This window comes from Tinamus guttatus, unplaced genomic scaffold (assembly GCF_059628265.1).
Source record: "Tinamus guttatus ecotype Peru unplaced genomic scaffold, ASM5962826v1 Tinamus_guttatus_pri_ptg000060l, whole genome shotgun sequence".
Classification (NCBI taxonomy): Eukaryota; Metazoa; Chordata; class Aves; order Tinamiformes; family Tinamidae; genus Tinamus; species Tinamus guttatus.
The window spans coordinates 5858628-6000968 of NW_028288594.1; the positions used below are offsets into that span (position 1 = coordinate 5858628).

The 142341-nt window shown below is 48.5% G+C and overlaps 3 protein-coding genes across 3 annotated transcripts; 1 reads left to right on the forward strand and 2 right to left on the reverse strand.

The window, feature by feature from the left end:
* Positions 1–13554: 13554 nt before the first annotated feature.
* Positions 13555–32579, forward strand: IGFBP5 (insulin like growth factor binding protein 5). The gene is made up of 4 exons (XM_088519538.1): positions 13555–14669; positions 30519–30745; positions 30903–31022; positions 31471–32579. Exons 1-4 carry the CDS (start codon positions 14339–14341, stop codon positions 31600–31602), a joined length of 810 nt encoding a protein of 269 aa, XP_088375664.1. The 5' UTR covers positions 13555–14338; the 3' UTR covers positions 31603–32579.
* Positions 32580–42399: 9820 nt separating this feature from the next.
* On the reverse strand, positions 42400–103492 carry IGFBP2 (insulin like growth factor binding protein 2). The gene is made up of 4 exons (XM_088519589.1): positions 103090–103492; positions 46971–47194; positions 45307–45447; positions 42400–42797 (listed from the first exon to the last, which is right to left on the reverse strand). The coding sequence occupies exons 1-4, from the start codon at positions 103490–103492 to the stop codon at positions 42630–42632; spliced, it is 936 nt and encodes a 311-aa protein (XP_088375715.1). The 3' UTR covers positions 42400–42629.
* Positions 103493–135689: 32197 nt separating this feature from the next.
* On the reverse strand, positions 135690–138022 carry RPL37A (ribosomal protein L37a). Its single transcript, XM_088540348.1, has 4 exons — positions 137953–138022; positions 137627–137755; positions 136813–136895; positions 135690–135838 (listed from the first exon to the last, which is right to left on the reverse strand). Exons 1-4 carry the CDS (start codon positions 137953–137955, stop codon positions 135775–135777), a joined length of 279 nt encoding a protein of 92 aa, XP_088396474.1. The 5' UTR covers positions 137956–138022; the 3' UTR covers positions 135690–135774.
* Positions 138023–142341: the final 4319 nt, after the last annotated feature.

The following is a 142341-nucleotide window of genomic DNA, read 5'->3' on the forward strand; positions in this document are numbered from 1 at the left end:
GACGTTGTGGCTACACTTGTACACGTCAAACAAACAGGATGTAAACTGAAGCACTAGCAAGTAACTGTGTTATTAGGTTGCGGGTGCCCCCCTTGTTCCACAGCCATGGCAGCTTCTTCTGCACGGGGGAGAGAATCAAAGCACTGGCCGCAAATTATAATCAGGGGAGGGAGGGAGGCAGAATTATTTATAAAGCTCTTTTGAGGTACTCAAAAAAAAAAAAGAAAACATATATAGTGAGATTTATTTATTGATAATATGTATTGATTTATTTATCGCTAACATGTTGATTTTGTCAGTAGTGGGTGTTGGTTTGGGCTAGGGCCTGTGCCTGAGGTAACAGGTCACCTGTTGCCTGTTGCCTGGCAGAAAGCTGGTGACGTGGGATTGGCCAGCGGAGACAGGTGGTGACGTGGGATTGGTCAGCGGAGACAGGTGGTGACGTGCGATTGGTCGGAAGCCCCAGCCCTCACGGGGGAGCGCTGCGCTGCCAGAGCGCCTGCACATTTCCTCACAGGGCGCTTCATGCTCTGAGGCACCACAGCCAAGGGGCCATGCGCTGGGGTAGTTGAAGCGCTAGTGGCAAATTATAACCACCGAAATGGCGGGGGGGGGTGATAAAGATTATTTATAAAGCTATTTATTATTTATAAAGTTATTTTGAGGTATTCATATATATATAAATAATATATATGGCTGTTTTGCCAGCAGTGGATCTTGGTTTGCTGCTGTGGGGTCACTCAAAAGTAACAGCTGGCAAGGGGAGAAGCAGTTTATGAGCACTGAGCCACATGGATTAATTGTGGTCTAGCTGCACAGAGATAGTGGGCTCTTTTATTAGAAGGTTGCTCAAGGGTACTGGGCTGAACAGAATAGATTATTACGGGAGGGCTGCTTGTTAACAGAAACTATAGAGCTGTTTATGAAGAGGGGGCTCGGCTGCTATGAACAGGATATTCATGAACACAGCACGACAAAATGGTTCGTTGTTGTGGTCATGCGCTCTGGGCTGCTAATATTCGTGGGCACTCTTGTGTGGGCATATTCAGTTTACTTAGAAAATAAAGGCATTGAAGCACTTGCTTTCTGAGAGGGGGGGAAGAAAAGCACAGAGCAGGAATGACTCCCAACTGTGCAAATATTGAAGAGAAAGAAATGAGAACGCTTCGTTCTGCTTTTACAAGCTTTTAAATGACAAAGCAAAAGATGTGAATCTATGGGCAGTGCTGTGCTTGCCATTGCCTGGGGTCCCCAGTGCAGCAGAAGGCTGCTAAACCAATAATGTTGCTTTCCTGACCTTGCAGCCTTCTAACAAATCCTTTCTACTTTAGCAGGATTTGTTTTCAGAGACCTCGGCCGTGTAATCTGGTGCTCTGGTAATGTCCTCATTTAACAGATCCAAGGCCAAATCCTGCACATAGCTCCACTGGCGCGGTCCCATCCCTTTTGGTGCGGCTGCTGTGTCTGAGAGCAGCACGTGACGTTTTTCCCATTAATCTCATCCCCCTTTCCTATTGTATTTCATTTTACGGTGCCTTGGAAACCAGGAAACCTGTGTGTCTTCAGCCATTTGATGTACAGGAAATGTAGTTGCTTAACTAATCTGTTCCCTCATGATGCTTATGGAAACTGCTTATGGTAGAGGGGAAAAAGATTAGGGATGGTAACTGCAGCCGCATATATCATGCTCAGTTGTTACAAGCATATCCAGGCAGCTCCAGGAACAGAAATCCTGAGTCCAAACTTTGTATAAGGCTATTCTCCAGCTACCATCTCCGCTAAAAGAGCAGCCTTTCTGGCTGTTTTCACTAGCTGGAACAGATTCAGACATGAGTGAGCCTAAGCCATCCCGGGCAGGCTACAGCCACACCACGATGTGTGCAGCCATCCAGCCCTTCCCAATCCTGGGGCTGAGCATTCGCCAGTCAAAGGACTCCAGAGCTTGCTGGAAAACCAGATGGAGTCCAAGGCACAAGAGCTAATCTCCTTCAGAGGAAAGACTGAAAGCACTTGCCTTGTGAGGACTGGAGCCATCTCCACTCAGTCCCTTGAAAAGGCAAGAATGCAATTTCAGAACATCCTCCAAAATTCTCAGGCCTGAGGACATCTCAGATCTGTCCTCAACTAATTTTAACCCTGAAAAAGCTCAGCAGCTACCTTATAAACTAGACAAGCAACTTGCAGGTGTGTAAAGAGAGATGGGATGGAGTCTGCAGGCATAGATAATTAAGGTTTACAGGCTACTACATTAATTTGGAAGGATGAGATGGTGGAAGTGTGAGGATAAAGGTCCTACACAGTCTTTACTGTGACCTCTGCAATATCCTCTACCACACCAGTTCACATATGCTCAGGTTTAGGAAGGTTTCGTTGAACAGCAAGATAATAAAATACAAGATGTGAAAATTTCGCCCACTATATGAAGAAAATGAGACTCCAATAAACAGCCAAAGAGGTCTTACAGGAAGAGAGGGGGAAAATAGGCAACATTCATACACTTAGGGATCTCAAAAAGAAAACCCACAAGGGCATGACAGCAACTAGTGGCTTGAGGCAGAGGGAGAGCAGAGAGAATAGCTACAGGAGCCAGTCACCTTGGGAAAGCTGCTACAGCAGAGTTTACATTGGATCAGGCTATTCTGAGAGATTTCTGCAGAAAGATTGAAGAGGCTGCTGAAAACTCAGGAAAAAGAGTGCAAATGGGCCATAAAAATGAAGGAAAGTAAGAGGCATGAATTTATTCATTTGGCGTAAATTTGTGCACAGGCTTTTGCTCAGATGTGAAGTTCTTGTTCTCCTGAGGAAGAATCCATCATTCTCTGGTATATGAATGTCAGCAGAGTTAGTACCATTGCCAGGATGCTTGTTTACTGTGCAGTTCCCAAATGTGACATATCAACACCAAGAAAAGGCTCTCCAAATCTTTCATTCTGCAGGGAGATGATCCCTGATCATCCTCCTACCTCAGTTGGAAACTGCTTGCTCTTGGTGGCACCATACTTCTAAGTCTGTCCTGTCAAGTTGATCCACATTTTGCTCGAGCCCTCAACCCTCTGTTGTCCATATGGCTCATACTAGTTCATTCCCAGGTTCCCATCTGCAGTTCAAAAATGAGCTGCCCTAGAAGAAGCCTGGTGTCTTTGGGTGCTGTTTATACCAGACTTAGCTTCAGAGGGATGGCAGCCAAGTGTCCATGGATCCCAGAAGGATGAGACTTATTGCTGTATAAAAGTTCCTTTTCTTGTGAGGACTAACTTTCCCAGCCCCACGCCCATTGCCTTCCTGTAGCCAAGCAGCAAACAACTAGCTGGTGTTTTCCTGGGATGCAGCAGAAGCAGCAGACCATTGAGAACAGGGCCTTGAAAAGACGCAACGTCACGTGTACAGGAGCAAGCCTCCGGTCTGACTGAGTTCCTCTCAGCCTAACGTGGGGGGGGGATACAGAATTAATTCCTGATGTACTTAGATGCATCATAATACGAAGATGTCACCCACTAGCATGAGCGTGTTGAGTCACTACATTTCCTGAGGCTGAAGAAGTGCAAGAACTATAACTGCTTCCCAGCACAAACTCATGGGGGTGCTGGCTCCTGCTGAGACACTTGTGTTTTCCGCTCGCTCTCCTGCTAACTTTTCCAAGGAGTCAGCACCAACACTAGGCACAAACATGTCACCCTTTCTCCCTCTCTCTCATTTTGGGTCTGTCAGAGCATAGCTGTAAAAGGAAAATAAGTACAGAGCTGAGAAAGCTCTGTGCCTGCCCTCCCAGGTTGTGGAACTTACTTCATATGGGTCTGCGGAAAATCAAAAAAAAAAAAAAAAAGACGATGGCTTGGACTAAGTTCAGGCCTTTGATGTGTGCTCTGAGTCTGGGAAACCCAGGACACAGTTGTATGTTTAATGCCCCACTGTTTTTGTACTGGGCACACACTCTTTTCTTCTCACTGCCTCCTGGTTTGCATCTAATGTTATTTCATTTACGTTCTTTATATATATTTTACCTTCTTTGTGTGTGGGTGTATATATGTATATGTACCTCTTTTTTATTATTATTCCTTTTGAGTGAAACAATAACACGTTATGAGCCAGTTTCAATTTTTCGGGCCACTGTATCAAAGATACCATTTGTCAGAAAGTGGAAAGGTAGCAAGGACTCTTGCTGGGCAACCATTAGCGATGCTCTTCTCCACTGGGAAGGCCAGCAGGACAAAGATGAGTCAGGATGTTTCCTGGGGAAAACAGTGCAAGGGAAAGAAAATTTTGCACAGGCCTCCCCTCACCAACCTCAACCTTTGGCACTGAGAGAATGGGAGAGATTTGGTGAATGCTGATGCAGAATTCACACACTGACACCAAAGTCCTTTGATCCTGCAAGGTCCAAGTTGGACATATTTTCTCTCACCTCTGTTAGACTCCCCTACATAAAATTTCCACTTTCCAAAGAGCTTTTCTCACTTTTCTAGCTGTCCCCCTCATTTAGGCATTCTTCCACATCAGAGACAAGCCTTCAGAGGGGGAGACCGCATGGCGTACACCTTCATTTCCACAAAAGCTCACAAAGGGCCCATCCATTCTGGGAGCTGTGAGTCTCTCCACCAGATTTCTTAGGTCTCATTGCATCTTTACAGAAAAAAAGAGAAAAAAAAAAGAAAAGAAGAAAGGAAAAGAGAAAAAAAAGAAGAAAGAGAAAAGAAAAAAGAAAAAAAAAGAAAAAGAAAAAAGAAAACAAAGAGAAAAAATGAAAAAGAAAAAACAAAAGTAAAGAAAAAGGGAAGAAAATGAAAAAAAAGGAAAAAAGAAAAAGAAAAAAGAAAGAAAAAGGAGAAAGAAAACAAGAAAAAGAAAAAAGTTAAAAAAGAAAAAGATAAAAGAAAAAAATAAAAAGATAAAGAAAAAATGAAAAAGGAAAAGAAAAAAGTAAAAGAAAAGGAATAAAGAAAACAAGAAAAAATGAAAAAGGAAAGAAAATAATAAAATAAAAAAAAGGAAAAAAGGAAAAGTATAAAATAAAAAAAAGAAAAAAGAAAAAGGGAAAATGAAAGAAAAAATAAAAACAAAAAGGGTTAAAAAGAAAAAAGAAAAAGAAAAAAAATCTTCTACAAGTTAAAAAGAAAAAAGAAAAAGAAAAAAAATCTTCTACAAGTTGACATTGCAGGCATCTAGTTGCTTGCTGACCATGTGCCCTACAAACACACACTGTGATCTCAAGAGCAAGTGGGACAAGAGCAAGCCACAAGCGTGGCTGCAGTGGCAGGTACCCAAATCACACCTTGGCCACACTGCAGCTACCATCTGAGTTAGGTTGGATCTGCTAGCAGGGCCCTGCATCTCTTGGCCTCTGCAATATGGCTACTACTGGGCAATCAGGGCCACAGGGGGGGCCACCACAGCACACAGTTGGTCAGGAATGGAGGAAAGATCTGTATTTGGCTTACAAACACCACATACAGCTCTCTGTTTTGATTTTTACGGTTGTCTGCTAAGGGAGCCGGCAGCAGTAGAGCAGAAGAGGAAGCTAAAAAAGGGGAGGTGGGACAGCTGTTGGGACTGGATGGACAGACATACAGATAATTATTGCCTTTATGATCCTGGGGGACGGGTAAATTTTAGGGGAAGCTGTAATATGCCATAAAATGAATATCTCTTGTTGAGGCCATGATTTGTCACAGCCAGGAGAGTTATGAATTTTAGTTCAAGAGTCAGTATTGTTTTAGCTTACTCTTGAGGATCAGAATTCACAGGCTAGAGCTGAAGCGGATGTTGCATAAAAACGCTCCCCCACTGGTAAGTGGGTGTTTCTGCTCTTCACTTAGTGGTCTACATGACACTAGTTTCTGGGAAGACATTTAGTTTAAGGGATAAACTCTATCACATCCCAGGTGTGAATATGTGGGATCCAAGGCTTTTGATGGTCTGAGGTGGAACAGCTCTAAAATTACAGATAACTGGGTCACTGACAAAAACATGCTATTTTAATAACTTTGAGGTTTTGCTTATAATGAGTATTACACCCTCCCTACACCTCTGGCTTGGGGTCATTTTCAAGTAGGGTGTGTTAAGCACAAGCAATGGTAGGAGGTAATAACGTGAGCTGTGGCACAAGGAAGAGACTCGCCAGGGAGCGGAGCGCACTGACAGACCAAAGGAGGCTGCGCAGAGAATGGGGGCCTCTGAAAGAGGCCTGGTCAGGAGAAGGCCATGTGCCTTTCGATGCTTCTGCTCCCTTTGCCAGTTGCTACATCCCTGTGGACAAATCAGTACTGCTTCAGCTTGAAGGGGCTGCTCAGATTTGCTGTGTTCATCTGTTAGACCTATCGATGCAAGGATTCATTGCCTGAGAAGCTGAATTAGACTCAGTCCGTAAGAGGGAGAAGGTGTATCTTAATTCCTCTTTGCCTTCCTAGCTGTTGTAGACAGTCCCTCCCAGTTCTTCATCCTGCCTTCAGCTTCTGCCACGCACTGGACTTGTTGCCCGTTGTCATAGGAATGGGTTAACAAAACACAGCATCAAAATTTAGCCCCAAAGGAGGAAGGAAATTCATAAACTGAGCTAGGATCCATTCAGGGGAGCGAGCTCTGCCTTTGCACGTGAAACCATCAGCTCTTTCTGCTTGTACATGTTATCTCCAGCTCACTGAGGACAGAGGTGTCCCAGCATCAGCTGTGCAGCATGAAGGGCTTGTTCTCAAGGCAATGCAAAGGCCAAAACACATGCACAGGTTCCCCTGCAAGAGTTGATCTTCCTGCTTTTCAGCAGTGTAGCCGTCTGGAACACTGTAATTATTGTAAATATAATTAATAGTGATCTGGGAAGATTATAACTTTCTCTCTTCTTCTTTTTTTCCCCCAAAACTTTCTCATTTTGCTTTCCTTGGCAACTCCAAAATAGTAATTCAACGCAAATTCTGGCCACAAATCCAATGGAGCTTGATAGGTTTTAAATGAGGGGAGGGGGGATAGGCGGGGGTAACTGCTTTAATAACTGTTCTTGGAAAAGGGCCATTGATGTGTTTTCATTACGCGGAAGAAGAAGAAAGCCAGAAAGAAAACAAGTGGCAGGACAGCCATTAGAAAATAACTATGAATAATAACACAGTGAGGGTAAGGGGAAGTCCAGGGAATTACTTAAGGGATATAATCATGAGCCCACATCCAGGCCAGTTATTGGCAGCTAAGAAGAGGAGGTATCCAAGCGCTGTTTGCGAGCCTCTGTGATTTGTGTCTGTCTCCATCCAGTCTTGGATGAGCCTGTGTCCCCATCACAGAAGGTCTTGTCTCCAGTGCCTCAACAGGACCCTCAAAATGCTACACATGTAGCCATAGAGGACTCCACAGACCTTCGTGGATGAAGTTCCTCTTGTGTGTCTGGGAAGGGATGGAGACAGTTTTTTTTTTATTTTGCAGCAGGGAAGCCAGAAGTCTAAGCTGCAATCTGAATTTGACTGGTGAAGTTCACAGACATCCACCTCACAACAGAAAGTTCTGCAAGACACAGAAACCTAATAGTCAAAGGGAGGAAAAACGAAGGGAGTTTTCACTAGCCAAGAGGGCCAGCAAAGGAGTAGCCAGTTGCCATCCCCAAATCTCAGAGTAATTTGGGTGTCCCTGAGAACATCTGCAATTATTCTGCAGAAAAGGCAGCCTGGTTTGTGAACTGTCTTCAGTGTTAGGCTGTAGAGGTAACATCCTTAATCTAGGAAGCATCCAGACCACGCACACCCTCTCACATCGATGGTGCCCTCAGACACCCACCCTGCAGGGCTCTCGGTGGGCTGCACCTCCGCAGCTGTCTTGGAAGAGGTGTTTTGGTGCGTTCTCAATGGCGATACTGATCCGACATGAATACTTCCAGACCAGTGGCAATGAAAAGGAAATGAAAACCACAAATCCATCTCAGTTTATGCACAGCTATTGATTCAGGAGAGAGTCCAGAGTGATATAAAGACCAAAAAAAAAAAAAATCAGCAGGGCCCAAGAGGTTGTATTCAAGCCAACTCCTTGGGTGCTGTGCAAAGGTTAAGAAACGAACGTGCACAGCAGGCTTGACAGCAAACTCTTGGAGGGGGCTGGTGATCACAGTGAGCGTGAGCATCTCCTCCAGGCAAACCGCTGCTCCCCGCCAGCTCGGAGGGCCAGGCCGCGCACACACGTGATTACGGAGGCAGCGCGCAGAGTGCACCCCTGCACCACAGCCAGCACGCGCTGCAAAGGACCTCTGCTTTCTCACAGGAATCCAAGTATATCCTCCTCACCTAAATACTCTTGTCAGATGCAACCCTGCGAAACTTAAAGGGACAAAAAAGAATATCTTTCTGACGACACCTGCTTCTTCTAGGCAGGGCCCTCTCTCCCACAACAGTAACTATCTAATGTATGCTGGGTCACCCATTACCATGGTATCCAGCTGCACAGCACATTTTCTATAGCTCCTTTCCATATGCCAAAGAGATGCAGCAATCCCCTGTATTTTAATGCACTACAAGGTAAATAATTACACAATACCTCTAGAAGACAGCAGGCTAGGGCATCTGTTCAAGTTTCCCAGAGACCATCTGAATTTATACTCTTATTTATACCATTTTTTCTTTTGGTTATTGATGATGTTTCTCATTTGTTTTTATTAGATGCAGGTGTTTTCTGCACTTCAGCTGGGAGCACTTTCCCTTTTCAGCCAGTTCCAGTTTTACTTAGTGCCTCGGTCACCTTTTGACTGTGATACTGGAGAGGCAGAGAGAGTGAGAGAGGGAAAAAAAAAAAAAAGAGATACTGATTTTTGCTGCCTCAGCAGATGTGCGTTAAAGTGTTTTAGTGATTCAGCCTGTGTGTCTGCCTGAGGCCAAAGGAGAGGCATTGTCTGAATCTAAAACAATTAATAACAAAAAAAAAATGTGGGTAGCAAGGAGTGGGGGAAGGTGGAGGTAGAGAGAATCACAAGGATATTTCAGGCTTGCAGAGCAGTGACATAAAGATCTCTAACCACTTTCCAGACAGCCATTTAAACCTACCTAGTCTCCTTGGAGATACAGAAGCCTCATTTGTTGCACAGATAGGGAAACCGAAGCGGCTTTTGCAGCTTCGCCCCAGTAGCCCGTGGTGCCTGAAAGCACGCCGGCCTCCTCCCCGGAGCCAAAACGCCCTTCCCTGACGTCCCAGGGAGGCACGTCCCCATGCTCAGGCTCATGCCCGCTGTCTGCTTGGACAAGGAGCAGGTCACTGCGTGCCGTGCAGCGCGGGGCCGCGCACGTGCGCCGGGAGGGACGCCAGGCAGCTCGGCCCACGTTCAGGGACTGCGTTCAGGCACTTGGAGAAGTGCAGGCAGCACAAGGATCTCTGCTCTCAGCCCCGTCCATGGAGGAGCAAAGGGGAACCTTTGCTGGCCTTTCATGATGAAACATCTGTCTTTTCCTGTTAGCAGAAGAAAATTATTTCTTCTGTGTTCAAGCAAGAGGAATTTGTTCCAAGAGCAATTTCTGCCACTATCACTTAAATGTCCATGTTAGACTCCAGCAGAGACTTTATACTTTGGTACTTCTGAAAGAGTCAAAAAGTGAGTCGTAATGCGCAGGAGCTGATGTTTCTCACTTACAGAGTCCCCTGACCTCTTAAGGTGGCTCAGGTGGGCCACACAAGCATGGAAGCACTCTAGTGATCAGTTGTTGCTGGAAATCTTGGCCACCGAGCCTTGGTAATGTGAAACAGAGCCAACCCAGCCATGCAGAACACCCAGACACTGATCTGGTGAGGGGAGACTCCACTTCTACATGCGGTTTAAAATTGATACCCCCAGGAGGCATGTTAGAAAGCAAAACATTGATGCTGTCTTCACTGGAAGCATCGGTTGCTTTGTTTTTTTAATGACACAGAAAGCTGCCTGCAAAGAGATAATTTCATTCAGCCTTTGCTGGATGTGGAAGAAAGTCCTTGGAGGTGACTATCCAGTGTATCCAGTATGCCACCTAGCCCTTGCTAGCTCTACTGCACTCCCCACGGCAGCGCTGCGGCTCCCTGAGCTCTCCAGGGCTGCCCGAGAGCTGCCTCCACCACCGCAGAGAAGGCGGCTCTCGAGGGGCACTGTCCAGGGAAACAACAAATGGCTTGGGAAGAAGCCACATTTTACCCCAACGCTAAATGTCAATACCTGCTGTTCTCTGTCTTCCTTTTCTGTGCTCCTGTCCAGGTGGCCTCTTAGATTTGCCCAGTCAGTTCCAATTTTGCTCTGTGTCATTTTTCCCTCTGGGATTCTTACTCCGAGGATGAAATACTCGTGTTTTTCATAATGATGTTTCAGTCCCAGGCACCTGATTTCACCACCTGTTGGTGTTTTTCAGTACTTGCATGCAAATACATATGTGTGTGTGTGTATTTTCCTGTTAAAATACTATTTTCCTAACAAGTTTCAGATCTACACAAACTGGACAGTGGTTTTGGAGTGAGGAAAAAAAAATCTCACTGATGTATCTGTACTTCAGCTCTTTATCTTTCTAGATTGCTTGAATTTGTTTGATGTTCCAAGTGACCCCAAAACACACAGATTAGCTCAAACTGATTAAGGCATATGTTCCATCCTATCAAGCCCAGGAAAGTCAGTGCTTTCGCACATTAGAGAGTAGTATCATAATGAAGTGTGATGTATTTGAGATGCAAAGAATAGTAACTGCTTTCCAAATAATTACTTTTCTTTCTGCAGCAAAAAACCATATGTATCACATGGAGTCTGTAGAAATGAATTACATTAGAAGACACTAATAGAAACCTTGGTTCCATCTGAATGCTCTCTGTTCACTCCCCCAGACTAAGAAAGCATGTCTTACAAACATCAAACATTATGGTGTTCTCCCCTGGAAGAGCACAAGCCCAGAGAAATACGATCCTTGTTAGGTGTAGTTTCTCCTATAACTGGTAAGCAGTCGTATGCTACACACTGTCCTATTGCTGTTTCTTTACCAGGGTGATGTTTTTTGGAGTGCTGGCAAAAGATGCCAGCGAGGCAGCCCCCATGAGGAGCGCGGATGGCATATGCCAAGCACTCATCTGCAACTCCATCCCAGCTGCCAGGGAAGCTGTTCAGGACTTGCAATAGCCCCAAGAGCCTCATGACAGAGGCTATTCTTATAATTTTGGGGAAAAAAATGGGGGAAAAAATGTGGGAGCTGCATAGAAGCAGCTCATGGGTAAAACTTGCACACCTCATGGTTGAAGACCAGTTTCCAGGCACAGTTTCCTGGATAAAAAACCCAGCACAGCCTCACGGCGCAGTGCAATAGGGAAACGAGGACGGCTGCAACACACGCTGGCACCATCTTGATTTTTGGCCTGCTCTGAAAGTCCTAAAAAAAACTTCTCGGACAGCCCTGAGTTGGAGCAGCTTCCACAGGGATCCCTCACGGGAGCTCTGCCCTTGGGCAATCCAGCCATGCCCAAGTCTGCAGTGCCAGAGCTTGCAGCTGGGCCCCGTGGAAGCAGTTCTCTACACGCCTCACCATTTGTGCCTCATGGACAGCCTGGAGTGCGAGCAAAACCTCCCCTTCAGCCCTCTCGATACTCTTGCTGCCTTTGTGCCAGTTACAGGGCACACCGCTTCTTCACTCATTAACCCTTCCTCGTAGGAAATACTTCCATACCTCCAGAGGAGAAAGCAAAGCCTCCTTCAGACCAGTGGCAGGTTCTTATAAAAAGCAAGGCAGGTTGCAGGCTATGTGCTGTTAAAGTTGTAAGCATTGACCAGAGAAACCATTTTAAAACATTTCAAGATATATCCTAGGGGGTTGCTTTTTCTTATCTTACGGTGCCTAGCTTGGGGCAGTTAACTATGGTCTAAGCAGATAGGTAGTATCAAATAAAGACCCTGGAAAATCTTAATAGAGAAAAAAAAATAGAAATGTGGTTTTCAAGAAAAAAAAAAGGGGGGGAAATAAGAAAAAAAAAAAAAAAGAAAAAGACAGGAGGGAGTTGAGTTTTGCCCCCGAATCCACACGGGGTAGGAAGAGGGTAAAAAAAGGAACATTTGAAATGCATAAAAAAAAAAAGCCTTGAGAGAGGAAATGTTGGCAAAGAAAGAGTTAATGCTTTTAAACAACCACCCGTCCTCTTACCATAGATAAGGGTGCATTCTAGTGGCAAAATCCATGCAATGCAGCTGCATAGATGACTGATCTAAAAAAGAAACCTGAGGAATATAAGGCTTTGCAGGAGTGTGTGCATGTGTGGAAGGGGGGGGAGGCTGCGGGCAAACCTCACCCAGGACCGTCGGATCCCTCTGGATTTCCCACTCCCCTGGTAGCGCAGGCTTTGCTGCACTGGGGAGCGAACTCCCAGCCCTCGGTCCAGCCGCTGCTTGCAGCCCGGTTGCTGGTCCCTTCTGCTCCAGGTGCAAGGCGCCAGTGCACAGCCGCCTGCACAGGCCCCAGGGCTGCACAAGGCAACTTTGGAGATTCCCTTCTCCACGCTTCCAGCTTCCCAGTTCCTCGCAATGAATGAGCGCTGAGGGAGGCAAGTGCGAAGGACCACGTCCCGGAGATCTGTAACCCTTAGGAATGCAGCAGCGAAACAAAAGACAACAAACCCCGAACTGTGCAGGACAGAGGATAAGCGCTGCAAAGTTTATGGGTTTTTCTTTCCTTCTCCCCCACTTTCTGCAGGACAAGAGGCAGAGAAAGAATGAGCTAAAACGTGCGAAATGGACTTTGCATGGCAAATCTCCCCTTGTTCCTGGCATGCCCTAAGCAACAGCGAACTTTTCCAAATGGGAATCGCGCGCGGTCCTTAGGTGCCGCCGGGCTGCGGCTGCCCCGCTAGCCCGGCTGCGCGGGGGCGCGCGGAGCGGCTGTGCGCGCGAGCGGGGCGGCCCTGGCGCGCTGCCCGCCATCGCCCGGCTCCTCGCGCCCCGGCACCGCGGCGGGTGCCCGGGCTGCGCGGGGGCGCGCGGAGCGGGGCCGCCACCGGGCACAGCCCGCGGGATCGCGCCCCGCTGACGCAACCCCCGGAGCCCGCGCCCCGACCTCTCCCTGCAGCCGCCTCGCAGCCCCGGCGCAGCCGCTTCTCTTCCTTTTTCTTTCCAAACCGTGAGGATCGCGACTTTTTGATTTTTTTTTTCTCTCTTCCCTCCCCATCCTCGGCTTCCCCCTCCTCCTCCTCCCCTTGTCTCTCCTCATAATATTATCCTTGATCGCTGCCCGGGGTTTGAAGCCCAGAAGTCAGGAGCTGCGCTCCCCACCCCCACGGGCTCGGGCGCGCACTGATAGGGCCCTACTTGCTGGCACCTAGTCAAGCTGAGGTGTCATTGGGATCTCAAATTGCAGCGAGGGGCTGGCAGGCAGCCAGGGGCAGTCTATTTAAAAGACAGCCTGTTCTGCAGTATTCAGTCTCTTTAGAAACTTCTCCAGGGGAAAAGTGTTGGGAGATCTACAAAGTGGATTTTTTTCCTCTCTTTTCCTTTTTTTTTTTTTTCCTCTTCCCCCGTTTTTTTACCGCTCCTCTGCAGACTTTACAACAAAATACTCCAACTTTGCAGAAAACTTTTCTTTTTGCCTTTTTTTTTTCTTTTTGCCGTTTTTGGCTTTTTTTTTTTTTTCTTTTGGCCTTTGCAAACCTTGGAAGAGGAAGGCGGGAGGGTTGAACAGAGCCGACCGAAACACAACTTTGCTTCAAACCCGGCTCCCCAGCAGCTGGGGGCTGCGTCGGGAGCGGCTTTTTCTCCTCTTGCAGAAGAAGGGGGCGGGAAGGGGAGCTTCGCATCCCCGATCCCTTCTCCTTCCTCCCCCGCCTTCCCCGCTCCTGGCTGCTTTGATGCATTAATATAGCAGGACACTGGTTTTCAAGGAACTTTGCTCCCTCCTCAGCCTGCCTCCTCCCAGCCCTTTGGGGAGTGTGAGTGTGAGTGTGAGTGGGTGAAACTGCCATCCCTCCCCCCCTAAACCTCACGCCTCCCCCTGCAACCTGTTGCTGCCCCCTTTCCCTCTCCCCCCGCTCCCTCCCTCCCCCTCGCTTTCTGCCCTCCTGCCGATCGCGGTGGGATTTGACCCCTTTTGAGGCATTAAAAAAAAAAAGACCTAAAAGAAGAAGAAGAAAAAAAAAGACAAAAGCAAACCTAGACAAGCCCCCCGCCCAACGCCGCCAAAAGCAGGAGGGTCTCGCACACCGAGAATAAATCTGAGCGCGGGGCGCTCGCCAGCGGGGGCTCCGCTCTGCGCCCCTTCGCCTCCCTTCTTGCTTGCTTTTTTGTTCGATTTTTGCTTTTTTAAAACATTTTTTGAAATTTTCTGAAGGAGAGAACTAAAAAAAAAAAAAAAAAGGGCGAGCGAGCCGCGCGCGCGCAGCGCAGCGCAGCATCCCCGCCGCGATGCTGCTGCGGCTCGTGGTGCTGCTGGGCGCCTGCCCGGGGCTGTCGCGCTGCCTGGGCTCCTTCGTGCAGTGCGAGCCGTGCGACGGCAAAGCGCTCTCGCTGTGCCCGCCGCCGCCGCTGGGCTGCGAGCTCGTCAAGGAGCCGGGCTGCGGCTGCTGCCTCACGTGCGCCCTGCCCGCCGGGCAGCCCTGCGGCGTCTACACGGAGCGCTGCGCCCGCGGGCTGCGCTGCCTGCCGCGCCAGGGCGAGGAGAAGCCGCTGCACGCGCTGCTGCACGGCACCGCCGTCTGCCTCAGCGAGAAGAGCTACCGCGAGCAGGCCAAGACCGGTGAGTGGGGCCCCGGCAGCGGCACCTTCCCGCTGCCCTTCCCCGCGCCCGCGGCTCCTCCGCGGCTCTCCCGGCCCTCCGGCTGCGTTGCCATCTCTCGCCCCGTCTCTCACACGCGTTGCCTCCTAAGAGCCCCCTCTCCGCTCTCCCTCCCCTCGCCCGGCTGCTCTTCCATGCCTCCCGTGGTTGTGTCATCTTTCCGGATCCCTTCCCGTCTTTCCGGCTGCTTTTCCACCCCCCGCAGCCCCAGCCACTCTTCCATGCCCCCTGGCTGCTTTCCGGGTGCTCTTCCACAACCCCTTCCCCTCCCCCAGCTGATTTTCCATCTTTCCTGATGCGCTTCCACCCGTCATAGCCCCAGCTCAGTTTCCAGCTTTCCTGGTGCTCTTCCACGCTCCTGGTTATTTCCCCAGTCCATCCCTCCATCCATGGCCAGGTCGTTCCTCCTGTTGCATCAGTTAACAGCCCTTTCCCATTACCTCCCCTCTGATGCCTGGGTTGCCGCATCCCACATGGAAAGCTTTATCCCCTCACCCGGCACTCCCCGGATGAACCCTTTTAGTCCCAGCCGCATCCCAGCCCCATCCCCCCACGTTGCATCCTTTTAGTCCCTGCCGCATCCCCCCTCCCAAATTGCCTCCTTTTTGTTTCTCCCGTATCCCAGTCCCCACCCTGTCCTTGATCCCTGACTCCTTTCTCTGTCCATACCCTCTGCCTTGCTCTGGGGACCAAGCTGGGCTCTGAAGCCTGAGATAAAAGGGAGCTCTCCGTGCAGGGACCCCCTTTCAGCCCTCTGCCCTGTCCCCAGGACCTCAGCCAGCCCCGGGATTTGTTTCTGGCAAATCCAGCCTCCCACTTTCTCCTTGTGGTTGTCGCAGCCCGCCGCTCTTCCCGGCTGGTTGCTGCTGGAAGTCTTTGTTGGGCAATGGATTTTAACCCTGGGAGGGAAGAGAGCAGGTGCACGGGGGACAGGGAAGCCATGAATGCAGAAATAATGAAGACGATGACAATCCAAGAGCATATACTAAAAGCTAGCATGAAGGCTGGGCATGGTAGCACGGGGGCAAAGCAAAGCTTCGGAAATCTTTGCACCTTTCACATGACATAAGCATGAAAGAAAGTGCTCCTTTGCATTGGCATTTGCCTAGCACCCATTTCTGGACCCTTTAAGTTTTGCATGGACACAATCACTCTACTTTTTAAAATACTTTGGTATTTCTGTCACCACATGAAGGGGAGGCAGGGAGGATGTGTCTGTGTCTGGGGGTACAAGGGAACCAATTTGAAAAAGAAAATCCCACAGAAATAAGCTCCCCACTTTCTTTTTCTTTTCTCAAGGAAAAAGTCATTTTTGCTTGTTAGCAAGCTTCTGCTTATACTGGCGCAATGGGAATCCGTTTCTGCTTCCCAGCACCTAATAAATCTTGCTGCTTTTACTATATTTCCCCTTCTCTGCTTGCAGGCAGTGGTCATGTTATGTTTCATCCCATACAGCAAAACCAAATTCTGTGTCTGCACATATATATATATAATGCCTGTATGTATGTATAACTTCTCCAAATGACAAAATGGGTCCAACCTCTTTTAAAATTGGCCAGAAACAACAAAGCTGAGCTTGGTCTGCTGAAAGGGAGCTGGAAGGGGTAAGGGCTCGGCGGGAAACCTGTGCAGGCTACCACGGAGTGCAGAGAGTGAGGCAGGAGCAGATTTCCTATCTCGGAGCCCAGGAAACTCTGCAATAACCCGCTCGCAGCAGAACTATGCAAAGCATCCCCGGGCGCGTCACCCGCGGTGTTTATTTACTCTGCGTGTGTGTGTGCGCGTTCGGGAGCCTGGCAGCGCCATCGGGAGAGTCGGTTGTGCAGCCCAAACGCAGCGGCTGCTGGGAGAGCTCGGCTGATCCTCGGGTGCCCCTTGCAGACAGAGGAGCTTCAGCCTTGGCTCCCAGCATCAACCTCCTTTCGTTCCACCTGCCTCGCTATTCCCCAGGAATCTGGTCCTTTGGCAGGTGCCTTGGGTGAATCCTTTGGCTGGTCCCCTCCAAACCAGTTGGCTTTTGATTGCCTTGGGATCATGAGCATCCTTTGGGTGACTTAAGGAGAGGAATAGGAAAGAGATTGCGGGGTTGCTGCGAACACAAACCCCCAACATCCCCAACATCACCTGCGCTTCCAGTTTGGGCTCCCAAGCGCCGCAGGGGGCTCTTTTCAATGGGCTTGTCTGCAGCAGGGAAATGAGTGTCAATTGGAAAGGCTTTTGCAGGAAGCCATGAGAGACCAGCGGGCTTCTCTGGAGATTTGTGAGATTGCAAAGAGAAATAAAAAATAAATCAGAAATTCCTGAGGATGGGAGAGGGAAAGGCTCTCTTGGCATTTGACTGGTAGCATTTAACAACAAAGTATATTTTCATAGGCATGTTCCTAGGCAACGGGGCAAGGAGAGAAATGAAGTTTGACTTGAACTTTCTGGCCTCTGCCAGTTTGGCCAGCAATGCGAGGACTGTGTGCTGAGGAAGCTGGCCTGGCCGTACAATCTATCAATGACCAAAATTGGCCCTAAGCTGGGAACCGCTGAGAAAGAATCAGCACTCTGCAAAATAAACTATGTGACAGTGGCAAGGACAGAGATCAAACTGCATTTCTCTCTATTTCTGCCCTTGCACTGGCTCCGTTTGGATCACAGATGCTTTCCTCCTTATAGTCGTTGTGGAGACGCAATAAGAGTATTGCAAGAGAGCCCAGGGCTGGGAGGCCAGACTTGGCTTCTCCGCAGGCCAGCTGTTTTATGTGGTGCCTCCAGGCACCGTGCCTCAGTTTCCCCATCTGTAAATTGTGCATACATGTATTGAGAAATGCTGGAGCTGCTGTGCAAGATGTGTGCCTAGTTTGTGAAGAGGTCAGAAATGAAAGCAAATTCAGGGTTTAAAAGGCTTTGGCCATACTCATTTTAGGTAGACTGGTGTGTAGGTATTGACAGGGTGCTTCCTCTGTTCCAGTAGACTCACTGTCCCTTACCGAAAGCCAAACTTCACTGCTGTAGTTGACACTCCTGGTAAAAACCATGAATGAGCTACATTTATGGCACAGGCTTCAGGATTCTGTGTGTTTTGGGGATTTTTCGTTCTGTTTTGTTTAAGTTTTGTTTGAAATAGAGCACGTCTTTCCATCTCTCTTCCCCGAGCTCTGCCAGACTTCCTCCTGCTGACACAGCAAGGTCAGGCTGAGCTCCGTGAGGAGAGGAGGGCACAAGCTGGAGCCTGCTGCCCTACAAAGGCGCATGGAAAAACAAAGGTTGTCAAATATTTCCTTCTTTCCTCTCATTCCTTCTCTCTTTCTAGAAAGCAGGCAAGACTTGGCAAGTTTCCTTGTGAAACCATGAGCCAATGATAACCAGAAGGAAAGGAGGGGGGCACAGAATTAGCGCTAAGAAAATCGTCTTTGCTGTGTCAGCTGGAAGTAGGCGGAGGAGAAGTGCTGAGGGAGCCCAAGTTTCCTGCTCCTCAGATTCGGTGCGGTTCTTTATCATTGCCTGGCGTACTTTCCCCCCTCTCTTTCCCTCTCACAGGGCTCTCTCCCTCGCTGTCTGGCCGCGTGACGCGCGCCGGGTTTTACAGGCGCGGAGCAGCTGTGGGATCACGCCTGGGACATGGTGGGGCAGGTGGGCAGCTCCGTGCCAAGGCCGGGTGCACGGGGTTAGACCAAGGGTGAGGGTTAGGGCAGGGGTCATGGGAGCAGGACAAATTGCACACATCGGGCTGCAAACATGTGGTGTTCGGGGAAAGATCCATCGAGTGCCGAGTAGCAAGTCCTTTGTGTAGCACAGCAGAACTGCTTAGAGCTCCCGAGCTGTCCAGGTGAAAGCTAGTAGCAACAGGCCTGCAAAGCCTCGGATTCCAAACTGGAAAAACTCCATTTTTTTCTTTTGATCTGAAGTTTCAACAAAAATAACAATTAAAAAAAAAGTAAAATCCATCAGGTGCAAGAAAATTGGCTTTTTGTGGTGTTTGTCTACGGGGGAGGGAGGGATGGAGTGGTTCAAACAGGAAAGGAGGAGCCTGGGCTGGAAAGATTTTTCAACAGCCTGGTTTCTAAGGAAGGAGCAAGAATATTAAGTAGTTGATCCAAATGAAATTCTTGCCTGGTGCTAGCAGAGTTCACTGGAGAAAAGACGTGTCTCTGTGCGGGTGTGCATGCGTGACAGACCAGATCCTGACCACATGAGCACCGCTGTAAAGCTGGATTGACTCCAGGTAAACCGAGGGAGCCCTCCCAGAGTTTGCAGACTGTAACTGAGAGCAGAGGCTGACCTTAAATGGGAGCCTCGGCAGGTCTGAGGGATGGGTGCTAGAGGAAGCCCGTGCGTCTGCTCCTGTCGATATTTAAGCACAAGCATCCTGTGCTCAGATGACTGTTGTGGCTTTGGCCTTTCAATCACAGGAATACAGTCACGTGTGACTGGAAGCATTCACAAGTCTGCGGTGTGAGTTGTCCCGTCCCATCAGAATCAGAAGAAGAGGGTAGGAGAGCCTGGGCAGTTTCAGCACAAGCCAGCTTCAGGATACCCCCTGGCTTCTTTCTGTTGCCAAGCCTGGCACGTGTAAGTCAGCGCAGCCAGGGAGGAAAGAGAGAAGGAGAAGCGGCAAACAGGCTGCATCCCATTCCTGGCAGCCTGTGCGCATAGCACAGTGCTCTGCTTCCTCCTAACGTCCACTGGAAGCTTTACTACCACTGAATCAAAAGACTTCTCATGCTTTTCAGTTATGAGCATGCCCAACTGCATGCAAGACGTAGGAGCAGCTGCAGGAATTGTTACAGTGGCTGTGGTTCCAGTCCTCTTCATCCAAACTGGAAGAGTTGGGAGCAATCTGGGAAGGAGAGGAGGAAGACCCGGCCTCCCCTGGGCTTCTTTCTCCTCTGCTTAGTGTGGCGAGCTGCTAAGAATAGTTGCAGCTTGTTTCACCTGTTCAGAGCAGATCGATCTGTTTTCTACCAAGCACTTAGTAGTGCAAATTCAAGGTCAGACATAAATAAAAGCAGAATTTGGCTGGAACACACCTGTCCCTTAGCGTGGGCTGCAGAGCAGCAAGATTATCATGCAGAGGGAAGATATGCATGTGAACGTATGTACACGTGTACCCACGTTCACACACCCACGCACACCCACACAAACATTTCATGTGTGCAGACACACACATGGAGCATTTTTGTGTCTGGGGGCAGAATAGGTTCCAGGCAGCACATGCAGATCTCTCTCTCCATTCAATAGTTTGTGCTTCCAGCTGGCGTATAGGTATCGACATAAAGATCAGATAATGTTTTAAGGACCAACCTACCTATCATCTGCTGAGGACTGAGAAATAAGATACAGCAGCTGAGCCTATCAGACAACAGGAGAAAAGAAAGGAGATAGAGGCAAGATACTCTTGACATCCCAGCCAGCTGCATGGATCTGAACTCACACAGTGTTTGGAGATTGGTTGTTGTTTTTCTGGATAGTCTAAGCCAGTAGCAGTTAAATACCCTGATGGCCTTAGTAGCTAGAGGTATCCCAGTGAAGGTCTGGACAGGTTTCAGCTTGCTGAGAGCAGTCAATCCGCCTCAGGCGAGGCAGGCAAGGCAAGGTTACGCGGCGGGGCTGTGGGATGCCCACGGAGGCCGTGGTGCCCGGCGACACTGGTGGAGGAGAAGATGCCAGAGGTGAGCGGGGAGCTCGGCGACTTCTCTTTGCTCAGCCAGCCGCAGCCAGCGTTTGGAAAAGCCAGGGACAAGAGCTGAGATGGGAAAAGATGGCAACCTGAGGCATGGAAGGCCAAAGACAAGAGAAACAGCCTCTGGCATTGAGGAAGAAGAATCATCAGGACCTGGATATGTGGTGTGCTTAGAGGTCAAAGATGATCCAAAGAGTTTAGCCTGGATGAATTAATGGCAGTCTGAGTAATGACCACCTGGGTCATTATGTAAGATTTTTTTGTAGATTTTGTAGGATTTTTAGATGTGTAGATCATGTAGGTTTTTTTGCAGGTAGAAAGACCCATACTGTCTCTTTATCCTCAGGACAGGTGTGGCAAAATGCATGAAGCAACTCTGCCAGTGAAGGGGGAAAGAGGATAAACTGCCCCCTTGCCCTGGAGTCTCCTGAGATTGAGAACCACCCTCCCCGTTTAACGAAGCCTTCATGCCGGGGCGGGCGGTGGGTGCAGCCCAGGCTGGCCTGTCCCGAGCCCCGGGCCGCCTGCAGTCCCCAGGCATGGGGCACGGCTGGTGCAGCAGCCCATCCAGGAGGCGTTCCACTGCATCTCTCCCCACTTCCCCCCCAAGAAACTCTCTTTATTCCTTCAGCTGTGTAGCCAAGGCAACTCTCAGCAAGATGTTGTGTTTGAAGTGGTTCTTTGATGCTAGTGATCTAAGGGGACCCCTTAGTGTTTATGTCAATCCACTCACTCACAGTTAATCCCAGAAGGAGCAGGCATAATGGGTCCGCAGAAATTTAGGACTCTTGATGATTTGATGTGGACACATTTACTCCCAAGGAAGCCATTTCTCAGCATGTTTTGGTGGTTCTCCTGGCTGTTTGGGATGTTTCCACAACAAATGCTAACTGTCCTTCAGTCCTTACCCTGTGATCACCAGCCTCTGGCCTGGGGGTGACACCTGCCTAAAGCTAAACCTTGCAGAAAGGTCTAAGCTTCCCATGGGTGCAGAGAGACTCCGGTCAGCAGGTTAACTTGAAAAGGCATCTTAAATGTATGCTTGTGGAGCCAGTGGGCATGCCTTGACAGTCTGCACACAGAGCCTTGCTCTCTTTCTTGTCAGAACCCCTGTCCTCTTCACAGCACTTTACCTCATGCCCACAGTCCCTGTGAAACTGCTGCTTTTACGCAAAGTATAAAAATGCCTTTTCAACACCACTTCAGTGAGTTCACAGGTTGTTTCCTAATTATTAGCCTAAAAGGGCAAATATGCAAGATGCTGTGCAAGTGTCTGTAGGCCCTGAGGTCCAGAGCATCATAGGCCTTTGGACGCCTAATTCTCTCAGTGTGAGCCAGTTGCTTCAGTCATCTAAAGACTGTGAGGTCAAAAACCCAAAGATACTGTTGACTCCAGTAGGATTTAAAAGCTGTTAGCACCTGCCTGCCTGTAGGACTGTTATTGCAGAATCTGGTTTATTTTCTTGTTGGATGGGCACAGCTGGTCCACTGATGGACATAATTGTTATGTTGATAGAGGTAACTGGTCTGGTTGCTCTTTAAGCTCAAGAACATAATCCTGACAGGTATTTAAGGAAGTAATCCCTCAGCTAAACATTAAAGTGAGGACATCTTAAAGGTAACTTTGGGGGCAAAATTGTCCAGTAGTCGTAGTTCTTTCTTTATAAAACCAGTAGAACTATTTTCTGTTTTCAGGTTCAGATGGGGTTCATTCTCTGAAGATCCAACCTGGGCCAGTTACTGCCTAACGATATTTTTAGAGTGTGAACATCAGTCTTGTGCTTGTTTGTGGTACTACTTACATGACTTCTACTTACTTCCCGACAGAAGGACTCATTGAGAAAGTTGAAGGGAGTCCTGAGGGCAGAGGTGAAAATTTCCTTGCTTGGAGCTCTTAAAAGTCAGGTTGGGTGCACATGTGACAATGCGTCATCTGCTGCTGACAAAGAGATGAGCAATGGGTGAGCTAACAGGTCTTTTCCATCTGGTTTAAGGCAGAGCTTTTAAAGTCAGGCTGAAGGCATAGAAATTAATCCAGGCCAGCCTGGGAAATGAATCCAGGAGCTGCAGTCACCGTTGCATACTCGAACTGTCTGCAGTGTTTGACCAGTTGTTCTCCGACGCCTGCCAGAGGTGCATGTCCAGACTGTACCTGGTGTGCCTTCGTCTCTTGCAGGGGGACAAGGGGCTCAGCTTTCTTAGCTCTTTCAATTATTGGCTCCCCTTTTGGGGATGATGGCAGACATCCCCAGTAATGTAAGTAGGGACGGGTCTTGTGGAAGCCTTCAACCTTCAGTGGGAGTGATCTCTCACAGATTCAGTTCTAGTAAGCCTGTCTTCTGCTCCTTGCACTCAAAACCCTTACCAAAAGGTGAGTTTGGTCATCTAGGCCATAAGCTATCCAGAAAGCTTAGGGTAAAACCTCAGTAGCAATGACTTTGGTAGGACACCTTCTCCTCAGGGTCATCTCCCTTATCACAGAGATTTCCTCTTAGTTACATGTTATTCTCAGGGTAAAAAGCTACAGTGCATCCACAGTGATGTCCTAGCCTTTGATGGCCTTTGGGAACACTCTTCCTGGATATGGTTGTATTTTTATGGACTTAGCACCTGGCTCTATTATGGCTTGTCATGTTTGGGTTTCAGTTGTTAAAATACTGTCAGTTTTCTGGCAGCATCCACTTTCAAGCTCAGGTTTCTTGAAATGTGTAATGAAACCCACCTTCAGCTGAGTTTTAGAGAAATGCTCACACAGACAATGCAAAATTGTCTACTCATCTTTCCCGGTCACATTTCCTCAATGCTGTCGAACTACCTGTATCCTGAAGAGTTCTGCTTGTCCCCTTCTTTTCCATATAATAATGACTCTTGTTAGATGCTTTAGGGTTCTCTTCCAACCCATCACACCTTCTTTCAAAGATGCAGCAGGACATTTTTCAGGTGATCTCTTCCCAGCTGATGGACAGATGCTGGGCCCGTCAGACCCCTTTGTTTTCATTCAGAGGACCCGAAGGCATATTTCTTTTCCATTAAGAGTTTTTCTCTGTTTTTGCCACAGATAAGCCCTGCTGAGACACCGACAGTAGACAAGTTCATGGTGTTTATAAGAAGCTACTCCAAATCTTACTCACCTTTTTGCATTCAGTTAGACAAACGCACAGTCTTTTTCTTGAGTCTCAATTCTCTGATAATGTGACTTTTTTGCCTTCTATACTACAACTGATACAGATTTGTTAGAAAAGGTGCAAGGCTAAGAAAGAACTGAATGATTTCTTTCTTTCCGGGAAGGAAAAACATGTTTTGGTCACTACAGTATTGCAAGATGACTTACTTAGATCTTATTTATCTCCAGGTCATTTTTCAATTCAGCTCTCAGCTTCTTCTGCGGTTTCAGCATATGGAATGGGGAACATCTGTAATCTGCAGATGATGCAAAGGAAATATGTTTTATCTTCTTATCATCAGTGAATCAGCAACAGGAGCTTCTTGATGTAAATCCGATCTGGAAATTTTTCCTTCCCTTCCACTTGCCAGTTCAGTTCCCTGGAAGATAATTTTGTTCAGGAAATGTTAGGCTGCTAAAAGCAGTTATCCAGAGACAGAGTGCCTGCAGTATTGCAAGATGGTGCACATCAGCATCAGTTCATTGAAATGGAAATTACTTGCAGGAGGGAGAGACTCCGGAAAGTGTCCCAAATGTCTTACTAGTTGGATATTTGGGGTTCTGTCTTCCTCAGAAATGGTTATCCTTGGGTACCCCAAGTTTCTGTCTACACTGCAGGTTGACCACGGCCCCAGCCCCTCTCCTAGGACTTTGTGTGCCTGCAAATACATCGCAAAGCAAAACCCCAGGTCCCCAGACCTGCGAGCTCAGTGGAGAGCCAGAGCCAGGTCAAAGACAACACCTCTCTGTAAGCCCTAGTTTGTGCACCTCCCAGCTGATACACCTGCCAGCTGATACTCATGCCTGGCCCTCCCAAGCCCAGTGTGGGTGTTTGGAGCCTGCGGAGCAAACGAGCAATATGTGGAGAAGGAGCCTGTGTCAAAGAGCTCCCCATCTCTAAACCTGCTCTTCTCTTTGCACTGGAGAGTCACTTCCAGGGACTGACTTTGCGGCTGCAGGAAGGAAAGGCAGCTCAAGAAACTATCATTTGGTGTGCAGCAGTGCACGTCCTTTCTTATGCTTCCAGTTTTCAAAGTCTTGCCTCTCTCACCTCTGTGGCATTTGCTGGCAGTGTGAAGAAGTGGCACTGACCCAGAGATCTGTTCCTATAGATAGGTCCTGTCCTTCCAGGGCAGACTGAAAGGTGCTAAATGAGCTTCTTCCCCTGAGAGCTCCTTTCCCATATGTTGGGCTGCATTTCTCCCCCATCTGTCTCTGTGTGACGACATGAAGGTCATCAGGACAATCGTCTGCCTTTCCCGTGAATCCTGTGTGAACCTGAGGGCAACCCAAATGCCTGATATTCATGTTCTACAAGTGAGCTGATGTGTTAGGATCTGCCTTTATAGGTTTCTGCTGAGGAGACATTAATCTGCTGAGAAAGAGTTGGTCTGCTAGGTTAGTTCAGCAAAGCTCAACCAAGAACTCAAGAGACAAAGGCCACAGCATGGCACGTGCCTCTGCCATCCGTCCCCACTTTCCAAGCCTGGTGAGGCACTTTGAGCTCTTCCTCAGCATCCTGCTGAGTCTTCACTTTATAAAACAGAGGTAAGTCTTAACTGAGGGCTCAGTCCTGCCAGTCCTGTGGCCGCTTTTCCCTCTCTTCTCTGGACCTGGCCCCGCTGATCCAAAACTTTCTCCTAAAGCACATTCCCATGGGACTGGAGAGTGCACTCTCAGTAACTCTCACCCTGCATGAATGTATTGTATTGGTGATGCCTCAAGCTCCTTTCTGGGGACTCATAGAACTTGAGTGAGATTTGGGCTATGGTCTATGGACTGTTTGCATTCTGCTTTACAACCTTGGTAGAGGACTGTGCACAGTGAGGCGGAGCGGGCATTCTGTGAGCACTTTACGATCCTGCGTCAGATAAAGACTTCCTTGGAGCCACCCACAAATTACAAATGTTTCAGCCTTTGGCAGCAAATGAGGTACCTAATTCCCAGTGGAGGAAATACATCCCAGTGGTTTTCTTACCGCTATTCCTGGTACCTGTAAAACTGTTTGGTTTTACACTGCTTCTCAAGAGCTTTATCACAGACCATGAGGAGAGCAGTACAGAAAAGAGACGGTGAGGGTTATCTTGCTTAACCTTCAAAGGTCTAAGTGAGACTACTAGAGTCACAGGAGGAGAAACTGGGACCTCCAGGGATATGTCATTCCACTACAAAATCAGTGCCTAAGCCAAATGATGGGGTAAATCACAATTTTTGGGCACAGTTCTCTCTCCAAATAGCTTAGAAATGTAGTTCAGCCATCTTGTGAAGCCCCAAAGCCTCTGTTTTAGCAGATGGGTGTTATTTGACATTGATCTGTCATAAATGCCTGTTGCGTATTGCTGGGGCTCAGGGGAGGTGGGGCTGCAGTCCGCGACGGTTGTCTCTTCCAAGCAGGGCTGCTGTTTTTCTCTCCTCTCGGTGTGCGGTGCCTCCTCCCAGTCTCTCATCGCCCGTGAGCATCCAGCACGCTCTGCTGCCGGTCCCCACCAGAGCAGCCGCTCTGCCCCGCCACTGAGTCCCCACCAAAGCACAAAAGTTCGTCGAAAGTCCAAGGCCCCTCTCCAGGAGCCCCCACCCTGCGTGAGCGGAGGAGCCGGCCGCAGCCTGAATCCCAGGCCCTGGCCGCTGCTCCTGCAGCAGGTGCCAAAGAGCCTCGCGCTGGACAGTGGCCGCGCGCGGCCTCCTGACATCACTGCCTGATGTCACCAGGGCGGTGGCGCGGAGCAGCGGTGCCCCCAGCCCCAGGCGTCGCCCTGAGCCGCCTTGGCGCCCACCCCGGCGCCTTCGTTGCGCCATCGCCGCAGCCGGGATGCCGAGGGGCCATTCGCCACCCGGCAGCAGGCTTGTGCCTGCCCGCTGTGGAAATGGAAACGAGTTTTTCTTCATTAGGACAGTACAAAAAGCTCCCTTCTGCCTGGGCTGATCCTCGTGTCCCCTGGGGAGCCCAGGAATGTTTTTGCTCAGTTGTGCGCTCCAGCTGCCAAAGGGCGCGAGTTGAGATGACCCTCCTCGCGCTGCAGCCCTCCCCTGCCTGCATTCTCTTTTCCTAGCCTACATTTCAGGAATGCAAACACGGCCTCTGTCCTGGTGTGCTGACAAGACTGGAGGGGATTGGGAATGGGGGAGATTTTTATTTTGCCCTCCTGGTCACAGGTTCAAGTCCGGGCTGGGGAGAAACTTGCCTGCTCATCCCAGGAAGCTTCAACATCGGTCAGGCACATCCTCTCCACCAGAGTGGAGTAACTGGGGAGAGGAGCTAGGGATGATGGTCAGAGTGGGCTCTTTCTAGCCACTGACCTGAGAACAGACTTCCTGGAGAAGACCCAGTCTTAAGAAAAACAAGGACATCTCTAAGAAGATTTGCAAGGGAAAGACTGTTTTCAGGGACAGCACTGACATTTCTTCTCTCCCAGCCATGTGGAGTCTGGGGAATTTGCTGTCTGGTGCCCAGCAATAACCAGTGCTTTAAGGATGAGTGAGAAGGGCAAAATGGGAGGAATCTGTCCCTCAGGCAGGTACAGGGCAGGAAAAAACCAACACTGCTTTTCAGTGATTGTTAACACCGCCTGCATATGTGTGTTCAACCCATCAGGAAAACGCATGAAGCAGCACGAGGCTGGGCAGATAATGGAGCTGCCGTAGGGAGGACTCTGCAGCTGCTGGTGACGGGGACTTCTTGTTATGGTGAAACTAGGAGAGAGCATGCGAATCTGGTTTTGATTAGTGCTTTGGGGTCCCAATTTCAATGGGAAGTCTTTCTTTCAGTCCTTGTGGAATAATTCCTCCCTTTCCCTCAGCCTTTCCCATAAATCCTTTCCCTTCCCTGGCGCCAGTGTGGGCTGCATATGTCTCTGACCCTGAGCTGTTGTCCTTCCCCACAAAAAGAAAGCCCAGGTGTCAAAGATCACCCAACAAGGTTGGGAAAACACAGGGATAGGACAAAAACTAAGCTCTTCCAAAGACAGCTGCTGCCAGAGCCCAAAATCACAAGGAGCCTTTTGGAAAAGAAGGATGGAGGAGTCACTTGCCAAGTCCTGCACTTAGGAATATTCCCTTTATGGGAATACTGTGAGGTGACACTTTTTCCGAGAGGTAAATCCTTCTCCACTGGAGGGCAGAGACATTGCGCGCAGCTGCACTGCGCTGTTTAACAGGTGACACTTTTTGCTCTAGAAGTGGCTGTGTTTCAGCCCTAGGTAACGTAAGCCTTAATTTCCATCCTGCAATGAACACCGCAGAACAGAGATGGCCCAGTTTGAGGGCAGAGGAGGGACTGGGCAACTTCTCAAGGTCCCTACTGGAAACATTTACTATTTCTGTGCTAGAAGTTTTACTGAGATCCCCATCACATCCTCAATATCTTTCTGCTCAAAAGCTGTGTTATGTTGGTGCTCCCACTATAAATAATAATAATGACAGTAATCAAAAAGGCAGTATATCAGTGTCATGTGCATTGGCTTGCATGTTCTTTCTAGCTGAACATGGCTTCTTTTGGGTGTTTTGAGCAGAACAGCAAGTCCTCTAGCAGCCTGTGGGTGTAACAAGCATGGATGATTAGTAGCAGCAGGCAATAGATGCTTTTCCTACCGCCCTGTCAGAAACCAGTGTAAGCCGTAAGAAAAAAAATCAAACCTCCCAGTCAGCTAGAGCAGCTCCCTGCTCTGCTTCCCAGTTTCCTTCCCTATGCTTTGTCCATCATCCCCATACTGGAGAGCCCCCTTCCGAGGCCACCTTTCCTCCCTTGCTGCCCCTTTCTGGAGCTCGTTTGCCTGCCTGCGTGGGTGGGCTGCGCTCCGGGAACCTCCCTGCTCTGGGCTGTGTTCTCCAGTGCAATCCCAGGCTCGTTTGTTACATGGTGCTAATTTGGAGCTGGCAGACCCTGGGCAAGTCTCTTCTTTGGTCACATAAGCTGGTGCTCCCTGGAGTGATTTTGAGTCCTCTAGCAAGGAAAAGGCACGTGAGCATTGTAGGAGAATCCCATCCTGGGGAGATGTGCAGATCGCAGAGGTGATGCGTGGGGTCATTCACATTGCTCTGGATGCTCATGGAAAGAGTAATCAAGGGCTGCTTCCCACAGGCATCTGTGGGAAGCTTTCCAGTTTTACATATGCAGATTCAGGAGCTGGGAGAAGGCAGGTTTGCCTTGGCAGAGAAGGAGGGGAGACTGATGGATGTGTCCGCTTAGGGACCCCGAGATCAGCCTCTCCCCTTGGCCATCTTCAAGGCCACCACACTGAGCCTGTGTGACAGGCCTGTGCTGCCACCTGCCGCCAAGCAGCGTGTCCCCCAGCTAGGCAGGACCCGCTGGGCATCCCCAGCAGCGCCCTCAGGCCTCCCTGAGCTGCCTGCTGGAACACAGCCTTCCTCCTCGCCTCCCACCCGGCTGCAGAGACCCCACGGGCTGCCTCAGAGCTCTAGGGAGAAAACACTCTGTAGGGAAACTACTGAAGGCCTTCGGGGGAATTTATGAGCTCTTCTTTTCAGCCCTGGAGTCTTTCCTTTCATATCCATGCAATTTTACTTGCAAGAGGGGTAAAACCTCTGGGGTTCACAGGAGGGGATGGGCAGAGGCTGGATTCACTGATACCAAGAGACACCGTGGACATGCAGGGAGACATTCCTGCCCACAGCTGGCAGCATTTCTCTGGTGCTTTCCTTGTACTATCGAGGCATTGCTCCTGTTCCTGCCTGCTGGCCCCAGGACCAACCTGGCATTATCGCAGGCCAGCTGGGAACCAATGACTGGAAGACTTGGAGCCTTGGGAGCTTAAAACTGTATTCAAATTTAGTCCAGAAATATCCCTCTTTCACTCCAGTGGCTGTATTAAAGGTCACAAGTCAGCTAAGTTTAGACTGTCACCAGCTTTCTCCTATATATAACCGTGCAGAACTCCTGATTGCATCCTGTCAGTACAGGTTACGCTGGGCTATCGGATGGGCATGTAAGAAGGCAGCTGCAGTGGGTACAGTTTGAATACCCTCCTGCCTTCCCTTTGGCCCTGGTGGTTGCAGTCGCAGTGGGACAGGAGTGCTCTGCAGAGTTACCCTGCGCAGTGCCGCTGCCCAGTCAGCACAAGCCAGGGAACCAGGGCTGGGTTAGTCCCACGGACCTGGGTCACCCCAGCACGGGGGCTGCAAGCAGAGGGCCCTGGAGCTTGCAACATTTCTCAGTTGTGCCTTTACAGAGGGCCCTGGAGCTTGCAACATTTCTCAGCTGTGCCTTTGGCATCGCTGTCAGGGCATTTGTCTGAGCATGTGGTGACTTGGCTATGTTGGTGATTTACCTTGAATATGGAATCATCTCATGTGTGAGTGTCCCTAGCTTTGGTTTCAACACTTGCAAGTGGGTATAGGATATGAATTTACCACTTAATCCTCCTGGTGTTGCCGAAGAGGGGCTTTTCCACTACATTTTGTATGTCCTCTGGTGCTTTCTGGGTGTAGGATAATCCTCCTAACGATCCTTCTCTGTTGACACATTGTAAATGATAGTGGCCTCTAAGCAGGAGCCTATCCAAGACTCCTGACTCCTCTGTGCTCCTAGTGGCCTTCCCCTTCTATGTTTGGGGTCACATGAAAGCCATACCACATCCCACACTATGGGATAAGAGCCAGGACCTTAGCAGCTGGGAAAAGTGCTTTCAAGGAGGGTATCTTTGGACATGAGGGCTGTGTGTGGTGCATCCACTGGCTATCACAGCCTCTCTCTGCCAGCTGATGGGTGGGCCGTAGCTCAGCTGGATCATTTTCTTCCTGCTGGAGCCTTGATGGGTTCTATCAGGAATGACATCCTCAGCTTTGTGAGAAGGGAGCTGTTGAACACTGCGCCAAATTAAATTTTTGTGGATCTTGATCATTCATTTCCTTCTTGCCTAGTGCAAAGATGTTTGCTCAAATGGGGCAGGATGGTCTCTGTGCAAAAGAAAGCCTGGTAAGCTCTGGGAGACCTGACCGTTTGGCATCTCTTCCCTCCCACCAGAAAGGGAATCCCGAGAGCACGAGGAGCCGACAACGTCGGAGATGACGGAAGAGACCTACCCCCCCAAGGCCTACCGGCCCAAGCCAGGGCGCCTCTCCGAGCTCAAAGCTGAGGCCCTGAAGAAGGATCGTCGGAAGAAGCTGACCCTGGCCAAGTTTGTGGGCATGGCCGAGAACACAGCACACCCCCGTGTTGTCATCCCTGAGCTCCGGCAAGAGTTTGAGCTGGTGAGCACCCGTCCCTCTGCTCCTCAGGACAGGGGAGCTTTGACCTCTTGAAGATTGGGTGCTGGGAGGGGAACCGAGGGCATTAGCAGCTTGGTGCTTGTTCAGGGCTGTCTGGGCACCTCGAGGCTCACTGCAGCTCCCTCTCCTCGCTTGGCAGGGCCCTTGCCGCAGGCACATGGAGGCATCGCTGCAGGAGCTCAAGAGCAGCCAGCGGATGGTGCCTCGGGCTGTTCATCTCCCCAACTGCGACAGAAAGGGCTTCTACAAGCGGAAGCAGGTAAGAGCTCTGCGGGACCCTCCTTGAAAGCAGGACAGAGAGGGGCATAGCACAGAAACTCCCTGTGCATGGAGGTTTTTCACTGCCACTGCTGAAGATGGAAAAGATGGAGATTTTTTTCCTCTGCCAGGCTCATGGGAGGGTTGCTGCAAGTCTGACATGGGAGGGTTGATTGCAGATAGCCCTGCTAACAGCTGGCAGCCCAGTTCTGCCTAAAAGGAGCATCCTGAAGGCTTGCAGGGTTGTGGGGAAGGAAAACTCAGATTGCTTCAGGCTTGGGAAGCAGTAAGGATGGAGATACGGTAGAAGCAGAGAGAAGAGCTAAGTCCTTCTCCAGGGCGTTGAACTGCTCGGGTAAAAAAAGCAAACCACAACCCTTATCCCCAGCAAGAGAGTTACACAGAGGTTGTGGCAAGTTCCTGATCTCTCCCCTTGGGTGTCTCCTCAGTGTAAGCCATCCCGAGGCCGGAAGCGTGGCTTGTGTTGGTGCGTGGACAAATACGGCATGAAGCTGCCGGGGACTGATTACCTGAGCGGAGACCTGCAGTGCCATGCGTTCGACAGCAGCAACGTGGAGTGAACTTGCACCCTCTCCCTCTGCCCCGCCACTATCCCAGGCTCCCTTCCACCCTCCCCTCCGCACCTCCCTGCGCCCCAGGACTCCGATTCCTTTCATCTCATGTAAGAAGAAAAAGAAAAAAGAAAAGAAAAGAAAAGAAAAGAAAAGAAAAGAAAAGAAAAGAAAAGAAAAGAAAAGAAAAGAAAAGAAAAGAAAAGAAAAGAAAAGAAAAGAAAAGAAAAAAGAAGGGAAAGAGGAAAGAAGAAAGAAAAGAGAAAAATAAACCCTGAAGAAACTGAGGACTCGGAATCTACAGCAGCGTCTTGACAACAAGGACTTAGCAAGGAAAGGACAGAGCCAGAGACAAAACAGCTTCGACCACTACCATCCCATGGCTGCCTGTGCCTCTCCCCAGCACCACCTGCACCTTCTGCTGCAGAGCAGAGGCCACGCCAATGTAGGAAGCTCTCTGGGTTGGTGATTTTCTAGTATGGGTTGTGGGTGGATTTTTTTTTTTTTTTTGATTAGCTAGTCATTTTCTAAATGGTGTTGAGAGGAAACCTTGTGGTGAACAGCATTTCCTTCCCACAATAACGCCAGTCTGCTGGAGTTTCCTGCCCACGTCACTGGGACTCACTCAAGTCGATGTGATTTCCATCTCAATCGATTGCCCCAGATCCGGACAGATTCCAACAGCGCCCCAGACCAGGCAGCAGTGTAATGGGAGGAGGAGTTGAATGGTTTGCTTTGAGTCTGGAGATCAGCTGGGGAGGGAAAAATAGCCCCTGCAACAGCACAAATACCTAACACAAAATGTTTGTGGACTTGAAAAAGAAGCAATCCAAAAAGGAAACGTACTTCTCAATCCAGTTCCTCTTGAATGGGAGGTCAGAAAGCTTATTTGTGGACAAGCTGGACTCTGAAAGTTACCCATCCAGGTGTGGAAGCATTTGTTGTGTGCATGTGTTTGTGTGTGTGTGCACGTGTGTGTGTGTGCACAGATGTGTCTTTGCCTCCTTGCAAAGCTTGCCTCAAAACCTGCAATCTTGAGGGCTTAACTGGGAGAGCTTAACTGGGAGAGCTGCCCCCGAAAAGAAATCTGCTGGACTAAGCACAGGAGCAGGCTTAGGAGGTGCCTCAGTGTCTGCGGGATGAGGGCCCTGCGAACGTCGACGCGTGCAGCCCCGCCGCTCGCACAGATAGACGTCAGTGTCTATGCTTAAGCATGAATGTGTGGGGACAGGGGGATCGGGGCCAAAAACCTTCACCACCCTTTGCCACCACAAGGAAGACCAGCTATGGAGTTTTTTTTATTATTATTATTCTTTTCACAGACAAAAAAAAAATCATTTGCTCCAAGGGGAAAAAAAAACACTTTGTTTTGTCTTAGTTTTTTTTTTTCAAAGACTGATTTATAGCCTTTCCCATGGGTTGGAAGATGTCGTCTCCATCCTTTTGTATTGAGATACTTCTTACACGTTTGCCACAGCCGGTTCCTCTTGGCCCCATCTCCCCCATCATAATCATGCCCTTGCAACGGGGCCCTCAAGCTTAATCCAGGATCCAGATACTTGTTTAGTGACAGCAGCAACCGCAGCACAGAGACCCACTGACTCAGGCCTGCTCAGACAGCCGTTAATTGCCTTCCTGCTTTTTGTTGTTTTTATTTTTTATGTTCAGTTTTGGGACTGCTTCCTCTCATTTCCCCATGACAAGGGTCTCTGGTAAGTTTGTGTTTGGAGGAGATCCTGCAGCAGAAAAAAAAAAGAAAAAAGAAAAAAAAAAAAAAGGAAAGAGCAATGCCCTGCTTTGGAGATGTGTGTTGGATCTGTGCGTTGCCGTCTCGGGACACAAACTTGCACTCACTGGGAACTGTTGCTGATACGACAAGGCTTGAGAGCAACGCCGGACGAGATGGGCAGGACATCTGAAGACCATGTCCCCGAGGATGCAAAGTGCTAGCTGGTTTTCACCCGGCCGCCTCGCGCAGCTGCTGCGGAAGGACGCGCTGTTGCTGCACACCCTGATGGGCAAGGACGGCAAGGGGCAGCTGCCACAGGGCCACAGCCAGCGTCACCCAATACGCTGGGGAAGCCACAGGGCACTGGCATAGAGCGTGGCACTGTCTGCCTTTGCTCTGGAGCAGAGGAAGGGTTTCTGCTCCTTTCAAAGCCCTTTCTGGCCTCCTGGTTAACTGAGTCCCTGCCAGCAGGGCTATGACAAGGGGACTCAGGCATCGAGGAGCTCTGGTGAATCACTTGCCCTCCATCGCTTGGCCGGGTGCCCTCAGCAGCCTCCCATGGGACAGCTTTGGCTCCCTTGAGCAGGACACACTGAGTAGCCCTCCTGCTCGCCAGGCCCTGGATCAGGTGGGCCAGGGACCATTAGCACCTCCCTATGGGAGCATGGCCCAAGCAAGACGCTTTCTCTGGGTCAGTTCTGCCCAAGGAATGGAGGACCAGAAGTTGAGAACGTCTCATTTCCCATGCTCATGTCTTCACCTCCTTGGTGTGGAGCAACAGGGCCATGGGTGGCTGCAGCTGGCCGTGTCCGTCTGCCCCCATGCGACCCCGGGTGACTTCTGTAGAGTTCTGTTGAGTTCGAGTTTAGCTGAGAGACTTCACAGAGTCCCTGTCTGCAACGCAACAGGGAGCACTGGGAGCTGGCTTGAAGACCTCCTTCCTTGCCAAAAAGAAGGGGAGCGCCACCAAATGCGGATTTGCTTCCCCTCAAAACATAGGAGCAGGGCAGCCCCACACACCTTGCTAAAGGGGAGGGTCACCAATGCGTTCGGGCAGGGGAGAAGGACCCTGCCAGGCTTCATTGGGCTGACGGAGCCAGGTCTGTGCAACCAGGGTGGGTTGGGGGGCTTTAATGAATTGGTGATGGTGGGATGTAGAATGGGGGTAAAGAAGGCAGATGAAGGAGAAGGAGCCCCTGAAAACCCCAAGGGAGCTGTGGGCCACAGAGCTACCATCGCAAACACTTCCCATCTCTAGTGCTTGCTGATCCCATGCAAAACCTCCTGACTGTAATAGGCCAGTACCACCTTCCTCCAATACTATTCCCTTCTTTCTTTCTTTCTCCTCCCCCTTCTCTCTCCTACTTTTTTTTTCATTGTTGTTGTTTGTTTTGTTGTTTGATTTCCCAAAACTTGAAAGCCTTTGGCTGCAGAGCAAGGAGCCATGCGGGCCGCAGGCCTGTGGGATGGGAGCGGAGGGCTGGGAGGCACAGGAGCTCCCCGCGGCCTGCGGGCTGTGGGGCCTGGCAGGGAGGGTTTCGGCTCGTGGTGGCTTGTGGCACGGGCCTGGCAGAGGCCTCCCGGTATGGCCCACTGCGACGCCTGCGACAACACGGTGAGCCGAAAGGAGGGGGACGCAGGGCAGCTCCCTGCGTGTAACAGGGCTACCCTGGCTACAGGGAGACCAGGGACCCTGCCTGCCACCCCACCTGCCTCCAGGCTCATCCTCACCACTCCGCCAGGCTTTGCCTATAAAGCAGCTCGCGGCCTCCGGCCCCTGCGAGCGCAGAGCACTGACATCTCCCTGCAATCAGCCTCCATCCTGCAAATTCTGGGCTGGAACGGCAATACCTGTCTCGTCCTCAGCAAGGTGGCCTCCAGAGGAGGCAGGAGAGGGCAGTACTGCCCTCACCCCTGGTCCTGGGCTGTGGCACTGGGCGGCCACGGCGGGAGCTTCCCAGCCACCCGCTCTCAGGAGGCTCTCTGTAAGGACGAGGCTGTTTGAAGGCTGCACTAATGTTTGGGACAGGGGTTGGGCTGAGGGAGAAGCCGGCTGTGTAAGGGGTTTGCCAGCTCCCTGGGGCAGCGGCAACAAGATGCACCGTTCTCAGCACTTTGCGGCGGGTGGAGGGGCCTGTTGTATGATTGCTATGTTTGCAGTGAGGAAAAAAAGGGGGAAAGATTTTGGAGCCCAGAAGGTCTTGAAGGTGCCAGGGAGCACGGGGAGGTGCCAGTGACTCCTGAGTCAGCAGCCGCGTGGGAAGGGCAGGGCTCAGGGGTCTCCAGCCGTGGCTGCATCACCGCAGGGTTTGCACCGAGCCGGGGATTGAGACCAGGGCTGGCGAGGGGAGGAAGAGGCGCGAGGAGGGTCAGACCTCCCAGGGGAGCGGCGTTCAGCAGCTGGGTTATTCCTCGTCTGTACTGCAGTGGACTTTGAAAACCACTAGTACAAGAGCATTTTGCACTATTTCTCTGCTCCCCCCCCACCCCCATCTTTTTCTTTCCCCTTCCCTTCGAAAACTCTCTTTTTTGTTGTTGGTTTTTTGTTGTTGATTTTTTTTCCCAAACGGAGCATTGTATATTTAACAATTGACGGTTCACGTCGCTTCCTGACCGCTGTCCTGGCCCTGGCTAGGAACCTATGATGTACTGTGCTCCCTTCCCTACCCCAGCCAGCAACCCCGTCACTGCCATCGGGACAGACATCACCACGCAAGTTACCCACCGTTATAACACAGTTGTTAACACACCAGATTCCGAGTTTCCTGCCTGGTTTTTATCTTTAAGCAATACTCACTACACATTTTACGGTAGCTTTTTATAGCTTTACATACATACGGTAGCTCTGTTGTTTCGTTTCGTTTTGTTTTTGTTGTTTTTTTTTTCCAGTAAACAAGAAATACTCATAATCTTACTGGTGGGAAAAAAAAAGCAGTTTGTGAAAAACTGACAATGGAAGAAGAGCTTAATGCTCTGTTTAGCATTTTGTACTTAAAAAAAAAAATCTCACATTTTATTAAAAAGTGAAGATTGCTGTATACTATTTATTCAACTTATAATTTATGTTACTCTTTGATCTTTGTCTTTTCTCATGACAAAGCATTTATTTAATAAAGTTATGCATTCAGTTAGCTTGTGCTTTACCCTCGTGGAGTATCTGCGTGCTGGGAGGCAGCAGTGAGCGGCATCAGCTAATGGACCTGTCCCAGCCAGCCAGGGAGCCCTCGCGGCTCCCAGCCATGAGAACATGGGTGCCCAACCAAAGGCACCATTAGGGGAGTGATGGAGGGACGTGCAGGCGAGCTGCGACATGGTGGCAGTGGTTCAGCAGAGCTTGCTACACTGGCACGGTCTGCTAAGGTCCCAGCCGTGCAGTGATGAAGGTGCAAGCTGGAGCATGCGGCCTGCTAAGAGCAGGGAGCAGCCCCGTCTTCATTAGCCCTTTCTTCTCCAGAACGTGGTGCTTGGCTCAGCCTGGGCTTGCGTCATCCTGATCCTTGGAGGCAGGGGACATGCAGGGAGCCCGGCACCCTTGCTGCAGGGAGCCTGTCATCGAGGCCCGGCCTCCCCACAGAGATGCCCCTGTGCCCTGTTGTGGTAGGACCTGGCAGCTCCTGCTTTTGACCAGCTTATGGTGGAACAAGGGGGAGGACGAGTAGCTACTGGAGAGGCTGAGCCCCCAGCTGCAACCACAAATTGAGCCCATGATTCGGGCTCAGACTTGATGTCAGCCTCAAAAATCTCGGGGCGGCAGGAAGGCTTGCCCGAATGCCTGGCTGTGCCAGAGCAGCCCGGCCTTGCGCCTGCCGGGAGCCCGGCCCAGCAGGGGCCATTGTGGGCAAAGGGCTCGTCTTGGCCGTCAGGGACCTTCCAACCAACACCGGAGCCAACCTCCCTCCTACCACAGAGCCACCACACGCCAGCCTCCCCCAAACCACTCTCCACCACAGCCTCACCCCGCTGTCCCCTCGCTTCCCTTGTACCATCTCATCCCTCACCCACACCCTGCCCATCGCCATGCGCCCAGAGGTTAGGAGGGAGCAAAACCGGCCCCTTTGGCCCCCACCGGGATCTGTGGGTGCCTTCCCATCCCATGTGCACTGCCCTGCGACAGCTCGGCCCCTCCGCCCCTCCAGCTCAGGAGAGCCAGGTGAGAGGTCCGCACCCTGCCAGCGCTGCCGCCTCCCAACACGTAGCCCCTCGGGCCCGGGAGCCAAGCGGCGCCGCGGCTGGCACCATGAGGCGTGTGGGGCCGAGCTGCCGCCGGGCAAGAAGTCCCGGCACCTGCAGCTTTCAGACGTACAGGCGGCCAGCACAGGCTTATGGACCCCCAAATGGCCTTCCCCCTGCTGTTGGGTCTGTAAATTATACTCCTAGCCACAGGCTATAGCTATATACATGCATATAAATAGATACAGCTATACATAGATATGGATAGAGTTTTATATTATAGAGGGTATTTTATACCAGTGTATAATTTTTATGATATACTGAAACTGTATAGTTGTGCACGTACATCAAAGCTGCCGTGGTTTCTGCTGGTGACTGGTGTCTGATGGCCCCATGACACACCTGGCTGCCTAAAGCCAGGAGCCACACTGTGACACCTGCACACACAGACACCAAGGCCGTGACACAGCCCTCGCGAAACGCAACCAGGAGCTCTTAGCCCCGAGTGTGAAGGCTCCTCCAGGCAGCTCTGCTCTGCATGTGAGGGCAACGCCAGGCTCTGGGCTTGGCCACCTCTGCACCCCTGCTCCCAGCAGGACACCCTTGCTGTGATGCTGCAATCAGCCTCTTCCAGAGACAGTCATAGGATGTGAAGTGTCAATTTTACTCCTCTGCCCACCTCCCTCTCCCATCCTCACCCTACACTCCTAGTATCTCTGTCCCACCTTCCAGCCAGGTGCTCTTGCTTCCTCCTTCCCCAATATATCTTCCTGCTGTCTTTTGGCCTCATCCACACTTCCAGACTCACTCCCTGCCTTACTACCTGTGTCTGTCCTATTTCCAGCCCTCATGCAGCAACCATGTCGGGTACATTAGTGTCTGCTCCATGACATGTCCGGAGAAGCAGCCGGCTCCTTTTGCCTTCTTTGTGAAAGCCAAAGGAAAACACCAGCCACCTAGATGTTGCAGAGCACAGAGACACGCAGGCACTGAACACCCAGAGGGTTTAGCTGATAGCATCACTGGACACCACTGGCATCAGCACAGGATCTGGCTGCCAAAATACCACCGGAGCCTAGGCATCATGCTCCTTGTATTACGCACATCAGGGCCAACGCTGGGCCTCAGCCTCTGCTGGCTGTCGTCCTTCTTTACCCCCCTTGCTCTCGGCATTGAGAGGCTGCTTCCTCCCAGGGTTTCCCCACGCAGGAACATGTTGCAGGCTCCATAGCAAGGAGCACATGCAGCTTCACCAGCCCAAGGGCTCCAACGCGGTGGCGTCTGCACAGCACCAGCAAGAGCAGGGCTCACTCCCATGGTGCCTGGCCACAGCCTGCTGCCCGGCCAAAGACAGGCTGTGCAAGGAGGCTCGGAGGCCCTGGACACCCCAGACGCCTCTCAGGATTGCTCTCCTGCAAACCCGTGCTGCTGCTGCCAAGCCAGATGCTGCGGCTTCTCAGGCTCACCCCTAGGACACCATCGCAGCCCTGGTGCTGGCAGTGACATCAGTGAACAAATGCAGGGTTCAGGCCTATCCACAGCACGTTCCTCACAAGGGTGCTGCTTAACCCCAAGCCACATGCAGCCTCTCCCTCAGTGCTGCAATTTTAATTGAGTGCAGCACGCTTTTTGCTTTTTCTTTCCCTCCTGCTGTGCCCTGAGCCCCAAGCTGTGCTGTCAGGCTCCCTTTGGTACTGCCCCTTACCCTGGGAGAAGGTGTGAGACCTTCAAGGACCTGTTTTCAAGGCCCAGTGAGCCGAGCGGCTCCGCCACAGGCCTCTCTGTCCAGCCCTGCAGGCCAGGCCTCGCTCCAGCTCACGCAGCCGCTCTGAGGCAGCCACACTGGATGAAGACATGGCCCAGAAACACTGAAGCGGGATTTTCAGCCAGCTCAAACTTCGCTTGCTCTCCGTGAGCACCAGGGAGGGCCAGCTGGGTCTCTCCCTGCAGCACACTGTTCAGCCAAGGCTCTTTGCACAGGGTGCACTGGAGAGCAAAAGTGCAGCAAGACTCCTGGAAGAGCCTAGATGGAATCAAGGAGAACAGGCCCATCTGCTGGCTACTTGGGAGTATGAGCAGACACAACCCTGAGTCAGACAGCACTCAAAATACTGAGCCGTGGAAGCTGGTAGAGGCCGAGTTCTCTTGTCCTCTGCATAAGCATCTGCAGACCTCTTTTCTAGCCTAGCAAAGCTGCTCTCCTGTTCCCCTAAAAAAATGAGGGGCAGCAAACTGCTCAGCAGGGCCTCTCAGTAGCTTCTGCAGCTCCCACCTCCAGGAGCACTGCACTGCACAGGGTGTTCCCATTGCCTTTTCCCATTGCCCTCTTCCCCATCAAGCAAAGCCCAAAGGAACCAGCCTCTTCCATGAAATCTGTTTGCTGTCAGGCGGGGAGATGGTCTCGGCACATGTGCCATTCAGACACTGAGCCAGGGGTATTCGAAGACACCAGCTGCATTTTTACCAAATCACAATATACCATGCGTGGAAATATAGTGGACTAGTGGGGTAAGCGATGACGTTTTCTTCCCTGTTCATACAACTGGGACCAATAATGACAAAAGGACTAACTCCCATTGCTGCTTCTGGGGCCCAGTAGTTACAACACCCCTAGGACAAAAGCAGATCGGGCCAAACGTGTGGGATGCATCAGGCAAGAAAACATGTTCTATTAATAGAGGGGAGTGAGAAGGGGGGAAGATGACAGTTTTCTGGCATCCCATTTAATTTATTCCAACTTTATGCAGCTCAGCTTTTCCAAAAGAGAAAAGAAAAACACAAAAGAAAACTTCCTGATTCCTAAACCAAACAAAAAGTACAAACTGCAGATGAGAGCCAGCATGTGCAAGGTTTACATGAAAAATAAAAGCAGAACAACCTTGGATGTTAACAGAAAACAGGTAGCATCATACTTTACAGCCACTTGGGCTGACATGCATGTGCATTTTCCTTCTCTTTCACGCTTTCCCTCTCATATACACACACCTGAACACCTCATGCTTCCCTACCCCATCCCTTTTTCCTCCAATGTCACTTCCAGACTCGGGCACAGAGGTGAGAAAGGCCTTCATCTGCAGCACTTGTATTTGAAATGTGGAGCCAAGAGGAGGAATGGGAAAATAAAAATAAAATAAAATAAAAATAAAATAAAAATAAAATAAAATAAAATAGCACTCCCCTCCCTCCAGAACCTTTTGGGCTTTTTTTTTTTTCATTTTTCCCTTGTCCAATCCAAGGTGCCAGATGAGGTGCATGGCTCAGGGGTCCCGCTACGTCTCTCCTCCGCACGGTCCGGTGCGACGTCGCGTGCAGCTGCCGGTGGCCGCTCCCGGCAGGGCTGGGCTCGAGGGCGGCGCGCGCTCCCCGTTCACCAGCATCGGTGCCCGCGCACCCGTGTCCCGCAAAGCAGCTCATGCAGCAGCACGTCGGGAGCAGCTGCGTCCTGCCCACCCCGGTGCTCCCGCGGGCGAGCACCGGCCTGCAGACGGCTCCGCATCTCTTCCCTCGCACTATGCAGGTCCCAGCGCCCTCCCTGCTGCCTCCTGGCTTGGCCCTGCTCCAGGTGCAGCCGGGCAGCGGTTTCCCAAAGCATCCCTGCCAGCTGGGGGTTGCAGCCCCACGCGCAGCCCCGTGAGCATTGCACAGGTAGGAACCCGCTGGCTCCCTCTGCACGGGAATTCACCCTGAGCGCCTGGAGCAGCCAAGCTTGGAGGCTGTGGTCACTACTTGTTTGACAAAAAGTGGAAGATGCTTCATTTTTGCCCTTGGTTTCATCTAGGGAAAAATCCATCTGAGGGTCTTACTGCAAGGACTTTTGCAATTGCTGTGTAAATGCTATTCATCTTAAAAAAGAAAAAAAAGGAAGAAAATAATAAAATCTCCTTTCTTAGGTGATGGGGAAGTTATTTATTCTCAGCATTGGTGTGTTCTGTACAGAAAGAAATCAACAGGTGAAATAATGGCAGAGACACATCTGTCCTTGGAGCAGCACGTCCAGTGCAAAACCTCTTGGTGCGCCTGGAATTGCTCAGATTAAACCTGTACAAACGTGTGTGTGGGCAGAGGGGGTGCGTGTGTGTCCAGGCCTTTACAAAGCACAATGTATACTGTACTTACAAAAAAAAAAAAAAAAGTGTGTGCTGAATAGCAGATGCTCACTCTAGTCCCAGGCGAGAATGGAGGGACATGGGCAACTGCTTGGGAGTGCAGGTTTTAGATGGGTTTTATCCTATTTAGAAACAAAGGAAGAATGAGAGAGAGAGACACTCCCTTGCTTGTTATCCTAAATCTACACAAGCATCTTGCACCCGGCCCTGCAAGCTCACCGCAGCTCCCTCAGCAAAAGCTGATCCTAAGAAATACTGGGCACTAGCCCTCCAAGCCCTCTCGAAACCCAGCCTCTATCCACACCGTTGCCCCCGGCCCATCCGCGCGGTTCCATCCTCATGGCTCCAGCAGGGCAAAGATTTGTGGCCTTCCAGGGAGGAAGGGACCCGCTCATCCCGTCCCTGCCCTTGCTGCCTCTGAGGACGTGGATGCCATCGCGCTGGCTGGGAAACCCAGGGGGCTTTTTCCTCCTTCCCTCCCTCCCACAGCACACCCTGCACCACGATGCAGGCCCCCGGGAGCCAGGCCAATGCAGCAGGGCCAGCGGGGTGCGAGGGGCAGGCCGCACAGTATTTACAGTCTTTGGTCTTGGGGAAGGCGGGGAGGGAGGGGGAAAGGGTGTGCTTTTGTTTTCTTTCCTCTCTCCCACCCATCAGGGGCAGTTTTACCCCTTGGGAGGCCTCAGGGTAGAGGCAGCCCCGTCCTCACCAGCCGCGGTGGCAGGGGAAGGACCTGGGATGTGCTGCAACCTGGCGGGGAGGGCAGGGCAAGGGGTAAGGGAAAAAAAAATAAAATAAAAAAAGACCGGTACTCTGGTTTACAGTGGGTGAAAGACTATAGGAAAGCAGTCCCTTCTCCCGGCAATCCCCCCGCTGCCCTTCCCCTCCCGTCTCCCCATCCCTCCCCGGAGGGCAGCACGCGGGAGCCAACCCCAGTCTCGTGCAGAGCCAGAAGAGCCACGCTGAAACCCATGTAAAATCCGGCGCGGGGGCCGCGGCGAGCTGCCTCCCACCAGCAGGATCGCGCCCGGCTACTGGCTCCGCAGGGCGTGTGCTCCCCGGTCCTCCTGCTCGTGGGCTGTGTAGAAGAGGTGGCACTCGGGGTCCCCGCGGATGGTGGGGGCGCCTTGGATCACCTTCCCGTGGATGGGGTCCACGCACCAGCACTCGCCGCGCTGCCCGTTCACCGACATCTTGCACTGCACCGAGAGACAGGGCACAAGTGAGACGGTGGCCCCAGACAACCCCCCAAAGCCTGGCCGGGTTCAAGAGGAGTTTCTTGACCTAAGGGGCTGTGGTTGCCCTCTCCCCCGCAGAGCTGCAGGCACTTTGCTCCCTGTGCTCACACCTCCGTCCCTGGAGCTACAGCCCCGAGCAGGGCGCAGCGGGGCAGCGCCCTCGGCAGAGGTTACTCCAGCGCACGGGGCTCTGCGTGCGCTCGCTGAAGCTGAATTCAAGCCGTTTCCTGCAGCTGGAGCCAGGTCAAAAGGCAGGCATGTTCAGGGGGATAAAACGCAGGAAAAGAGGGGAAGGAAAAATCCTCCCCAGCATGGGCTGGGGGCGGGCTGTGGAAGACAAAACTGTGTCCAGACCCCAATCTGTGGTCAGGCAAACACGCAGATAAACGTGATCTAAAAAGGCCCACTGGCCCGTGCGGCTCCGTGTTGCAGCTCTCTGGAGGCAGGCGGGATAAGCAGAGCTGCATTGCGTTGTGCTCGCCCTGTTTGGCCTTGGCCCCCTTGGCTGGGACAGGGCAGGGAGGTGGGAGAAATCATTTTTGATCCCCTCTGCCTCTCTGCAGCTATGGCCAGTGTGCAGTCGTGCCTGGAAGGGGAACTTGAGCACTGTGCAGGGTGAGGCAGCCATAAGTGTCCAGATGGGACAGGGGAGGACGGAAGTTTATCTCAGAACAGCATGTGCTTTTACATATATATATATATATATAATATATATAATTTCTGTATGTGTGTGTTTTTTTATTGCTCCTGACCAAGGGGTGAGAGTATCTCTCAAAAAAGAAAAGGCTCAGCCTTGAAAACTACAGGAATGCTTGAATCCCCTCCACAGGGTAATGTGACCAGAGGGGGTCCTTGTGCCCAGGTACCATCCACGCATGGCTACAGGGCAACACTGGGCGAGCTGGTGCTTGGCTTCCTGTGAGCTTCCTCCTGGAAACAGGCTCTTTTGTGGCACCTGGTGCTTCCTGCAACCCTGTGACTACTCCTCACGTGCTAAGGGTAGCGTTTGGTTCTGGCACAGGTTCCCTTGGATGTGCTGCCACAGAAAAAAGGATGTTGTGTGCTTCCCCTGACTCCCAGGTTTCCACAGGCTGGGAAGAGAAATTACTACAGCATTTTTGGTTGTTGTGTTTAGGAAGGAGAACTGAGAGAAAAGCAACAGATGGAGGAGCTTTCCATGGCAAGGAGAGAGAAGTCAGTTTTGTCTAGCTGCAAAATTTCATTGGGCAAAATACCCTAGGAAAGATGTGCCCAAGCACCGGGGTGAACTGGAGAAGTCAGGAGGCAGGAAGGGCATAGGAGCAATCCGCTCTCCTGGGCTACTCAATTTAGAGCTACAGCCCCATGCCAGGAAAACCTGAGCACGCTCCAATTTTAAACCACAGCAGGAGATTCACCTCTTCCCTCTCTAATGCCATGTCTCTCCCAAGGCCTGTCCCATGGCCCCAGCTCCCCCTGGCCCTCCTCTGCACACCTCCTGGCTAACCAAATAGCTTGCATCTGGCCTGCAACAGCCAGGGTGGCAGCGAGGTTCACAGGAGCACAGTGGCAACGCAGAGTTCACCACGGTCTCCCACCAGCTCCTGAATGACGGGCCTGAAGCCAAGGAGTTCATCTGCAAAGCAGCAGACATTTAAAGCCAGGACAAGAGTTGACTGAAATGAGTGAACAATTATGCAGCAATACTCCTAACTCTCCTCATTATGAAACCATCATTATGCAATGATTCAATTTGCGCTGAAATCACCCAAATGAGTGTTACACTGCACCAGCACCAGGGTAGGTGGAGGACCAGCTTCTGCCAAGGTAATGATGGTGAGAAACGCAACCACCCCGTGCTCTAGGCCAGGCAGACAGGCAGCTCCCGAGCCTGGGTGAGACCCTAGGTGGGAAAAGCTGCACCCGGAGGGTGGGGGGGGACTCCCCAGTGACTGCAGTCAGAGTGACTTGCTGTTTAAAGCGCTTTGGTAAAAGGCCTTGACCTGGATGGGAGAATTTGGCCAAAGCAATTTTCTGAGAGACAGCACTGGCTGATACCCACCTTCTCTTCTCTGCATCTTCCCTCATCTCTCACACAGTTTAGTTCTCCCTTCAGCCTACCCATAATCTTGGCAGCCCGCCTCCACCAACAGCATTCATTTGTAGAGGAGAAATCAGCAGGGCTCACCACTTCCTAGGCAGCCGGGACTAACCCAGGCACTCGCCACCATCCCATGGGAGCCACTGCCCACGGCCAGGGCATCATTGCTTGTGTGTGGGTGGGCTGCCTGCACACATCCCTGCTTGCAAGCCCATGGCTCCAGATGCATTTCGCCATCACAGCCGTTGCCACCTGTGAGATTTGCTGTTTACCTCACGGCTCACCCTGAGTGCGCGACGTTACCCCAGCCCTGAACTGTGCATGAGGGAACATGTGCTGAGCCCAGGCTGCTGGCAGGGGTGCAGCTGGCCCCGGGGCTCCCCCACTTGCCTGTTTGAGATTGTACAAGCCATGCTTGTCACAGTTGGGGATGTGAAGGGAGTAGAGGTGTTCCAGGGGGCCTCGCTCGTCCGGCAGCCGCATAGTGGAGATGCGCTCCAGGACCTGATCCAACTCCTGCTGACAAGGAGTCTGAAAAGAGACAAAAAAGCAGAAAACAAAAACAAAACGTCAAGGCGATGGGAACACAGACAGTGTCAACACAATGGGAATGCCAGAAGAGATGGCCACAGGACACCCCACACACTCCCTCTTGGGGAGGCTAAGCCTGCTCCTCAGGACCCAGGTTTGCCACATGTCTTGCTGCTGGCACCAGTAATTAGGCTGGTGCTGGTGAGATGAGAATCCTACTGCCGTTCTGCCCCTGCACTCCAAGTCCCTACGTGCAGATGGACACACAGATGTATGCACAGAGATGTAAACACCAGTACTGAGCACACTTGCACTCTGCTTCCATGCACACTGCTAACACCACCACATGCACGTACACATGTGTTCAGCACCTTCATACCACGCGCTTACCTGCACATCGGTACCCACACAGATCCCATCTGTTACACACACATTTTTTTCACACCCACAAACACATCTCTCATGCATAGTATGTACAAAGCACAGCCTGGTGATGACGGGGCTGTGATAAGGGACAGTGCTTCACGGAGGGCATCATTGCTTCCAGCCAAGGCAGCCTGACTGAGTTCAATCTAACGCTACCCGCTATGAGCCTGCCCCTCTGTGCCTGCCCCTGGACTTTCTTCCAGAGGAGCAGGAGCACAGGGGCTCTCCAAACTGTGGTGCCTGAGCCATGACATGGAGTCAGGTGTTCCCACACCCTAACCAGCTAGTTAGCTTGGGCTGGACCCAAGCACTGCAGAAAGGGATCAAGGGTGACACAGCAAGTGCCTCTTGAGGGCCAGTAAACATCTGCTTTGCCTGTTTCCCTTGGAGGAGCTGAGGTCTCTCCTGTAAAGCTCCTCTCTGTTCCCCTGCTCTCCCCCTCCACCTCGGACTGTCCTCTCATTGATAAGGACTCGCATTATGGGCACTGTGGCATTTGACAGAGCTTTCCATCCGTGTGCCACCCAGTTGCCTTGACCGAGGTGCCCACTAGAGGGAAACCATGGCCACAGACTGGAGGGCACAGAGATGGGGCAGGCAGGGACACAAGGAGGACACTGGATCCTCTACCTGCTCATGCCAAATCACAGACCTTCCTAGACAGCTCTGTCTCTGACTGGGTCTGTGCTGCAGTGGGCAGAGATCTTTAATAGGTCCCCCTGGGTTGTCCCTGACACACAGGGAAAAGGAGTGTGAGAAAGCCAGGCCTTTGGCAGGGAACACGCTCACTCCTGCTGCAGAGGTAGGTGTTGAGCCAGCAGGACCCCCATCCTCCTGCTCTTTTGTTGAAGTGGAGCTGCAATGAAAATAATGCCTCCTCACTAGGAGATTAAAGTGCATCAGATGGTGCGCTCAGCTCCAGTTTTGGGCCAAAACAAACGTTTTCTTTTCTTTTCTTTTCTTTCTTTTTTTCTAAGACAATTTGTTGCAAATGTCACTAAAGGCTTTCGCATTCAGCATTTCCCAGGCGAGCCCCAGCTGCCTGCATTAACTCCCTCCACCCCCATCTCCCTCTCGCACACGCTCTGCCCGCTGACCCGGCCCGTTGACATCCGCGACTTCTTCGAATCTTCATGGTTGTGGTGAGGCTTGCTGACTTTGCCCATTTGCCGCTGCTGCTCGTTCACTTTCTCCCTCATAACTGCCAGCTCCTTCATGCCTGTTTTCATGGGTTTCCTCCCTCCCGCTCCGCTCAGGATCGCCGTGGTGCCGTCCACGTGGTTCTCAGCCAGGATCGCTTCTGAACGGTCATCGCCGCCATCTGCAAGAGAGAAGGGAGAGAAGGAAAGGGTCAAAGCCAGCCAAGTGCTCTCTCACGTGTTTATCCTGTCTTGGATCACTTTCAGGCATGGCTGGTTACCAAGCCGTAAAATCTTTGCATGCAAAAATTTTAAATTGCATTAGTCCTTTCATCTGGAAGGTGAGAATAGATCCTTTCATTCTGGAGTTATTACCACAGTAAAAGACAGTTTAGAGAGCAGGGGAAATCACTGCTGGAGAAGTTCTTTCTGGTTTTTCTTTGACCTTCTAAATTACTTCCCAAAGAATGCAATTTTCCCATCAGAAGTCCAGTTGGATTAGTGATGCCAAGTGTATTTCAGCTCCAAAACTTAAAACCACAGTGATTAGTACCAATACCTTGAATCCATCTATCATCCCCCAGAGTATCTCCAGGAATACTTACTCAGTATTAATGTGCTAAAATAAATTCTCAGGACCGCTTTCAGAAATACCAGCCCCTGTTTTATGACTGCCCTAATTTCCCTCAAAGATCCTGCCATTTCAGTGATCCTCCTTGCCATATCTTCTTTCACATCGTTTGTCATATGGTGCATTACTCATTTAGCTTCTACTGCACAACCTACCTGCTTTTGCATTTGGCTGCCTTTTTTGACTGCAAGACAGTTCTACGTGTCCTGGGGTCAATCTGCCACTGCTGCAAGCCACAAGACTCCCAGGTAATTCAACTGTTTCAAAATCAGCTAGCAAAACAATAACGATAAACACTGAGCCTTTTCAACATCCTCCACCTTCTGCTAGTGCATTTTCCCAGTTCACTGGGTGCTGTTTCTGTAAGAAATCCTTGCCAAATTAGGACATGGTAGTCACTGCTGCAAACACAAGTTCTTTTGGACTTCGTGGTGACAGCAAGCAGAGACCTCAAAACCTTGAGGCTTGTGCCAGACCCAGCAGATGACCAGGCTGAGCCTCCTCAGTGCCTGGCAGTACAGAGCTCCTGCACCAATCTGGCTAGGTTGCAGAGAAAGCTGCATGACCACATCAAACATTCACTTTGAAGCTGACAGGGAGGCTGGCCCTGCTTGGAGCAGGGGCTTGGAGAAAGACCTCCAGAGATCCTTAGCAACCCAAACTGTGCTTCTGCAATTGCATGCACACATCATTCCTCACTGCCATAACCCAGGCCCACACCTCTGCCTACAGGACTTCTTCAGCAGTGTGACAGGCATCACATAAATGACAAACCAGGTCACTCTGGTGCCACAGTGGTGACAAATGAATTCTTTTTCAACATACAAACAAGAAACTGTGTCATTCCAGCTACCCAAAAACAGCAACACAACCAAGATTTGCTGTCAACTTTGATTTCAGCTGTGTAGCACTCCAGACCTTAGCCACTTGTATGAAGAAACAATATCAGATTGTGTATGATGGGGTGCAAGCAAGGCTTTAGCTCACATAACACGGCTTTATTTCTTCTTGGAAGACTAGGCATGCAGAATACTTAAGAGTTGCAATGTTTTAACATTTCCTTTCTGTTAGAAGCTGCACTGTGATATTCTGTCAGGACATAATTGCACTGTCATGACATCGAACGAAATCCTGTATAGCAAGCATTTTATTTCTGCCACAGCTTTCCAAGCTCTTTTCAGGTGTTACAACCCACGACTCGCTCACGAGGAAAACACAAAGAGAACCTTGTCTAAAATCACTCAGTAAATGCATGGCTGCCTGCAAACAGATGACAGATTGGTCCAAGCAGGCTGGACCAAAGCACCACCCCAGCTCAGTGGCCTGTCCACAACTGCAACCAGGAGCAGGTGCTTCGGAGAATGTGTTGGGGGATCATTCCCATCCCTCCCACAGATCATCTGCAAAAGCACTTTCGTGGATGGAGACTCCATCTGACCAGCATTTCAAGGCCACCAATGGACTCATACTCCATAGATTCAACCAGTCTTCTTTTTCATTTCCTCATGGTTTTTGTCCCAAGATCTCTCAATATTGGAATCTTCCCACTTCCCAGCAATGCTAAATGAGTTTGGTTGGTGGATTCTTAGCTGCCTAGGTAGCAACTGAAAAGCAAATACAGGGCAAAACCAATGTGGCAAAGTCTAGGACTTTCCTCAAATACTGATTCCAGAGAAGAATTCGGATAGTCAGGCTTGCTAGCCAGATGGGCAAGCTCAAAGTCTGGGCCACTGCATGGCAACTGCTGTCTAGCCATCACCCTAAGGTAGGTCAAGGAATATTTTGAGCAGGAACCTTCTGTTTATTCATCAGTCTCTTTGTTAGTTAGAAACACATAGTGAGGTGTGAGAAGGCCTGAGACTGCCCTTCACACAGAATCAAAAAAAAATTCTGTGAAAAAGATGGTGAGGGTCTGCCCAACTCCAGCTCCTGGCAGGCCACTTCAGCGGGTTTTAGTCTCTTGATATCTTATCCTCCTTCTCCTGGTGGCCCCCCGCCTCAACACTGGGAGAAAACGAGCACTGCATGCCCGGCTCCTACGACACCAGGGCAGCACTTCAAATGCTCTACAACAACGTTACTTGGGCCAGTTTCTCACAGATGTCTCCTGCTTCATTCAGAAAATCAATGATACAAAGTGATGGAAAAGCAGCATACTGAAAGCAGGGCATTTCCTGATCAATTCTTGTTCCCTCCTGCCTCCAGCTAAAATATGGAGACATTTGCCCAAATAAGCATTGCTCTAGTAAATCAAGGCAAGCTGGTAAGCCTCTTGTCGGCTGATTCATTCACAAAACCTGCTTCTGATAATATTTTTGCTCATTTTTCTTGCTTTCCAATGCTAACAAAGATCAGCCCAAAGAAAACCACTGATGGGAGCTGAGCGTGCAAGCCCATGTGTATGAACACACCCAGGGATTGGTCTTGGCTCCTTGGGCACCATCACAAGAGAGAACCTGGAAGAGAGGCCAGAAAGAGCTTGCTGCTGTCGACTGTGAGCTCTCCGCCCTGGCGCAGGGCTAGCCATGGCAATTTGAGCCCTTGCCTTCCTGCTAAGCCCGACTGCTCCACCTGGGGCTGTCTGCAGAGCTCCAGGAGAGGGTTTCCTCTTCCAAACCCTTACTCCTTAGGAGAAAGCACCCAAAACTTGGTATAGTCGCACCTACTGCCTGGGGAGGAGCCAGGGGCTGCCAGTTGATCTCTTCTTCATCACTTTCATTCCAGCCAGCAAATGGGATGCTCCATCAAGCAGGGAAGGGGAACAGGACAGAGGAGGTCATCCTGAAGCAGACAGGCCATCATTCCTGTACACCCAAGCTGCATGCAAGGGAGGAGGTTGAGCATCAGGCTTGACAGAAGCCATTTCAAAGAGCAAGCAGGGGCCAGGCAGCAGTGGCAAGAGCAGAGAGAGCAAGCCTCCAAGTGGGGAGATACACGGAGAGCCAGATAATGCCTTTTATGGCCAAAAACCTCTTTAACGCTGCCCAAGACAAGCGAGCTGCGCTTGCTTGCTTATGACTATCCACAAACCAATTATGCCACTCACTAACCCCACCGGCGTGGGATGGGCAGGTATGCGATTACCTTAGATATGCAACTCTAATCCATTTGTCATCCTGGCAAACACCCTTTTGCTGACCAATTTCAATTCATGCTAAATATATCTGTGAATGGAGTGGTGCCAAACTCCAAAACAATTATGTTTTATAGTTCTTCCATTTTCCTATGGCATGTGGAAAACATCTCCGGTGCTATTCTGGATCAAAAGGTAGAATGCTTTGTGCAGGGTGGGACAGTCATGGCAGAAATCAAAGCAGATAGCTGAATCTCTCCTAACACTGATGTGAAGGCCATGAAACACCTCTCTCGATGCCAAGAAAATGATTTCTTTATGGCCTTTTTCAAGGAAAATTCCCATTGGCTTCAGTGGGGCTAGGACTTGGCTGAGGTGAAAGCGTATTCAAATGGCCATCAGCTAATGTCTGTAGTGAGCTGCTCAGTCTCGCCAACATCTTCAAAAGCGGCTACCAGTTTCCAGCATTGAAATTTTGGAGAATCTGATTTGAGACCTCTAGGCACCTCTGACAAGATGGCTGAGAAACAGACAGCTTTAAAAACGCCCTGCCACTTCCACAGCAGCAACAATAAAAAAGTGCCATGCAACAAAAGGCAGCTGCCTGAAGTTAAAAATACATCTTTTTCCCTTTGGAGAGTCCCAAGAGTCTCTGGGCTGCAGGATGGGCTCTGGCCCATAGCATGCACTTAGCACAAGGGGGTAGGCTCTATCATGGGGGCACATGCACCGTGCCAGCCACTGAGGCCACGCTCCCCAGTGGCACTTGTTCCCTGCACTTGTTTGCCTTTGACAGCAGTCTGGCTGGTGTCAGATTCATTTGCTTATCTGCCTGGGGTGTTTACATAGTGTCTAAGTGCTGATTAAGGTCCAGGACCTGCAGAAAGTTGCACCTAGGTGGCCTGTGCCACGCTGTCCAGAGTGTCCTCCTGCTCTGGTCCTGGCCCCGCGGCAGGGCAGGCTGGTGGGGCGGCCGTGGCCACCTCATCGTTCACTCCTGCAGCCACCGCAGCCAGCTGGAGACATCAAAGCCTTTTACAGCTCATTAATTGCCCTGGAGAGAGGTGTTCTTCCTGAGCTGCAGATGGCAAAGACGAAAGGCGGAGAAAAAAAAAAAGATGAGAACACTGCCCAAAGTCACACAGCAAATTGATGCATGAACCTGGGAGTCAGGAACCTCCGCACCTACCCCAGTCCCTGGCAAGAACAGCACATAGAGAAATGGGTACGGCTGGGGCTGCAGGCAATGTGATACCCAAAGACACTTTTTCCACCTCAAGCAGAACTTTGTGCCTTGTTTGGCCCCTTTTCCAACGCTATCTGTCCTTCCAGCCTGCTGTGGCAGTAATTTTCCCCAATTTCAGGATGATGCAAGTGCCCGTTCTGTGCTCTGCTTGCCACTTTCCTGTTGCAAGGAGCAGGACTCTCCCTCCTGCTGCTCTCCCCAGCACTAATCCTTTGCAGCCTGCGAGCAGCCAGGGCCTTTAAATCTGACACAAGCGCCAGCAACAGCCCCAAACTCACAGGTGGGGAGAGCGCAGACACAGGCTGCTGGCCCTCGTGACCTCCATCTGGTCAGCCTGAAAAGTATTTCTAGGAGTGCCCTGGGCAAAGGTTCCTCCGCAATAGTCTGGTGTGGGTGTTGTTGACCTGGAGCTTGGATACCTCCGAAAGCGTTTGCCAGCAGGGATTGTTTTAGCGTTCCAATTTCCTCGCAGCGGGAGCTGCCAAGTACAAAGTCCCCCCCAGGCCCTCTGGCCCATCCTACCCCAAAAAGGGCCGAAGGTTTTGCCGACGGCCGCTGCCAAACTGCAGAGCGCCGGGCTGGTGCACGGCGTCTTTCAATGCTGGGGCGGCTGCGGAGGGGAAACGCGGGGGCACCGAGACGCGGTGCGACCCAGCGCATGATCCAGCTGGGCTGCGATGTGTCTCTCCAGAGGTAGAATAAACCAAAGCAGCTGCTCAAGTTTCATTTTCCCTTTTTTTTTTTTTTTTTTTCTTCTCTTCTTCTTTTGGTGCAAAGCAAAGAAAGAAAAAGAAAAAAGCAACTGGGAAACGCCACAGTGAACAGAAAAGGGAGTGCAAGTGATGGACTATGTAGAAGACTGGGGCACAGGAAGGCAACATGCAGGAACAGAGAAAAAAAGTTTATCCCAGAGCAACATCCCTCTCAGGGCACCTACAGATACTCAGAGAAGAAATAACCCAATTAAACCTCAGTCCAGCCCCAGCTTTCCTCCCTGCCTCTGGCAATCAAGAGCTTCTTGAGCCAAAGGCTGCATCTAGGCTGTGTTTAATAGTCACCTACAGGCCTACTAGCCTGATCTCTTCTGGGCCTTGCTTGTACTTGTGGCTTCTGCAACAGGCCATGGCAAGAAGTTCCCCATTAAAAGCCTGAGGAGGGCAGCCACACACAAGATAGCTCTGGGAGCCGGCGAGCTCGAGCACTTGGAAGCATCCCTCCATCTACAAAGCAGTGCCCCAGGGCAGGTCACACTGCCTTCTTTCTGCCCAAGAGCCTTAGGTTATATCTCCAAGTCAACGTACCCAGCTGTAGGGATGTGATGCACACCACAGACTCCATGAGCAGAAAATTCCTACTTTGGTCTCCAAGTGTTTGCTTTACCTCCATGATAAGCTGCCCAAAGTGCTCTAGTCTCTCTTGGACCAACCAGTCTTTCTACAAACACCCTCTATTTTTGCTGTATGAGATTTTCAGGCCATCCTACCAGTGAGGAGGGCAGGACTAGGCTGGGAACTGCATGTTCTCTTAGCAAGCTCCCTACCTTGTCCTGAGTCGCCGGCACTGAGGGGTGATCCAAGGGACACCCAGTGCCTTCCTCTGGCTTGGGTGTTTCTCAGGAAATGATTTATTAAGGGGATGATCCAAGTCAACAGTTGGGGCAGAGCCTAGAGCTGGGTAGCTCTCCGTAGCCTGCTTCACTTTCTTTTCTCTGCCTGGGCTGCATGGTTCCTCTGCCCATTCCTCAGCCCTGGAAGAGAGCAGCTTTCTCCCCTCCAGCTACCTAGACCCAGAACTGAAGAGAAACCTCATAGCTGATTCTGAAAAAAATACAGTGTCCTGTTGCCGTATCTGTGTCCTCAGAGCACCAAACCCTGCCTAGGACAAGCACACAAATGACACTGAAGTAGATGCAGTATCAGTCAAGGGAAAAAACAGAGACTAAAATGCCCCCTTTTCTGGGCTTTGCATCAAAGTGCTGTTATTTGTTTTTAAACGATGTTTATAGACTGGTTTCCCAAGGATACAGCACTTGTGCAATCACACTGCCCACCTATATGAGTTTCTGCATGTGCATGTGTTTGCATGGCTGCCTATTAGTCCTCTACTTCTCCTCCCCCTCTACCTCCCAATATATCTACAAACACGTCAGCAAACGCCAACAAAACTTCAAATAAGAGGAGAATTTTCAAAAATAGTAAGTTTCCACCATTTCATGGAAATGCGTGGCCAAGGCTGAGGAGAGATAAAATAGCAGGGTTTGTTTTGTTAGCGTTCTGTCCAAGCGATGCGGCCGACGGGCCTTGCAGCACATCACCAGCGCACGCTGTGTGGGCCCTGCAGATCACAAACCACCGCTGGGGAAGGTCGGCTCCAGCCTGCAGCCAACAAGCCCGCGAGCGTTGCTCGCAACATCCCCTTCCCTCCTGCGCCAGCTGTTTGCTTTGTGCCAAGAATGATAAGGCAAAACGCTGCCTGGGTCCCTTGAAAACACAAGGCAATGATTCTCAAGTGCCCTCACCACCCAGCTCCTACCTGCAATCACCCTTTCTGCTCCCTGCTCATCCAAGCCACGCTAGCTCATTTCACTCCCCTGGGGAAGTGCGGAGCTGCAATACTTACCCCAAATGAGCCTAGGGCAAACACGCTCCAGGCAGCTACACAGCAACGCTGTGAGCCAGCAGGTCCCAGCTCACAGCTGGTGGCAGTGGTTTTCTTCCCACCTCACTGCAAATGACCTTGGAAAAGCCTCACTGTCTCCACTTGCTTTCTGCACTGGCGGGGATAACTCACCTACTTATTTTCCCAACCATTTTCTTTTTGGTGCCCTTAAAAGTGGCTCGTAAACGCTGCATTTAGATGTTTTTGGAGGCTCCTGCTCAGCAATGCATTTGAGCACGTAAGTAACTTCAAGCCTATGTGGACACAGCTTGCTCAGGGAAAAGATGTTAACATGTTTCCAGGGCTGTGCCAAACAAGGCCCTTGGAGCTCCCTGCCACAATCAAAGCATTCCCCCTTGCTACTGAACCATATCTTAGCTCTTAACACACTTCTCTGATTAGCCCTCCACAAAGCTGCAATCTGTCTAGCCAAACCAAATGAATTATCTTGAAAACACTTCCAAGCTTGTATTAATTGAACTGCAGCTTCCCTTTTTGACCTTGACCCCATCTGTAAAATCCCCAGGGCAGTAGCTACTTTTCAGTCATCAGGGGCTTCTGCCCGAATGAAACAAGCCGTTAACTTTTCCAGGGCAAGTTCCAGGCCCTCATTTATTCTTCTGTTGCTCTCATGCATGTGCTGTTCAGTGCTCCAGCTACTCCAAAATCCTGTGCTGACTTCTAATACAAATTCCGCTCCTAAATCCTCAGCTCCTCCTAATTTCCAAAATGAATATGGACTGCAAAACCACCTCCTTTATTCGATACAGGCTTTACTATGGTATTAGAACTTCCTTAATATCCCCTTCTTGCATTAGAAAATACATGCTTGTCTGAACCCAAGCCTGTTGAGACTCTTCCATCCCACTGTTTTGATAATGTGAGCAAAGAAGAGCTCTATGTACTGTAGCCTTCATAAATAATAATTAACTTGGGACACTGTTAAGAGACCTCTTCCTGGCATCAGTATGTTGCATCTCTCTTTCCTATTGCAGATGCAGGGGTTGGCAGAGTCAAGGGAGCTGTGAATCCAGATGAGGATAACTTTCAGATATGGTACTCTGCAACCAATCAAGAAAGAAGAAGAGATGATGCTTTGGAGAACAGTAAATCTTGACAAGAGCTGATGACAGAGTAATAATCCATTAGATACAATCGTGAACAAGAAATTATTCTCAAAATTCAAACTAACTCTGTCTTCCTTATACCATTGTGGAGAAACTACAATATACAGGACCTCTTTAGACTCTCCTTTGTTTAGATGATTGCTTCAAGGTTGAGGCAGTGACAAGCAAACACCAACAGTTAGCCAGAAAAACACTGCTGAAATCAAATCAAAACTGCACCAAGATGGGCAATATGTCTCTTGGACTGCATGTCCAGAGTATCTTGTTCCAAGTAGAAGTGGCTAAATGAAATTTTATTATCTTTATCATATGAGAAATCAGAGAAGACAGTTTAGTAGTCATTTTTGTCCATAAAAGTTCTCCATCTGTAAAGCAATGCCCTCAGCCTGTTCTGGATCCTTGAGGAGCTTAGCTCCGTGAGGTCATTCCTGGCTATTTCTCCTGGAAACCCAACTGCCTTCTTTCATGCTCAATCATAACTCCCACCAAGATCAAATGCTGGTGAAGAAGCATCTCGGGACAAGAACACAACTGGAGGAACGTCTGATGCAGTGTTACTACAGGCCTCCTGGGAAGGAGGTTGTGGTCAGAGCTGCCAACAGCCTGACCTTCTTCACCACAGAAAGGTAACAAAACTTCAAAGTTGGGAGGAAAAAAAAAAAAGTGAAAAAAAAATAAACCCCCCGAAAGGTCAGAGCAGCACCCCACCCTGCCTGCAAGAGCCGCATCTGGTCTATCTCCAACGTTGCTCTATTCCCTTCTCAGCCACTCTGGCTTCTTCTGTTATTATGACTATTGCATGCAAATGGAATGGATTTCAGCCATTTGTATTACTAGTTTTTAAATAACATCTCACTTTTCCACAGTCGTTTTTCCAGACGTTGACTCAGTCCAGGGCTCCCCTCACCACCCACCCAAATCACATTACACATTTCCTCAAAGTCTGCCTTTGGAAGCAGCACTATTATTATGCTAATTCCTTTCTACCTTCTCCTCAGAAACCCTGCCAGACCCCAAATGCAATTACCACCAGTGTCACCTCAAGGCCTGGACCTACTGTCCCCATGCAGCCCCCTGGCTGGGCAGCAGCTCTAAAAGCTGACACTGCATCTGCTTTTTCCCCCTACAACCAATGGGCCCTAGAAACATAGCATTCTCTCTAAATAAAATCATGCAGCTAAATTGTAGGTGTGAAAAGTAACTGCCGTATTTCAGTAGTGAGCTCTGTTTTGCCCACCAGCATCTCCCAGTCATGTTGGGTTTTCACAGGCACCATCCTTCCCTACTTATGAAGTCTATTAAATGTGGGTTATGGCATCTCCCTAAGTCCCAAGTTCAGTTGTTCATAGACAGTGTCTTTTCCTCATTTTGTGGCCAAATTAAATAACTTGGCAATTGTTTCAGGTTATGTCAAAACACTTGTTTTCCACTCAGATGGAGCTCCTGAGGCATCACTGCACTCATTCTTGAAGTCAATTTGATGGATTTCTTTAACCCTTGTTCTCTCCTTCTCCCTGGTCAAGGGGGAGCTAAACTCTAACCTCACACGCACATTTACCATTTATTGAAACAACTGACAACCTCTGCCCGTGAGGTTCTTATTAATACAAAACTGCTGCTGAAACAAACATGAGTTTTGCCCAAATTAAGATTCAAACTGAACGTCTCCACGTGCACAATAATTTCATGAAGGGCTCACACTCAGAGCCTGTGAGAAGAAAGCAGCTCTGCAGCAATGGTTTATGGTACACTACAGCCATACACTTCCAGGTGATATCAGCTAGTTACTTCTCTGGTTCTTCAGTGATTCCCATTTGAGCTAAACTACAGCTCACCTGATTATTTCATACTACGCATCCTAATGGTAAGATTTAAAACACAAGGATAGACTTTCTGTCATCACATTAGCGGCAACAGCCACTCAGATTTGTGCTGTTGAGGAAATACCGCCCATGCTGTAAGAAAGCCCATCTCGCCAGGAGAAGAACTCAGAGCGTCTCTAAGTGTACAAGGGTTGCGCTGTTCCTTTCACCCCATAGCTGTTAAACCTCCCCATCCCGCAGCATGGACAGATCAATGTCATTTGGTCTTCAAAAGGGGAAATTTCCTCCCACCCAGGTGGGAGGGAACAAGCTCAAGGCAGCCTGCTGTGTCATTACTTTGTTCTCTTCCTTTGTAGAGAAAGGGGCTGGATCTCACTCTGTTTCCAAACAGCTCTGTATTCGGGGCCACCCATGAAGTTGCCCAAACTCCAACCTCAGGAGTATGCAGACTCCCACGGAGTAAAAGGCAGGAAGAGAGAGCCATAAAGCTGTGGTAGAGGAAGGAAGAGAAGAAAGGAGAAGATCAGCCAGCCGCATTCCCAGGGAGGAGGGAGTCATTGCAAACAGAATGCCACAAAACACAGTGCGATGGAGACAGATATGATCAACCAGCTGAACCATCAGAAAGGAAGCTCCAATATGCAGTGGGCAGCTTTCCACTCAAACAGCTCCAAAAAACTTTTACACATCTATCCAGTCAGTGTGCTTTCTCCCAGATGCCCTGGTGTGTTGCCGTGCACCTAATCCAGGCAAAACTCCCTTCCCTTGTTTTCATATTCAGCTTCATGTCAGTTTTCCTAACAGCTCTGGAGCTGATGCTGGACAGATCTAGGTATCATCTGAAAGAAAATGTAGGCTTGGAAGGTACCCAGGCCTGAGACAAACAGCCCTTTGGAAACAGAAACTGTTGTTATGTAGCAGTGGGGTAATCATCAAGTTAGACAGAACTATCCATGACTGTGTTGAGAAGCCAAAAAGTTCAAATACTGAGTTTCCACTAGAAAATGCCAAGGAGTTCCCTGGCTAGAATACTGGCTTGTGGCATAGTGGTGGTTGAGCCCCTCTCCAAGCCATGCCTGCACATCACCGGCCCCATGTCCCACGTGAGCCTAGTGAAAACCCAGCTGGCTGCTCAAAGCAGCTGCTACCCACACCTTGTGCTGGAGACATTGCACAGCCTTGGAGCGACAGAAACACTAGGAGCCTGAAGGATTGCACTCCTCTAGGATATAGGACACTCGAGTCCAAGTCTCAGCTCTTATCTATTAGTTATACCAGCTAAGACGACTACAGAGGCAGACACATGCTGATCAAGAGGACCACAGTGAGAGCAGCATGGTGCAAGTCCTCATGCTGGTGCAGGAAGCAGGTCTACCTCCAATGGTCCAATAGTTGTGGAAGAGAGAGGAAAAAACAAACAAACAAACAAAAAAGACCCACCACACATTTCCCAGCTCATTCCAGATCTTAACTGACATGTAGCCCTCAAATTGTAGCCTAAAGCCTCTCACAGCTTTTTGCTACATTATTTCTTCCGCAGATTTTGAAAATGTGACAGTCACATAACCCCCCAGGCATAAGGGATCAGGAAAGAACACAACAAGGAGGCCACAGCAACCCCCCACAAGAATGCAAGGTGGGAGGCTGTCATTAGCTCAATTGCCATCATTAATCCACCCTGGCTGCTCTCAGGCAGACCACCTCAACCAAAAAGCACAGTAACCACAGCCATCCCAAGGGCAAAAGGTCAGGAGGCAACCGCTTCCCAGAGGGATGTGGGAATTGTCAGCCCTAAGCACCCGCCCCAAGAGTTTTCATAAGCTCCTGAAATGCAAACACGGCACCATTCCCCATCACAAAACAGACACATGCTCCTGCCTCCACCACCCTTAGGTTCATAAAACTCCAGTTCATTAGAGCCACCGTTGCCACATCTGTTAGTGCTTTAAAGCATATACATTTGGCTTAATTGAATGCTTGATTTTACTGCTGTTTTATCTTTTTCTTTTCTGAACAATCCACAAGGAAAGGCTGGGCGGGGGGGCTTTCTCTCTCTTTTCCCTCCCTCAGACACCCCAACTGAAACAGGAACAAAAGTCCCTGTCACCATCATGCCCATGCTGACTCCTCCTCTAGGAAAGCCTCCCCTCTAGATGATGAGCCCCATCCCAGATATTCTGGTTGCATGTGCCCTGAAGCCAAAGGCTCAACACCTGCACTTCCCCCATCCTGCCCTCAACTCACGCAGTGTGTCCTCCTTACCTCTCTCTCTCTCAAAAAAAAATCCACTATTGGTGGAAGGTGTTGCAGCACACACTAGGGAGGGAAGAAATAAAAGAGGAAGATCTCACTGCCTCTGCAGTCTCTGAAAGCTTGCACCTGCCGAGTTACGACAAACAGGAAAAGCAGAATCCAAACACAGTGCCCAAGCCCATCTTTACCCATCCTGTTGAGGCTGTGCTGGTTCCAGCTCCAGCACCGACACTGCAGCACAGCCCTCCAGGTGTCCCAACAGACCAAAGCGCTGCCTCATGGAGCATCCAGCGCACGGGGAAGCAGGAAGCACAAAGACCCTTGGCGCCCGGCTCGCTTGTCACACTGCTCAGGCACGTTCCCCTGCCCGTCACCTCCCAAGGGTGCCTGCACTGCGAGCGGGCCGCGGCGCTCCCTGGGCGCCACACGCGAGGGCCTCCGTGAGGCCGCCGCGCCTGTCGCCCCACGGAAGCCGCCTTCCAAGCCATCCGCTGGGAGCGGGGGTAGGCGGCCTGTCTGCTCCCCTTCCGACGAGAGTAAGATATTCAAAGTGCTGCCAGCTTTCCCAGTGCCATGTTCCAGCCTGATTTCACGCTGCGGTGCCAAGTCCAGCTATCTTTTATTCCTGCTGCCTGGTATCTTTTCTCAGATGTCGAGGCACAAAAGCCACCCGCGAGGCAAGAAAAAGCAAGGCACATTAGCAGCAGCTAAACTCACTCCCTTGGTCCTTCCTGAGGCAACTTGCCCCAGTCCAACAGATTTCAGGGACAGCAGAAAGAACATCTGAATCACAGCTAAAGAGGGGTCAGATGTATTTAAGCCCAGCACTTCCTATCCCAAACTGTTGGTCTGTGTTGCTGGAAAGGAAAGCAGTCCTCTCTTTTCAGACTTGACAAGCTCTTTTGAGTTCTTCATCAGGAGAGCAGCAAACAAAACAAATTTCAAGCCTCTCCCAGCCTTCTTCCCTTCCTCCAGCAAAGCTCTCCTGCTAAAAGCAGGGACATATTTCTTCCTACAGATTCCCGAAGAGGCTTCCCAGTGAATCCTGCTGGGCTCCACCCCACCAAAAAGACAAATGCAGGTTATCTTCACAAGTCTGTCTTCCAAAGATGAAAAAAATAAATAAAATGAAGATTTAGATACCAAATAGCATATCAAAAGCAAAATCTGGAGCCAGAGCACCACAGCTCCTGCCTGCTGGTCCCCATCTCAGAACATGAGCATCCATGTGCTGCAACTGCTGTCATCATCATGCCATATAGTAAGGCTGAGGATCAGCCTTAGACTAATCCCTTCTCTATATACACCACTCTGCTACTGGCAACCAGTAGTTTAGGGACTTTCTGAGCCAGAGGTTGCACATGGATCTTAGTATTTCATAGCTGTCCATCCTCCATGGATCTCTCTGCTTCCTACAGGAAGCTATTTAGACCAAGGGCGCTTGCAATGTCCTACAGCAGTTTATTTTCAGAGTTTAATTCTGCACTTTTCACTCCTGGATATGCTGCCTAATCTTTTCATGGGATGCTAAAAGTAAATAATCTTTCTTTTCTTTCTTCCTATTATTCACAACTATATACTTCACTATCACAGCTCATAAAATCAAGTTAACAGAAAAATCTAAACAGGTTTAGCGTAGGTCTCCATACTCCATTGAAAGAAGTTTTGAAGACCCTTTAACTGAGGCATGACCTTCAGAAAGCAACCCACACCTGCTGCATGTCACACCGGTCTCTATCACGCCTCTGAAATCAACTGCAACCCTCCCAAAGGGCTCAATGCCAGGACACCTCTTCTTGAAAGGCAAAGAAAAATGCCCGGCCTTTTCACAAATACAGCAGGCCTTGGCACAAGGCAAGGGCGCAGGAACAAAGCCAAAGCACATGGCAGCAGCAGCAGCAGCCGTCCTTACTGCTGCCTGTCTAATTTGAGAGCCAGGACGCCGCGCAGATAGGGAAGTCACGAGGTCTACACTGCGAGCTCCTAAGCAGATGAGACCCCCCCCTTCCAGCACCACCCCTACCGCAGGCCTGACAACCCCAACCCATCAGCGCTCGTGCCCGTCATGTACTGCTCTCTCTCACAAGCCTGCAAAGCACATTGGCCAGACCCCAACAAAAGCACCTTCTAATGGGGTTTTTCAAGTTTCAAGGATATCAGTGTCTGGCACAGGCTGTAGTAATTAAGAGGACATCCAATAGACAATCTGGCATTGATTAACTGGCTATTTACCTCTGTGAACACTACAAATTCCACTGTAAAACTCAGCACCAAAACACTTGCTTTTTCCCTAATAATTTTCACCCTTTCTCTACCCCTCTTCTGCAAAGCAAGCCCAGGCTCTCTCGGACCACGTCCTTCGCTTGGAGCATCCTTTGCATTGCCAAATGTACCACAGCAATATTTACTGGGTTGGAGCTGGAAGGCTTGCTGAGGGTTAAAGGGAAAATGTATGTTGCTCTTGGCAAAGAGATAAACCCAGTTTTCATTGAACAGGCCTCAAGGTGGAGGACAGCCTCTGCCATATGCTCGTACGAGATCATGTTTACATTTTGGACCCTTCCTGTTGTATACTGGATAAGAAAAGCCCTCTGGCTGATCTCATTTCTATTGGCTTTATGGGACCAGTCCCTGGGCAGCCATGGGCCTGTTCAGCATCAAGTTCTTTTACACCAGGGACATCCCTAAAGCTGCAAAAGCCAAGTTAGAGACTTGCTTCATAATGTCTTCCTCCTACATCATTCAGGAAGCAAGGCTGGAGCAGTAGCAAGCAGGTAGCCCTGGAGGGAAGGTTTTATACTCAGCATTAAGCAATTATGAGTGATATTTAACACCCTGCAGTAGCACTAATGCAAAACCTGCCAGAAGAGAGACAATTCAAAGACAATTCGTTAGGACCGACAGCAGAAGGGGCAGGTCTAGTTTTTATTTGAAACAGATTGGGTCCTGCACCCTGTGTGCAGTGGAGAACATCCCCCAGGCTGCACACTGAGCAAGGCCTGCAGGCTCAGCTTGGCAGCTCTCCTCATGCAAGAGCTCAGCACAGCAAACGAGCTCAGCAGGTTGTGAAAGTCCTTGCAGTTTCCATGAATGCCTTATACGGAGATCAGGCTGCACAATGCACTGCATGGGTCACCTCTCCTGGACACATCAAGCAAGTTATTAGAGTTACTTTCATTCTTCTCATTTCTCGTTTATATATCCTCACCTTTCTTTAAAGAGGAAGTTAGAAGCACTCATTCCCAATGAGCTCCAAAGAAGCAAAATGCACCCAGCACCTCTCCAGTGCTTGGGTTGTGCCCACAAAGTTGTAGCATCTCAGCTCTCACACATCAGCATGGGACATGCATGGAAAGACTCGATCTATACTGGAGCTGGACCCTGCCTCTTTTGAGCTCTACAAAATGCTACATAAATTGATGGGGCAACATAAATATTTATTATTAATGGAACGGAAGAGAGGGAGAATAGGAACTGTACATCAGTAATGATTAAAAGCCTGCAGAGAAAATTCCCCACAAGCTTCTTATCTATTCTCAAAATATAGCTGTAATAGGGTACCACTGAAAGTAGCAGAATAAACTGGTCATTAAAAACAGAGAAAGAGCAACCAAGGAAAAATATGACTTCTCCTATAATCAAGTATACAAGGAAGAAAAAGGTATTTACGACTCCTGCAAATACACAGCTTTGGAAAATGTTTACTGTGTAAGATGAGACATGGATGTTCCAACTAATTATCCACACAGCTTATTAAGAGCTGGGGGTTGCCTCTTTCCTTGCAGGCAATTTTAAAGTCAAAAATGGGCTGTTTCTGTAACACTCCAGTGGAAAGAGAAACCCAGGCAAAGACCTAGGGTCTGGACTAGACTAGAAGTGAGGTTTGAGGACTGCAAGCACTCATAGCCTTAGAAGTGTCAAAGAGAGACCTAAGAGCACCAGGGCTGAAGGCACCCAGGAGAAGTCCTGATGTCGCACGGACTGATCCCTAAACCCAGGACACCTACAGAGAAAGGGCAGCACTCAAGTCAGACCTGCTACTGTGGAGCTGGCAAATGCAGGATGGAGATCAAGGTGCCGATTTATGGCAGAAGTGGCTTGATCACTTGCCACAACTGATGAGGTTAGCATGAGACTTTAAATCAGAAACAGGAAATGAGGCACCGCTAATACAATGAAACAGCCTAGGAGACAAAGGAACAAACTCTTAATAGAGCATCAGGTGGTGGAAAATGTGAGAAGTCATTGGAGAAGTCATCCAGACGAATTAACTGGAAAATGGCAGAAGTCTGATGAATATTTGGCGCTGAAATAGCCATCAACCTCTCTGGGATGCTCCCAGAACGAAACTTAAGAATGAGCCATAAATAGTCTGAAGTGCATCTTGCTCCTTTGCCCCAAAGGCAGCATAACCTCACCGGGGGAGTCTGGAGGTGGGAAGAAGCAAATGCTTGAATTCCAACCCTCCCCAAGTCACAGGGATAAATCACTGCGAAGCAATCTACAAAGGATTACTAAAAGCCAGTGAAGAGCTTCTGGAGGACTTCAAGACATGTGTCAGGTTTTTTTTTCCCCCCCTGACAGTTTCATTTGCAATTAGAGCCTCAGCCAAATATCCTTTTCCCCATTTCTGTCAGGATTGCAAGCCTCAGAGGACCCAGTACCTCCTGTTGTGCCACTGGTGCTGGAGCAAGGACTCCTCTTTACCACATTAACTGCTTCCTGGCAGCGTACAAGAGCTTTGTTTAAAGATCTTCTCCCATTTCACCTTCGCAAATATTCACTTTCTGAACAGTTGCCATTTCTCCATTTCCCAAATCCCCTTTCATTGAAAGTTTAAGGTCATAGAGTACAAATTTCCTCATTTCCATTACCCCCAAAGCTGGAATAGTTTGACTTGCCTGCAGGGCAAACTCGAGATCCTACAGAAAATAAACATGTAGGACAGTTCTGTTATCCTAAAATGCTGAGCAATAAAATCTAAGTAAATAAATGAATACAATCAAAATTTGCTTTAGGTCAGAGTATGTCATGCTGTTCGTTTGCTACAATAAAAATAAAGTTCTTTTAAAAAAAAAACACTTTTAAATAAAGAAAAGAGAGACAGACTGGGGTTTTGAACCTAGAAAACAGTATTTACAAAGGCAACAGAAAACCTTTCCATTTCCATTGAAAATTGAGTAAATTACTGTGAAACAGGAATAATGCTTTAGCATAACTCCAGCTGTACTTTGAACTAGTCCCTAAATTCTGAGGGCATGCTTTATTTTCAATGTGGTGAATAAATACTGATCTTTAACCACTGCCCTCCCATGACAACACTTCCTTTCTGTGAGGGCAAAAGGACCTTAGGTTGGCTTGGTTGGTGCTACATTTCCCTTTTCACCGAACCTGCTAGGTCTAGGAACAGAGCTACAAAATAATTCCAACTTACATTAGTGCCAGGGCACCCCAAACCACAGCCCGCACCTTGCCCTCAGCTGCCCCACACAATTCCCCTTGGAAGGAGGAGAGGGGCGCCTGCCCTCCTCCTTCCACCAGGCAAAGGCCTCCTCAACAGAGGCACTCCAGCCAGCGGGACACGTCATGTTTTGCAGACTGGATATTTTTAGGGCCAGGCTATGGCACGCTGTCCTCGTGCCAGTGCGTTTCCCTAGCTCAAACAGCCCGTCGCCTCCCTGGTCTTTGTTTCCCTCCTGTGTTTCATGGGAGCAGCCAAGTCCTCCCCCTGCCAAGCCCTCCCATGGCACATGCTCCCTGCTCCCTCCTGGAGCTCTTCCCTGCACCTGTGCCTGTCCTGATTCACTTTTCCAGGCCCACAACAGCAAATGGCAGCTCACCAGCTGCTTTCCATGGGGTTAATGCTTTTCATCCCCTATGGGAACTCAACATTTGGAGAGATTCTGATTTTCCCATGGCAAAAGGTGAGTGGCAAGTCATAGTCTCCCTGTGATTGACCACAACACTCACATCTTACCTGTCTGATCACTGGTCCTACCAGTAAGCGTTCACTCAGAGAAAGCCTCAGGTTTGGCCTTATCTGTCGCAGGGCTCTGAACCACTGCTTTTCATCTTCTTTCTCTCTCAGCCCTGCAGATCACTTACCTTGATGAGTTTTTCCGAGCTTCCTCTCTCCACAATGATGCTCCCAACTGAGTGCAGTGAGAAGTGCTCCAGATCTTCATCTCCACCATCTGTATCAGGGCATCACTGCAAATCCACCCCCAGGCACCCCCACAGCTACAGCTCAGCTTCTCTCCAGCCAAAACCCAACTTTCCAGACAAGCCTCTGTCACCCCTCCACATAACAGTGCCCAAACTAATGTCTGTCCTCTCCATTTTAGGGAATGGGGCACTTAGGTGCCTATATCCCCATGACTCCAGAGGAGAGATCACACAGATCAGATCTGCTCCACTTCTGTCTGAAAAATCAGGTATCAGAAAAGTGTACCATTGTCACCTGGCAGGATTTGCCTTCACCCAGCTCGCATTTCACCTGCTTTGCATTTATCTTCTAGTCCTTCATTACTCCTTCCCCGTATTGTTACAAGGCCATCTACTACTGAAGTCAGATTAACAGGCCTGTACTTTTCTGAACCAATCCCTTTGTCAATCTTAAACACTAAGCCTCTGTTTGTTATTTACTACCTAAAAAGCTTTGTTCATGACAGTGATTTTGTGTGCTGGTCCTTTTCAGAAATAGGGGCTGGTGTTCTGGCCTCTGCTCTTCTATTGCCTTCGGTTAATATAGTTCCTTAACTTTTGTTTTTTTTCCTCAGTTATCAAGGTTTCCATATGCTCAACTCCTCTAAATGTACTGATGACCGACACAAAGTTTGGTTAATTCTTTAGCCATACCCAAATCATCTTTAATCTCCAGTCAGTCTTCATTGCACAGCAGCTTCAAGTCTCTTTTTATTTATATAGCTGAGAAACCTGTTGCTATTTGTTTTAATTTCCTTTGCCAGGCCTAACACAGCTTGACTTTTGGCAATTTTCATTTTATCCCTACCCTTCCTGACCTCTAAGACATTGCTTTTTTGCCAATTAGTCTTTTTTTCCATTCCTCGCAGTCTCTCTGCTTAGTCCCAACTATCCTTTTTAAGGTGGCTATTCACCAGCTTCGTCTCGAAGCTTTTCGTACAGTATTTTTCCTCCTTGGTTGGGATCAGTGTTCCAGATAGTTGTTGCAGCTCTGAATGGGAGGTAGACGCTGCATGCTCTGTATTCAAGGTCTCATGCTTCTCTGCCTAGATGACTTCACCAACTAGGTTTTTTCATTTTTCAAAGTTTGCCCTCTCAAAGACAAGTATCCTAGCACTTTTGTTTAGGCTTCCATTTAATTTAAATGGAATCTGTTTTATGAGCTTTTGGTCCAAGATTCTTTACACAACCAGGCCTTCTGTAACATCAACATTAGTTGCCAAAACAAAACCTAAAATAGCACCTCCATTTGCTGGTTCTGTTACTATTTAATCAAGAAATCTGGGATATCACATCCAGGAACATTTGGGTATTACCTTATTAATACAATGTTTCTGCCAGTATGTATTCCTATATATAAAATACATTCCTAAACTCCCACAGCAATATTATTTTGGTAACATTTATCTCTCTAACAACATTGCAGAGAGGTCTGTCCACACAACCTCTGCCCCCCCCTCATTTCTTCATCTGCAACTTTTCTTCTCCTCTATCTTCCCATTGCTAATTCCCAAGGTACTTAAATAAATTGCAGTTTCCTGGACATTTTGCAAATGCCTTCAGGTGGTCCTACCACCAAGACATCTCTCACAAAACAACCACTCCAGCACAGTGGCTCTGGACTGTGGCTTCTGGACTGGCTGAAACCACAGGTCCACTTAGCCCCCATCTCCAACAAAGGCCAAAAGTGGGTGCAGATTTTAGAGTGTGGGAGCAGGGGACATTCATGCTGCTTCCTCCAGCACTCTTCAACCAATTGTAGCTCAAGCGCTTCCTACGCCAGATGTGGATTTGGGGTATTTTTCTTCCATTAACTTCTCTGGTCTTTTCATTATACCAAACAGCAACTTCAAGAATCCTCTGGAAAGAAGTTCCACTAGCTGGAACTCCTGGAAAGGAGGCTCAACTAGCAACTTTGGAGATGAGATGGAGAGGGAGAAAAAAGAAAAAAAAAAGAAAGAAAAAAGAAAAAATCTCCCTGTATTTGTTGAGCCTCTGACCTCCCAGATCTGGTCCTCAAGGGGAAACCGATAAGACATCTCACAAGGTGAGCTTGGAAATCTTTCTTTGCTAACACTGCTCTTATGCACATATGAATTACTTTGCTCTCCAACAACCTGATGAATATATTTCACTAAACACAAGAGTTGTTACTCTAAAACTAAGTGCAGCATTGAAAACTAGTGCTTCTGTTTCAGACTTGAGTTCATGTACCTGAAAGCTCATCCACCAGCTCTACCCCCAAACCTTTCCTTATGTCTTCAAACTACTATGGCTACAACACTACAACTCTACATAGTCTATATGCTAGCACTCCTGGTGACACCAACTCTGAAACATTTGATTCCTGACCACAGACACTTGGATTAGATTTCTTTCCAGGGACAAAAAGAAACACCCAAAAAAACCCTTCACTGAAGATCATGAAATCATTTTAGTTTTTCCTGCTACAGCATCTTCTCCCCTCTGTCATCATCTTTTTTCTGTACAAGGAAGAATCAGTACTGTCAAGACTGTTATGACAGTCTCATGCTCTGCTAGCCAAAGTGATCATAAAGGGGAAATGCAGATGAAAAAGTGGGTAAATTACACCAAGATAAAGATGCATCCTAATAGACACACACACAAAAAGCCCACCACAACAGACTCCTTTCATTACAGATTATGAGGCCAAAGAGTTTTGCTTTCAGTACCACTTTTGTTCCTGCTCCCACTCGCATCCATGGGCACTCTCTTTTGCACAAGTCCTTGAAAGCAACTAATGTGGCCCTGGTCGTAATCTGCTGAAGACAGCTTACACTGATGCAATACTGCTGACTTCAGGAAAGACATTCCTGGCACCAGAAAAAGTCCTATAAATAGTCTCAGGGCCAAGGTCATTAACTGGGATTCAAGAGAACTGGATTCAAGTTGTCCTACCCTCCTTTTGCCCCCTTCAGAGACCTTGAGGAAGTCTTCTTACCACTTCATCCAGCAGTACATATCTACAAAAGAACAGGGATCATAATATTCCCCTCCTTGAGTGAATGATTGTCATGATAAAGCCAGTAGATATGAGAAAATACTTGTAACATGGCAAGGTCGGCCATATAGCCAGAATGAGCAGATATTTAGGTGCAAGTCCCTTGCTCCGACACTTACCACAGTTTTAGGGCAAAATAAATAATTCCATTTTACTTTGTTATGCCATTATCTCTGTGCAGACAGGTTAAACTAGGGAAGAAAAAAAAAAAAAGAAAAAGAAAAAGAAAAAGAAAAAAAAGCTTTTCTCTTCCCAGCCCTGAAAAGGCTGGAGCTGTTCACTGAAATCTGAGAGGAAAGGGACTGTGTTAATTACCTCACCTGCCTGACTCCAAAGATTGCTTTTCCCTCAGAAAACCCTCACACACTGCAGCCACCCAAACTGAGACAACCCTGGGCATTAACCCCGTGCATCTGACTTGCTTTAAGCTTCAGGCTATGCAGATGAAACAAAGCCAGCCCCACACAAGCCCCCAGGAAAGACAGCTGCCTCTGCCTTCTTACCTTGACATAGCTCCCACCCCAGTGGGGTGGGGAAATGCAGCTGTTTCCTACAAAACCAAAGTCTATCCACCCAACTACATCACCTCATTACCTGCTAAACAGCTCCAATTCCTGCTTGGCACCAAGCATTGTGATAACCGAGTGTGGCAGAGGTCAGACACTCCTCAGCTCAGGACTTTCTGGAAAGATTTGGGTGTGCCTTCTCTCCCACCCCCCAATGCAATAAGAATCAGCAGTTTTGCAAAAGTGATTTGCATTTTCTCAACCCAGTCATTTTTCATATCAAAGAGGTCTACGTGCTAAAGCATATGTGAGCCTAGGCACGTAAGAGGCAAGAGTAGTCTCCAACTTGCCCTTAAGAAAAGTCAAGCAGTAATGAGCTGTTTACTGTTGAGAGAAAGTTCCCAGTTATTGAATAGCTTCAGAGACCAAAGTTTGGCCTTGAAAGAACCTTAAGAATGCAAGAGCAAAGGTCAAACTTTGCCTTCTAGAAGAGTATTTCCTAGAAGATACCTAGTTCTATCTTTCAACCACTACATCAAATACTGTTGTTATCACATAAGAATGTGATGACCCAAGATCTCCTTAGAATGATGGAGTTCAAACATAATTTTCTGAACAAGCCATTTTAGAGATAAAATTCTCTCTCAAAGACTTAATGGTCAAAGAAAAGGGCTCAGGCCTGCAGGAATACTCGCAGGAATACTCAACTCTTCCCTCTTCTCACTGCCTCATGACTGGATTAGCTAATACACATCTGCAGGTTCAGGATCTGAAGCTGGGCAACATCAAGTCCACATGCTCCAGCTGGACCTTCCCAGGGCTTTGTTGACTCACAGGTTGCAGTAAATGGCTGTACTGCAGAAAAGCCCTCAGCCCCAGTGCCTTTGCTCTCCTCACTTTGCATTTCTTACTTCAACTCTTCAACAAGAATTTTTAAGTGCTTTGAAATCAATACTGCATCACTGCAATGCTTTTATACAGTAGAAAAGCAAGTCAGAGCAACTGTTCAAGAGCATGCAGCCATCAGCAGCAGAGAAGGAACAGAGTCCTGGGCTCCAGACTCCAACCCTTGTTTTCTCCCAGTGGATATCATGTGACTGCAGGATTAGGAAATTTAACTTGCATAAATCAAGCCCTGGCTGCTCCTCCCACCATAAGGAAGGCTCCTGCTTGCTCTCCATTGTATGACCTTAATGGCCACGGGTTTGGAAGAAGGACAAGACAAAATAACAACAAACACAGAGGTGTACATAGGCAGGGTCGCCTCCTGCGTTGCCCTATCGCTTCAGCCACAAAACCAGTAGCAAGCAGATCGATAACAACTAGAAGATGAGAGCACCTTATGGAAGCAATACAACAGGGCAAAGGACTCTTGCCAGACACATGGTACCTCTCCAGTGAGGCATCTTGTTTCACTGCTTCCATGAAGATACCAGATCTCACCAGACCCCATCATGTCTTCAAAGGGCAGCCACGATGGAAATCAACCCTTACCTTCCACTTAAGGCACTAATTAATGCTCCCAGGTCACCCTAGTTGTTCTGATCACATTTGACCTTAATGAGCTAGGCCAGGTCTATGCCCTTCCACCAAAGCAGTCCACAAGAACCTACTGGAGAGGTCTCAAGCATCCAGGGGAAGGAACACAAACAGGATCACCCAGGAAATCCCTAGATACCCTACAGCAAAGGAAAAAAGTTGCAACCACATGATGCAACCCCTTGTACTGAAGTAAGCCTGACCTAACCAGTTCCCATCCAGGGTAACTTTTTCACTGGGCAAATGAATTTCTTCCTGAGACACCTGTTTGTTCATGCACAGATGTCCAGAGGCAAATACCTCCGTGTTTCTGCCACTTCATTTGTTTCAAGGCACTGTCGCCACTTACACCACAACATCAGTTACATCTAATATTATTTCGCCCCCAATGAAAGCAATGGCAGTTCTCATTTTTGGGTAGTGCACTCCTCCCTCCTTTCCTCGTTTCTCCTCCACGTTTGCATCTCCTCCATAATTTCCCATCACTGATGAGGCTTTCCCCCCCCCCCCCCCCAGGAACATTATTAATTTCAGCCCTGTCTTTCCTTCTGCTCTGATGCCAAACACACACCAATCCAAACCCATTTTCTAATGACACTTCCCTCCCAAAAGAACCTCTGAGTTTCCACAGCACCTTATTCCAAGCTTGAGGGCTGTGCTGCTTAATCATGGACTTGGAGAACGTGAATTAGAGACAGAGAACTGAGGAAGGAACAAGGAAGGTCCGATAGAAGTTAGTCTGCCATCAGCAGGGGAGGGAATCAGCTCTGAAGAGAAATCGGAGAAGAGGAAGTGACACCAGTTTTGGCATCTCCTTTGCCAGAAAGGACAGCAAACAGCAAACTGCTTGTCCTCCAGCAAGCAGAAGCAAGGAAGCTGGTATCCAAGGAATGAGCACCAGGGAATGCTTCTCACCCAGCTTCTCTGATGTCAAATTTTTAGAACAGCCATTTTTAATAATGAATAATACATAGATCAAATGGCTTCAGAGATTACTACAGCAGGCGTGCAGTGGAGTGAGAGAGAAGGAAGGAGAACATTACCATCTTTTTTTTTTTTTTTTTTTTTTACTAAACACACACACAAAAACAGGCTGAATCTTTATTTTTATTTACTTACAGGAATTGATTCTTACGGTCAGTCTAAAAAGAATTATAAGAGATTGTATGTTCCCTTACCACCAAAGGTTTCTTCATCGTGGAATACCCATCTCTCAACCCAGCTCAACCCAGAACAGAAACGCACACTGCCGAGCACCTGGATCTAAAGTGGGGACATAAACACCTCCTGGTGCCAGCCAGTGGCTGTGGGCCACTCTGCCTGAACAAGGCAGGGAAGGAAACAGGACTTGGTACGTCCAGCTCATGCATGAGACAGTGAGTCTCCAATGAAGGCCTTCCCTCTAAGCAGCCCATCTCCTATATGAAAGGTGTTAACACAAGCTGAGCTCCCTCTAGCTCATTCCCACACTCTCAGCAGAGCACAGGACCTTCTCGAGGGACACAGGGACAGTGCACTCCCCAGGGTCAGCTCCAGGGAACACCGTGTAGGCACAGGCCGGGAGTCTGAACAAGCCATCTTCCAGAGTCAGAAATGCTGACTAATTAGAAACAGCCTTAAATCCCCAACTGGGAAGGCGCCTGAAGAAAGCCAAATCATCATCATACTAATAATGGTGATGATGATGATTTTTGTAACGGCTGCTACTTATCTTCCTGAAATGTTGACAGCAGCTCTTAACAGTCACACACCAGCAAATGGCTTATATGTACTAACTGTCTTTTTAAAAGCACATTTAATACTCGGAGAGAACACTTACTTCTCCTTCCCCCATGGGACTTTGGGGATCTCAGAAATGATTTAAAACCCTGGCAAACAAGAGCTCTTGGAGGTGATAATCAAACCCCTCCTGCCTACACGTGACTCATGAAGTCTGTGTGTCTCATGCTCTAACATTCCCAGCTGGGATCCATCAGCAAGCTATCAGTTACCCCTCATATGCAGATGTACAGATAATTAGTAAAATGGCCTAATTAATACACTGGAGTCATAGAACTAACAGAGGAAAAAAGTGCTTTGTTAATATAGCTCTTTTCTGACACTGTGCTTGGGATCATTGGTTCTCTTACCAGCCAAGTTTCTGCCATATCCCATCAGAGACAAAGTAAAGTCCCATCCACGCAGCAACTATTTTCACAAAAGCAGTAGAAAAATCAGTATCTTTAGAAGCTCGATCCCTCCAGCAATCTGCTGGTTGAAAGTTTTAGAGGTAGCCATAGAGACAAAGATAATCCGCACGTGCCCACACACACGGCTCATTTGGAAGAAAGCCAGGCTCAGAATGGGAGCAGCCAGTAGATTGCTTTAAAACAAGAAACAGAAGTCTTTACTGAGTGCAAGAGCTAAACAAGGACCATGTTTGCACTTTATCCTCCAGACACTCTCATTAGAGAGTTAATACGGTGCAGCAAACCACAGAGGAGTCAGCACCACTGAAATGGCAAGGGGCAGGATCTGCTCTTCAGCTGTAAGCAAACGCTTAGAGCGCTTCCAGCACTCTAGATCTAAAAAACGCACGTGTGCAGACTGCTTGGGATCAAAAATGCAAAGTTCAAGGATTTTAAAGGGTCGGGGAGAGGCAGGAAACCAGACCTCGCAGAACATACGTGTTCTTCTGTACCAAGGAAAGGGGTGCAGAGCTGTGAGGTCGGATCCTGGAGCAGCCCAGGGCAGCCCCGTCCCTCCCGGTCCGCGGAGGACAGCGCGAGCGGCGCTGGCACACGGGAGCGCCCTGCAGCGAAGCGCCGCGCCAGGTGCCGGCGCGCGGAGCCTGCGGCAGGGCCCGCTCACCGCCTGCCCCCAGCTGCCGCCCGCAGAAAGGCAACATTGTCCCCGTGGGCGCAGGTGCCAGCGCCGCGGCGGCCGCCGGACGGGCATCACAGAAACAGGGCGTTTCAGCCCCAGCACCAGCCGGGCTGCAGAGGGGACAGTCACAACGCCCCGGCTTGCCTCCCCATGCCCTTGCCAGCCAGCTGACTGAGATTCCCAGCTAAACCCTGCACCCCAGGCATTTCCATGACATAGGGGCTCCAGCACAGCCCACGTGACTGAGACCCAAGGACAGGGCTGGATCAGGCAGGGGGAATTAAATTTGAATTCACTTAAAAGCAACTTTAGGAACCAAGCAGAACATAGAGCAGAGGGTCAGTGGGACCCCGCTGGTTGGCCCATGTCCAGGCTTGCCACGCTGGAAATGAGGAATTCGACTGCTCCTCCATGTGCGAGACCTCCTGACTCCACTTAGACATGCCCACAAGGAGCAATATTTGCCCCTGTGACATTTCATCCAATAGACTATCAAACAAATCACCAATTGAGATATTCTTGCAAGTTTTCTGCTCTCCTCAGGTTGGTGTAGTTGTCAAGGAACATGGCCAAGGCTGACGGGCCTGAGAACACGTCACATCGCCAGGCTGAACCCTTCAAGAAAGGGAGCGAGAGAGGGAGAGAAGCGAGAAAGGAAAAAGCTGCGTCAGGACGGAGGACAAGCACAAAGGACGCAAGCACAGGCACGTCAACAGCCCCTGGGAAGGGGGGTGGGTTGAAACACAGCCCAGGCCTGCCACTTAGCAGCTGAGATTTTAACACTTGTTGCAGCAAGAGAAATTAGTAACAGAAATCAGCACAGAGAAAGATGGTGGTGTCAGATGCCAGGTCTGCTCTGCACCAGGGGAGAGCAGAGAAAGTGAGTTTTAGGATAAGATTGGTTTGCTTTGCTTCAATTTTTTTTCCCCTCACCCCTCCCTTTGCAGTTGCACAACGCTCCATGAATGCAAAGGCTGAAGTTTAGACCTTTGGGATCATTTCAGCACTGCACTCTTTCCACCTGGCTGGAAAGTTACAGTCCTTCAGGCTGACTGCAATACTGGGAGGCGCACACCCTGTTAGAGCTCCTTATTGCACCATGTTTGTGCATCTCCCAGGCACAAGCACCTTGTAACAAGAATAGCAACTGAGTTTTTATTATCCTCTCTGCTGGAACTGTCAAGGATCTGAAACATTTTAGATGGCAAAGCCCGTTGTTGCCACCCATTATAACAAACAAAAAACCCACACACATACTTCAGTTATCTTCTTCACTCTACTCCTTCCTCAAAGCCCATCTCCTCCGCTGATCTTTGCAAAGTATAGATTGAGAGGAATAGGGTGAAAAATCCACATTAACCCCCACTATGGTGGCTCAGCTGTAGCCCACATCCCATGGGCATGTGTATCACCGCAGTGAATCAGCGCCTGCACACACAGCAGTGCTGCCAGTGCCAGCACCGCCCCAAGGGGATCTCGAGCGGGAGGTCAGGCACAGCGCAGACGCCCTCTCTTCCACAGCACATGTTGAAAGGAAGGCGATGTGGTAGTGTGACATGGCATGAGGTAGAGAGGAAGGAAGGAATTATTTTTTTTAATTAAGTTTTTTTTTTTTTAATTAAGAACTTTCTTTACAGGACAACTCTATCGCCATTTACCCTCTCCAGATACTCTGGAACCAGCAAGTCCAGTGACAAGAAAAAGGTCCTGGAATGAGCATTCCCCAACACAGTGACAACACATGCCTGAAGGTCCCCCCCACTCTACCAGCAACACTGTGACAAGGCTTGGGATAACTGTTTGGAAAGCGCAGGGAATCTGTGAGCAATTTGACATGGCCTCCTGGTTGCTGTTCATCAGCAGAGCCCCAGGAATCATCTGCATGTGCCCCTCAGGAGGACTAGAGAGTCATGCAAACCACCTCAACACATCCAACCCCTTGCTTCAGTTGTAAGATTACAGGACTAGTTCAAGCACTAGGGGATGACTTAGGCTAAGCCAGTATATTCTGTGAGTATTTGTCATCAGTAATCCCTCCTCAGTTGACAGGAGGTAACCTCCTCAGACAAGACAGGATAACTTATCTTTTCAAACTTCGTGAGATGACAGCACATACATTCAAGTTATCAAACCTCACACAGCTTCCTTGTCACCTGAAGTAGAGGATTTTTTTTTTATCATCTAGAACTATTCAGGAAAAACAGGTGCCTAACTATAATTTAAAACTGTGTAGTAAAGGTAGGGTCCTACTTGATTTGACAAGTGTCGGTAGTGGGTAAGGTCCCCAACACAGGCAGATCAAGCAGCCTTTATGCCTCAACACATGCAGAGAACTTCCTGCAGCTGAATTCCACTGAGCAAAGTAAAACAGAGCTCAGCCATCACCCATGCAAGCTAATATTACTGCAGGCTCCTGAGCATTTCCCCCCAATACCTTTGCTCTTGGTCATGTTTGATTTACTACCCTAAAGGGTCACACGCTTCTCCACTTCCGAGATTTCTTCCTGCAAGGAATACGAATCACTTAGAAATGCTAGTGACTTTCCCACACAGATCCACAGAGAGAAGCCGAGACACCAGGCAACCACAAGCTTTCAGAAAAGAATTCATGATGAAAAATGATGGCTCTCCTGCCTAGCAGGGGTAACCTTAAACTTGGGAGACTTTAGACCTGCCTCTGCTCTGCAGCCACTTACTCCAGGAAGAGATCAGGGGGATGCGGAGGGTCACCGGATCTGGACAGTTAACACAAGGACTTTTTCTAAAGCACATCAGTCAATGAAGAGGCTCAGTAGGAGCCCAGTTGGGCTGGTAGACAAAAGGGGGAGGGAGCAGTGGAAAACTGTGACAGACTGAAAATTCAACATGGATTGCATAACTGCATGAATAATTCCTTTCAAGGGATTCCTGCAAAAGAGGTAGCTTGCCACAGTCTCTCAGCTCTACTTAATAAAAGGATCCCCAAGCTCAAAAAAAGAAATAAAATTTAAAAAGTAAAAAAAAAAAAAAAAGAAAGAAAGAAAAAAGAAACACTCACAAGCTTGTTGCAGTCTGCAAGACAACTGAGCTGCCATTATCTGGTTCCTGTAGCTCTTCTCTGCCACTGACCCCCCCCCCCAAAAAAAAAAAAAAAAAAACACCACTGGAGATTTCCCTACTCTGTCTGGGCATGGATTTCATTAAAGGTGACTAAGATGCTCATTCCCTTTTTCTAGGAACAAATTTTCATTAATGAAATCAATGTAACAGATATTCCAGATGGGAAGGGGGAGTAGGAAATCTGCTGACAAATATTTTCTTTAAAACACTAAATGAGATTTATTAGAATGTGGGATCAACTCCCAGCAGAAAAGAGTTGGTGAAATGGTGAAGGAAAGACTGGAAAAAAAAATCCTGAAAAAAAAAATCCTGTGAGCAACATCTAGTTAAGTTATTTGATGACATTGACAGAGAAGTAGGGGAAGCTGCATCTCAAGCTACAGGATCATCCTGAAGCATTTCTGGATGAGGAAGGGGCCCCTTCCCCTACATCTTCCAGCAGCCATGGGATGGCTGGGCCTTTTTCACGGGCAAAAGAACTTTGCAATAATCTTGTCTAGTCATATTGCCCCAGTTGGCCTAAGGGATACTGATGTCAATGCACATCCAGTCCAAAGGCCCATTTCACCCTGCATCCCACCTCATACAGCAGCCAAGTGACAACTGGAAGAATCTCTCCTCAGGAAGAGGGCCATAGCAGTGCAAGTGAGACCTGATCCCTCCCCATAAATTCCCATACTGTGCCTGGCTACCATCAGGACCTACACCCAAACCTGCTTTCCTGGGAGGGGAAGCTATGGACATGGGTTTTGGCAAGAGATGCCCTCAAGAACCTTCTGCACCAACTACTCTCCAAATCAGTGGGGCTGATACAATCTCAACAACAGCCAAAAAGACTCTTCCTCAGAGGGTGCCAGGCCACCAATATTCATCAAGCTCTCCAGGAACCTTCTGCACTACCCCAGCTATGAGAAGGTGGCCTGCATATCCCAAAAGCACTGGGAAGGGGGAAATTTTTTCATTAAGCCTAAAAATATGCCTTTTCTTCAGAAGAATCTTTATAGCCAAGCTTTCAGGCTTTGAAACTTGTCTTTGAATGCCACATTTTACCATCTTTCCTAAAGCTAGGCCCCAAATCCCTGCCAAGCCCTCCTGGCCAGCTGGCCTCAGTGCCTGCCCGGTGGCCACTCTGCAAGTTCCCTCCTCTGCACAGCCATGCTTTCTTCCCCTCTTCCCAACCACTAACCCTACAACTGCTTATTCACCACTTTCCGCCTCCACCCCTGCTCCAATTCCCCTTTTTCCTCCTTCTCATTTGACCATAAAAAGCCCAAATGCCCATCCCAGGTCTCATTTTGCTCAGGAGACCCTGGATATCCACTATGAGCTCCAAAGCCAGGTGTGAAGACCAGTGGCAGGGACAGGACGACAGCTCAGGTCATCTGGGGCCTGCTGCTCACTGGGAGGGTGGCAGAGCACCAGCCTCCTCTTCCTCACTTACTTCCCACAGCATCAGGGGCCCTAGCTGCAACAGCAAGGCCGTTCTTCCCTATCCTCGATGGCCTGCAGCACTCAAAAGCCTCAAGCGCGGGAGCAGCGGCGCAGCAGAAGCGCTGACGCAGACATGAGCAATGCCCACGTGAGGGGATCGCCTGCCCTCGGCGGCCTGCAGCTCTCCCTGACAACACGCTCTGCCCCCCTGAATCATAAACCCAACCCAGCAAGTCTTTTCAAAAACCGTCAGTCACCAGAGGGGAGAAAAGGAAAGAGAAAAAAAAATACCCAAGAACACCAAGTAATTAGAGGTGTAACCCTCTCCCCTCCCTCTGTGCAGGCTTAATGCTCCCTTTGTCTGGGCATGCTCGCCTGACTAAGTCATGCCCCAGGACAGCTTTCTTGACAGAAAACAAAGGTTAATTAAAAAAAAAAAAAAACCAACAACAACACACAAACACAAAGAGAAACCCCTCATTAAAATGGCCACCCTCTCAGCACAGCTCCCCAACAGGCAGGTCCCTTCTGGGAGCAGCGCGCTGACCCGCAGCCGTGACCCCCACGCAAAGCTCAGCTGCGCGCGGCCCATTGTGGCCCATCCCCAGCGGCGGAGGGACAGGAACACTGCCAGGGCAGCGGGCACAACAAGGTGCCAACGGGATGGCTGTTACCTGCCTCTTCCACCGAAACCCCAGGCCTGGTGACTTTGCATTTTGGGTTAAATTAAAACCTTGCCCTAGCAGCTTGGTGGCACAGGTCCTGTGACCTACTGTAACGCCGCTGCTGCTCCGTGACTGCTGGCTCAGAGTGTGCAGTGGAGGACAGGGGTATCGAATATCGAAGACGCGCTGCTCCCATCCCTCCTCACCCAAGCAGCTGAAACCACAGCAAACCTCACTGCCAACTTATCACCTGCAGAACCTAATCTTCATCTCCTCCACAGAAGTCTCTAGTTACAGCACAGACATCAAAGGCAAGGCAAGTCTGCTGCAAACTTGCAGTCTGCAAGTGCAGGAGCCAGATACTCATCCAATTTACCTCAGATACATGAGCACTTCTGATCCTGTAAGCTGTAGAAGCATATACACACATGCATGTACACCAGCCACCTCATTACAGCTCAGAGAGGCTCCCACAAGGAATTTTGAAATGCACATCCAGCACTTTCTGTGCACTGCTCTCTCCTCAGTCGTCCAGAGGCACCAGTGTTAACTATTTGCCATGTGAAAAAATAGAAACTAATATGGAGCTTTAGGGAGCTGCCATACTGCCACACTAGTGGAGGTAGACTGTGACTTTAGAGTCCTCCTGTTTAGAGGCAAGTAAGATGGCAGCAATGTCAGGAAAGAAAAACAGCAGTGCTGAACTCTAAAAGGTCCCATTTCCATGCGGTTTTCAAATTCATAAAGCCAGAGCTGTAACCACTAGGTCCAAAACTCAAGTACTGTTGTTTCAGGATGCCCTTGCCTTGCAAATCATATGCAAGAGCAGGAAACTCTTCACCTCTAAAATTCTTGGAAAATCCAAAATGCATAGAACAGGAAGCATATGAAATGGCATTTCCATCTATCTTAATGCTGTGACTCCTTACACACCAACTCTCATTCTCACAACCAAGGCTCAGATCTAGACCCAAGCCTCCACAGGAAATCCACTACACAGAACAGCAGAAGTTTACACTGGTGACACTAGAGCACATAAGGTGTGCAGCAGCAGCACACATGTAAGCAACACCACCACCATGAAAACAACTAGAAGTACAAGGAACTGCACTGTGAAGGATTGGAAGAAGGAGAAAAAAATATATATATTTTTTAAAGTTTTTAAAATATAAGAAGATTGCAGCTTCAGGCCTGATAGACATGATGCACACAGGATGCGCGCTGAAGTGGAATGTCTAAAACAGTCCCCAAAGTGACTCAGTCCCTGGCCTTGCCAGTGTGGCAGTCAGAGCAGCTAATGCCAGGTCCAGGGAAATCCCTTGTGTGAGCACAAATGTCCTTTACAAACATTATTTCACTGCATTCATTCACTACACAGCAAAATGACTCAATTGTTTCTTTTTACAGGGGAAGATTCATCCAAATTAAAACTTCTAAAGCAGACTAGTTAAACCATGTTAAACATGCTAATGCAGGCCCTCCAGTACAGAGTATCTTCTTGAAGTTGTCTTCCTCACACAAACACAATTACTTTGTATGAGGGGCATTTCAAATCAATAAACCTGCATTTACAGTGGGTTTAACGCAGCACAATTCATCAAGGCAAAATAAGAAGCCACACAGGCCTTCATTTGACCATGCCAAATTTTACTCCTGCTAAGAGAAATTTTCAGCTACTCAGTAGGAGGTTTTTTGGGTCAGTGTGAGGTCTTGGATCGGAGACCCCAACCACTATTTCTGCTGAAACAAATTCTAAGTCTTCCCTTTTGCTCGTAATATGTGCTATGCCACCAGCAACTCACTCCCTGGACACTTTGACTGAGGACTGCCCATGGGCTGAGCACACCCACAGCATGTCTCTATCTTGGGATATAGGGAATATTTGGGAAAAAGCTGCTTCTGACCATATAGCATCCTACCCTGCGCTACAACCAGGGAAGATCGAGAGCCAGAAATGCTCAAGGACAACCATAGAGGGCAAGTACAGCTCAAAACAGAGTCGTCCGCAGAGTCCAATGCAAAATAAAAAACAATTTTTTTTATTTTTTTTATTTTTATTTATTTATTTATTTTTACAAAAATCACAGGAGACCACCCTCCCATACAGAACAGACTCAGGAAAAGAGACACAGAGCAAGGGCAGTTCTGGAAGGCCATGGAGACACCTCAGTGTGCGCAGGTGGCTCTGTGTCTGTCTGTGCAGGTGCCACTTACAATTTCACAACACGGGCACTCTGAAAACATGAATACAGACGCAGTAGACATGAAAGCCACATATTGCAACTGCATAATAGGAAATTTTCCTAAGCCTTCACAGATGCAGTCTGGGCCAAATGCAACTTTTTGGGAGCTGGATATCTTCTTCGCATAGATGTAGCAAGGGCATAGCTAGTTAGGCATAAGGCTGATAAATTCAAAGATTTTGCAAACTTGACTAGTAAAGCCAAAGTGCTAGTAATTCCCATAAATCTAGCAGCTCTCCCTTTTTCGAATTTTTTCACCCTTAATGTTCCAGGTCTCTTGAAGAAAAAAATGCACACATTCAAAAGACTTCTACATTAAAGTAGATAAAAAAAAATAAATAAAGTACAATAAATTAAAGCAATCATCAGTCACTTATACTGCAGCATTCTTTTTTCTTCAATATCTCTTCTTCGTTAAATGTCTAGCTTATGTTCCTACTGCTCATGGTAGGAAATGAAAGTCCCAAAATAAGAAAGATAAAAAGCATCCAGCTAACACTAGCACACATGGCTGCAACGGCTGTGCTTTTCAGATCTCATGATTATTTCACTGATTAAATTTTGATGTTAATTTAACTTTTCTAATTTAAAAGATACCAGAAAATAGCGATGAACTGCAGTATAAAAAATAAAAAATAAAAATAAATTCACCAATTAGATCATTAAGCCAAGTGATAGAGTCAGTAAATGACATGGGGAAATTTTACCCCCCCCCCATTTTTTTTTTTTTTAATAAATTAAACCTCATTTTTTGTGACTCTACATTGGATGACTTTTCTGTGCTACTTGTGACCAGGATCAACAGTGACACATTTCAACTTCCTCCTGATTTTAGAAGCATTTTAGCCTGTAAGCCTTAATCTGTGGAAAACTGAATAAAAAGAGAATCTGAAAAAAAAAATGAAACAATGCAGCCAAAGACTCAGCTGTACTACAGAATTCAATTAGCACAAGTACCATTTCATCAAGAAAAAGAAAAAAAAAAAGATTTATCATTACTTCTGTAAAATACAGATGTTACTCCTAGATGATATCCTGTTAAAAAGCAAAAGCTATGGGAGGGGAGAACTTAGAAAAGAAATATTGGAGTCACAGCAGCTTTGTACAGAGAGAGAGAGAGCACGCAGGAGAAGCAACTTGAATATAAATAAGAGTCCAAAATAGGTCAGCACTCTTTCCTTGGACACTGAAGTTTGATACTTTTCAGTTGAAATTAGCCTGGACAGTGGCAGCTCACACACTGCACCAGCTCAGGCTGCAGGAGAGGGAAAGAGGTGACCAGCAGCCCCTGGCCCTCGCACACAAACTGACTCCCTTGCAAAATCCCTGGGAACAGCTCACATGTAACATAGAGCACAATCCCAAGCCACAAGTACTTTTTTCATATGACAGAACAACTCATTTCCACAGCACCAAGGGGCAAGTCAGCCATTCCAGCCTTGGCACCATCACCTGCCCTACCCAGCTAGTTTACCACCAATAAAAAGCCTATTAATTGCACAATGCATCTGTTAAAAATAACTCCAGAAATCATCACTGGCAAATTAGTAAGACACCAGGATACGCAGACACCTCAATCTGGTGTTATGGAAACCACAAAGGAGTCAGACTTCCCTTGGGAGCTTTTCTCAAGGAAGACGACGAGCTCCAAGATTTCTTACCCTTTGAGCAAGCCCAATGAATTTCAAGGGCTTCATCCCAAAAAATCCAACAGTTGCCCAGAACAACGAGCCTGGCACTTTCAATTAAGCCACTTCCAGGGAAAGGGGATTTGCCAGGTTCAAACCGCGCTGGCTCGTGCCAGCATTAGCCAGAGTGCAAGGTCCCGACCACGTAGAAGCAGCCAGGCTAGGGGACCTCGTTGCCCTGCTCAGGGTCCGAGATGGCCGCAGCAACTGCTGATCGTGCACATTCCCCTCCCTGGTCACCTGAGGGCCCTGCTTGAGGAGCATCTCCCGGCATAACCCCAAGAGGAGGCATGGGGTGAAACATAGTCTGTCATCTCCTAGGAACCAGTTCCCTTCATGCCCCACCAGACACCTCTGGACACTGCTGGCACAAGGAGAAGGTGTCTTCTCCAGGCATTCTAACGGAATTACTGCAAGAAATACTTAGTTCTCAAAAGTCCTCTACCAAAAGGTAGTGTAGCCATCTGCACACCAGCCTTTACTGTCCACCTGAACAGCCCAAAATCCTGAGGCTGCAGACACAAGAGCTGAGGATTTTATAGTATTGCTCCCCTTAATGCCCCCTCTTCTAGACACTGAAGATTCCCTGTGAGCTGCTTTAGATTCAGAGGCAGTGTTGCTTTTGCCCTTGAGCCCGGTCAACTTTTGTTGAGCCTGCACCAGCCAAGTGGCCCAAATTCCTATCATTTTCTCCAACCTCACCATTAAGTAGTTAGGAAAACCCAAAGATATCATTTTGCAAGACAGAAACCTAGTTTTGTTTGCTGTCTTTCACCAAAATAGCAGGGTGTCTGCAACTCCTCTGCAATTAAGGTGTTTCTGCCTTTCCTTCACCTGAGTACTCTCCAAACACCTTCCATTAATGCCACTTTCCATCTCAGAGTTCTTTGAAAGGAAGCTCCTTCAAAAGACAGCAGAGTAAAACACTGGATTCATAAAAGAGAATGAGATCCCTCTCACTCACAAGATGGTGAGAAGGGACTCCAGAGCAGCTCCAAACATTTAGAATTATGAGATTTGGACCAACCTTTACTCCTGTTCACACAGGACCAAAAAAAAAAAAAAAAAAAAGTGTTTCTCAGATATATGCAACATTTTCCTGATTTGTAAGAGCAAAAATGGGGTCAGTCAGCACTGTGCTACATCCTGAATGAAAACAAACTCTGCATGTCTACATATAAGACATGAAATACATGGGTTTTTTTATACATAATAGCACTGATGAACACAGAGTTTCCATTATCTGCCCTCCTGCTATTACAGAAAATTTCTCTACAGAATCCTGCATACTGCAAATCCCCAAGCAGGACCCAAGTGCTATTTCAGCAATGCTCCTCAGCATCCTCAGAGGAGGAGACAGCAGTTGTTAAAGCACACCTGGCAGATTTACACACAGACCACTGAGAAGGGAAAAGAAAAGCTCCTCAGCATCCTCTCACACCAGGAAAAGGAAATACCCCTACTAGGTGGTTAAGAGTTACAAATGGTTTTAAAGTACCATAAAACATTGAAAATAAAAGACAGCAGGCTAGAGCATGATCTTCCCTATGCCAGTATAAAGTCAGAATCACTCACTGATGTCATCAGAGCTACTTCAATAAGCTATAGAAGCAGAGAGTAAAAAAAGGAGGTGGGGGAACAGCTTCCTCACAAAGCACACTGACCATTTAAATTCAGGTGGATCTGATGAACACAGTGGCAAAGGGCTAGGAAGTATAATTAAATTAGTACCTGGTATTTGTGCTTGAACCACAACGATGCTCAGCTGCTTAAAAGATTGTCTGCAGCTGTAGATGTGTGAGAAGAACTTCTCTTGTAGGGTCTTTTATTCAGGAATTGGAGTTACCATTTTAAAGCCCTATCAAACTCTGCTCAGGAACTGGGTACTCACTTATCAGCAAGCCCCTTCTACAAAAAGTAAAGCAGTGACATTGGTGCAGTAACACCAGTGAAGAATTTGACCTGCTAAGGTCCCGACAAGATGTGCTTTAACAAACAATACAGACATTTCTTTGTACTGAGTCATCAAATCGCAACATGCTTCCAACCGGGACTCGCCTCGTAGGGACAGAGATGGATGCACACTGCAACAAGCTACTGAAGCAGTGCCTTGCTGCACAGAGAGACCCTTGGTGGGCAAGCAAGGTGGCTTGGGCAAGGGACTACTTGCTTTGGGGTGCCCTCGTCTCCAGCTCCACTGGAGTTGGATATTCCCACATCATTCTCACTGAACAGCTTAGTCAGGGCTTCTCGAGATGATAACTCCAACCTGAGGGCACTTCAAACCAGATCAAAACCACAATGGGCAATGACCCACTTTGTAGTCAGCCCTGCTACTCCGAACATGTCCAAAACATTTTGCACGGGGGAGGGCAGGAGGACTGACTCTGTTCCAGCAGATTTCACGCTGGATAGAGTATCATAGCGTCTGCGCCACTGTAACATGATGCCGGTAAGGTACTGTCAGTCCTGCTGGTGCGAGGCAGCGAGCCAGCATAAACACCGTATCGGATGCTCTGGCTAGTCCGACAGCAATGCAACAGTGTCCTCAGGCCGGATCCAGAGCGAGCGCGGCCTGCCAGCTGAGCGGGCCAGGCACATCTCCGGCGCCGATGGCCACGGAAACACGAGCGCCGACCCGCTCCCGCGGAGCCGCCGCGTGGTGCCGAGTCACCCGCCGAGCCGGCGGAGGGAGGCGCGGGGCGGGCGGCCGCGCAGGCCTCCGGAGTTCGCAATAAAGGAGATCTGTGTGGCTGGCGAGTGCGAGTTCTCCTGGGAACGGCACTTTTACTGGGCTCCAGATGCTGTGGAGTGATTGCTTATATGAAGGCGGGGGAGGCCTCTTTACTGTTTCTCATTTCCTCCTTTTTTGCTTCCCCCCGCCCTCCCCGATTTCCTGGTTTTGTTCAGAAGCACAAGAGACTCATTCATCATTTTTTCTTCAAGCACAAGGAGCGCTCTCACCTCCCCCTCACCCCGAAATCCCTCCCCACCAGAAAAGGGCACGCGCTCGCCAGCCAAAAAGGCTCACAGCAGGGAAGGCAAAACTCCCCGGCTCCGCGAACAGCTCCCGCACAAAGGGCTGCATTCTCAGCTGGGTTCAGTGGGCGCCAGCCCCGAAAGGGTGAAGGCCAGAACTCAACCGCAGCAGAAACGCTAAGTCAGAAAACTGATATCAATGGAGGAGGAAAGCAATTTGAAACGGTTTGAATTACAGGAGATGCAAAGCAGAGAGTAATTTGCATGGTGAGGAGACAGACAGCGCCTCAGGTAATAGGAAAGAGGCAAAGAGATGAAGAGCCGCTTCCTTCCCAGCCCTTGCGCACTGTCGCTCACTCGACTTAACTGAAACCTGGGAAAACTTTCCTCGCAGGCTTTGCCCCCCTGGGAAACTGGACGGGCGCCAGCCCAAGTGCAGTCCAGGCTCAGGACTCGAGCTGGGCTACGTGGCAACCCCTAGTTCAGAATGGGCATCTGGGAAAGCCCTGCTGAGTTTATGAGGGAGTAGGGAAAGGGATGACGAGAGATAAAGACATTTAACCCATCCAGAACACCAAGGAAGCTGCAAGGAAAACCTCCCTGTACAGCACTGCTCTGTTGTCTCCAAGGCCCACTTACATTCACAACCACACTGTTTCCTCCATAGCTTCTTCATGCCCTCCTCTTTGCCCTGGTCTTGGAGGGAGAGGACTAGAATTAGTCTAGGGCTAGAACATCTCAATAGAGCTGCAACAGAGAAGAGCAGCTCTCTCCAGATGCGTTTGAGTAAGAAGGAAAAAGACAGTGTGGTTCAAATTCTTGCCCATATTTTTATGAAACAATTGTGCATTTCCGTGAAAGCTAGGACTGCACAAATACCTAGAGTCTGTTCCAGGTTTGGCTTATGATCTGGGAAAAAAAAGCAAAAGAGGAAATAAGAGGAAAAGAGGAAATAAGACTGGACACACAGAAAATGTTCCAGGTTTTGGTCTTGTTTGGTTTTAATCACGGTGACAACAGCAACCAAAAGCTAAAAAGGTTTGCATATGGTGAAATGCAAGGATTCTTCTTTGGTGCGTTTAGAAGGAAAGCAAAAGAAACAGAAGACCAGGTTCAGCAACTGGGATGGAGGGGAACCTGAGTACCAGGAGCCCCATGAGGGCACTGGAGGCAAGTTTATGGCAGAGTTCCAGCAAGAATCAGAAAATCAATAAAAAGAAAAGCCTCAAAGTGGATATAACAACTTTGAACAGCTTGACACCTGGGTTCAGCATCCCACTGCGGTGAAGGTAGAGCGAACTGGAAGATGGGTTGCACCTCTCAGGTGGATGTCCTGCCCGGCCGTCTCTGGGAAGCCCTGGCCTCTCCTGTTGTAGCCCAGCCGCTTGGGAGTGAACACTTGCGTTATCTCCTGAGCCAAGACCCAAAAACTCCTGCAGCTGAGGATGCTCACCATGACCATGGCTTTAAGTCCTCTGCCAGACACTGACAGCATGTCACATGCACTGAAATTCCATCACTAGGGAAGACCCAAAAGTGGGAAAAGAGAGCCTGTATTCACATCTCTGGCAGGTGAAGAGTTGGAGCCAGTTTACCCACATCCTGGATCACTGGATAAACTGGTGGTATGTTCTTCAAGCAGATGTTGGAGCAGCAGTTTGTCTCTTCTCCTTTGCTTCTTTATAAAAATGTTGAAAAGGGAACCCCTTTCTGCTGCTGGTCTCCCTCAACAGGAGACACCTTTGTAGACTTGTTCTGAGGTTCCTTTGTGCTCCCGAGGAAAAACCCCAATATTTCAAAGTTGACTGAATAAAACCTGGTGTTTAGCCAAACCAAAATGATCTGTCATAGTCATTACCCGCAAGCAGGAACCGGCGTGTGGATCCACCATGCTCCAAACCTAGAGTGTGTCACCTCCCCAGCTCCCAAACGTGTTTGCACAGAGCTTCTCGCCTGACCCTCCCGCCCCATCGGGATGGTCCCTGCTGGCTGCCCTCTCCGGAGCAATGGCAAGTTTGAGCAGGTCTTCACCAAGCCAGACAGGTCAAAATCAGCACACCAGCAGCTTGGCAAAAATATACAAAGTAAACCCAAGAGCAGGCGCAGGGAAGCAAGGTGAGGCTGGAAGAAATATAGTGAGAGAAAATGAGAGGAAAAAAGAGAAGATAGCACTTCAAAGCAGGAAGAAAGTAAGCCTTGCCAAAGAAGTGTAAGGAGGAAAATGTTCAGGGCTGGCGGAAAAAAACAGAACAGCTAAGGAGAAAGGCAAGAGGGGCTATGATAACACACTGGTCTGAATGCAGATGTTAGCATGGGCGTAATGGTGGCTATTTTTTTCTTGGCAACCGGGAGATCCCAGAGGCTCCCCAGAAGCCTTCTTCAAATAGGGACCAAGTTCTTGACTTATTTTGTCTGCAGTAGCTGCTGTTATCATTTCTTACCCACAGTGCTTTCACCCCACAACTCCTGGTTTGCTATTGGAAAGGACCAGAGTATTACAATAAACTCAAAAAAAAAAAAAAAGTAACATTTGCAATAGACCCTTTTCAGAAGTTGCTTCACCCTGGCATCTTAACCCTGAGTGACACACACAGTGTGGCACCATTGCCGTTTCTATAGAGTTCATCCCCTGAGCACACTGCAGGCTGTTTGGTCTAAGCATTTTGCTCTCCTGAGATACAACCCCAGGACCACAGGATAAGAATCCCAGGAACAACATCCTAGAGGTTCCTGCTCCAGTGTCCTCGACTTTCAGATGGGTCTTTTGATGGTACAGCAGAAGCCAAATGCTGGTAGCCCAAGGCCAGTCTGGGCCTGGGAACAAATCCACAGGAAGGGATGAACATAAACATGCAACCAGCCTTCACCTAAAGCAGGGTCAGTGCCCACTTCGCCACCCTACAGCACAGACAGGTGGAAGAGAGGCTTGAAACCCAGCCGATCACCAACACAAGACCAGTCTTACCCTATCCCTGTGACATACTTGCCACTTGGCCTTATTAAAGGCTAGGAAAAGTCCTGCACAGTTGCTTTGGAAAGGAGCTCAACAGTGAAAAGTCCCCAGTAGGAGAGTTTTCCTTTCAGTATGACCTGAGCAGTCTAGTCTGTCCACAGTGAGGACAAGGGCAAGGACTGTGCAGTGAGGAGCACTGCACAGTGAGGACACGGGCAAGGACGGGCAGTGAGGAGCACTGCCTGCTCCTGGGGTAGGAAGGGGAAGTAACTTTCACAGCCGGAAGAAAATAGGGAGTTCTTTTCAGATGGCACAAATGTAACCATGACACTTAGTCACTTGCTATTTCTGCTTCCCGGATATGTCTCTCTGCAGGAAAGCCCCTGGACAGATGTCCTCCAGGCAGTGCTGCCAAATGTTTATCCAAATTTCGGTGTTTAAATGTGCTCCAAGGACCCTGTGTATGAGGGCCGGGCACTGGCTCCTCAGGGAGCTGCAGGATTTTTGGGGAAGTTCAGTCTTCCCCACTTGGCGCCTTGGCAAATCAGCCTACCTCAAAACTGTGACTAGCTGCAAAAAGGGCAAACCTGCAACACTGGCCTCAGGCTGCTCCAGGGTTGACTCACCAACAGAAAACAGCAAAACCCCCCTCTCTCCCAGGGGTGCTACAAGCCAGGGCACGACGGCAGCTCTGTAGCACCCTGGCTCCCGCACTGCGCAAGAGTCAGGCTGCAGGCAGAGTGGAACCGTGTCCCGCTTGAGAGCGCGGGCTCTCATTTCTGCCACCACGGGATTGCTCTGTCTGCTGATGCCAACGACGAGAGTGTCGTGGCACTGCTGTTGTGAGGAAAGCAACTTCCCCATCCAGGAGGGTCACCGGTCCCCAGTGTCCAAATCCCACCTTGGACCTGCCACCTTGGGGACTGCTCGGTGCCAAACACCTCCACCAGGCGCTACAGCAGCTTCCACGGCTGGAGAGCCAAGACAGCAACCCAACCTGGGGCTCTTCCCGCACGAGGCAAACGGCCTGCGGAGGCACCTTGCACAACAGGCAGTGGCGTCAGGCAGTCAGCTCGGCTCCCGCTGCTGACACTGCTCAGCCCGTGGCTGCAGGGATTTCCACAGCGCAGCCCGCTCCGCGGCCGCTCGCAGAGCTGCCCTCCTCGCTGCGCTGCTGCACTAATTACAGCCTCGCATTGCAAGTGCATTTTGCCACACAGTCTGAAGTCCTACCCGTTAATACCCTTACGTGAACAAAACTCTGGAAACCTTCCCATTAGTTTTCCAAATCTGTCTGGGGAGGAGGGGGTAGCACACAGTGGACAGCTTCAATGGAAGAGCAGAAAAAAAAAAGCTTATTCCAGATGCTCCATAGCTTCTCAGGGTGTAATTTATATGGAAGTAGATGGTCCACAGTGGCTTGTAAACACTCCCACAGGAGCATTTACACTCTCAACACTTAGCTCAACATCAGGCTTAAACACGGGTAATGATGATGGGAGACAAGCAAGAGGCATAATTTAACTGCCAGAATGAAGGCTTATTGCAGGATATCATGGAGGGATTATGCATTCAGTTGACTTTCTATCCGTACATAAGCAGGGGAAAGTAAAAGACAAGAACTGTGGGGGGGAAAAAAGTAAGAAAGAAAGAAAGAAAACCAGACTCAGTTAAATATTTATAGGAAGGCCTCTGCATTTCACCTGCAAGCAGGTTTTTAGGTCAGCTGGAACATTTCAGCTCTGCTAGACCAGATCATTTCCAGGGGACAGGATACCAGCGACAACCACAAACACACCAGGAAGCTGTGAAACCTGAACTCTCCTAGCCAGTAACTCAAGGAAAAAAAACTTGAGTTACAGACCGGAGCAGGGTTATATTTCCTCTGGGCACAGCCCAAGTGATGGGAATTTCCTTCTTCTCGCCACGGCTGCTGCTCCCAGCCGCACAAGACGACCGGAGATGAGAGCAGGTGGCAAACTGGATTCATAAGAGCAACCCTACATCTCATCTTCTTATCTAGATTTTCCTGTGTTGAAGCCTTGAGACAGAGCAGCAATGTATGTATAACTAGAGGGTCTGCTTGACTCCTCCGGCACTTGAAGCCCCCCTGCTAGAAGCTAGAGGTGTAGCTCCAGGCAAGACTCACTCCATACTCACCTTTTGCATTCATTTCCAGTTTATAAACTACTAACCAGCACCAAAAGCAGGACTATGGGCTTGGTGGACATTTGGCCAGGTCAGTCTGCTGCCTGGTCATATCTGCATAAGTGTTTTCAGAATGCTCTGAATTCCCAACAGTCTGTCTCAGCATATACAGAAGCAGCCTAAAGGCCTGCAGCTTAGGGTCCTTGAAAGAAGCCTGAAGAGAAGAAAGAATAAAAAGAGAGCAAAGTAACTGAAATTAAAGACAATCATGATGAGAAAGGCAGAAATCTTCAAACTGACTGAGATCAGAAGAAATCTATGTCAACATTCTCATTTTTCATTCTTTTACTTCTTTTTACGCTCTTTAACATTTTGTTAATGGTGGAAAATTTGTGATGCAGCCTTTTGCCAGCCTAGCTGGCCTTAGTTCTTGTAGGATGAGGGTCATGGTGCCAAATACGGCTGAGTACAAACCAAGTCACGTTCAGTGCTCTGGGATCCACAAGAGCTTTACCACCTCCCTAGTCAGCTCTGCCACGAAGTCAGGCCCTGGTCCACGTAGCAAGGGTTAAGCAGAAAGGAAGGAAAGGATTAGACACAAAAGCAGAGCCTTCTGCCTAAACCTAGCTATCTGAAGTAATATTAGTAAAGCAAACACTGGAATGACTGACAAGCTGTGCACGTTTTGCACACCTGCCCCTTACCAGCACACGAATCTCAAAAGACAACACTGGTGTTTCTAAAAAGGGATTAAAATAAAATTGAACACACTGAGCCCATGGAGAGCCTTTGTTTAGAAAGTCACGTGAGAGGTGCTATGTTTCCACAGGCAGGCTCCCTGCAAGTGTAAGAAAGCAGGAGAAAGTTATCGGCTCTGGGCTCTTGAAGTATTTGCTCAATCTGAAGTTATTGTGTCTACTCTCGAGTGGCTCTTTACAAAGTCACATGCTGTCGTTTTTATGGTATGCCCTTGATTAAAACGCAAATGCAGAGCACCCTTCTGTATAGGGACTTCCAAACCCTCCCTTCAACACAAACAGTGCCCTGGCAAGGTAGGAATGGCATTATGAAAACCCATCATCTGGGAAGAAGAAGGGCACCTGGCAGGAGCTGTGCAGCCTCCACCAAACAACACCAAGGGCCAGATCCAAATACTGCATCTAACTAAAACTGCAGCCATAACTTGGGGACCCCAGATGAATGGCTTAAGCTGAGCAGGAGCCAAGAGGCTGAAGAAGATACCTTTGTGGAGCAGGCTGGGGTGTTTTAATGGCTGCAATTGATCTAAAACTTGGGTTTAGATCTCATCTGGCCAAAAGCCACAGCTTTAAAAGCACGTCTGGTGGAGGATGTTGGTATACTCCACATGTCTCTCTACAAAGGCCCGGGATACCAATTCTTATTTTTAGCACTATTTTCATTTCTTCGTGTAATGAGTTCAGTGTTTCAGGCAGCCCTGGAGGAGCGGGAAGGACATGTCCTGTAATAAAACTAATTAATTCATGTGGAATTTCTAGCCAATATTATGAAAGTGGACGAATTCCTCACTCCTGAGAAGCTGCCAAAATAGCCATTAATCTGGCTGTGGTCACGAGCAGAATTCCTGTGGCCTCCTGCAACGCTCCAGTGGCCCCCGGGACAGAGACTGCCTAAACCAAAGCGGATGTTGTTATTTCCTCACACCGACTCCCATAGCCCGAGTTTTACAAAATAAGACAGTTGCCTTAGAGGGCTCCCTGCCAAGTTCCTCCCAGTGCCCCCAGACCAAACATGCCCCAGGCCACATGCACAGAGGTCTAGACCTCCAAAATCAGCCCAAATCTGTCAGTTTTACATTATTCAGTGAGTGGCTTCATTTTTCATTGTCCAGACTTGGTCATGTTTTCAGTGGCAGGTGCCCTGAAGGGGAGAGAATGCCACCTTTGTCCTGGAAACACTGGAAGTTGTATTCCCACCACCCACCTGGGTCAGTCTGGGAGACTGACCTCTTTGGGTTCCATCTGCAGTCAGTGGGAAGTCAGTTCCTCCCCAGAGAAATTCTGAGCAGGAATCTCATTGACTAAAATCCCTCAATAATGCACAAGAATTAATGGAATCTGTCTCGCTGCCTGTGAGCTAGGGGTGAGAGGGTCTGTGGGGTCTGGCAGGAAAAAAAGCATGGAATAAACTTATTTTAGTCACTAGCATCAACAAGAACAACAAATGACTCAGAATGCCCATAGGGAGCTGACTTATTGTGTAAGACGGCACCATATTGCTGTAGACTCTTTTTTTCCCCCAGTTCTGGACTACACTTTAATTTCAGTAGTGGGATAGTGGATTAGCCTCAAAACAGGAGCCCCGTTACTGCTCCACCGCTCCACCACCCTGGCCCAGGAATGGTTAGGCTCCCTGAACACCCTTAGAAATCCAGACCTTCTGACCCAAATGTCCTGACCCAGGATTTCTAACAGTCTAAACAAAATCCTCTCAAATCCACCTCTGAACAAGCTGTGGAGGTGGCACTGTGCACCATGGCCAAAGGAAAAGGTCCCCCGCCATTGTCACCCATTTCTTCAGTCCTCTTCATCCCTTTCCCAGTTAAGCAAACCATTGACCTGTCCACTTTTACACCCCAGTTGGATGAAGACGATGCAGTAGTGATTTTCCTACCGTTACATCAATCCTGCTCATACAATGTTCAAGAGAGGGAGAGAGCCCTATACATACCAGGGATGACACCAAACCCAGCCGAACAGGAGTTAATGGTGGGTATCCTGCTGCAAATAACAGTCTCTTGGAACTCAAAGTGCAAATAAACAGCTTTCAACCATGATCCTTGACTAATCTGGACTAAGAGGCATCTTGCAAGAGCATGGACCATGAAGCAGTTCTTTGCGGAGCAAGATAAGATTCACTACAGCGTTACCTAACACTACGCGTTTTCCGCACGCTGCTTCAGCAGGACGTGTGGGAAGGACCCAGAGGAACAGAAAGTCAGGGAAAGGCTTGGGACTTTTGGGTACCCACAAAAAGAAATGCCACAGTGGCCAACCACCCTGGCCCTAAGAACCACACACCAGACCCTTCCTGTGGCCAAGAGCCAGAGGAGCCCAACCACGTGCCGCGAGGAGCCCACAGGCCACGGCCCGGTCCCCGGGGAGCGCTGCCTCAGCTGTCCTCCCTCCAGCAGGCCCTGCTCCCTCACTACTTCTCCCACCAACCGTCTGGATATCGGCAACCTCAGCAGCTCTGCAGCCCTGCCGCGGGCTTTGGGCAAACCCCAGCAGGAGCCCTGGGTCCTACAGCACAAGAGGAGAAGAGCCCAATCTGGCTAGCCCCGTTGCTCCTCCTACTCGTACCATTCCTGTTTCCCAAACCTAAGCTTCTCTCCCCATTTCTGTTTGCTTTTGAAGTGCCAGATGAAACGGCAGCAGATGGAGACGAGCTCCTCGCTAGCTGAAAGCAGTGAGAGGCGAGCGCTTCCACATGGGCTGTGTGGGAGGGCTGCCATTTCTCCCGTTGCAAAGCTTACGTCTCCTTCCAGCTCGGCTCAAAGTTAAACTGTGCATCTCATACTGAGCTTTGCAGACAAACCCTCTTGAATTCAAACAGAAAATAATCCCGAGCAACCTTCCAGATGCAAGAAAAGGTCAAATTCTGGCCAGTTTCACTGTTTTCATTCCACCAGCTTCACTGGGATCGCTCAGGATCTGTCCTGCTCTGCTTGAGAGCAATACGGGGAACTCCTAAAACACAAGGCATTCCCTTTCAGACTTTAGAGCAAAGGAGAGTGTCCATTAAGGGCAGTGTAATCCCACTGGTGTAAACTCTGCGGGGGCAGGAGAAAGGCCAGTAAACCAAAGGCTAATCCAGGTTTTCCTGGCCTATCCCCACAGTAAGCTGCCATGGGACAGGGTCTCATGGCAGTTACCAGCTCCGCTGAGGAGAGAGAGGATGTGCTGCAATATCAGGGTCACCAGGATGGGAGGGAAGGAGGAGACGGTGACACTGGGGGACACACTTAGTCTTCAGAGGTACCATGAAGGACCTGGAAAACACCCAAACCCACAGAAATCACTATAGTAGTTCACTTATCTGCCTGCCCCACTAGACTGAACAGCAAACATTTCTGGGACACGAACATCAGCAACCTCATCCTTCTCATTTTAAAACAACAAGAAGAAAAGATGGAAAGACTATCAGAAACATCCTCATAGAGGTGAGAGAAACCCATTAGCCTGGACAGAGTCACCTAAAACTGTACTGAAGGGCTGAGATGCTACTGCCCAGGCTGAAGTCTGCAAACTAGTATCATACAGGGAGATCCCATCCTGATCCCAGCATTATAGGACCACAGGAGTTTCCCTTAGAAGACGCAGTGTAATTCATGGAGAGTCCTAGACAAGTCACCTAGAACAGCTTGCCACTGTTCTAGGTATCCTGCATCTCCTGGCTGCACAGACAAACTGTGATGAAGCACAAAAAATCCTCAGGAAAATAATCAGATTATTATTAATTTTGAGGGCAGAACACTTGGAATCCCCTCATTCCACCTGAGCTGATTTATCTGCAGAAAACTGCAAGAAAAAGCACAGATTTCAGCATGGTCCAATTCCCACCAGCGCTTTGTGTCACTCTCAATTACACTCCAGAATGAAATACCAGGAAAGCGTTCCTCGCGGCCGGCAGAATTAATGGGATCTTTGACTAGAGAGAGCAGCAGGCAGCGAACTTGTTCCCTTACCAACCAAGAGGCACAGTGCAGCTTTCTTCGGAACAAAAGCCGCAATGTCAAAAGATAGTTTAAGGCTTATAAAAGTGACCTGATGTTTCCCAGTATTCAAACCCTTAAGAAAGCCACATGACTGTTGACCCTTTCCTTTCTAAAAGAGTTATTTCCATCATAAGCTAATGCAGAAAGAGATTTGATCTTCCCAGTATAATCCAACTAAATTGTGGATGGGGCAAAACCCTAAATGCAATGCAATTAATAATGCCCTTAAAAAAGCAGGGCCCAAGTCGCCAAACACAGAGCTGTAGCAGAGCTCCGATAACTGTTAACTAACCCCCTCCTCCCAGGTCTTTGCCCAGGATAACCAGCACGTCACTTCAGCCTGTAATTAGATGTCAACTCACATGTTGAACAAGGTCACACTTGGCCGGCTCTTGAATGAGAAACACTTTCCAGCTTGCTGGCAGTAATGGCTAAAGGTGGACAAAGACATCGCAGTCAGAGATTCAGTCTGCTGAAAAGAGTAGGGGTCACTATGCAAATACTCACAAATAGGGCCGGATTTGCAATCTTGGGGACAGTTTTTGTTTCATTTTGGTTTGGTTTGGGTTTTTTTTTTTTTTGATGAGGACAATCAGGGACACTGCTTTTCAATCGGAGAAGCAAGGGCCCAACCCTAGCACTGCGCGACCTGTCCCAAGGGCGGTCCTGCTCCCCCTTCTGTGCACCCTGCATGTCCTGGACGACACCACAGACTCAGCCGATCCCATGTGGAGATGATTCGGGGAGCTGAACCAGCAGGAAATTCATCCTTCCAAAAAAAGCAAAGATTTTGTTAACTCCCTGGCATAGCTCACCCTGGGGACAGGCCAGGGCCAGCACCTGCGCTAGGAGGCAGGAGGACGGGCACGGAGCCAGGCAGGGAGTGGGACATGACCCAGTCAGAGCTGAGACCAGCTCAGCAGGGATGAACGAGTCACAGATATTCCTCGGGTAATCTGCACAGCGGCACGGTCCCCAAAGCAGGGATTTTTCCTTCTTTCCCAAGTCCCCACCAGGAACGCACGCTGCATTCAGCCTCGAGATCACATCAGCACACTTGGCACACACAAGGCAGCGTGTTATTGCATGGCACGCAGCAAAGGGACACGTAACACAGCCCTCCCCAGACAAACAGCAGGCACTAGCACAACTTTCTCTGCAAGACTCGTGCCGTCTGGTGAAACCTCACTCTTCCACCGAGGATGAACGTGCCTCTTCTGGCAGATGCTAGCCGTCAGCAATGACGTGATGGGAAGCAGAGCCCAGTGTATTTATTGTCAGTATGTGCTGCTAAAGGACACCCTCAAAAGCCAATACACAGGCAGTGCTTCAGGCAGTGCCTCCCCAAGGCAAAAACAGGTGTGAAGACTGAAGGAAGCAAGAAGCACTGTGCACACAAGGACAACTGCTTTGCATCTTCAGAATAGGAAGGGGTTTGCTAAGCAGACTGTGCATCAAAGTTGCACATTTCCCCCTAATTCAAGGCAAGAAACCAGGAATTTTTACAGCTGGAAATTCAGCCCTCCTCATTTAACAGAAAAGCTTTGAAGCATGTTTGCACTTCACCTTGGCCCTCTGCTTATTCTGTCTGTCCAATGCAAGGGACCTTTCCCAAAAGAATCAGAGCCCAGCAGGGAATTCAGATGTGACCAAGTTCAGAAGGCCATAACTGCCCAATCTAAACAGAAATGCACATAACCCACCAGAGACACTGCTATTCTGTCTAACTCCTTAGTGATGAATATGGGACTAAGAAAAACAGGTCCTGAGTTACTGCTGACCGCGGGGATGAAACACAGTCTGCACAGATGCAGTTGTGTTTGGGGTGACACTGCATCAACCCGTGGGTCGGCTAATGGAGCCCCAGCCAGGTCTAGTTCAGCACCATACACAAACACACCTCATGCATTCCAGTTTTCACTGTTTTGCCTCCCGAACTGTTTATCTCGGCTCAATTCCTGGATATGGATAAAACAAACGACATGGACTTTCTCACAGACGGCGCTTCTTGCTGTTCCCTTGACAAATACCATGCTCAGCGAGTATGAGTCTGAAACTCTGAGGAAAGGAAACAACAGCAAAGGGCAAGGAGGAAACAGGTCATTTGCCAAGGGATAGCATGAAAACACAACATGTCTTGTTTGGGTCAGAGCCTTGAAATTTTCTCAGACTTCCCCTGGCCTCCAAAATATACTGCACCCCTGCAACACGGCAAACTCTGGTGGGACGTGGGGAGTTGATATTATTGATAGATTGATTATTGATTGATATTATTTTCAAAAAGCTGCTCCACAAGGTATTATTTATTATCTTAAAGATCAAAAGCATGGCCTGTTCTTGACTGGACACAGGTGCCCTAAAAGAGCTTGGAAACCTCTGGCGCAGCCTCAGAAGCAGCAGAGAGAGATCAGCTGAAAGCCTTTTCCTTCATGTATCATCCTTAGAGCTCTTATTAATTGCATTTCACACAGAATTCTTCCACAAGAAGCAGCTCTTCAGCAGTTGCACTTTAGCCAGGCAGAGCCACTTTAGTGACAATAGATATAGTAACACTTGGGTGAATTTACTTCTTGTGGTTGGCTTCTGCGGCGTCTAATAACATCCCAGGTCCCCATGGCACACGGCCCTGCCTTGACAGGTGTCTAGGGGGGGTTGGTTGCCTGGCTCTACTCTACCCTCACCCACCATTTAGCAGCACAGCATCTTCAAACCGTCCAGGCAAATAGACCAGAAGGGTTTGTCCAAAGTGGTGAGGGCAAAAGGACAGATCTACACACGCACATGCTGGTCATGATGGATGCTACATTTCTTTATAAAAGCAGGAGAAAAGCAGAGGTCTTCCTGGCAAGTCAGTGGATGTGAAAAAGGCAGTCATAGCATTACTGGTGTGATTTTCAAGTTGCTGTTAAAATTCCACTTACATTATGCTACCTCTAACCTCTGAGTCTTCTGTGTTTTGGAGCAATACATTAAAATGTCTTTTAGCAGCTGCCTGCCAAGGGGAAATGGAGGTTTTGACATTTGACCCATAAGGAAGGATGTATGGCATGTGGAGCTACCCAAATAAGGAGTTTAGCTGGATGCTAAAATGAGTTGTGCTTTTAACAGTTAACTATTTTGACGCTGCTTTTGTATCGTGCGAGCTCAAAATGGAGCCATTGACCAGGTGAAGGAGACAACACCAAGCTATTCCAGTTCACCTTCAGCTACAGTCTTCACGCCGCCTTCTTGCCCATCAGACCTTTTTTTTTTTTTTTTTGCACTAGCATGGAGTGAAAAGTCATTTGTTTTAATATAAAGATAAGATTCTGAAGCAGAACTCAAAATCCCAGGGTGGGTTCAGAGAGTGTTTCCACTCCATGAGCATCACAGCAGGCAGAGAAACCAACAGCAAAACAAGACAGATGCTGCAATGCTGCAAACCTAACCAAAACACACCAGCAAAGGGAAAGAAAAAGCCTTACTGCTTTGGGACGCTGCTTGAGCAGAGCTAGATCTTTAAGGCATAACTGGTTTCTTAGGACCCTGTTTCCATTAGGGAGAAAACAGATTTCTTTAGCTAGTTTTGTAGCACTGTCACAGTTTGTGACTTCACATATGTTAGCAGGTCTGGATAAAATGTGGTCCCTGCTCTGTGCAACTCTCTGGTCTATTTTTTGCTGCAGCCTGTGCCATGCTGAGAGCTGCCTCTCTCCACCTCCTAGGACAAGGTGCCACCTCCTGCCTCCAGCCATGCTGACCCTCTGCTCATGTTCAGCCAGTTCAGGTCACTGATGGGGCAGAAAATCCTTGGCTTTCTTCCTGGGGCTCTTTCTGCAGGGGTAGCTCCTGCACCAGCAGCTCGCTCCAACACACAGCAAGAGCCAAATCCAGCAGAAGGGAAGGGAAGGCGCAGCTGAGGAATGGGCAGACCGTGCAAGCCCCCCATTTCAAACGTCTATTTGGGATGAGGAAGGAGGCAGGACCCCCAGCTCCTTCCCCCGGGCTGCTTTGCTCTGCTCCATGTACCCCGGCCGACCTTGGGCAAATTAAATTAGCCTATCTTTAAAACCGAGCGTAGATCTTGCGGAGGTGCTGAAAGACTAAACACGCTCGAGACTGGCACGAGCCCTCGGCGAGCTCTGCGCACACAACAACAGCCCTCCGTGCTGAGCGCTGGCACTGCGGGGAGCAGACGTAAAGTCTGTTACGCCGTGACCCGAAATAAACTGCAAAGCCACGCGGTCCCGTGGCATCGAAACTGCTTCGGCGGCCCCGATCCCTGGAGGTGCCGAGCGGCCGCCTCGCTCGCACCATCGGTGGGAGCGACACGCGGCTCCCCCGGGCTGGCGGGGAGAGGTTCTCCGCCTGATTTCCACAGACTGCTGCTGCTCTGTTCCAACATTCCCAACATCTTCAAAATACCCAAAGCCTCTTGTGCAATGAGCAACATCCCCTGCTTCCTAGCTGCACGGTGGTTTATGTTACTTTCCGCCTACAACCATTTCAGGATTGGCCTTACAGACCTAAGTGGAAGACTAAACAATGCTGGAGCCACAGCAGGAGAATTTGCAGAGTTTTATTCCTTGTTTCATTTGGGCAATCCTTCTGCCTCTCATCAGGGACAAAAAAACTTGCCAACCTCTTAATTTAGGAATAGCATGAGCTCTGCATTCCAGTCCCAAATCAGCCAAAGGAGCCTTTTCAAGCTGGAAAGGGGAAAAAGGGCAAATACCTTTAAGCACATAAAAAAGAAGGGGAAAAAAAAAGAAAAAAGAAAAGGTTCAACACCTGCCTTTTGCAGGCAAAAACCTGCTCTCAGGGCACTTTTGAAACTAGCCTGACATCAGCATTTGAAAGGGAATTCCAATCCCTGCTCTTCGGGTGCCAGACTGCTTTTCCTGTCGCTGCTTTAAATGAAAATTCTCTCTCAATACATATTTTGTAGGCATGCTGTAGATGCAGGTTACGATAGGGATCCACACAGAAGAGTGTCAAATGAAGCTGACAGATTTGAGTTTTAGTTCCCATTTTGTTTGGTTGTTTTTTCTTTTTCTTTTCTTTTTCTTTTCTTTTTTTTATTTTTCTTTTATGGCTGCAACAACCTGTTAGAAGTCTTGTAATCTGAAGAGAACAAAGCCTTCTCTGGATGTCCAAGCTGCTTTGCCAAGACATGCTCGACTGTGAATATTCCAGCTGCATGTTTCACATCACGCTGGTTTAAGATGTGCCAGTATTTTTATTATTCACCCCCTATGGACATTACAGAGCACCATGTACATTAAAGTGTTCTTAAAATATTATTTATATGTGTGTGTGTATATGTGTGCATTACACAGACACAGAGATATGTTCAAAAAGAAAATAAATAAATCACATGCATTGTAAAGGAATAAAGATAATAAAAATTCAAGCAAAAGAATCAGTGAAGTAACTTGAAAATTCTGAAATAAGTCCATAAAACTAGAAAAGCAGCTGTAATTCAAAAAGAGAAAAAACCCATCTTGACCTATCACAGCAGTGTTTCCCACCACCACACTTAAAACAGCATAAGCCTGGAAGTCAGCCCCAGATTCCTTAAATCTAAATGCCCTTGGCTTCTTCTGGAGAGTGTAAAATTCACTCCCCTGACACTCCTATTCCGGAGTCAAGCAAGATTTCACACCAACGTGTTCTCCAGATTCCCATCTTTCCACAGCCCTTCGTGGCTGGGCAAAGGAGGGGAGCGGGGACAGCCCCGCTCGCAGCCGGAGGGCCGCGAAGCAGCAGCCGGCAGCGCGAATTCCTTGTGCTGCCATTTCTTTTGCCTCCCCCCGTGGTGCGACCAGAGCCCAGGTAGCCAGGAACAGCGAACCCGAGAATGAGGGCGAAAGGCAGAGCCCGCCTCAGAGCCCGTTAAAATCAAACCTCAACGCGAGGCAGAGGAATCCAAAGTCGGCTGCTGAGCTAGTTATGCAAACAAGGTCAAAGCCCCCCCGACGGAGCCAGGGGAGCAAAACCAGCCACGAGGCAGAAGCCAAGGAGGGGCGATTCCGGAGGAGAAAGCGCTAGTTTCGGCTCCCAGACCTGATTTAGCAATTTGAAACATCGCACAGAAAAGGAGAGTTTGTGACAGATCCCAGGGGAGACCAGGCATTAACAAAGCCAAGCCCAGCTCTGCTGGCATCCCCAGGAGAGCTTCCTCCCACACTAAGCACAGCAACAGGTCGGGAGCCTGTGAGCGTCCCTGTCCTCGGCATGAGCAGCCCAGAGCGGGGAGGGCCGGAGAGCGGGGCCGGGAGCTCGGCAAGAGCTACCCAAGACTGGCACCCAGCTCCTGCAGGTGGGAAGTGCAAAAAGGGAGCCCCCGTGGCATGTCCCCCATCACCCCAGGCAGCACGTGCTCCTCCTGCGGCGCCTTCTCCCGCATCTCCCGGGCATCCTTTAACCCTCAGGGTCTCTTTATCCACCCCAAACCTCAGACCGGCACCTCCACATCTCTCTGCTCTCCCTGAGACTCCCCTCCACCGGCATCCCCCAAATCCACCCTTGCCTCCCTCCACGGGCTTTGCTTCCCCAGGGGACAGAACCTGCACCCTGACCCCCAGGTGGTCCCCACCAACCACCCCCCAGGGGATCCCCTCGCCCTCAAACGCTCCCCCTGAGTTACCCCCTATGAATGTCCCCCCATACTCCTGGCGATCCCCATGCCAAGGACACTTCCCTACCACCCTAGAGATAACTGCTCTCCCAAACACCCTTTTCTCCCCTTTGCTTTGCTTGAGGAACAGAGGCACCAAAATACCCCCTTCTCCCCGCACCCCTGACCCCGGAGATGCGCCCCCCCTTCCCTCCCCAGCGCGCCCCCCTCACCTGCCCCACAGGTCCCCGTGTCCCCAAGGATTCCGGGCAGGACGCCCCGGCCGCCCTCCCGAGCGGCTCCTTTCCCCAGGAGATCCCTCTCCGTCCCCGGGAGGCTCCGCTCCGCTGCCGCCCCGTCCGGGCGCGCGGTGCCCGGTGCCCGCTTCCCGGAGCGCCGTACCCGGTGCCTGGAGCGCGGTGCCCGGTGCCCGGAGCGCCGTACCCGGTGCCCGGCGCGCGGTGCCCGGTTCCCGGAGCGCCGTACCCGGTGCCTGGAGCGCGGTGCCCGGTTCCCGGAGCGCCGTGCCCGGTGCCCGGCGCGCGGTGCCCGGCGCGGGGCGCTGCTCACCTGCGGGGCGCTCGGCGCTGGCGCCGTACTCGGCCGTGTCGCGGCGGCGGGCGCAGGTGCCCTGTCCCTGCACGAGCGCTTGCAGGGGCAGCTCGGCGCCGGGGTCGGGGTAGCAGCGCAAGCCGGCGGCGCAGCGCGGCGTGTACACGCCGCACGCCTCGGCCTCGAGGCGGGCGCACACCGGGCAGCAGCCGCAGCCCGGCTCCCGCACGAGCTCGGGGCAGGGCGGCCGGGCGGCCGGGGGGCAGGCGGCCAGGCGCTCCGCCGTGCACGGCGGGCAGCGGAACAGCACCTCGGGCAGCGCCGGCGCCGCCAGCGCCAGCGCCGCCGCCGCCGCCGCCACGAGCAGCCGCGGCCAGGCGGCCCGCGCCGCGCCGCCGCGACCGACCCCGCCGAGCGCCATGGCGGGACTGACGGGCGGCGGGGCCGGCAGGTGGACACGCCGCTCGGCCCCCCGGCGGCGCGGCGCGGCGGCGCGGCACGGAGCGGAGCGGAGCGGCGCGGAGCGGCGCGGAGGGGCGCGCGGAGGAGCGGAGCGCAGCGCAGCGGGGCCGGGCGCGGCGCCCGCCGGCTCCTAAAGGCGCCCGCCCGCCCCGGGGGCACCCGGCGCGCGGCCCCTCGGCGGGGTGGGGCCTGCCCCGCTGCGCGGCCGGGGCGCGGGGCCGGGCCTGGCCCGTGGGGACACGGGGGCCGCCCCGCCGCGAGGGAGCCTGACCCGCGGGAACCCGGGGTGGCCCCGGTGTGCGGGCCTGACCCGCTGCGAATGTGGGCTTGGCCCACGGCCGGCAAACCGGACCCACGGCGAAGCTGGGATTGCCCCACAGCGTGGGAGTGTGGCCCACTGGGAATATCGGCTTTCCCCACAGCGAGTCTGCACTTGCCCCACCGGGGCATTGGGGCCTGCCCCGCAGGGTGGCCGGGTGCAGCGTGGGTGCAGGTCTGACCCATAAGGAGACTGGGCCCGTGGGGCCGCCCCTCTTCCAGCCAGGTCCCACGGAGACGAGCTCCGAACGTGACACCAGCTTGTCCCAGAGATGCTGCCCTGTCCCGTGGGGCCTGGAGCCGAACCCTGAGTCCGGCGGAGGCTGCGCCCGGCACGGCCCTGCGCAGTGCCCGAAAGCCGAGGGGCAGCCGGGGGAGCAGAGCGAGAGCCCTGCCGGCATCGGGATTTGGGTGCGGATCTGCATTTCTAACCCCTCATGCCCTCTCACCCTCCCGAGTGCCTGAACAGTGCAATTTAGCCAGAGCCTTTTAGGCACTGAGGATATTAAGTTGAAGCAAGTGATTAAGTTTTTTTTTTCCTATTAGTAAAAAAATCCCGCTGACAAAGCCAGGGAAATGCAACTGAACTAATGAAACTCGAAATCTCTGTTAATATCATTGTGGGATTAGATGGTTCAAGCTGGACACCGGGAAAGTTTGGGCTCCCCCAGCCATGGGACTGCTGGCCTTGTGGTGCTCAGTTAACACTCTGCTGTAGGGCTTGGTTTGGTTTGGTGTTTTCTTGTTTGGTTTTGTTCTTGTCTTTTTTTTTTTTTTTTTTTTTTTTTTTTTCAAATTAAGAAATCAGCCAGTGCAAAATGCTGCTGTTTGTGACTCTTACACAGCACAACAACTTTCATTGCAGGATTACTCACGGCCGTGGAGTTATATAACAACGTGTTTGTTTGTGGGATCAGTGAGTCTAGGGTGGGATGACGGTCTGTGGCACGCAGCATACCCTATAAAATGCACGTGGTGTGTCCCGGGACTAAGCGAGCATTCCCATCCTGCTCCCTGGAGTAATGCCAGGCACTAATTATCTACCCCCCAAAATAATAACCCTGTGCATTATTTTTTACATGAGTTTGATCAAGCAAGCTCCCTTCCCCTGGCTACTCGTCACCCTGCTGATACCTAATCATGAAAGAACTGCTGATCTGCTTTACTTTTTAGTATATACAACTCTTTATTTGCTTTTGTTTGCATCTCACTCAAGCTGGACAATGTTCTTGACCTTCCCAGTTTCACTTCTGGAGTAACCCAGTTAATTTGGGGGCCCCTTTTGCATCTGGTTGAAGCATTAGCTCAGAGTAGAGGGGACTCCGATACTCCAAGCCAAAGCAATGTTCCCTCGAAATTAGAAACAGCAAAGATATTTTTATTCCACTTTGTACTAAAAAAGCACCTTTTGCATTGCAGAACCAAGATTTTAGCCTGAGTGACTCAAGAAAGCCTCTTTAAGAAAGCAAAAACAAAAAGAAAAGCCCAGAAAAGACTTTGCATTTGTTATTGCTATACATCACAGTGTGGGAAATGGGATGCACAACACACAGGCAGTCCCTCCAAAATCTCCCTTTAAAACAGATTTGCAAGCAGATGTTCAATAGAAAACAGAGCAAATTATTTTCACTGCACACTCATGACTTCCCAGGAATGGGGGGAAGAAGGAGGCTCTTGGTACCTTTTTTATGATCTGCCATTGACTTCACTAATGACTCACATTTGGTTCCAATGAGATATTTTCATATGACTAATGAATCTATATTTGGAGGCGTAAGAGGGTTTGGCTAATTATCTGTTGCAGTCAGTTAAATATTCCAAGTATTCAAAGCAGGTTTTCTTCCAGTGGCAAATGTTATGCCCAAGTGGTCTGTGCGCTGATGGTACGCTAAAAACAGCCTAACACTTTTAGTTGTACCAAGCTGACATCTGGGTTGTTTTGTTTTGTTTTTGTGTGCGTGTGTGAGCATAAGAGATGGCCTGAATTTAATTATAAAGTGAACCAATCCTGCATTTTTTTGGTGGCCAATAGGTCATTCCCCAAGGGGAGATTTAAAACCGATTTTTCAGTGCGCACTTGATGCTTGCAGCGGCCCGTTTTGCTGGGGGCTTTTACTAGTGTGCCATTAATAACTCCTGGCAGGGGCAAATTCCTTATAAGCACCATTGTTTAGGCTGCTTGTGCACAAATCATTTTTTCCATAGAGAGGGCTCTAAGTCTGGTGAGAGGAGGGAAGGCAGAAGAGGAGGGGGAGGGAAGGGGCTGTGTGGGTTCAGCTGCCTGAATTGCAGGAGGACATTAAGCATAATGATTCTGGGGGGAAAGAAACAGTATACAACTCAGATGTGGGAATGAGCCAGGATTTCCTGTTCATATGCCTCTTTAGTAGGTGCTTGGGTTGTTCTCCTCCTTTTATCGCTGTCATTCGCTTTGTCTCTGACTGAAATAATAATATGGGTGCAAATACAATAGATCAGATGTTCCTGTGCCCCTGCTGCTGCTGTGCATTCACCCAGCCGCGCAGCCTGGAACTGGGAGACCTCTTTGTAAAACTCTTCAGCTCTGAAAGAACAATAAAGAAGATTTTACAGCTGTTCTGCTGATGGGGGGAGGCAGGGAGGCAGAGAGAAAACAGCTTGAGTGCCCGTGGCCAGCTATAATTTCTCCAGTGGGTCTTTGCTGACAGTTTTAGGATTAACAAGTGAGCTCTGTTCCCAGGCATTTACCCTTCTGTATAAGTTGGCCTGTTTGTTCTCAAGGGTTTATTTTACCCTACAAAATATGGCATTGCCAAACAGATGTAGGCTTGTTCCTAGAAAGACAAGTTATAACTGAAGCTGCATCTCACAGAGGCATTAGCCCTTGGAATTGTTTGTAAATGCTACAGTATTCCTCGGACCCTTTTCAGGGCCATTTTTTCCCACAGACGTGCTGGTCGATTCTTTTATGGCTCTGTCCTTTGTCAAGGATGAATTAAGAAAAATAAACTTGCAAACAAAAAGTGGAGGCCCTGCCCAGAGATCTTCTTGCTCCCAATGATTAAGAAGTGTTTTACAGCTCTGAGAGTGGGGGGACAGGAAAACAATGTGTCCTCCTGCTTTTTTCTTTCCTTTATTTTTAGCTTTATGGGTAAAAAATAAAAAAATAAAAAGCCCTCCTCTTATTATTTTTATGGGCCTGCTGTTCAAGAGACACAAAGTACTTTACAAGGAGCGCTGCAAAAAAACCTCCCATGTCCCAGGGCTACCAGGGAGAGCGGCAGGTAATGAGGACAGGAAGGTTACAAGAAAGAAGCATGCAAGGATATATTTGGGCTCAAAGAGAGCATTGAATATTTGCTCAGCTGCCTGCGCTGCATCGGAGGGACGTGCCCAAGGTTAGGAGCAAGTCGGCAATGGGGGAATAAGGAGCCCTGCTCCAGTCCTGGCTCTCAGACCTATCCTCTTCAGAGGGGAGCCCAGCTTTCCCCCTAAAAGGAGTGGAGTAGCCTGGAAATGCAATTTCGTGAGACACGAGAGGACCAAGTGACAGAAAGTGGCTGCTCCCGTGCCTGCACAGGGCTTCCCGTGCACAGCTGGAGCGCGGGAGGACGGGCTGCACAGGCAGGAGCAGCGCGTGCTCGCAGGCTCCGCTGGTGCCCGGCCCTTGTCAGCAAGCCCATCTTCCCCTCGGCAACAGTGTGAAACCAAACGTGCTCCGGGGGCTTGGGAGGAGCAGAGCGGATCCCTCCCTCGTGTGCTCATGGAAGGAAAACCCACCGCAGCCGCAAGCCCAGCTCCCACTTCCTACTCGTGTGCTCGGGAGACCGTTCCCTTTCCCGATCAGCGTTCCTTTGGCCACCAGCTCCCTGCTGCTCCAGCCTATGCCACCCCATCCCTCTGACTGTGCAGCAGCCCCCACAGCGATGAGGGTGTAAAACTAAATCTCCCGGAGCCCCCAGTGTCCAGCAACTTTGCCCATGGAATTCAGTACCATGACCGTAAGCAGAAGAGGGAACTGCAAAGAAGGAGGGAGGGAAAGGAAGAGCAAGACCCAAGTGAGCCAGTCTCATCACAGTGCTCCCCAAGGCAGTCTTTGGGCAGGGAGGGGCCATGGAGATCAGTTCAACTAAAATGGCAATATTTTAAGGCTGTAAAAAAAGAAAAATAGTCCAGAGGTAAGCTATTGCTTTCCTGCAAGCTTCATCTGCTTGATGGCGGCATGCGGGAGGGAGCAAACTACGGAGCCATGTGAGACCGCAGCTCACCACCCTCTCCAGCCAGCACGCCGGGGACGCAGGGGGGGCCCTGGAAGCTTGTCTGGCCCTGCGTTGCCATGAGGAGCAGAAACTTGCGGATTTGGACTCCTCACTAGCCAAACCCCTTGCTCATTCCTACGTGTACCTCAGTGATGCCGTCTTTAGTCACACATGTAAGTAGTAGCTTGAGACAAAGCAGATGGTGAGAAGGAGGTGATGGAAAATTGGTGTTAAATATTGACCTGCGCCAGCTGGGCTCACTGACTCAGTTTATAGGGATGATAAAAAGAGAACAAAGGGGATTTGTGTGAAGAATAGCCTTGATTTCAACAGGTATGAGTGTTTGTTTCTGCTGGAGAAAGGCCCAAGTGAGGATGGAGGAGATATAGCTGAGAGAAGAAAGGAAGAGCTTTTACCCAAGTGTAAGGCTGCAGTGCATTTTTGGGATTTCTCTTCAATCACATCTCTATTTTAAGTGGACATTGGGTGGCTAAAGGTCCTGGTCCTACTCACAGCTTTTTTTCTGCAGTTTACTAAATGCAATCCTCAGGGTATGAGGAGAAGGGGACTTCTTTGCAAAGATCCAAAGACTTTAGTACCTTCCTAGACATCACAAAATCCCAACACTAACCGAGAGGGAATAACTGGGCTTGGTGGCAAACAGCCCTGTGTTCTCACCTGAGGACCTGCTCTTCTAACCTTGGAGACCTTCCTCTCCAGGCCACTCAGCTGAATACTGCACCGATTTCCTCTCAGTGTTGGGAATGCTCCCACAAACTTACGGGCCAGGGAGCAAGAGCCACCACGTTACCTACATCTCCTGCCACTTGAGTCTCCCACCTGCTCCTTGGTTTCCATAGGATTTTTCCAGGTAGAATTCACATTTGAAATCCTTTGTTTCAGCAAGCTCACGTACTAGAGGATCGGGCTCCTAGGGGTGGGTAGGAATGGCCTCCCAGCCCCGTGACACAATGGGAATAGGAAGGAGGCTGAATCCTCTTGACAATTATGGGAACCCAAAGCTCCCTTTGACATACACGTTGACAGGTTTTCCGTTAGTGTCTGGTACCCCTCGAGAAGGGCAGTGGGATGAAAACATTTCAAAGCACAAGTCAATGCTCAAGAATTTTATTAGTGGAATCAGCCAACATTTCCACTTGATTCCTATTTGCTGTTGGAAAAGTAATAACAACTTTGAAGAATCAACTCAGGAGAGAAAACAAGTCTTTCCTAGGCACCATGCTGTGATACTGCTTTGAGTAACAACATTGCATGCAGGAATGGAGTGGAAAGGGGCTGCAGCCCAAGGAAGAAAAGGAATTGCTTACATGAGCCCGTGGAAAGTACTTCGATGGAACAGGATGAAGGCAAAGGAAAGTGTAGTGCAAGTAGGTATCAAGAAAAGCCTCCAGCTGCTGGGATCTAGCTGCCTGTGCTGAAGCCTCTGAGGGGAAGTAATATTATTTGTCTTGTGGGACAAATAAAAGCAGCACTGGAAAAAAATACAGAGAACAGTCCTATATTGGCAGGGTACTAGTCAGACCACTCAGATATCTACCCAGATTTCTCCAAGAGAAAGAGCTATTGGAAGGTACAGTACACCAATATTTACCACTGTCACAAGGAAAACTCCATACCCCCACAGTCCATACCCCTTGCTGCAGAGGAATGGGAACTAGGAAACACAGTTGGCTGTGCTGCCTTTGACCCCTACCGACTCAGCAGACAAGAATTTCCCAGCCACGTTCCCCTGGTCCTGTGTAAGACGCAGCTCCCCTGGGTCCGAGCCCAGTGCATGGGGGACGGTGAGTGGGAGCGGGGGACACAGCATCCCATAGAGACAGACCCTCTCCTCACTGATCCCCTGGATGGAGGCAAGCCCTGACCCATCCCTACCCAGCTGTAAAGGCCGATACTGCTTACAGGACACCTTGGGGTGACACCAGCTCTGCTTTCCTGTCTGCAGACACACTTGCGTTCCTCAGCAGGAGCACAAGAGAAAGATTAAGGAAATCTGCCCCAGACTGTCCTTTTCTGTTACTAGCTCCAGTTGAACATCCTCAGGTGAATGTTATGGCCGATTGCTAACAGCACTTACCTAAGAGCACAGCACAAAACCACAAGGCCTCGGCTCAGAGTGTTTAATCATATGCCTTAAAGCACCCTGCCTGTCACAGCAGGAGTGGGAGGAGGTGATCTGGATGATCTCACCTGACAGTAATGCAGTAATCTCCCCTGCATGGGTACAGCTCTGCTGAGGCCGTCCAGGAGCCCGGCGGAGGGTTTTCCCAATGGGTGCTCCCGTGCAGCCAGGCTCCATCTCTTGTTCGTGTGGCCAGATGCTCTGGCCTTGCAAACACACAGAGCCCACGGGCAAGACCTCTCTGAGGAACTTCTGAGAATCCTTTAGCACCTTTGAATCCTTCTGATTCCTGTCACATACCAGGAATCAGACTCACAAGCTCATCCATTTCTTGCCAACACAGCCCCCTGCCAAAGCGAAGCTACCACAGAAGACTCATCCCACTGTCCCAGCCTGCATTCGCCTGCCATGCCACAAGAGGGGCCCTGGTGACCCTGCACAGCAGCACGCTCGAGACTCCCACCAGGGCCTGACGCCGCGCACAGCGGGGAGTTGGGCTGGAGGCTCCAGAGGTCCCTTCCAAGCTGGAGAAGGGAGCTGGGGGCCTTGTGTAGGCCAGAGGTGAGTACCTCAAAGGCTGGAGATCCAACAGCCTCTCTGGGCTTACTCATTCTCACTGTCAGCTTTTTTTTTCCTTTTTATCTGGTCAGAATTTTCCTTGCAGAAACTTGTGCCTGTTGCTTCTTGCCCTTTTGCAATGGCCCTCTGAGGAGACCAGCTCCATCTTCTCAAAACCTTCCCTTTAGAGTCAAATACAGCAATGAGCTCCTGCCTTCTCTTCTTCAGCCTCAGCAAACCCAACTCTCAATTCCTCCTCATCACTTGCTCTCAGGTGTTAGTTATTAATTAGTTATTATCCTCTTATTAAAGATTCTGGTGCCTCACTCAGCAGTAAAGCATGATTTCAGGTTTAAGCTCTATATTTATTCCTGAAATAAGTTTTACTGTCTCAATATACAAAGTTACTTCAACCCTAAAATGAAGTCACCTCTGCTGCAGAATGCAGCTTTCTACTTGGCCCTTCACAAAGACACTACAGGTTAGGTGTCAAAGAAAGAGCAACAACATAAGTGAAAGAGCGAAGGGTTTTTAGGGAGATAATACAAATGATCCAAAATGCAGTTTTGCCCAGACATTGGGGCTACATAAGCCAAGTTCTATCACGTTGCTTTGAAAGTGAGGGGACATTAAAAAGAAGGCCACTCCCACTAAAATTAACTATATTTGAATGTTAAGTGCAGCCTCACACTGCAGTGCAACTCTGTAAAAATGTCATTGCTAGACTTCCTGTTTATTGTCATTCATAGACTCCAAATGAAACACGTTCCACTAAAAAGAGTTGTTTTCTAATGAACTGTCTACAAATGCAAGTTCTCTTCCTTTACCCACCAGCACAAAAATGGAAGGTCCAAATTTGCCTCCCGAAACTCTTTGCAAGGCCCTGGCTTTTGAGTTAGTCACCCAGCCACAACCTGCTAATCAGTTCTCCGGCTTCTCGATGACTCCATACTCCTGTAGCACCCACCTCTCCTGCGGTCTGTCTGTCCCTGCAGGCATGGCCAGGGCTATGGGCAGCAGCGGTACAGACAGGAGCAAACACAGCCCTTATTCTAGGAAAAAAATTAGTCATTAGCTATTTTACCTTCTAGAACAGCTGTGAGCTCTAGTAAAACCTACTTACCTTCATTCCAGACACCAGGATTTTTCAGAAGAGCCCAAGAGAACCAGAAACTGAAGCCCTACAGGCATTTGGTGGCAACAGAGTGAATGACTTCCGCCAGCATTTTTGACTCTTCCAGCCTACAGCAAGCACAGCCCGATTCCAATTCTTTAAAGGAAACAAACTGTGTAACAACTTGTGCTGTTTTTCCACAGTGGCTTTTGAGAGCTGAATCACTTTGTTGATATGCACACATTAATTTGTCCTGGGCACAGACACAGAGCACCCCTGCCCCCCGCAAAAGAAGACAGAAATACCTGGGGGGTTTTTTTGTTTTTTTTTTTTGTTTTTTTTCTTCACACTGCTTAAATACAGTGTATTCCTGCAGCCAGGTGAGGGCCTAAATTAGCTAAACACTAGTTGAGACAAGTTTCCTTTCTTGCAGGCTGAGGTGGGTGGATGATGTACATCCCCATAAAGACAAGAACTAGGCTGTGAAAAGTCGCCTGTCCTACCATGTGTGAGGCTGAATACCTACCAGCCAGAACAGCAGGGGGTAACATGCACTATAGCTTTAGATCAGCAGCAGGCACAGTTTCAGCAAAGTTTATACACACCTTGGGCAAAACTACTCCTTGCTTATATCAGACAGGCTTGGGAAACAGCAGCTTTCCCAAGCAATTGGCTTTCAAGATCCAAGAGCTTGTGCTCCATTTAAGTGAAACAACAAAAGGGGAGATGTCTTCTGAAAAAGCAGAAGACAGCGGGAACAAAACCCGCCCAGGAAATACATTTTGTTAGAACAGATGATGGTGTTACTGAGCAGGAGAAATTGCAAAATGTAGCCAGGTGGAGAGGGGAAATAGAGGATTGATTAAGGTTATCTCATCTAATGAGAGCGCAAAACAATCCCAAAGGGTCTTTCCTGGGCAATTTGCTCATTTTTTTGCTGTGGGGCTGACGTGAGCAATGTAAGAGGGATTGCAGGAACAGGATTCCTCTCTTAGCTCGCTTGCCCTCTGCCGGATGCCAGGAGCTTGGCGAGCCCAGTGAAACACCCGGAACACCTGGGCTTAAGCTGGCTCCTTTACACTCTGGTGCCACATTCCCAGACAGGGCAGCATGCACCAGTAACTGCAAGAGGAGGATGTGGGGAATTTTATGCAGATATGAATCAATAGGTCTAGGGGAAAAATCTGCATGTGTTAGTATGGAAAAACAATGTTTGCAGAAAATGATAGAGAGTTTAAAAACAACAACAACAACAAAATTCCTATTCTTGCAGCACATGACAGCACTGCTGAGCGAAGGGCATGTCGCAGTGGCTTGGCACAGCACTGCAGAGAGGGAGAGGAGGCAGCTCTTGGCAAGACTTGCCCTTCCACCTAGTGTTTGGCCTTGCCAGGGTGTCTGTCCCGTGCTGCACAGTGCTCTGAGGACATGCCCTTTCTGGAGGAGGCCAACGGAGGTCACAAAACACCCCACAGGAGTTTCTCCAAAAGGAACACAAAGCTTGAGGATGCCTTAAGTACATACCTAGAAAAGCAAGGAGGTGCATGTCAGGAGCGGCCTGCTGTTCTTCCAGCTGAGTGGGACCGCCAGGCCCCATGGAAAGGAGATAGGAAGGTACCTGGCAGGTTTCAAGCTCCTCCAGCGTCTCAGCTGCAGCTAACGCAACCCCCAGTCTCCTAGGAAGCAGCTTCTGCATCTAAATTTCAGGGGACAGACCAGGGCAAGGCCCATTCATTCCCAGCACCAAGCAGCATGAGCTGTAACAGCAGCCTGCACAAGAGCTCCCATCAGATTGAAATTATGGCTCTAGAAACGCTATTCCCGGTCAAGCTATTCCCAGGGGCAGTGGTAAGCACCAGGAGCAGTCTGACGGCAAGCTCAGCGCTATCCCACATGGTGCTGCAGCATCCAGTCTTGTGCAGCGCCTGCTCAGACAAGTAGCACCTTTCTGCTTCCCGAGACATCTTGCAGATCCTCTGTTGCTGCAGGTTCACTGGAAATCCCATCCTGGTGTGGCAAATGGGACCTGCTCATGCGACCTCATAAACCCAACACCACTGCTGCTTGCAGAATTGCCACAATTGTCCCCTTTTCTCCATTAAAAGCAAGTAGATGCTCCTATTCTAGTGCAGCAGTAATCTCTTACATGTGGTAGAAAGGAAATCATCACTTACATATTTCCATTTTGCCAATAAACACAACAAACACTCAAAGAAGGGCAAAGGCAGAGCAGACATTGTGAAGTGCTTAGTAAACCAGTTCATCACCTTGTTCTGAACTGGGAAGGGCTTTGGGAGGTCAGCCTGGAGCCCTCCCAAATCACCCAACCCCACTGGGGCAGCACCCATTAGCTGGGAACCTGATGAGATGAGGCTGTGCAGGCAGCTGGACTTCCCCCGTGTCTAGACTGACTCTGGGGTTGAGCTCCATGACTCACCCGCGGCATCTGGCACCATGGTCTGTGCTTCTCTGTGAAAAAGATCTTGTCCATGTGTGGGTTTGATCCTGATGCAGAACCACAGCATGCACCTGGGCAAAGGTGTTGGGATGATCAGGTCAGGACAGGCTGCCTGTAATCACTGCTTTCGGCTCAGAGAGCACAGGGGGACAACGCCCTCCATGCCTAGACAATCTAGCAAGGCTGCACTGCACACTGGGGTAGTAAAGTCACCTTCCTCTGGAACTGCAAACAAACTGTCCCAAGAAAAGTATGGCTCTGCTAGTGTAACTCCATTCTCCATCAGGGACTTCAGTCAGCCCAGCTAAAGTCACTCATGTATCACATCACTCCCCACCCCTGACCCGCATAGCTCTGCAGGCAAAAGTCTGTAGCATTGCCCTGGCCAGCAACATTAGACAAAACAAATGTATTTTTAAAACAAGCAGGAGGAACATTTTTCAGGCTCAAGGGATAGGGGGTATTAGCTTAAACTGCAGGAGAAAGTTCAAGGTCAAATCTTCCTGCATGCAAACCAGCTGCTCCAGCAACTCCATACAGCAGTACCAAGTATCACCCCCTATTCTAACATCTTTAGCACAAATATCCCTCTGTTTTGTGTGCGAACATACCTCTGAAAGGTCACCCTGTAAATCAGCTCTGCTGTTAGCTTGTAAAGTTCTCAAGGCAAGGTCGCCCTCTAAATAATGCCTGAAAACCATGCAACAGAGAGAGGACAGGCAATGCTGGCTTTTTTCACACTGGGCACATGTTAGCCCATAGCTCAGGTCCGGGACATGAAGGACTGTGCTTCATGGCATTCTTTGTCACTCTGCTTCCAAGATTGGGACAGGTAGATGGGCAGACCATCACTGACTCTACACTGTGAGTTCCTTTGCATTGAGAAGCCAACGAAAAAGCCCTTGGCCATCCTCAAGGTGGGCTGTCAGATCCCCTTTTTCCAAGGAAGCCATACTATTCTAAGTTCTAACTTGGAATAGTAAAAAGTTCTAACGGACCTTAATGACTCGAGCTTCAGTCAGTTGACAAAAAACAAGAGCTAAAAAATAGACTGAAGTCTTATCTAGGGCCTAACTGCCAAAAGCTGTGGCTTTACAACCTAGTTTTTGTGTTTGAAATATTTTGTTCTCATTTAAAGAGAGGGGAGTGGTTGACCATAGGGAAGGAAGTGATGAAGCCCATCCCCATTTAAAATGTTTTGTTGACCCCATTCATCTCCTCTGACCTGAACCACAGCAAGTACATTGGAAATTGGATTTCTAAGAAAAAATAATCTCTTCAAATAAGTTTAACCCAGGATTCTGGTGAGCAGTATTTCCTGTAACAAATCCTCATCTTGAATGTTTTCTCCCTCAAAGAAATGTCCTTATATCTAACAGATTTATCACTGTCCTCCTGGGCATGATGTTCCTTCTCTTACGGTAAACGATTTGTGAGAGAAATGCTGCATCAGGAACTTAACTATGCTACAGATGCAAAAGAAATGAACCTCGTATTGTTTAAAGTGCTCTGCACAGTCATTTTTTTCTTTCCTATGCATTTTCAGTTCTTTATCCCACTTGTGAACTTTAAAATGTTGAGAAAGATGGATAATAAAGATCCTGCACATTTGTACTGAGGTCTCGATCCTCAACAGAATAGTTCTGTCATGTGGCTGTTCAAAAGCCATCACTAATTCAAGGGGTTTGCCCCAGACACCTGTGTTGGCAAAGTACTCTGAATTTTTAACCACTGCCTTAACAGTGCTTTGCATCCCATAGGTGTCTCAAGCATTCCCAAAGGTTTCTGACATGCAGCCACCTCAGGAGGAGAAGATGGCAGCCCCTTCACAGGCCCAAACAAAGCCCTGCAGCCACCTCATGTTGTGAGGGGAAGCTTGGCACATCCAACAGGAATACGCCGTCAGCACTGCCACGTGCCAGAGTCAACACTCGTGTGAGAAAATCCCGTAACAGAGACCTTGCCACAAACATCTGCGCTTTCCTTGTCCTGGCCAGGTGAAATTGCTGTAATGGGCTGCTAATTGGCTTCTCTCTGAAAGAGGTCCAGAGGCAGCAGCGCATGCAGTGCCATGAGTGCAGCGATTCCTCTACCACGGTCCTTCCCTCGGGACCGGCCACCCCTTTCCTGCAGCTGATATCTGCTGGGTCAACTCCAGAGTCATCCCAGTTCTCATGAGGGTCTCACCTGAGGAGAGGGCCTCTCTGTGGAGTAGATCCAATGGCCAAAGGACCTTCCCATCCTTTGTGTAAGGACTTCATTTGGCTGTGGCCACTTCTTCCCTTTCTTTGGGGCTGGAAGGAGCAGATTCCATTCTGGCTGCCCATGGAGCGGATCCTTTTTGCTGGTCCAAAGGGAACAGATTCCTACCTTTGCACTCATCTTGCTGTACAGACATGGATCTCCTTCTGCCAGTGCTTGGCTTGGCCCTTTGAGAGTTTCTCTTGGTGCCAGGTTCTCCTCCACTGCCTGGCTGTACATTGGGACGCCCTGGCTTCATGTTCAGATTTTTAAAATATTTTGCTTTGTGGTTTTTCTGCAGTACTCAAGTTATTTTGCAAAAGTCACCTTATAAATTGGCTCAATAAATACACATAAAACATTAGATTTAATCCTTCCTTACACATTTTTCTTTTCATCATTAGAATGCCCCCATCTTAGCGACCCTCTCCCCACCTTGTGTTTGGGCCCATCCAGGTCAACTTAAAATACTTTTGGCTTCTACAGGAAAGCTTGAAAATGATTACTTTATTTCAAGGAAGCTTGTTTTGGACTAAAATCAGGGCTGGAAAAATGAGCGAAGCAAAGAATGGCTTTAAGGATTATCACATCAGGTGCACTAAAAAGCAACAGCACGGTGATGCTTTCATGCTGAGGGGCGCAGTACTGTACTGCAACAGCCTTCCTCAATGGGGCACACAAGGTCAAAAAAAAAAAAAAAAAAACACATACGAAAAATAAAGAACAACTTCCCAGAAATGATCAGGCTAAAGAAGACACAGATATGTGGGGTGCTACCTTGGGGATAGTGAAGACCTGGCCACCCCAATGGGTGGGACTGTCTCCATAATGCCTGTAGAAGAGGCATGGGACTGCAGTGAATGACTATTAACAGATGTCTTTTCTACCAAAACAAACAAACAAACAACAACAACAAAAAAAAACACAGATGAAATGGGTTCTCTAAAGAAGACAGTTAATATGACTGAGGATTTTGTTGTCTTTCCAACCATCTGAGATAAACTCAGGTTTGGTCCTTCCCCTACTGCAACATTTAGGTTAGAAACTGGGTGACCATAGCCCCATGATAGTGTGGAACACAGATCTGAAAGCCCCCACTCCTGAGAGACCACGAAGAAGAGACCTCCATCCCTCGTCCTCAAATACTACCATATCAGGAGGAGAAGATGAAAAGAAAAGGATCTGCTTGGGAATTAACTTTAGAGGAAGAACCACCAAATCCACTTAGTTTTTTTACTGCCCTAGGATTGTATCACAACCAGCACCAGGGATGCTCAGTCATCCTGCCCAGCTGCTCTAGCAACCTCCAGCATTCTCTGTTTTACCTTCTTCTTCTCCTCTCTGCAGCTCCTTACTTGCTCCTTGCAGCTCCCTCCAAGCTCTTCTCCTTGTAGCCCAGTTCTGCTCAGCAGTGATGAACTATCTCAAGGCCCTGCATGCACTGAAGAAATAATCAATGGTACAGGCCACTGAGGAGGGGAGGCGAAGGACAAATCAAGATGATGCCATTTTAACCTGCATTGGCCCATACCTTGCACGCCATGGATCTCCTCCAGCAGTTGATAGGCAGAGATGGAAAAGCATTTAGCATATTGCTTCTATGTAACAAGCAACCAGGTAATACTTGAGCATTCAAGATTGCCATGCCATTGGATGAACCAACATGGCCTCATCTAAAATACAGGAATTGGGTTTCAGTACCAACACTCCAGCCCTACAGCACAGTAGAAGCCTTGTGCCATCCATAGGGACAATGGGGCACACACATCTGGCTGCGTTCTGAGTGGCCCATGGGTGTTAACACTCAAAAGGATAATATCCAGGCTTTTTAAGCAGCACAAAACTCCCAAATAGGGTCTCATTGGCCAAAGGTCACAGCAGTCAAGAGATCAGACTTTGTTCCTGGAGTGCTACCCCTGCAGTTTAATTTCTTTTAAAGCTTCCTTTAAGGATCACAATGTTCTGGACAAGAGACCTTTGGGACCTCTTGGGTAAATGTGGGCATTTCTTGCATTCATTACCAGCTTCTGGCTGCATTAATACCTTAGCTATTTCATCACAGGCCTCTCATGCCTGTTAATATGTCTTTTGGACTCATTTCAGCCCGCAAGCTTCCCAGTTCCACAGTTTTGCTGAACAGCTTTGTCCTTTTTGAGAAGGAGCTGAGCACTGTGGTCTGGAAGTTAAAGCCCTCGAGGCCTGCGTATGGGATGGCTGGCCTCCTTCCCTGTCTTGCTGCAGCCTGGGCGTCCCTTTTACCCTTTCCATCCCTCTGAACACAGTGGAGAAGACCAAGCTCCAGCTGGGAGAACCAGTTTGTAGGCTTTGCAGAAAGGGGAAATTGCCTGCACATGGGTGCATTTGTGTGCGTCTGACTTTCTTGCTTCTTCACAGGTAACCCAAAGCATCATCGCAGCAATGAGGCCTTGCTCAACAGTGTCTCTGCGAGCCATGTCCAACACTTGCAAAGCTTTAGTGCAAGATCCTAAAGGCAGAGAGATCAGGCCCTTTTGCCCAATAAATAAAGGGACTAACCTGAATTTTATTTAGTTTATCTAATTATTTAAAGATAGTTGTATGCCCAAATGGATCTTTGCCCTAAAGGTCTGAAAGGGGGAAAAGACTTACAGGTGCTTCTTCTGAGATTTGTTTGGTCCTCTCTTAGCTTAACTTCACTACATGAACCGAAATAGTTCACTCCATGGATCAGGGAGAGCCTGCAAGAAGAGTGGTGAACACAAGCCCAAGCCTTGAGAAGCAGGCACGGCCATGACTTTTGGTGCTCTCTGGAGAAAGAAGATGTACAGAGATGTAGACAAGAGTCCGCTCCATGCAAGCCTTCCAGCTTCTCTGCCTTTCTCCCAGGATGACCCTCTTCACCTACTTTCCCTAGGAAGTGTGGAAAAAATGGGCTCTGCATGGGTTTGCACATGGGCTCCTCACCTCTACACAAGTGTGACTCTCCACAGGGCCAAAACCTGATAGCTGGGAGATAGTCAGGCTGTCCGGCTTGGACTGGTGAGCTGTGGCACCAGGGTCAGGCTATTTGAGTGGGACCTTACAGGCAGCTGGCATCAATGCTGCTTCAGCACGGAGGGTTTCTTCATCCCTGGAGCTTTTAACAGTACCTTAATGAACAATTAGTCAAGCTGCTCAGAAGGAAAAATTGTTAAAATGCTCCTGGTTTTCCTTGCTAAAAAAAAAAAAGCTCATTATTTTTGGTCTCTTCTTACTACTTTTTTTTCAGGTCTGGGATGAAGAAACAAAAGCTCCAAGGCTTTCAGCAAAGATCCATAATGTATATATATATAAATTAACACAAGTTCAAAGATTTTTTTTTTCAGTTTGCCATGAAAATTCTAGAAAAATGGTGAAATGCTGACTTTCATTTAAAATATAAAGAAAAAAAAAAAAAGAGAAATTTAGAAGCCTATCAAAAGAACCAGTTCATTTTGGTTTCATTTAGAAGCTACTTGATCCAGTATTGTTACCCTGTCACACTCATTTTAGAGCAGATGATAAAAGTAACCTGCGTCCTCTAACAAGGTGACTGAACACGATGACACGTCTTTGCTCTTTTCATTATAGACAAGGATCTGTTGTTGCTCCTGAAAGCTTTAATTTGCAGTATTCAACAACTTAACAATTTCCCCACACCCTTTGCGCACTAATTGCTCCAGTGAAAGGAATGTATTTGATTTATATCCATCTACATCAAAAGACATCATGAATGACACTCTTTAACGGGAACAATGGATTCAGCAGTAAGAGAAATGTCACGGTGCTTTCCAGGATGACAATAAACTGATAGACCTGAGAATTTTGAAAGCAAGGATAGGTAAATTGTTTCAGAACGTTCCTCTTGATACCGAGTTTGAAGAGAATGTCTTGTGCAACCTTCTTCAGAAGTAGAAATCACTCAGGAAAAGCAATGAATATGAACCTGAAACTTACTCACGTTCCCGTTGCTCCAGACCAGATCCCAAACCACCTTTTCCAGCAGAGCTTGCTCTGTAACATACACATCCTGCACAAGAAGTCCTTGGGGCAAGTCTTCCTCTGTGGTTCACCCAACAATTCCTTTTCTCCTCAGCTCAAGAAGACTTCAGGATCCTTACCCTGATATAATGGAGTGAGGAAGGAAACACTGGAAAAAGGGATTGCTGTTTCTACGGGACCGGTGAGAGCTTTCCTAAGGCCAGAGCTTTGCAAAAATGTGATGTCACTGATGAAATGACTTACTGCTTTCCAAAAATGTTCTCTCCCTATCTCCACACTTAAGGAAAGGGCAGGAGTTACATTAGGAAAACAATGATTGGTGCAAATGAACTGTCTGATCACACTTATATCTATCAACAAGCCTCAAAGGCGGCCATATCTGCTTGTTTTTCTTTACATAAATATCCTTGTGCAGCTCTGATCATTGTAAAAATGTCCATACTGATGGCTCTGGAAACTTCACCCATTTTATGCCCGGAGGAGTTAGCACAAGTTTCAGTACAGCCAGGAATAGGGAAAGAAGAGCATCCTCTTTATCCATGAAGCTGAAACTTGGAACAGGGGCTGGAGTTTATAGAGAACAAAAGACAAAAGCTGGGGAAAGGTAAGGGATATGTTCAGAGATAAAATTTCAAATCTGAAAGCATTACTTGATCCATTCAGCCTGGCAAAGAGCCAGGCTAAGGGCAAGTCAGTTAAGGCAGTAATTATGCACAAGGAGGAGAAATGGCAAGACAGAGAGTTCCTCAGCCTTGTCCTTGGACAGACACAAAACAGACACAATCCAAGACCTGGCAGATGAAGCTGGCCACATACAACCTAGAAATAAGCTTTGTATCAACAGCAGGATTCACTTATTGGCACAATCTCCAGATGCTGTGATGGCATCTCTATTGCTGGTGTTTAAGAGCAATGGTTGGATCTGCTCTTGCAGTCCGGAGAACTTTTAGCACTACAACTGTTCAGGAGACCAGATAACCAGTGGCCCCTTTATTTCATCTGAGCTACTACTCATTTAGCCACTGTGAACAGCTGGAGGTAACCAAGACTATAGTCTTAAATGAACTGGTGAAGTAGATATTGGTGAAGGACTCTGTACTTCAGCACCAGGCTCATGAACAATACAGCCTGCTGGCCAGATATTTCTTTCCCTCTGCCTAACCCGTCAGCTCAGAAACTAGCCAGAATAGACCATAATGATCACTCACAGTCAGCACTCTTGCACAACACAGACCGCAGAGCCTGCCCCAGTAATTCCTGCATGAATACACTGCAGCTCCCCAAAGCCACTGGGAAGTAAGAGCTGGAAACAATAGCTTCGAAAGAGCAAATCAAATTTGTTTTCTTTTTTTTTTAAAAAAAAAAAGAGAGAGAGAGAGAGAGAGAAAAGGAGAGCGACAGGGAGTGCTGATAAAGGCCGCAATGAGTCAAGGAGATAATTATGCAGGATAGCAGGGTTTCTTTGGCTGAGGACCAGTAAGAGGCCTTGGCAAGGCACTGTCTATATCCAACCTCTTGGGGTGAGCATGACAGAGCAGTTTGTGCTCTGAGAAAGTTGAGAGTCTCCAGACAGGAGAAAAAGGTGAGGCAAAAGGCAGCAGTTTCAAACAGGGCTGGACCTAACTCAGACACACATGAATCATTACGCTAATGTATCTTATCTTATTACACACACATTGGCACATCCTGCAAGAATAACCTAAGAAACAGCCTTGTGGAACAGGCAGTAAACAAATGCATTAACCAGGGGAACAGCAATACCTTTTCCAAGCCAGCAGGGTATGAGGCCATTCTCATCAACAGGAGTGCAGCCATGTGATCATGCACAGCCCATGGGACTTCTGCAGAGGCAAACAAGTGTAAGATGGTATAGGCCCCCTCATCACTATTTTGTGTAAAGAGGCTCAGGGCAAAGGGGAAGAGATCTGGTTGATGATACATATCTGCTGTGAAATATACCTTCCTGTTGACTGTGAAGGTTTAGAGTTAGTAATAAAATCTTGAAATGGGAGCGGAGGAAGGATGCTAAGGCTTCTGGGTGTTGTTTGCTGTTCTGCCCATGTTTGTTTGGTGATTCAACAAAGAATTACTGGGTCTTTCAGAAATAAGTCATGAATCATGCACACCATTGGTTTCTTCCCCCTTTAGAAGACCCACAACCCAGGAGGGTGAACATGAGGCATTTGTACTGATGACACTGTTCACCCTCCCAGGATCCCTTATCTCCTGCCAGGTCTCTGTATAGCTCAAGTTCCTCCAGGTCAAAGTGCATGAGTAGCCTGTTGCTTTCACAACTCAGTGCTTGAAAGGAAGAGTCTGCTCTTCTTTGAAACCAAAGTCAGGTAGGAGCTTAGGAGAACAGTTTGCTTTCCCTCTGCAAATAGCATCTGCTGTAGTCACTTCTAAGAAGTGTTTGTCCAACCTTCAACTTGAAAACTTCCAGTGATGACATTTATGCCACTTCATTTCCTCACTGCACGGCCACATTTAATGCTGAGTTGTTGTTCCCAACATGATCTAACAGAACAGAACTAATAGAATAGAGGAGACCTATGGAGGTCTCTGTTCCAACCCTAACTCAAAGCAATGCCAACCAAATCTCCTTTGACAATGCTGGCCAACCAACAGCTAACCTGATTCTCCCCTGCTGTAATTTCATCCATCACTTCTTTTCATGTCTGGCATTGATAGAGAAAGCTGATGAGACCTTTTCTTCTTGCAACAACTTTTTGTATATTTGAAGACAAAACGTGTCTTCAGAAACTTTTCATTCTCCTGCTTTCCTCACAGGTCACATTTTGAGAATGCTGATCACTTCTGCCTGCCTCCCCTGGCCATTGCTAAACCCCAGCCACACAGATCACGGTGCTGCTGGCCTCACAAAGAGTACTGTGGATGTAAATGTGAACAGTTAGGAGCATGTGGCTCCACAGGCTTTCTCCACAGGGAAGAGAAGAGAGAGAGGACAAGCAAAGCAAAAATAGTTCATGCTCCAGAAAAACAACTTTCAGTTGGGCCTCTTCCCCTCATGTCTCTGAGAACCTCCAGCACAAAGAGGCATAAAGAAATCCAAGTGCTCAGTTCAGTTGCTGAAAGCTGTGGTACTTCTCGCTGTGCCAACAATGCTGCATGCCCCAGCTCTTCCCCAGGGCTAGCAGCATGAGGAGTGGAAAACCTAACTCACCAGATATTACTGTTATTGTTCTCTAATAAGACCATCCTCAAAAATCCTCAGCCTAAAGAAAAGTCCTTCTAAGCCATAAACAGGCCAAATACATGCCCTCCTTCCAACTACTGACAGGCAAACAGAGGGGAGGGTTTCCTGGTGAGATGTTTTCCACATCTAGAAAAGTTAGGACCCAGTCTCTTTGACTGCAAACCTATGCTTGAATATCCTCTGCTCTGCAAATCATCTGCTCTCTGAGCCTGTCCTATGAGCCATGCTCTACTGTCCACCAGATCTGTTGCTTCCCTGCCTGACCCCATCCAGCAGAGCCTCTTCAAGCATGAGAAAAAACTCATTTGACTCTTCAAACTTTCTTAGTTCAACATTGCCCTACATCATCATCCTCCTGAAATACCCAAGCATTCCAGGGCTGAAAAACTCTAGTCAAACAGGAGATGTTTTAGGAGACCAGGACTTTGATCAGAAAGGGTCTTGGTATTTAAACTAGAGAGCTGCCTGCCAGCAAACAGCAGAGCCTTTGAATGCACCAGGAATTTTGACTTCACACAGTGAAATTTCCTAGAACTTTAAACCTTTGTGTTGTCGTGTAGTCGACTCTCTGGCTCTCTCTTGCTTTTCAATTTTCTACTTGGCAAGTGTGTTGAAATTATTAATTAGATGCCAGGGCGTCTGTGCATGACTGCACGCAGGGCAAGGAGGTCTGTGTCCTACATTACAAAACCAACAAACCAGCCTGGCATTGCTTTTCTGCCCAGAGATATAATTTAGTGACAAGTCTCCATTTGCTTCAGAACTGATTCCTAAAAGAGAAGGTACTTGCACTGTCCATTAGGAAGAATACAAAATAAACCAACCAAACAAAAAGTCCTTGCTGCCCAAGAGCTGTTCTTTTTTTCTGTCTCATTTTCTTAAAGAAAGAAAGAAAGAAAAAAAAAACAAAACAAAAAACCCCACTAATTGTTCTTAGCTAGAGGCTGGCTAGAAATATCCATCCAAAGATGTTCTACTGTAAAACACCAACATGATGAAATCAAGAAAGATTTCAGGCGCTCAGGGCTACTCAGCTCTCCAGGTTTTCCTAAGACTTACTGCCATCCCAGTGGGAGTTGACACCCCTCTGCTGAGACAGCGTGTCTGGCCACACGTGTCCTCCCAGACTGCTGCAGCACAATTGAAAGTAGTTTTGCACAAGCCATGGCTGAAGGCACTGTGGTTTTTGGTGCTGTATGTACACTTTGCCCTAGACACGTCTCTGCTCCGAGGATCTCATAGTTTAAATACTCAAGACCAACAAATATCCCAAGGGAATCTGTTCCAATGGGTAATTACCCTCATTGTTAAAAATTAACAACAAAACAATAATCGTAGACAGCTGGGCCTTTCATGCCTTTTATAGCAACATTCCCACAGCACCGCGAGGGACATTGTTTGGGATTCACAAATGAATTTTTACCCCAATTCAGGATAAATCCTTAGCTGACTATTTCAGATGTTTTCCCAAGAGGTAAGGATCACTTGCCATCTGACTGTAGCCACAGCATATCTTCCTGACATGCATACCCCAAGCACTGAGAGCTGGGGGGTTTGATACTTTTAAGAGCCAAGTTAGAGTCTGTGCTCATGCACCCAGAATTGCTGCCTCCCCTTGTTCTCTGTGTGGTTTAACTCACAGCATGGTCTGACCTTGGAGCCAACAGAGACATTGGAGGCTCTAGTGGCCTCCTTTTCTCTGATAGTCTCAGTAGGTGCTAGAGGGCAAAGGGAGGCCCATGAACAGGTGTAATCATGCAAAACCTGCAGTGAGCTAATCCTCAAGGAGGTAGGCAAAGGTATCCAAATGTTCACTTCATTTGAGCATCAAAACAACTCCAGCCCCTCCAATCCAAGCAGAAAACCCAGGAGAAGAATATCAGCGGTCTGATGGAAGGAGGGGAGAGGGAGGTTGACCAGTTGCAATGACATGAATCCTAAAAGACTGAAACAGGGCGCATATTTGGAGTGCTTCTGAGGTCCAGTTGGCCAAAGAATGAGTAGCCTTGGGATTGTCATGTGGAGTGAGATCTCAGATCTCCCCTGCTTATCTTGGCTCTTAGAACCACTGACAGCGCCTAATCAGCTAGCAGCATATCTAGGGAGTACAGTTAAAGCCATGGTGTTATTACTTCCAGGAAACTGCCCCTTTGACTGCTCTCCCACCGCAGATTCCACTGCCTCCTACTACCTACTGAGGTGGAACTGCTTCTCCAGCAGAGGTTTGATCTGAAAGGAGTCAGATCATCTTTCTTTGGCTTCACATCTTCCCAGGGCTGTCACTTATGGTAATTACATGCTTCTTTCCCCAAGGGACGTGCAGCAAGGGGTGTTTGCTCTGCACATAAAGCCTCTTTCATGGCATCCTGAGACTGAACTTCAGAACTCAGATTCAACCTGGGTCTCCTCCACTACTTATAACAGTTCATATTTCTGCGCTCCTGGAAGTGATAGCTGAGATCAGGGGCAGGAGCTTGCAAGGGGCAAGGAAAACTGCCACAGTCCACCGAGAGATTGCAGCTGATCACCATGATCCCATAACCTGTTATGGAACAGGAGCAGGCTGATGCAAACCATTGTGTAGGCCGTGTCACAGTTAACAGGAACAGCCACCGCTTGGTCCCTAGCTTGAGAATCAGAAACTCTCAGTAGTCAAGACTGAAAAACATCCCGGGGGAATCCACTCCACTGGTTAATCATCATCACTCTAAAAAATTAGTAACAAAACAATAATAGTAGACAGCTGTGCTTTTCATGCCTTTTATAGCAATATTCCCACAGTGCACTGAGGGACATTGTTTTGGTTTTAGAAACAGCTTTGGGGCAACATTCATGCTTTCACCTCTTTTTCCACATCCAACCTCTCACCTGCTAGACTCTACTCATCAGAAAGTAGCCAACCTGCCCCTTCCATTGCAGTAAAATCAACTAGCCAGCAGAAAAGCACAATCACACACAAAGTGAGCCTGATCCTAGCCTACACAAAGCTTAGCATTCCTTCACAGTCTGGGACGTGGAAAGAGCTGTTCAAACCAGGCTCATAGCAACTTTTTAGACGTCGTGCTCAGAGTTATGTAAAATATTTTCCCTGCTTTGGTAGTTGGCAAACTTTGTTTTGTAAGACAAATGGAATTTATTAATGCAAAAAATTTATCAAGTATTTGTATATTTTTTCCAAGAGAATGGAGAAATTGACCAGGAGTCTTTCATCTTTGCTGGCTTCTGAATGGTAAAAACACAGCTGATTTAGAGCAAGACCACAAGCTACAGCCTCTCTCATTTCCAAGTAACCCCTTTATCTACAAGTGGTGGCAAGTTGTCCCATTGATAAATGTACCATCTTCCTGCAGTGACGAGAGAGAATGCTTCTGAAAAATATTCTGAGAGGATAGGATGATCTCCATCCTACACCAGAAGCAAAAGGCAGTGCTATGCTGGCCTCTTCACAGATTGGCAAAACAAAAAGACATTTTTTTTGCCTCTAGCTTCTCACATCCTCCAAGAGGTACAGGTAAGGTGGATACACAGAAAAATGGGAAGTAACAGAAATAGAAAGAAGAGTACCATTGGTCAATGAAGTAGTCTTATCCCACAAACTGAAACACAGGAAGTTTCATCTCCATATGTGGAAGAACTTTTTCACTGTGAGGGTGACCTGGCACTGGAACAGGCTGCCCAGAGAGGTTGTGGACTCTCCTTCCCTGGAGATCTTCAAAACCCGCCTGGATGCCACCCTGTGCCACGTGCTCTAGGTGTCCCCACTTGAGCAGAGGGGTTGGACTAGATGATCTCTAGAGGTCCCTTCCGACTTCAACCATTCTGTGATTCTGTAACCAGTCTAGACATTGATGTCCACTGTTTAGAAAAGAACGGGTAATGCAGAGGCAGCATCTCAACTGTCATTAGATTCCAAGTGAGCAACATGAAGTTATTATGCCCAAGTACTCACTATAAAAGTCCCCGTCACCTTAAGCTGCTAAGCATTGATTTATCATCTTATCTTATCCTTTGAGTATTTTCTTCTTTGTTTCGATAGGTAGCAGCATGGCCTTCATCTGAGGTCCATGAAGACTTATCATGGCATACACAATGGCTTAGTTAATGAGGTAGGCCAATTTTGGAATAAGCACCTGTTTGCTATAGGAAGTTGCATTCATTTCTATGCAATTCTTCATGCACACAGAATATATTGTTTTAGCTGTGTAGAGTTAAAAATTAGTTAATGCATGGAATATTTGCTTCCTTTCTCTGTGGATGACTTGCGTCTACTGTACATTTGAAGTGTTTTTTTCCCCCCTCTTCAATACTTCTTTTACAGATTCTCCCTTTTATCTCCAATTCAGTCTCTTACAGAAAAAATAATTTCACACCCCATGGTTTGAATGGAAACAGACGTGGTTGATTGAGACCAAGTTCCTTCTTTAGACAGTTTGTCAGTCAGTTTGACCCTCATAGCAAGGAAATCAGAGAATCTTGCTCTGCCTTAAAACTTCTCCCTTCAGTAGTAAATGGTGACTTGGAAGAACTTTATTAAGTGAAAAAGCCAAGGACTCTCTTGGGCCACCTCTTCATTCCTGTGAAATAACATCTATTTGGAATAATCGGGTCCTCTCTCTCTTAACATCGTGCCTCTTCCCACCTTCAAAGAACTGAAGCCCTTCCAGAACTGACTGAACTAGAGAACAAAGTAGCGACTTGCAGGTCATTTGTCTCAGGATGGGCAAGGGCTGCAGAATACAATGTTCCTCTTATAATATTAGATTTTAATCAAAGGAATGGAGAGGGGTCACAGAGCAAATTCCTGAAACCAAACTCATGAGTTATAAATAAGTATTCCTTGGCATGGATAGAGGCGCCTTTGGAAAAGCCCAGTGAGTCAAGGCTGAAAATATTCCATTTGACAGAGTATATTTAAAAAAAAAAAAAAAAGTTATCATTAACAGGAGAGCTACAGGATCCATGAGGAGCTGTTACCTGTCCTGCAGGTTAATGGGCCCATGTCATGGAAGTGGAACAAGATCATGAAGCTCTAAGCAGAAAACATGAAAAAAAAAAAAAAAAAAAAAGAGCGCCTTAGAGGAGAAGCAGGTAATCACCATCTGGCCTGAACTGTTCTTACGGTTGATGCCTGTTTCGTGCCAAGGTAAGTCCTTGGGTTTACAGTCTTCTGACTATTCCATGCCCCCAAAACTCAGTTTCATCTGCAACAGCTTCCCCCTGCCCCCCGCCAAGACTTCTCTTCTCCAGGCTGAACGGGGAGCTGAAAGGATGAGACTCTGAACAAAAGAAATTCAATATCGCTATCCAAGCACAGTAAGTTCCATCTGAACATGAGGAAAAGTTTCTTCATTTTAAGGGTGACTGAGCCGAAATTGGTTGCCCAGAGAGGTTGTGAAGTTTCCTTCTCTGGAGATACTCAAAACTCACCTGAACACAATCCTGTGCCACATGCTCTACATGACCCTACTTGTGCAGGGGGTTTGGACTAGATGATCCCCAAAGGTCCACTCCAACCTTAATCAACGCTAATGATTCTGTGATTCTATCTGTACACAACACTCCACCAGATTTCTGAAGGCTAAAGGAGTATGCAGGAAGCAAAGACCAGAGAATTTTTTTACAGAATCTGTATTTCAAAAGCCTAGGTGAAAGCCACAACTGCTGTAACTCAGCTGTAATGCATTTGCAATCATACAGACACAAGAAGCCTAGACCAGCTCTTTCTTCTGCCACAGGGACAGGGAGCAGCCCTGACAGTGCACGCAACAGCAGGGCTGTTGAGGGGAACTCCAATTCATACTCTCCCTGAAAATTAGGTGCACTCCTCAGTTTTGAGGTATGCTGCCAGCAAAGCCCCGGGCAGTGCAGGCTGCACAGAGGGGAGCTCAGATGGTCTCCCACAGCAAAACCCTTCAGCCTCTGGATCAGGGGAGATGGAACTACAGGACAGCAGGAAGAGCTGCGCTCAAGAGGTGAGTTAAGGGTGAACTAGAGAAGAAACACAAGGTGAAAAATACAGGGTGGATTCAGCCTTTCAGGTCTCCAAACATTACTACAGCTTCAAAGTTGGTTCAGGTGGAGCTCAAGGGAAGTCTGGAGCCCAACACATTGACGGATGCCTGAGTCCTAGGAGGTGGTTTCTTTTAAGCAGGCATTAGGCTTTTGGTCACACAGTGTTGGCTTCCCCCACCTTTCTTTACTTTCGCAATTTAAGATGCAACAGTGGCACTGCCCTTTGCCTGGAGCAGAGGGAGAGAAGCAGCCAGTACCTGAAGCTCCAAGCTGTGCTCTGCATTCCATGGCCTGGCCGGAGACTCCAGGGCCACTTCTACATCAGTGAAAGCACTGGGGTAATAACAAAAGGAATACAGCAGCATCATTCACTTGCTAATTGGCTACTGAAAGACAGACATCAAATCTACCATTACCATGAAAGGATACATTCCAGCTTGCTAAAAATGGAAGAAAAGGCAGCACAGGTCAAAGGAGATAAAATACAACGAGTTTCTCAGAAGTTCCCCAAAATCCACACTTCCAACTCAAGCAGGCTCAGCAGGGCTGTGAGGTAGGCCCTGCTGAACACCAAGCAAAGACTTTTTTCAGCTCTAGGTAGAGACCATTTCTTGCAGAGCTGCTGTAGTTCATATGCTCACAGCAACACTGTACAGAGAGAGGGGTGGGGGCTTTTGGCAAAGGGGTGGGGGTAAAAAAAAAAAATAAAGAAAAAAAATTAAAGAAAAGAAGAAAAAAAAAAGCACATACCCTGTGCTGGGAAAGCCACACCGATGAGCTTGTTAACATTTGAAGAGACTGCTTGGCGTGATTCCTTACACAGTTTTCTGCCAAGAATTTGCAAGAGGAAAGTATATTTAGCAATCCAAGGCACGCCAAAGCCTTGTCAAGAGAGGGGAGGGGAGAAAAAAAAAAAAACACACACGCACACAACACCACACTTTGAATATGAGGAACAGCAATTAGACACTTTCTAAGCAGACATTTTCAAAATGCATCCAGGCATCTAATAAGGGCACCTGAGGCATATCCACAACTCTGCCACACTCTGTGCCTCAAAAGACATCCATTAAGGATGGAATATGCAGAAGAAGAATACGTGACTGAGAACAACTGCCCCTTTTCAAAGCACCAGGGCCAGTTTCAAGCATGTGACTCTTTCCCTGAGTTACTGGAAATAACAGTCTCATATCACCACGTGTCACTTCATAACATCTTTTGAGGAATCGTTTCTCTAAAGGAGCCATGTCACAGAACTGGGAAGCACAGAGATATGGCAGCATCCCCATTTTGGTGGGATGCCGTACCACCAGCCCTGTGGTGCTTGGGTTTACCCATTCACCAAAACAGCAATCCTAGGGGGAGGCACTGGTGAATATTCAGGTGAGAGGAGCAGCAGCTGGAAGCACATGAAGTTTGATAGCAGGTTGCAGCCCATCAAACTGGCACTCACATCACACGGCAGCTGTGGTTGACTCTCCCACTGGCCAACACTGAGCTGCAGAGCCAGCAAGCAGCTGCATCCCCAAAGCTCCTTCCTCCCTAAGAGACCTAGAAAATATTTCCAGGACAGATTATATCAGCCCAAGGAATGCAACTCACCTGCAGTGGTCATGCTTGTTTCTGAAATACTGCTGTAAACCTCTGCGGTATGTGGCATAAAGGAAGAAGAGGGAGCTCAGGAAAGCAACTGGTGGTCCTGGATCTCAGACAAGGATGAAGACAGCCAAATAAGTTGTGAAGCTATTGCACGAGGATCTGCTCCTTGGAACATGGCATCTGTTACTTAAAACCATCAAGTTTCCTGATATTAAACTCCTCAATCAAAAAAGCAAAGCTAAAAGGAGGTCACTGAACATGGCCCAAGTTGGCACCATCTCCAAGTCATGACACACACAAGGGTCAAACACCACCTGCAACTGAGGATTGGTAGCCCAGTGAGTCCCAGGACCCAAGAGTCCTTCACATGAAACATGACACAAATGCAAATGGTGCCTGCCTTCCCCCCCAAACACTTTGGTACATGAGTTCATTGCAGATCACTTGAGATTCCCTACAGACCAAAAAGGCTGCTAGTGAGCAGGAGGGAGCAGGAAGCTCAAACAGGGAAAAGTTCAGGCATTTCTTCTCCTTTCAGAAGCAGATAAGAACTTAACTGAAGGACATCAGAAAGACAGCTGCCCTCAGGCAGTTCCATCTTTGGTTTCCAAGGGCCACTGAGCTGCCCAAGCACCTGCCTGTCACTTTGATAATACCCACCATCTCCTTTGGTTCTATTCTTGATACTGCAAAACAAAACAGACGAGGGGAGGAAAAAAAAAAAAAAAAAAACACGCCACATACACACACGAAACCCTTGCAAGTTGGACAGATTGTTCTGAAAAAAACTTCTCCCTTCCCATCTGCTCTTCAAAAGCAACTGAGGTCAGACCTGTTCAGCCACATCTACAGAACAATCAGTCAGATTTGAAGTCTCCCTTTCCATCAAACCCTCCTCCAATTCCCAAATCTGCAGCAACCCAAATGGATAAGACACTACCTTAAGCTCAAACTTTTGGGACAGGCGCCAGCACTTTGTTCCATTCTTGTACGACACCTGATTTGACCTTGTTCAAGTTCCTGAATAACGCTCAGACTTAACTACAAGTAAACAGAAAGTAGTTAAAAAATTTGCTGATAATTTGTGGGTTTTTCAGCCTAGACTCTCAAAGGAAACAAGAAAATTTCGATGATCACCTGGCCAAATCATGCAGCTGATAGAACCAAGTTTGCCATGTTAATGTAGTTGCCTTTGTTCTGTCAAAGCCCTTCAACTTTTAAGAGGTGCTCAAAATCCTGCCAGCTTCAGCCTCCCCATTACTGTCTCTTGATGTCTCCCCTCTTCTAGCGGAAAAGCACTGCCGTTTTGTCATGGGCTGGGGGGAGAGGGAAGAGAAACAAGTGAAATACGGAGCCACGAGGCTAAGCAGCAGGAGTACAGGTGAGCAGAGAACCAGAGAGGGGAAGGGAAGGGAAGGGGAAACAGGAAAAGCAGCAGCCTTGCAACCCTGACTAGCAGAGCGGCAGTGTCGCCCGCTGGCTGCTCGCAGCATTGCCAGCAAACACGGCTCTGACCGCAGCATCTTCCCTCCTTCCCAGCCCCTCTGTCTTTACCCTGTTCTACTGGCTGCCTGTAAGGTTGACTTTGTACAAAAGCCCATGCCCAAGAGAAGGCGAAGGTACCACAGCACTCAGGAGATCCCCACGGCCCACGCGACCAAACTCCATCCTGGTCCTTAGTTCCCATTTCCAGCCTGCCAGGCTTCCATCCTCTACAAATGATAATCTGAAAGAGAATTAGCATCTTCCTCAGTGGGAGCAGAAGTCACTTTAAATAAAATACAACCTGTGCAATCACCCTGGGTTACCAAGGCAGTGAAGATATATTCTCTGCAGGCTTTAATGAGAAGCCCATACTGTAATTAGAATCACTGCATTAATGAAGTCACCAGAAACGAGCACAGAATCACATCTCCACACTCAGGAAACTGGAAAGAGAAGAGCATGGAAGAGTGATCCAAGAACACAAGCTCAAAAACACGAAGTAAAATATAAAAGCTTGCTCAGCTTGCAGAAGCACCTTGTCTGGGGAGAATGAGACCTGGTAACGCACACCTCTGCACAACTGCCACAAGCCTCAGAGACATCAGATACACTGAGCTCCTCAGGAGCACGTTAACCATCTTGCCATCTCAGTGGCCTTAGAACTCCAGAAGAAAATGGGACACCTGTAAGCAGGAGATCAGCATCTCCCCCAAGGAGGGAGGAGCACTTTTGTTTGGCAGACCAGCGAGGCACAGCACTGACTGTCCTGCATCAGATGACTCACATGCATGACTCCTTATCACTACCATCCCTGCAACATTTTGCTCCAATAGGAGTGTCTGATACAGAGGGTCTTGGACTTCCCGTTCAGCTTTAATGAAAATACAGCGTTTCCCCCCAGGTCCTCAAGGCGCCAGATCTCCCTCTGCCTCCACTAACTGCACATTACCACCATGAAGAAACCATGGAACAGGAGGGGTCTTTGAGTTGCGTTCCTAGCACACAGTGCCATCCTTGCTCAGAAACCTTCTGGCAGGCACTCTCAATATGATGCACAGACACGTGGCCAAAATCCCCTGAGCTCACTCAAATCCCAGTGACCAGGCACCTGGTATCTCCTCTCCATCTCCTTCCTGGGGTCCAACCAAGACACAGAGCTGTTTCCTTGGCATCCAGAAATTCGTGTATGTACATTCATTTGATGTATGAAAACGCTGTCGGGGGAGCCAGCCATGGCCCTGGGCAGTGCTGGAGCTCTCCAGGACCCACTCCAGCAGCACCAGGAAGGAGCTGCCTTGGAAAGGGTGGCCAAAAACGCACCAGTGTCCCACAGCACCTCCACCCACCTTCCAGCCTCCTGATCCAAACTCACCAGTCCAGCACAAGACCACAAGCCCCCTTCCAGCTCTTTGCAAACCAGTTTGGCTTTCCACATCAGGCACTGATTTAATACACTGATTTTTTTCCTGTTCAGAAATGTTGCAAATGTTACAAGTCAGTATCCCTAAAAACCCCCTGTAAGCCACAACTGACAGACGCAGAAGGCTGAAACATATGCTGCCCTTGCGACACCCTCTTCCCTCCACACTCCTGGTATCTTGGCCTCCAGGAGTAAACTGGAGATGGAAGTCACGTTAAGTACCACTACAGGAGATAACATCAAAGATACACAGTTCATTTTGAACGACACTAGGCACCTGCGTACTCGATTTTGCTTAAAAACAAAACAGAACAAAAGACATGTTCTGCACCTACATGTTTAGAAAACAAGTTCAGAAACAGTGAAGCTAAGTATCTGAGCAACAGACATGCTTTTTTTCCAGCTTTGGAAGTAGTTTTCTATTCCAAAATATGTTCTGAATGAATCTTTCAAAGATACCCACTTCATTAATGGCATCTTTGTTGTAGCACATCACTACCCCAAATCCATTTAAAGACAAACTTGAAGCTATTTAGCAGCCATTACATTACCTGCTTACTGGTTTTCCTCTAAAAAACGCCTAAGTTTATTATCAAGATCTGTCTGTTAAGGTCAGAAAAGGTGCTGCAGTCAGAAAAAGACAGACAAAAGCAAACCTGTACCCTGACACTAAATCTGAACTCACCAGTCTGTAAAAAATGTTTTGGTATCTCAAGCTTGAAAATCTCAAGAGATATTTGCAGAGAATGATTACCTCACGACTGGATGTCCCAGTAGCAGGTTCAGCATGACCTTCTACTGTTTCAGATCAGTATGGACTGGGGGCCTGAACACATAACACAGGAGCCTCCTTATCAGGGGGGAGAAGAGCAAGCCAAACAGAGCAAAAAAGCAGTGACAGCAACACAGCAGGTAGCTGCTCTTGTGTCATTGTAGTCTCAAAGCCAGGAACAGGGTTCTCCACATCTTGCAGCCTGATACCAAGGAGAGGGGAAGCAGATGCATTCTCCCCTCACATATGTCCGCTCCTCTCACGTTTGCTCCTTCCCTCAGGCACAGAGATGAAGGATTTATCAAGGTGTTCTCTCCTCAAAGGGGGCAGATGAAAGATTTACCAAGGTGTCCCAGGCTTTTTCACAGCTCTAAATTTTCCGCCAATTCACTGGGCAACAGAACCAGTGCACACCATTAACTGAGAAGTTTTTTTTTTTTAAAAAAAAAAACAACTTAGCCCATAACAAGAACTAATCAACCATCAGATAAAACTATCATACATCATACCCATGTTATACCTACAAACACAGCACAGCATAAAGATGAAACTTTGTGCAGGAAAAAAAAAGACACAATTCTGGTCCTTATTTTATTGGTAAATGGACAGATCTTACAGTGGTGAAAAAAAATACATTTTTTTTCACAAAGAGAATAGGATGCAGCTTCTATTGGTCTTTTAATTCTTTAAGTCTTCTGATCGCAGATTTGACTGTCACTGCAGAGGTGGTACTGGAAGAAGAAGCAGAGTCATTTGCACATGCAATAGAAGCACATCCCACCCCAGCCTTGTCTTTTAGACAAAACATTATTCATTTCAAATAGTTATTGCCTGATTGCATTGTCAACAGGGGGATAATTCCACTTTGATTTCCATGACAAAGTGCAGACCTATTTCTATTTTACAAGTTGCATCTGAACCCGAATTGTGGCATAGAGAGAACCTGGACAGGGAGACGGGCTCACATTCCTAGCCACAACAAGGCATCTCAAACAGCAAACACAGACAAAACATCAAAAAAAAAGTGGTAATAAAATACACACCCAAAAGGTGCATAAAGACTTAATTAAGAATCAGAAGGAAAAATAATCCCCAGGTAGAAGGCTTATTTTCATAGAATAGGTTAGACAGACATTTCATGACATCCACACACATCATTATGGCCCATGACAGCTGTCTTAGCAAGGTCAGCCATGTTTTCTGCTCCTTCTCTTGCAGCATCACCAGAGAAGTCTGTCACATACATTACTCTGTGCAGGTGAGAACTGCCACATTTCCAGTGAGATGCCACTATTGCTGAGGTAGAAGACAGACGACCCCACTGTTAACATTTGTTTTACCATTTGCAGATGTTTGGATTTCTTTGTGGAGCTTTGGAGAAGATTCAATTTTTTTTTATTAGAGTAAAATAATTGCTTTGACAAAGCCCAGAATGGCAATGAAATTTTAGAGGGACCCACCAAATAAGAAACGGCAATATCGTAAATGAAATGCGATGCTCACGGAAGCTGGGCAAAAAATATTGGCAAAAATTTTAATTACCTATAATTCCAACCAAATTTTAACAAGGCAAAAGAAACAACGTAAAAAAAACAACGCAAAAGAAAAGGGAAAAAAAAGAAAAGCAAACAAAAATCCACACCGCACAAATAAAACGTTCACATATCAGCTATATGGAAACAAAGAAGCTGCTACATTTCCTTACTTGTAAGTCCAGGCACCACCAGCAACTGTCTTCATGCAAGAGCCACAGTGCCAGATACCCACTGCCTTCCTCTTCATTTTAGTCTGTAAAAAATAATAAAAAAAACAATAACCACATGCTCTCCATTAACTAGAAATAGCAGCTTTATACTCTAAAACTACTTCAAAGAAACAAATTTCAGATGAGGATTTCAGCATCAAACAGCACAGCTCTGACTATTTAGAAAATGCAAGGATTTACATCACTTGGAAAAACTGTCCTTCTTTTCTTCTAAATTAAAAAAAAATCTAATTCAGGTAAAAAACACAGCATATTTATAAACACACTGTCAACAAAGGAAAAAAAAAGTAGTGAATTAAACTTGAAATAACACCATGTGAAAACAGCAATTATTACTACCTATATGACACATATTTAAAACAGGGTTATCAAACCAAAGTATTCCACGTGACAAATCTTCCATATACCTAAAAAAAAAAAAAAAAAGTACACAGGTAGAAAGCTTTTTCAATTCCCAGACATTTAAAACCACCTACATTAGCAGTGTCAATATAAGTTACTCAGAGAAAAAGAAAGCTGATGGGCTTCTCCAACTATCAAGACCCGAATGCCAAACTGAATTTTGGTCATGCATAAAAGCAAGTAAAACCATCTTTTTATCAGTCATTCCTCCCAATCCGAGCTATACGGCACATAAACACTTCTATATTTACGTCCTGTCACACACACCAAAAAAAAAATACAAAGGCAAGTTCCCTGCTTCCTCCGAACAAGCTGCAAAGTTAGCGGCTCCATCGCAGCGGAGGTCGCTCACCTTTCCGCAGAAGGAGCAGGTGTACTTGGCGTGCTGGCTGATCTCGATCTTCTTCACCATCTTCCTGAGCGAGGCGCCGTAGCGGGTGCCGTACTTGCCCACGATGCCGACCTTCTTGGTGCGCTTCGCCTGCGGGGAGAGCAACGGCCATCAGCCGCGGCGCGGCCGCCATCGCGCCGCGGGTCCCGCCCGCCCTGCCCCGGGCCCGCGGCGCCTCCAGCAGCTCCGCTCCGCTCCGCTCTGCCCGCGCCCGGCCCCGCCGCGGATGGCGCCGCGGAGGGGCGGATGGCGGTGGATGGCGGCGGATGGGCCGCGGCGCTACCCACCATCTTGCCGGCGGGCCGTAAAGGGAGGGCGGCGCTGCGCACGCGCAGGATGACCCCGCGCAGCCGGAAGGGCGGGGAAGGCGGCGGCGCAGAGCACAGGCGGGACGGAGCCGCTCTGTGCCGCGGCGGCCGCGGCTCTATGGTCGCCAGGGTGAACAACTGCAGAGGGTTTTTACCTTATTTTTTTTTCCCTCTCCTCTCTCTTTCTCTCCCCGCTCCTATTCTTCTTCTTCCCTTATCTTCTCAATTCTGCCCCTGATAAACGTGGATATCTCAGTCCTCCACGGGAACATATCCCTCAGACAAGGGCAGGGGGGCAGCTGCCAAAGCTGTATAACAGACCCGTATCAGTCCCAGCTTTCTACCAAGGACATTATGAAGAGTGAATGCAACTACTCTGTTTCCCTCACTTCCCCCCGCCCCCCCCCCTTTTTTAAAATATATTTTAAAAAATCAAGCTCAGAAGGAAAAAGGCTGAGGCTTTAGAAGGAAAGAGATGGCATGGAAAATAGTTTTTCAATCTTAAGACAGCCTGGCCCACAAAATAAAAGATTTTAAACTAAGCAGATGCATGGTAAGGTGCACCTGATCAGATCTTGTTGTTGGCCACTAAGCATCAAGCCAAGCAGCCATAAAACCACACTGCCCCTCAGGCTTGGGGGTGGGTTTTCAAGGCCCAGACAGGGCCCCACAAGCACCCAAGAAACGTCTGCTTTTATCATAAACACAAAAATAAATGAGCCCGAGTGGCATGGCACAGGGAGGGAGGGATTCCTTGCTTGCCCCGAGCGAGAAGGGCAGACGAGCTCAAGCAAAAGGCTCCGTGCACCGCCAAGGCGCAGTGTTCCTAACAGGATTAACAACCCATTAACCTCCATTAAGAAATAATCTGGTTAGGCTCAGAGGTTCCTACTGCTCAAAACCGGACGCAATTCACTGCTTGGCACAAGAGGGAGCACAGGACTGCTGGGCTCACCCGGTGAAACCACCCTTCGCTATCTGCTGTGAGCAGCAGCAACACTTTCCTCCTTGCTCTGGGCACAGGGACACACGTGAGGTGGCCTCCCTTGGGGGTCGGGGTGATGTCGCACTGTCACAGCCACTGCAGAGACCCCCTTCACGCACCAGCCCAGCGAGCCACATCCTCAACTCGACGTTTGTGCTTCTGAGGTGCTCATGGACAGACGTCATGTCCCCTCTTGGCTCTTGTTTTAGGGTTTTGAACGCTTGCATTTAATTCCCTCTCACAGGATGGGCTCCCTGGGGCCCTGTTCATCTCTGCAAGCCCCTCTCCAGCCTGAGCGAGCCTTCCTGGGAGATGCTGGGCCAGGGCTGTGTTCCAGAGAAGGGCTCAGCGGGGCTTTAGGCAATGGCATTTATATCTCCTTCTATTGAGTGGAAATCTCTCTTTCAATACATCCTAGGAGCATACCTGCCCTTTTCAGTGGCTCGTCATAATGGTGACTCACAGGATATATCTTCAAATACCAACATATTAAAAGGGGAAAAAAAAATCCTTTGACTTGCTAAAGTCGCCTGTCAGACAACACATCCAGGACAGAGCATCTACTGCCATTCTCCAGTCAGTATCTACAAAATCGGTGCTCTGGGCCAGAACAGAGCCTTGTCACAGCCTTTGTCAACTAGTGCTACAGACAGGTCTGTCCATGACCAAATCCACCTCTCTCAGGCTGCAGACATCTCCCAGCACTACCACATAAAAGCTTGTTTCCAAGTGACTCCGATAAATGCAGATAGGCCAGCACAGCCCCCAAATCCTTGTCTTGTCCATTTTCCACCTTGAATTGTTGTGCAGGTGGCCAGACTGCCTGGCCATATACACTGCAGCAGCAGCTCAAACTGCTCCATTTCACTGCTTCATTGCTAAAGTTCTGTTAGCTATCATACATATACATGTATTTCCTCTGGTTGGTTATCCTTTCTAAAAGACACCTGTCTGTTAAGTGGATGAGAAATAGATACACGTGTACAAGCAAGTAAAAAGTCCTGGTAAGACGCTGTGAAACCCACACTCTGCCCCAGTATATTAGTAAAATGGCTTCAGTTCCAAGTTCCTCCAAATTCAAGCACACGCAGGCTACGCTGTTGTGGTTGCCCTAATAATGTTTCCTATATAGCAGATTAATCAGCAAATTTATTGTATTTTCATTTGTGTTGTGACAGCACCAAGATAGCCTAACGCACTGGGTCATGCAGGAGAGCGCCCTGCCTCAAAGAGCTCCCAGAACACACAGAATAACAAAATCAGATGAAAGAACTCCAAAGGGCATCCTCCTTGAGATGCGAAGCACGAAGGGCCAGAGGAAACCACAGGTGCCACAGAACTTTCCCCAGGCGCTTCTATCAGCTTCACTGGGCTTTAGGCAATGCCAAGATGTTCTGGCTCTATTGTGCTGCCTATATCCTCGTCATACTAATGACAGACTAATATAGTGTAACTGGGCTTACAAAAGCGTGTAGAATATTTCCAATCCCTTGATGTAATGAATAAAAGCACTTTTTCTGTACGAGATTCTTCCTTTTCAATCTAGCAAGGATAAAGGGAATCTCAAGTGTACTTGAAGAACTTCTCTAACTCTGCAGCAATCCTGCTGAGATTTTATGGGTTGTTATCAAAGAGGTGCACTAGCATCCTTCTAATAGGGCTAGGATTTATCGATATATGGATAGGAAAAATTGAATTTATGAGAAGCAGAATTCTCCAAGCATACTTTGAGAAGAATTTGGAAAAAAAAATTATTTTGCTGTAGCTTTACAAGGAAGAAAAGAACAATATAGGTATACAAATAAGGCTTTTTTTTTCCCCAATAGGCAGATAGCAGCATTTCTTATTCGTAGCTCAAAACAACCTTCCCTAAACAAAGAAAGATCACATGTGCTAGAAACACATTAATTCCTAAAAAGAAAAAAAAAATAGAAACGCTTAAGAGTGTGCATTTATCTCCTGGCCAGTTGTTGGAGCAAGAGAAATTATGTTTACCTTTAACTCTCAAATCAAGAAATATAGCATTTTTCTCAAATTAAGGAATAAAGCATTTCCCTCAATTGGCTGGTCAGATGTTCCTCGTGCTGCTCTTCCTTCACTTGCGCACACATCAAAGCACCTTTTGGACAGTCATGAACACACTGCAGCACTACTGCATGCACGGTCTGCAGGGCATTTCCATACACTTACTGTAAATGGGATAATCAAACCCTTTAATGGAGGAATAAATACTCCAATCAGATTGATCTTGTAGCACAAACCTTTTGTTCCTCTAGTGAAAGAGGGACATTCTTCCACATCTGGTTTCTGTCCACAATCAAGCAACCTGCCTACCCAGCATGTCACCTCCTGGCTTTCAGGAGCTAGACGCAAATTTGAGCTTGTCTCCCCATCCCCTTCCTGCCCTCTCCACAGATTATGGCCATAAAATATCAATGAAATTAGAGCTCCCTTACTCCCCAGCTCCATTTGCATGGTATTAGTTCATTACCAAGTATTTTCCAGTACTAAGATGAGAACGAGCAACCTGGAAAGGGTACACAAGAAATCAAGGATACACCACACTGGAAAGGGTACACAAGAAATCAAAGATGACTCTGCAGAGATGCTTCATAGAACTACTCATGACACACAGAGCCTTTTGTCTTTACATCAGTAATGGCCTCTAGAAGTTTTGCAGAGGCATTACTGTGGGAAGATGGAATCAGACTACTCGCATGGGTTGGGATTTTAAAAGGAATGAAAAAGTAGTTTTGCTCAGGTGGTGCAGAGGCTGAGAGTGAAATGAGAACTATTGAAAATCAAAATACAGCCCTTTTAATCACTACATTAAGCAACGGTGCTGCTTTTAGCGTTCTTGGTGTAGCCAGCACAGATCTGTAAGGAGACTGAATTATAGTTCCTAGGGTACCAGCCTAAATGTCCTATGGAACAGGTAGTGATTCAACTATTAGTAAAAATCATAGGAGCTTACCTTTTGATGTTTATATGGAAAAGCTCAAGGGAAGTGTCCCTGGAAAGATCAACCCTGTAGGCTCTGATTATATTTAAGATTAACACTAAGCTTAAGGCCCAAAGGAATATGAAATTCTAAAATGGAATAAAGCACCCAAAGTTTGGGAGCTATACGTTAGAAGAAAGTTTAATATATGCAGTTTAGTTCACAATCATATTTTTTCCTGCTCTTACAAAGAGAGAACAGAAATCTGCACACAGCCCTTTCTCCTCACTCACCTGTACACGCACACACGCCACTTTCCTGGGCGGCCAAAAGTAGTGCCTGCTGGTCAGTCAAGCCTTCATCCTCCCAATAGGCAAGAAGCACGTGCCATAGAGCAGGTCCTTGGGGCAGGATTTAGCAGATGAGGCCAGAAGCCACCATG

Coding starts and splice junctions, on each gene's coding strand:
- IGFBP5 (XM_088519538.1), top strand. CDS start 14,339: ATGCTGCTGCGGCTCGTGGTGCTGCTGGGCGCCTGCCCGGGGCTGTCG. Junction 14,670..30,518: donor CCGCGAGCAGGCCAAGACCG/GTGAGTGGGGCC, acceptor CCCTCCCACCAG/AAAGGGAATCCCGAGAGCAC. Junction 30,746..30,902: donor TCCGGCAAGAGTTTGAGCTG/GTGAGCACCCGT, acceptor CTCGCTTGGCAG/GGCCCTTGCCGCAGGCACAT.
- IGFBP2 (XM_088519589.1), bottom strand. CDS start 103,492: ATGGCGCTCGGCGGGGTCGGTCGCGGCGGCGCGGCGCGGGCCGCCTGG. Junction 45,448..46,970: donor CGCGGATGTCAACGGGCCGG/GTCAGCGGGCAG, acceptor GTCTCTTTTCAG/ACTCCTTGTCAGCAGGAGTT. Junction 42,798..45,306: donor GCTTGTACAATCTCAAACAG/GCAAGTGGGGGA, acceptor CTCTCGGTGCAG/TGCAAGATGTCGGTGAACGG.
- RPL37A (XM_088540348.1), bottom strand. Junction 136,896..137,626: donor CCTGCTCCTTCTGCGGAAAG/GTGAGCGACCTC, acceptor TATTTTTTACAG/ACTAAAATGAAGAGGAAGGC. Junction 135,839..136,812: donor GGTGGTGCCTGGACTTACAA/GTAAGGAAATGT, acceptor TTCTTCTTCCAG/TACCACCTCTGCAGTGACAG.